The sequence below is a fragment of the Staurois parvus genome, unplaced genomic scaffold (assembly GCF_062004578.1).
Source record: "Staurois parvus isolate SC_StPar_1 unplaced genomic scaffold, SC_StPar_1.0 ptg000438l, whole genome shotgun sequence".
Taxonomy (NCBI): Eukaryota; Metazoa; Chordata; class Amphibia; order Anura; family Ranidae; genus Staurois; species Staurois parvus.
The window spans coordinates 2,688,005-2,810,000 of NW_028318234.1; the positions used below are offsets into that span (position 1 = coordinate 2,688,005).

The following is a 121,996-nucleotide window of genomic DNA, read 5'->3' on the forward strand; positions in this document are numbered from 1 at the left end:
TCCTTGTTTTATCCTTCATTCTGGAGGGTCCTAGAGAAGGTCAGACTGCCTCGTCTTCCACTTTTTCAATGGATTCGTACAATCGTGATTCAGGCTTAAGCTCTTGTGAGCCGTGAAGTTCCGTTTCCGATTACACCACCTTCTACCAGGCACCACATTCTGGGCCTTCCATCTTTCTACTTCTGTTCAGGTTTGCAAGATGCCTACTTGGTCATCAGTACCCACCTTTATCATGTTTTCTGAGGCTGATGTAGCTGCCTTGGAAAGATTGCACATGGTAGTTTGGGTTCTGCCTGTGGTCGGTTCTCTGTTCTGTTATTGTGGTCATGGGCCCACCCCTTTCTTTGGCACTGCTTTGAGATGTCCCATCCATAAAGAAGTGAAGCTGTGTCCATCAATGAATGATAGAGAAAAATGGACATGCCGTAAAATCCTTTTCTCTGAATTTATTAAATGGCACAGCACCTGCACAATCTCTTGGCTCGGTGTTGTTGTCCTGGTACTACTGGCTACTACCTGAATCTGGTCTTACAAATGAGTGGTTTGGCCATCACCAGAGAGCTGCCCCATAGGCATGTTTTTTTAATTTTCATTGCACCTAGCCTCTTTCTCCTGAAGGTGGTGGTATCAAACCCATCCCTGAAGAAGTGAAGCTGTGTCCTTCAATATCAATGAAATGTATTTTGCAGTGAATCCAAAACTCCAATTATCTAAAACTCTGGAGTTGCTGGTCTTTCAACTGACACTTTTTGCCTGCAGTGGGGTAAAAGTTCATGTGCTATATTTTTGTCTGGCTTAAAGTATTTTTAAAAGATCAATATAGGATATTAGAAAAAATTATCCCTTTGCTTCTGTAGCAACCACATAGGCCAAACTTTATAGAAACTGTAAGTGGTTATAAACCCTTACTAATACCCAGTGAAGTGGCTGGCCTTAGCTGATACATAGAGATGAAACAAATGGTCATGTGCAAGTTTAGCTATAGCTCAGAATGGACACAGCTTGTCAGAAAGCAGGAGAGCTGATTGGAGGGAAAGGCCAGACCCCCCCCCCTTCACACAGCACAAGTGAACTGCTGTGGCTGTCATTTACAGGCTGTGTCCTGGAGCTCCCTGTCACCTTTTTTGCATTTGTATTCAGCCGCCTTTACTCTGATACCCCTAAATAAAATCTAGTAGAACCAATTGCCTTCAGAAGTCACCAAATAGTCTACTTGTGTGTAATTTAATCTCAGTATGAATACAGCTGTTATGTGAAGTCTTCAAAGGTTTGTTAGGGAGCTAAAGTGAACAAACAGCATTATGAAGGCCAAGGAACACACCAGACAGGTCAGGGATAAAGTGGAAAAGTTTAAAGCAGGGTTAGGTTAAAAAAAAAATATCCCAAGCTTTGAACATCTCAGGAGCGCTGTTCAATCTATCATCTGAAAATAGAAAGAGTTTGGCACAACTGCAAACCTACCAAGACATGGCCGTCCAACTAAACTGACAGGCCGGGCAAGGAGAGTATTAACCAGTGAAGCAGCCAGGAGGCCCATTGTAACTCTGGAGGAGCTGCAGAGATCCACAGCTCAGGTGGGAGAATCTGTCCACAGGACAACTATTAGTTGTGCACTCCCCTAATCTGGTCTTTATGGAAGAGTGGCAAGAAGAAAGCCATAAGAAGTCCCGTTTGCAGTTTGCGGGAAACGGCAACAATGGAAGAAGGTGTTCTGGTCAGATGAGACCAAAATGGAACTTTTTGGCCTAGAAGCAAAACGCTATGTGTGGTGGAAAACTAACACTGCACATCACCCTGAACACACTGTCCCCACCCTGAAACGTGGTGGAAGCATCATATTGTGGGAATGCTTTTCTTTAGCAGAGACAGGGAAGATGGATGGAGCAAAATACAGGCAATCTTAGATGAAAACCTGTTAGTCTGCAAAAGACTTGAGACTGGGGCGGAGGTTCACCTTCAGCAGGACAACGACCCGAAACATCCAGCCAGAGCTACAATGGAATGGTTTAGATCAAAGCATATTCATGTGTTAGAATGGCCCAGTCAAAGTTCAGACCTCAATCCAATTGAGAATTTGTGGCAAGACTTGAAGTTTGCTGTTCACAGACGCTCTCCATCCAATCTGACAGAGCTTGAGCTATTTTACAAAGAAGAATGGGCAGAAATGTCCCTCTAGATGTGCAAAGCTGGTAGAGACATCCCCAAAAAGACTTGCAGCTGTAATTGCAGAGAAAGGTGGTTCTACAAAGTATTGACTCTGCGGGGCTAAATACAAATGCACGCCACACTTTTCAGATATTTATTTGTAAAAAAGTTTGAAAACCATTTATCAATTTTCCTTACACTTCACCATTATGTGTCACTTTGTGTTGGTCTATCACATCAAATCCCAATAAAATACATTTACATTCTTGGTTTTAATGTGGAAAATTTCAAGGGATATGAATACTTTTTCAAGGCACTGTATGTATGTGATTTTCGCCCCAGCTGTGCTGTCAGCACAAGCCAATCAGTGGATACTGGCTAATGATTTATGGCTGGGACCTGCTAAGGGAATGACAGAAGAAAGCCCTGTGTTGGTAAACAACACAGGGCTCTCTAAAGACAGCAGCAATGTGTTGTTTCTCCCTGCAAAACAGAATAAAAACTGGCACGTTGCATAGTTAAAACAGCACCCAGTAAACATTGTTTGGCACACAGTTAACCCTTTGATTACCCCTAGATGTTAACCTTTTCCTAGCCAGTGCCATTAGCACAGTGAATAGTATCAGTACTGATCACTGTATTGGTGTCACTGGAATTATCAGTGTCATTTTTGTCAGTTCCCACCCAGCGTCAGATTGCCCCCCACACTATCACAGTCCCTGTTGCTGCCATTACTAGTATAAAAAAAAATTGTTTATATAATGAAAAGTAAAAAAAAAGTGGTGATTAAATACCACCAAAATTAAGCTCTATTTGTGTGAAAAAAATATATAAATTTTATGTAGGTACAGTTTTGCCTGACTGTGTGATTGCCAGTTAAAGTAGCAAAAAATGGCTTGGTCGTGAAGGAAGTACATTCTTCTGGAGCTGAAGTGAGCACCTGCTAGTCAAATCAGTATTTCAGATGAAAAAAAAGTTCAAAATTAATTTTAGTGGGAAGCACAATACATTTTCCAAAAATTCTCAGAATAAGAACTGTTGGGTAAATAAATATCAAATATATTAAGCCTCAAAGCTGTGTGTGCCTGTGAAACAGCCAATAAGTACGATACCCAACACTGTCCACGGGCAATGCCTACTGCAGTTTTTTTCTTAGGCCAATTCAGATGGGGTTGATCCGTCAGCGGATCTGCTTACTCTGTGGGAGGATCTCTGCAGTGATCACTGCTGAGAAAACAGATGAGAGGTCTGTGTCTTCTCCGCTGCTGCAGAGCGGGCACAGTCCCAGCCACAGCCTGCTGTTTTCTATGGGGCGGTCAGATGGAAATGGACTGCCTGTCTATTTCCACCCAACTGTCATCTGATCCACCGGACAGATAGGGAATGAATCCCCATCCACCCGTTTTTAGCGTACAGGATTGGATTGGATGCTGGCGGGTGTCAGCGGACTCATGTCCGCTGATGCCCATTGCCCCATAGATAGCTATGGATGGTCCAATGTGTGAAAAGGGCAGTCATTGGGAAAGGGACCTTATAGGAGTTCCAGGTCCGCCACAAGAGAGTCCAAACATCTGCTGTATAAGTGATTGGCTGATTTTACAGCCATCCAGCTCATTTCTAAAGAAAAGCAGGAAGCCTGTTATGGAAGTATAAAGATGTAGACCTGTACAATAGCAACTAGAGGGAGCTGTCGCTGTATAATTTCTCATCTCTCTACATCAGTGGTCACTAAATGGCGGACCGCGTTCCGGAACCGGACCGAGGACCAGTCCTGTCCAGACCACGACTGGGTATCCTCTTCTGGGCCTCTCAGCCTCCGATGTCATCCTCACAGTGGGCGGGGTGTGAGAGCTGCAGATCGGGAGTGAAGGGCGGGAGCTGGTGATTACCCAGCTTGTTAATATGTAAAGACTTTCACTCTCTGCAGCTCGAGACAGAAAGCGGGATACTTTTCATATTAGCAAGCCAGGCAATCGCCCACTTGTGGACATAATAACTTGGGCAGCTACCACCCATCAGTCCCGATCTGCAGCTTCTCCCACCCCCGCCCGCTATAAGGATGACATCGGTGGCGGGGCGGAGGCCAAGGAGAGGACACCCCTGAAGTATAAGTGCCTCTGCTCTGCCTAAGGTACCATAGGACTGTGCAGGGGAAGGATTGCATTAAAAGGGGCATTGTGTTGTGTTAGGGGCACTATGTTGCGTTACAGGGCACTATGTTGTGTTCAGGGGTGCTGTGTTGTGTTCAGGGGTGCTGCGTTGTGATGGGGACACTGTGTTGTGCTAAGGGCAGCTGTGTTGCGCTAGGGGCGTGCTATGTTGTGTTAAGGGGCACTGTGTTGTGTGAAGGGGCTCTATGTTATGTTAAGGAGCGCTTTATTGTGTTAAGGGGCACAGTGATGTTTAAAGGGGAACTGCTATATAAAGGGGGGCAGTCATGTGAAGGGGAATTGAGGACACTGTGGGACTTCTATAAAGAGGGGACTGTGATGTAGAGGGGACTACAGAGTGAAAGGTATGCTAAAGATCATAATGTACCCAGGGACTGTGATGTGTTATATCACTAACGAGATTTGGACCTCTGCTGGAAGGAAATTCTGCTGACCGGAAAGTTTAGTTCAAGACCCCTGCTCTACATCCTCAACTGTTAAGAGAAGACAGACAGATGGAGTCCTACAATGATCTGATTCAGCAGCATGTAATGAGATTATAGCTGTCCTCATAGAAAATTACAAATTATACATAAGAATAAGATTTGTACATTGACTCATATAAGATTGTTTACATCAAACTGATCTGTTACATGTTTCTAAAAAAAAAGTTAGGGCTATACTTACCATTTGAAGCTAAAGTATTTAGTTTTTATATGTGTTCTCTATTGAAGTCATAACTTAGAAGGAATATAACATATATATTTTATTAGCTAGGTAGATGTGATGTATTGTGCTGTGTTAGGGGGTGCTATGTTGTGTTAAGGGGCACTGTGTTGTGTTAAGGGGCGCTACGTTGTGTTATGGGCACTGTGTTGTGTTAGGGGGTTCTATGTTGTGTTAAGGGATGTTGTGTTAGGGGGCACTGCGATGTGAAGGGGAACTGAGAATGCTGTGGGACTTCTATAAAGAGGGGACTGTGATGTAGAGGGGACTACAGTGTGAAAAGTACCAGGGGACTGTGATGTGTTATATCGCTAACGAGATTTGGACCTCTGATGGAAGGAAATTTTGCTGACCGGACCTCTGTAAAGTTTAATTCAAGACCCCTGCTCTACATCCTCAACTGTAGAGAGAAGACAGACAGATGGAGTCCTACAATGATCTGATTCAGCAGCATGTAATGAGATTATAGCTGTTCTCATAGGAAATTACAAATTATACATAAGAATAAGATTTGTACATTGACTCATATAAGATTGTTTACATCAAACTGATCTGTTACATGTTTCTAAAAAATAAAAAAAATAAAAAACTAGGACTATACATTCCCTTTGAAGCTAAAGTATTTAGTTTTTATATATGTTCTCTATTCAAGTCAAGACTTCAAAAGATATATTTTATATTCCTTCTATTAGCTAGATAAATGTGACATATTGTGTAAAAATATGCAGTCTTCTATTCAGCCAGTGGGTGGAAGTTTAAGCCCATTTTGTAAGTTTTTCTATATATCCATACCACTTCCTGGAAAAAGCAGCTGCTTTTTACAGAAGTCCGGGGTATAAAAAAACAAACATATATTCACACTAGAGATGAGCGAATCGAACATGGCGAAGTGGAATTCGTTTCGAAGATTAGGAAAAATTCGATTCGCGCCGAATCCGAAAATTAGCAAACTTCGGATGCACGAATCGAATTTTCCCAAAAATGGTGGCGACATGTTTGCCGACGGAGCGGGGATCTCTGGGAAGGCGCGCAGACAAGGCGCGCTGACCCATAATGCATTCATTCATGACATGTGATCGCATTAGCCAATCAGCAGCCAGCCAGCACTGTGTAATGGTGGAGCTATAAATCACGACCATCTTAGAATTCTCCATTAGCCTCCGGTCATTCAAGAGAGACAGACCTGTCTGTATTAGGGACAGAGTTAGGGCCACAGAGACTTTAGGGCCACAGAATCGTTACTCAGGGACACAGAATTGTTACTCAGGGACACAGAATCGTTACTCAGGGACACAGAATCGTTACTCAGGGACAGACACAGAATCGTTACTCAGGGACAGACACAGAATCGTTACTCAGGGACACAGAATCGTTACTCGGGGACACAGAATCGTTACTCGGGGACACAGAATCGTTACTCGGGGACACAGAATTGTTACTCAGGGACACAGAATCGTTACTTTCTGCTTCACAACCACTATTGAATTAAAGAGTATGTCAGACAACACGCAGAGGAGTGGCAGAGGAGGCAATGTTTCAGGAGCGAGCAGACGTGGCAGCAGAGGAAGGGGTCGAGGCAGCACTAGTCGCAGCCAGAGGCCAGTGCTCCCGGTGTCATCCAGCGGTCGTGTCTCCACCGACAACCCTGCCGTCATCGATTGGTTGACTCGGTCGTCTTCCTCTTCCCAGGTCACCTCTGACACCTACAGCCAACGGTCGGTGGGTACGTCAGACACAACCGTTAGTTGGCATGGCCCGGGAGCAAGCCCACTGAAATCACGTGTCCTCTACCTGCCCCTGTCCTTTGGTGTTCCCTCACCAAGCGAAGTATCGCATGCTGTGGGCTCAGCCCCACTGTACAGTGAGGAAGAGCTAACAGAGTGCGGTCAGGAACGGGGGGAGACATCCGCCTCTTCAGCAGCCAGGCGAAGAAGTACTGGCGAGGAGAGTGGCTCGGTAGCCGGTCTAGAGACAGGTCTGTCTCCTGACCCACACACAGCCGAGGGGGCTAGTAGTGACGCGGAGACTCTAATTGATGATGATGAGGCTGATCGCACTTGGCAGCCTCGTCGTCATCAGGCTATTGCTTCCGCATCATCAGGAGAAGAGGGTGCCAGCTTGCCAGCGAGCAAAACAGTCGGTGGGTTGCCCAGGAGGCAGCAGGGTTGCAGCAGTGTCAGTGGAGGCAAACGGCCACGGAGTAGAGCACCAGCTCCACTGCAGCCTACCACCACGGCCAGTAGTGGTGCCGGTGTGCACGGAGGAAGTAGCAGTCAGCCAGTGAGGAGTAGCGGGGGCAAAGTTTCCTACTCGGCGGTGTGGCAATTTTTCGTCAAGCCGCCCGAGGAAGTAAACGTAGCAGTATGTCGACTATGTGGCCAGAAAGTCAAGCGTGGCCAGGGGGCCCATGTTGGGACTACAGCGTTGCGTCAGCATATGCAGCGTCGCCATTCGGTGGCCTGGGAAAACCGTGATAAAGATACGGCGGTTCTGCCTGCCCCAGCCCCCGCTCCATCACCCGCTCCGTTTCTTGCTCCGTCACCCGACGTCAATCGCCCTCTATCAGCCAGTCAAGGCTCCAACACCTCTGCTGAGGGGAGTTGTCGCTCGTTGGCATCTTCCGCTCGTTCAGATGCTCCTTCTCCTGCTACTCCTCTTCACGGATTCCGTCAGCAGTCTTTCTTGGAATCCGTTTCTAAGAGACAACAGTTTGCGAGCACGCACCCGACGGTGCAGAAGCTGAACGTCCTCCTGTCCAAGTTGCTGGTGCTGCAGTCCCTCCCTTTCCAAGTGGTGGACTCAGCACCTTTCCGAGAAATGATGGCTTGTGCCGAGCCGCGGTGGAGAGTGCCAAGCCGGCATTTCTTCGCCAAAAAGGCAGTGCCAGCCCTGCATTCACATGTAGAAGAGATGGTGGGCCAGTCTCTGAGCATGTCGGTCTCTGCCAAAGTGCACGGCAGCGCCGACGTGTGGAGCTGTAACTACGGTCAGGGACAGTACATGTCATTTACGGCCCACTGGGTGAACGTGGTGCCGGCACAGCCGCACCAGCAACTTGGACAGGTCACGCCGCTTTTGCCTCCACGTTTGCACGTCCTTGGTCCGGCAAAGATGTCCGCCTCTACCACCTCTTCTTCCGCCGTGTCCTCAGCCGCCACCCCCGTGCCAAGTCCCATTACCCGACCGGCATATCACATGTGCAGGGCGCAACGGTGTCACGCTGTGCTGCACCTGGTATGCCTTGGCGAACGTAGTCACACAGGGGAGGAACTTCTGAGTGTAATGAACAAAGAAATCGACAGATGGCTGTCTCCGCGCAAACTGAAAATCGGAACCATGTTGACCGACAACGGAAAGAACATGGTGTCTGCTCTGCGTCAAGGAAGGTTGTGCCATGCGCCATGCGCCATGCATGGCTCACGTGTTCAATCTGGTTGTCAAGCGGTAACTAAAATCCACCATCCCACTGCAAGACATCCTTAAAATGTCACGTAAACTTTGCATGCATTTCAGCCATTCCTACACCGCAAAGCACACCCTCCTTGAGCTGCAGCGGCAGAACGGAATTCCACAGCATCGCCTGATCTGCGACGTTGCAACAAGGTGGAATTCAACCCTACATATGTTAGACCGCCTTTACGAACAGCGAAAGGCCATCACCGATTTCCTGATGTTACAAGCGGATAAAGGTACTCCCCTGTGTAACTTAGATGTCAGCCCTTGGCAGCTCAAGCGTGACACCTGCCGCTTGCTCAGGCCCTTTGAGGAGGCCACGCTATTCGTGAGTCGGCAGGACTATGGGATGAACGACGTCATTCCTCTGTTGCACGTCCTGGAACAAATGCTGTTAACAATGGCTGGTCAGGGTGCGGTAGACGTGGCGCACAGATCTCAACGCCACATGACCCCTGTGGGGGCAGGACAGGAAGAAGAGGAGGAGGTAGAGGAGGACATTGGTGCTCAGGAATTATTGAGTGAAATGGGTGGTTTTTCCACTCAGCGGACAGGAGTGGAGGAGCAGGAGCATCTGGTAGAGGAGGAGGAGGAGGAGGAGGAGACAGAGGACCCAGACGCACCGTGGCAGTATGCTGTGGAGATGGAGGCAAGGAGTCCCTCGCATTCCTTGGCACAAATGGCCCATAGCATGCTCGGTTGCTTGCGTAGCGACAGCCGAATAATAACCATCAGACAGAGGGATGACTTTTGGCTGTCCACCTTGTTGGACCCTCGCTACCGTTCAAAAATGGTGGCCTTTTTCACACCTGCTGAGAGGGAGGCCAAAATAAAGTACTATAAAAACCACCTATGTAGTCAGTTGGTCTCTGCCTTTCTGCGCCAACGTCCATCCTCAGACACTGTGGGCCCTGTGCGCTCGCGTTCCGCTGCCATGGCAGCAGGGGAGGGGTGGGGTGGTAGGAGCAGTGGCAGCTCCACCAGCAGCGGCTGCCTCAGTCTGCAGTCGATGATGAGTAGCTTTCTTCACCAGCGCAGTGAGGAAACTACTAACCAGCCGCAGCAGCAGCAGCATCAGGTGGACCTGGAGCAGGACCTCAAACAACAGGCTCGGGCCTACTTGGACAGCACCCTGCCAACCGAGGTAGACAATCCCCTTGACTACTGGGCAACGAAACTTGACCTTTGGCCCCAACTAGCTGAATTTGCCCTTGAAAGGCTGTCATGCCCGGCCAGTAGCGTGGCATCGGAGCGCGTGTTTAGTGCGGCAGGAGGTATTGTAACTCCGCGGAGGACACGACTGTCCACCCAAAGTGTGGAGAGACTCACGTTTGTGAAAATGAATCAGGCGTGGATTAGTCTGGATTTCAAACCACCAGTTCCTGACACAACTGACTAAATCCGCCATGAATCATGCCCCAAACATGTTATTATTTTTAACATAGGCCTCTGTATGGCCTTCAATTTAAGCTGCTTACGCTTCGCCACTCTGCCATGGGCCCCTGTACCGCCTCCTCTTGCTGCTGCCAGGTCCAGAGTGTGTCATGGGTCCCTGTACGGCCTCCCATTGCTGCTGTCTCCATCGCCAGACTCTGCCATGTGCCACTTTCAGGTCTCCTTACACTGTTGGTGGGTTCCATTTTGTGATAGGGTGCTGTATGGCCTTCCATTGCTGCTGCCTCCACCGCCACCCTGCGCCATGTGCCTCTGTCGTCTGCTCACGCTGCTGACGGCTTCCGCTTTTTAACCGAGGCCTGTGTTTGGCTTCCGAATACTGCTACATCCACCGCCACTCTGCGCCATGTGTCTCTGTCGTCTGCTCACGCTGCTGACGGCTTCCGCTTTTTAACCTAGGCCTGTGTATGGCTTCAGAATAATGCTGCCTACACTGCCACCCTGCGCCATGTGCCTCTGTCGTCTGCTCACGCTGCTGCCAGGTCCATACTGATTCATGGCCCCCTGTACCGGCTCCTCATGAACGTGGTTCAGCGGGTTTGCATCACTTAACGGCAAATCGTTGACAAACGCTGGGACGTTCAGTGTTGTGCGCATTAAGCCAGACACCAAAGGGCAGCACAGACCTGTTATTACTCGCTCAAGCATGGCTGAACAAAACCAGTCTCTACCACAAATTGGACCCAGACCTGCCCAGGGTCTCGTAAGTAGATTGCACGGAGGAGTAGAGTTCGTTATTGGAATTAACTGTGAGGGACTTTTAAACCTAGGCCTGTGTATGGCCTTCAATTGAAGCTGCTTCTGCTCCGCCACTCTGCCATTGGACTCTTGATAGTTGTCTCCCCACGCTGCTGCTGGGGGGACTTTTTAACATAGGCCTCTGTATGGCCTTCAATTTTAGCTGCTTACGCTCCGCCACTCTGCGATGGGCCCCTGTACCGCCTCCTCATGCTGCTGCCAGGCCCGTAATCTGCCATGGGCCCCCGTACCAACTCCTCATGCTGCTGCCAGGCCCGTAATCTGTCATGGGCCCCTGTACCGCCTCCTCATGCTGCTGCCAGGTCCAGAGTGTGTCATGGGTCCCTGTACGGCCTCCCATTGCTGCTGTCTCCATCGCCACACTCTGCCATGTGCCACTTTCAGGTCTCCTCACACTGCTGGTGGGTTCCATTTTGTCATAGGGTGCTGTATGGCCTCCCATTGCTGCTGCCTCCACCGCCACCCTGCGCCATGTGCCTGTCGTCTGCTCACGCTGCTGACAGCTTCCGCTTTTTAACCGAGGCCTGTGTTTGGCTTCCGAATACTGCTGCATCCACCGCCACCCTGCGCCATGTGTCTCTGTCGTCTGCTCACGCTGCTGACGGCTTCCGCTTTTTAACCTAGGCCTGTGTATGGCTTCCGAATACTGCTGCCTCCACCGCCACCCTGCGCCATGTGTCTCTGTCGTCTGCTCACGCTGCTGACGGCTTCCGCTTTTTAACCTAGGCCTGTGTATGGCTTCCGAATACTGCTGCCTCCACCGCCACCCTGCGCCATGTGTCTCTGTCGTCTGCTCACGCTGCTGACGGCTTCCGCTTTTTAACCATAGGCCTGTGTATGGCTTCCGAATACTGCTGCCTCCACCGCCACCCTGCGCCATGTGCCTCTGTCGTCTGCTCACGCTGCTGACGGCTTCCGCTTTTTAACCGAGGCCTGTGTTTGGCTTCCGAATACTGCTGCATCCACCGCCACCCTGCGCCATGTGTCTCTGTCGTCTGCTCACGCTGCTGACGGCTTCCGCTTTTTAACCTAGGCCTGTGTATGGCTTCCGAATACTGCTGCCTCCACCGCCACCCTGCGCCATGTGTCTCTGTCGTCTGCTCACGCTGCTGACGGCTTCCGCTTTTTAACCTAGGCCTGTGTATGGCTTCCGAATACTGCTGCCTCCACCGCCACCCTGCGCCATGTGCCTCTGTCGTCTGCTCACGCTGCTGACGGCTTCCGCTTTTTAACCGAGGCCTGTGTTTTGCTTCCGAATACTGCTGCATCCACCGCCACCCTGCGGCATGTGTCTCTGTCGTCTGCTCACGCTGCTGACGGCTTCCGCTTTTTAACCTAGGCCTGTGTATGGCTTCCGAATACTGCTGCCTCCACCGCCACCCTGCGCCATGTGTCTCTGTCGTCTGCTCACGCTGCTGACGGCTTCCGCTTTTTAACCTAGGCCTGTGTATGGCTTCTGAATACTGCTGCCTCCACCGCCACCCTGCGCCATGTGTCTCTGTCGTCTGCTCACGCTGCTGACGGCTTCCGCTTTTTAACCTAGGCCTGTGTATGGCTTCCGAATACTGCTGCCTCCACCGCCACCCTGCGCCATGTGCCTCTGTCGTCTGCTCACGCTGCTGACGGCTTCCGCTTTTTAAACTAGTCCTGTGTATGTCTTCCAAATACTGCTGCCTCCACCGCCACCCTGCGCCGCCATGTGCCACTTTCAGGTCTCCTTACACTGTTGGTGGGTTCCATTTTGTGATAGGGTGCTGTATGGCCTTCCATTGCTGCTGCCTCCACCGCCACCCTGCGCCATGTGCCTCTGTCATCTGCTCACGCTGCTGACGGCTTCCGCTTTTTAACCGAGGCCTGTGTTTGGCTTCCGAATACTGCTGCATCCACCGCCCGCCCACTGCTGCTGCCAGGCCCGTAATCTGTCATGGGCCCCTGTACCGCCTCCTCATGCTGCTGCCAGGTCCAGAGTGTGTCATGGGTCCCTGTACGGCCTCCCATTGCTGCTGTCTCCATCGCCACACTCTGCCATGTGCCACTTTCAGGTCTCCTCACACTGCTGGTGGGTTCCATTTTGTCATAGGGTGCTGTATGGCCTCCCATTGCTGCTGCCTCCACCGCCACACTGTGGCTCCACACTCTGGTTTTGGCCCCGTGACTGCCCAAATGAGTGAAGTGTGCGGTGATTCTAAGATCGACGGCACTCATCTGCATGTCATACTGACTGACAGTATTAGTTCTCTTCCCCAGCAGACTCCAAGGGCATTTAAATTAAAGGTACAGTGTTCTGCACTAATATAAAGGCTCTCTGAAGCCTAGAAACACCCTTTTTATAAGTTAAATTCGCAGCGAATATATTCGCCTCGAATCGAATTTATTCCGCGAATTCGGCGAATCAGCCGAATCGAATTTTTGAATAATTCGCTCATCTCTAATTCTCACCTCTATGCAGCAGCATTGATGTCTGCTGCAGCTGTCCCACGTTGGCTCTAAGCCTGAGAACTGATTGATCACATGACTGTTAGTCACCGCTCTCCTTCTCTGCTCCTTCAGCATTCAGTGGTGCACCAGGCTGTAGAGGAGTAGGGCACAGCTGGCTCCTGTTAGCCTCTTGCTGAGAGGCAGAGCCAGCTGTCATTCAGGCAGCTGGGTGGATCCTGACAATATTGTCGGGATCCTTCCAGAGCCTATAGTGGCTCTGCCATGCAAATTGATAGGCTATAGCCTAGGTCACAGGAGTGCAAAAGCAAGTGCTCTTCTGTGAACCACAAGAGGAGTATGGCCAAAAAAAGCTTTGGGCATACTTCTCTTTTAAAGAGATTCCATCACTCTATTTAGTCTCTTGCTAGTCCACCCACCCCCACGCTGGCCCACTTACCTATACTTATTTTCACTACTTTCCCCAATGCTCCATCAGGAGCTTCATTCAGGCTTAATGTTGTCACCACCCTCCCTCAGGTAACATTGCGTAGGTCAGGTGATATGCCCACTCAGACCAAGGACTGTATTCTGGGTGATGGTTGCATGCTCCCCTATACATGGAAGAACCATGTATTTCACAAGAACTCCAAAGCAATGGAGCAGCATAGGAGTACGGGAAAAGTGAGTGTGTTAGCAAAAGAATTTGTCGCTTTGCCCTGAATGGGCATCATTATCATTTTATTTTATTTTTTTTTAGAGCTAGTCAATTTGTGTTTTATCCAGAGAGAGCTGAGCGAGAGGTTCAATTTACTGTAGGGAGTAAAGCTTGAGTAGGAAGCCTTAAAAGGATTAAAGGCTAAGTCAACCTTCTGCAAAAAAAATAATAAATGTATGCATATTTTCATGAAAAAAATGTGCATTTATTTATTTTTTGCATAGGAGTCTGCATCAATGGATTGTGGAAGCAATGCAGAGGCTCCTGATAACTACAAGTCTAAGTCACTTTGCCATGAGTATATTCATTCACAGATCATGGCAAATGCAAAAAATAAGAGGGGCCACTAGGAAGAAGAACCCCATGATCCTGCCAGGTGGAGGTGAGGGGGGGACTTGGCACCATGTTACACACTAAATATGGGCTTAATATAGTAAGAAAGATGGGGTTAGTCTTTAACTTACCTGCCATACAAGTTCATTGATAGAGCTCCCTGAATTTTTGTGTAAGTTTTGACTTAGCTGGATCCTAGGCTTGGGCACAAAACTCACATTCCTGTGGTGTTGGCCCAATGTCACTTCCCTACCACCCTATAGCAGAACTACGGAAAATCACGTGTGTGTGAGATTTTGCATTTCTGGGTAGGGGGCATGCGTGCGCTGCCATTGGCGGCTACTGATGTTGATCACCGGGTCCCGGCCAGAGATTCCCTGCTGGCACCCGGCGATCGCCAAGTATCACTGACAGGAGAGACCTGTGTGTAAACAACACAGGTCTCTCGCCTGCCAGCAGTAACATGCTGCTGTGTGTTTCTCTGCACAGCAGAGAAATACACACCCGTATGTTTCCCTAGTAAAACACACACAGCACATAGTAAAACAGCACACAGTTAACCCTTTGATTGCCCCAGATGTTAACCCCCTTCCTGCCCAGTGTCCGTGATTTTTATTAGCACTGATCACTGTATTAGTGTAATTGAGATGTCAGCGGCAGTTAGTCAGTTCCCCCCCCCAGTGTTAGAATGCCTACCGCAGTCCCGCAATAAGTCGCTGATCGCTGCCATTACTAGTATATATAAAAAAAAAACTAAATTCCAGTATATTTACCACCATTTGTAGCCTCTATAACGTTCACGTAAACAAAATTAATTTATATGTAATGGGATTTTTCTTAGCAAAGACATGTAGCAGAATACTTTTTGGCCGAAATTTTACTTTTTAAATTTTTTTAATGGATATGTTTTATAGCAAAAAGTAAAAAAAATTGGGGTTTTTCGATCTTTTTTTTTTGTTTATAGCACAAAAATTAAAAAACAGAGGCGATCAAATACCACTGATAGAAAGCTCCATTTGTGGGGAAAAAAGAACATAAATTTAATTTGGGTGCAGCGTTGCACGACTGCGCAATTGTCAGTTAAATCAACACAGCGCTATATCACAAAAAATGGCCTGTCATGAAGGGGGATAAATCCAAGGAAGGGAAGTGGTTAATAAAGGGTAAGGTTTGTTTATGCTTATGTTAGGGTGCTATGGCAGCCAATTCAATTGGAATGGATTCCCTTACCACACATACCTAGTCTAAGTATGAACTTTCTCCCACCCCCCTCTAACCCATCCTGCATGTTTATTCCTACCTTTTGAAGCAAAGTGTCCTTGCCTAAGTCTGCTGTCCAGATCCTGCTTTCAGGTGCGTGGTCGTTAATCCAGTGCTTCAGATGGGCCTGCACCATCTAGTCTCTGGCAACCTCCTTGCTCTTGATGTCACTCCTGCTCTAGATCCTGGGAGAACCCCACCACTGGACAGCAAATATGAAATGTCCACGTCACTGATGCGCTAATGATGTGGAAACTTGAAGAAGGATCCCGTCTGGTTCAAACAGAAGAGGAGAGAAAACGTTTGGAGTATCATGTGACCATAGCTGTACATAAGTAATGTTGGCATTGTTTTGCCCAGAGTTGGACTTAAATGCATTGCTGGGAAGGCGCATTGAGTTAAATTAAAGCAACGTACATTAATGTGAGAGCAAGTGTAAATCCAGCCTATATGTTCTGGGTCAGACCCTAAAGTATCACCAGTCTGATGGATAGCAATGTTTTAAACCCATGGAGCCCTTAGCTTCTAAAACCCAGATATTAACCTCTTGCCACCCACGTAACGCATATACGTGGCGACTGGTTTTCACACCCACATGCCACACATATGTGTCCATGGGCAGCCAAGGATTCTGTGCTGAGGGCACAGTCACTGCACACTCCCAACTCAGTGAACCTATTGTCATAGAGAGCTCTCTGTCTCTAGTAATATTTGGGCGCCAGCTGGACCATCTGCCGATCATGTGACCACTGTGACACCCCAATCACAGTGATCGTATGATCGCACAGTCCTTCTCACCACGCCATCTGGGTGTGAAGATTCTGTTAAAGGAACATTGAGGCTAGAGAGGAATGGGTTAATAAATAGCCAAAAGCAATTGGTTTACTGTTAGTGATCAAATACCATATTGCATGCTTTATGGAAGTTCTAACATGGTTCTCCAAATTTTCAGTATTGGGGAGGGGGGGGGGGGTCACAATGTATATTCCACAAATATTCTTGGGCCAAAAAAAAAAAAAAAGTTTTAAAAGTGCATGAATCAAATGTAAATAAATGACTACGTATCGCTTAGAGTTATTTTGTAATCAGCATGATGTCATTTAGAACAACAGAAACAACCTACCCACCTTCATATGAGTCCCCGTCAGAGCTCAATTACCTCAGAGTCCACATCAGATTCACCTTTACATGAGAATTTCTCCTTTCATGAGAGTCCCCATTAGAGTCCCCCTTACATCAGGATCCCGTTTTACACAAGGGCCAGATGTGGCTCACGGGTCGTAGTTTGAGGTCCCCTGTTCTAACAAACAAAGTATTTTCTTAAAATTACTGGCAGTGTGTTTCAATATTTAGGACACAGTGACAAACACATCTGTGGCAGTTTTGGACAATTAAAATGTCCATAGATGGACCGAAATTCAGTCATTTCAGCGGGTACTGGACACATTTTGATCCATCTATGGCCATTCCCACTCCAATGTTGGAAAATTTAATTTGATCAGTGGCTGTCAGATAACAATAGTACAGCAGGAGAATTCCTCCATCCACCTCACTTGTGTGAATGGGGGAATCCTTTTTTTTTTTTTTTATCAGACCAGTGGCTGATCAAAAAAAAAATGACCCATCTATGTGCAGCCTTAGAAATTTGCTTTGACATTTGCAAGCAATAATGAAGATGTTGTGGACAGTAATAATAGTTGCACATCCACCAAGAAAGTGCTGAACTTCCTTACTTAATGACTTACTGCAAAGCACCTGAAGTCCAATTCATTTCTACCAAACAGCTGACATTGCCGAATGGATAACTCATTGATCCTGTTCACAGTTACAGCAGGATGATGATTTCAGCATTGACTTTGTGCCACTTAACACTCCTCCTTGCAAGCACAACTTTATTTACATCTCCATCAGTTCCTAAATGCATCTAACTGGCATTTGATGATGTTGGAACAACGTAGAGGAAGGAAGAACAGTTGTTAAAGGTATAAAAAGAGTTGAAGGAAAGCGTCATGTCACTCTCACCAGATGCTATGGTGCACTCACCCTTCCTATTCTTCAAGCTTTAGTCATCCATCCTGAAATTCCAAAACAGGAAACAAAAGTATACTTCCAGTTATTGCTTTGTCCACCACTAAGATATTAGTGGTACACTTATCTGACTAAGGCTCTTTTTGGAAAGTAATCAAGTGTGCTTATTCCCCCATTAAGAATCCCAATGTCCCACCCTTTTCCCAACAAAGTTATGCTTCATGAAATGTAAGCTAGGTGCACAACTCTATGTAGCTCACAGCACAACATATAGCTGTATGTCAAACATTCTCTATCATTTAGTGTCACTTTGGAGCAAGTTTTCTCAACCAGGGTTCCTCTAAAGGTTGTTGGGGGTTCCTTGAGCAAAGAAAAATGTTTGCCTCTAAGAAAAGTTTCCACTGACACCATTGATCTTTTTACAGTAGCTATCTGGAAGGGGGTAATTCTTCCCAATGACCACAAGTGTAAGGAACATTCTTGCCACTGGCCATCACACTAATGTATCATGAGTTGTAGATATAGTCATTTTAGTATGGGTTCCCTGAGACTGAATTGTTATTTCAATGGTTTTTCCATTAAAAAGTTTGAGAAAGGCTGCTTTAGAGTATAAAAAAAAAAAACTTCCTTTCATCAGCCTTCCATTGCCCATCCCCCACCAGTTCTCATTCCTTCTAATTGCCTGTCACGCTGGGACTATTGTTGATCCATCTGTGACATAAATATAAAGATTTGAGTAGCTGAGATGTGATCTGTAGAAAATATGACAATGTAGATTTAGCATTCCATGTTATAATAATATAAGATGTGTTCAGGATTCAGTCAGAGGCATATGATCACCAATTAGCATCTGAAAGAGACAGAGCTTCCTCTGGAAGGAGGTGACACCTAGATGCCAATAAGATTTGTCACCTTCTGGGAAATCTGGAAGGAAAGGGCTCTAGACGGGTTGGCTTCATGACACAGCGGGAGACCAGAGCTTTGAAGTATATCAGTAGATCAAAGGAATATGTTTCATCTCTCATAAAAGCTAAAATATTAGTTGCAGAGAGATGAAAATGCTTCCTTCGGATTGGACGCTCTGTAGGCTACATCTGCATGTAAAAACTGTGTTTGTGGCCTATGAGGGGTTCCAGAGAAATGCAGAAAATGGTTGTATTGTGCCCGATTGCGACAGCTGAACAGTGATTGGTACTATCGGGATCAGACTGATGCGCTGATGTTGGAAATTCAATCCCTGACTTGGTGATTCAAACCGTTCCTGGTCCAATCAACTTTGGGCATTTCAGTACGCAGAACGACCTGTGGGCTGGTACAGGAACACCCCCCAGAGTCGATTGGCCAAGGACTAATGTCCAGCCTACGTCCATATTCCCATAAATTTAGGACCCTTAGATATGGACGTTGTGATTTGTATGGAGCCAGTCCTTTTGACTGACGAATTGCGGACTTTCCCTGACTTGCTCCAGTCGCAGGATAACTCTTGGTAAAAAAGTTTTATTTCTGTTTTATTCCCTTTTATTTTATAGTCAATAGACAATTGTGTGTTTTCTCGTATTTCTTCTATTTTCTCTGTAACTTTTTACACTTTGTTTTTATGCACTGCCCACTTTCAGGATATTAAATCATAAAATGTGACTTCTGGGTACTTAACCTCCCTGGCGGTATGATTATTTCAGATTTTTGGTGCTGAAAGCGGTACCATTATTTTGCATGGAAATTTGGCGTTTTATATTATAGGCCTGTAATTTTTAGGAATAACTCACTGAAATCTGTCTGAACAAGAGTCTAGTAAACATCCTGGGTAGGATAAAACTTGAAACACAAAATCATAAATTATAATTTAATAAATAATCAAATAATATAATATTAAATTTAATGCAATAATATAATCAAACCAAAAACACTGAAATTTGAACTATAGCGCCAAGTTCGCACATCGCTGAGCAAAGTCGCAAAATCGGTTTCAGTGTCTGATGACGAATTTCCCCACGAATCATTATCACTCAATTCTGCAAGTAGTTCTGATTTCCTATCGCTGTTCTCTAGCTGATCTAAACCCGCTTTTGACCTAAAGGGACGCTTTTTGGACGCCATGGACGTTTCTCAGTTTACAGGCAGAAAGAACAGTAAAAATGCAGGCAGGGCACAGGACAAAGCATTAGGGACAAAATGTATGTGAAATGGTTTGATACAGTAATGTTATATTATGTGATTTTAGTGAATGTCATTTTTTGTCATTCAAATTTCCCGCCGTTCTATCCCCCGTATGTCCCGACGCTCGCAGGGGACGGAACCCAGATGACAGATGCCGGCATCCGGTGGATTACATTGCCGGGGACACTGCAGGAGGGACATCGCGGGAGCGCAGGACAAGGTAAGTGATCGAGGGATCCCGGAGCAGAGCCGCATGGTAAGCCCGAGTGTAGCTCGAGGTTACCGCTTGTGGTACTGAAACTTTACCCCGAGCTACACTTGAGAATATCGCCAGGGAGGCTACGTACGGGCTCATATCTCCGGAGAGATTGTATTGTATTTTAGTGTCTTTATATGCTCGGTCAAGTTCATTGCCAATCTGTATGCAATTGCACTGCGTGTTGGCAGATTGCGTGCAGATTGTAAGGGTGACATGTCTGCCAGATGGAGATCTGTGTGTGTGGTGGCCCAGCAGGCCAGTCAAAAACTGTTGGGTGGTGGCAAGCTACTGTTTGTGGTGTGTCTGGTGTGGGGGTGTGTGGACAGTGTAAGAGTGATTAACACCAGGGTTCTAGCTTGTAGGATAGCTGGAGGAATCCTAGAAGGGTGTGTTGATTGCTAGGCTGCTCCTCAACCCTTAGTGTGCACCAGATTGTATATAAGATTCGTGTCTGCCTGTGTGTGTGGTCAGCCAGCTGGATTTTAGTGGAGTCTCCCTCTAGTGGTGGCTAGAGGTAGTGAGTGCTGTGAAAGTATATCACGGCCGGTCTTATATACTTATATATATTCAGATTAAGTCCCCCTTATTCCCTCTTACCCCAAGTCACGGCTGCGCCTCGGTTAGCTAGTCGCTGTGGGTGTGTGTGGGTTGGATCTGTGACACCATCTTCTGTGCATTGATTGAACCTTGGAGCACTCACCCGCAGGCACGCTGTACCAGTGTGGGGCATGATACCAGGTGTAGATTCTCTTTTCCCTGGGGAGCATTGGCTGAACATTAATGTCTCCATAGCAGAGTTCTGTGGAATCCTAGGAACCTCCAGAGCTTGCTAGGGGTTCCTTGAGCTGTGCCTGATTGACCTCCCATGGTGTCTGTATAGTTTGGGAGCCAATGCCACTTTGCAAAGCCAATGGCGTTACACCAATGATCTTTCTGACTGTAAGGTGGGCATTCTGGCCACCGCTGTAGTAGGAGCAGTCTTCCCACTGACCACCAATGGATAGGACGTTTTTCCTGCTGACCTCTAATGTAAGGGGCATTCTTCCTACTGACCACCAATGTATGGGACATTTTTCCTGCTGACCTCTAATGTAAGGGGAATTCTTCCTACTGACCACCAATGTATGGGACATTTTTTCCTGCTGACCTCTAATGTAAGGGGCATTCTTCCTACTGACCACCAATGTATGGGACATTTTTCCTGCTGACCTCTAATGTAAGGGGCATTCTTCCTACTGACCACCACTTTAAAAAGGACCTTCTTTCCACTGAACACTAGACATGTGTGATCCATTTCGTTTTGATTTGTTATTCGGACGAAAATTTAATTGTCAGAGATTTGGATGTAAATGAATCTTCAAATGGACACGAATGATAACAAATCCAAAAAAAAAAAAAAAAATTTAATAACGAAATTAACAAATGCGTTTCTTTCATTTGGATGACATCACATGATACGATAGTAGTTCGGGCCCATGGGGAAATGAATTGATTTTCAGACTTGTTTGATAATTTGTATTCAGATAAGAAATGTATCCGAAATTTGTTCCATTTGGTAATTCGGATGCACATGACATCAGTCGATATTGCCCAATCAGCTCATGCCATTTCTCTTGGTGGATTGGACTAGAGTCTGAAAAGATCAAATCCGTCTGATTTGAATCTGTCTGATTCAATAATTTATTAAATATATAGCAATCTTCTGGAAAAACTGCTAAATCTTTTGAATCCACCTTGACCAACAAAATATACGAAACAAATGCCAAAGATACAAAACATATTCCAAAAACAAAATCGGGTCAACGTAACGAATGGGATGAAACAAAATTCTTCAGTGAACGAATGCATCTGAGATGTGCACATCTACTGACCACCAATGTAAGGGTGGTCCTTTCACTGATCTCCAATATAAGGGCATTTCCCCCCTGACTTTCTATGTAAGGAGCATTCTTCCAACTGACCACCAATGTAAGGAGCATTTTTCCTACTGACCACCAGTGTAGGGGCATTCTTACCACAGACCACCACTGACCTCCAATGTAAGGAGAATTCTTCCCACTGACCTCCAATGTAAGATGCCTTCCTCCCACTGACCTCCAATGTAAGGAGCATTCTTCTCACTGACCTCCAATGTAACAAGGCCTTCCTCCCACTGACCACCAATGTAAGGAGCATTCTTCCCATTGTCCTCCAATGTAAGGAGCATTCTTCCCACTGACCACCAATGTAAGGGACATGCTTACTATTGACCACCAATGTAAGGAACATTCTTCCCACAGACCACCAATGTAAGGAACATTCTTCCCACTGACCACCAATATAAGCAACATTCGTCCCATTGACCACCAATGTAAGGAACATTCTTCCCACTGACCACTAATGTAAGGAACATTCTTACTATTGACCAGCAATGTAAGGGACATTCTTCCCACTGACCACCAATGTAAGGGACATTCTTCCCACGGACCACCAATGTAAGGGACATTCTTCTCAGTGACCCCCAAGTTTCCAAATGGTCAGTCCACCCCTGCCCCCAATGTCAGGGACATTATTCCCACAGACCTCTAATGTAAAGAACATTCTTCCCACTGACCTGAAATGTAAGCAACATACAGTACTTCCCACTGACCTCTAATGTAAGGGGAATTCTTCCCATCGTTTGCATAAGTTAGTAGTGTAACAATAAAGTAGAACAGAAGAACAAAACTTTGTTTTATCATTTTAGGTAAAGTGGTGAGGAATTAAAACCCCTATTAGGTTTTTGTTGCTGTCCGTGCTCCTGTTAGGGAGAATCACTCTCTCTATTTGTCCTGTTTACTATTATCACCAACGCTGAAAGGAAAAAGAGAAAATCCCATATTTTGGTTGTCACCAGAACATTAATACAGGGAAATTCTTCCAATGCGGACATGAGCTTGCGTGACAAACAGGGATTCCCTCACTTTGGAGGTATTTCCTCTAACTTTCTGTCTTGGCTATGGAACGGGAAGGTAAGGGAAATCTTTCTAATGGGACACAAAAAAAACCCAAACAGAGGTTATAACCCTCCCTTACTGAAAAATAAAATGGTTTGCCTATAGTTCTATTTTGGGTTGGTGAGGGCAGTTAATATCCTGACAATGACTTATTCACAGATTAGCCATTTCTAAAACTCCAAATGACATTGAGTTCACTGATGTGAGCGAGTTCACTGATGTGAGCGAGTTCACCCCTGTGCAGAAAATGTAAATATCACCCTGATCAATTGACGTTAGTGTTGTGACCTGGGGATTCATTTTTCCAAGGGAATTGTTTGTTTTGGTTTTTATAAAAGCTAAATGTAATTGACGATGCTAAAAGGCCGAGCAGAGGGTACTCCACAGCTGGACAGCAGGGACATCCCTAAGGGACTAGGTCGATACTAAACTTGATCATGGCCAAAAGGCTGAGAAGGAATAATGCAGAAAAAGGAAAGAGGGCAGAATGGTAGATTGCAGTCTCGTCCCTTGTGGGGACTAAGCCTCGAACCCAATAGTAACAAGTAGGTGAAGTCAAAATTTAATTTACGATCCTACAAGGCCAGGCAGAAGGGTACCCCACAAAAGGCTTGGGTAGATCGAAATAGTTCTGAATGACACAGCTGGACATCAGGGTCATCCTTAAGGACTTAGGTCAATACTAACCTTGATCATGGCCAAAAGGCCGAGAAGCGAGAATGCAGAAAGTGAAAGAGGGCAGAAGGGTAGATCACAATCTTGTTCCTTGTGGGGACTAAGCCTTAAAATTAAATAGACGATCCTACAAGGCCGAGCAGAGGGAACCCCACAAGGACCAAAAGGCTTGGGTAGATCGAAGTAGTTTGACGACGCAGCTGGACTGCCGGGGCACCCATAAGGGCCTAGGTCGATACTACACTTGATCATGGCCAGAAGGCCGAGAAGTGGTAATGAAGAAAGAGAAAGACAGCAGAAGGGTAGATTGCAGTCTTGTCTCTTGTTGGGACTAAGCCTCTAACCCAATAGCAGCAAGTAGGTGAAACCAAAATTGAATTGACGATCCTACAAGGCCAAGCAGAGGGTACCCCACAAGTACCAAAAGGCTTGTGTAGATTGAAGTAGTTCTCAATGACGCAGCTGGACAGCAGGGACACCCCTAAGGGCCTACTGTACAAAAGTCTTAGGCAGTTGTGAAAAATGTTGTAAATCAAGAATGCTTTCAGAAATAGAATTGTTAATAAACTGCTAACAAATATTACACTTTTCAATGAGAGTATAACATCAAGTCAATGAAACTCCTGGGATATTATTCTGGTCAGTTAAGTAGCAGAGGGGTTGTTAATCAGTTTCAGCTGCTTTGGTGTTAATGAAATTAACAACAGATGCACTAGATGGGTAACAATGAGACGACCATCAAAACAAGAATGGTTTTACAGGTTTTACTTTTTTTTCCCCTACTCATCTTTTCTGACTGTTTTTCACTAGTTTTGCATTTGGCTAGGGTCAGTGTCACTACTGGTAGCATGAGGCCATACCTGGACCCTACAGAGGTTGCACAGGCAGTCCAACTCCAGGATGGCACATCAACAGGTGCCATTGCCAGAAGTTTTGCTGTGTCTCCGAGCACAGACTCAAGAGCATGGAGGAGATTCCAGGAGACAGGCAGTTACTCTCGGAGAGCTGGACAGGGCCCTAGAAGATCCTTAACCCATCAGCAGGACCGATATCTGCTCCTTTGTGCAAGGAGGAACAGGATGAGCACTGCCAGAGCCCTACAAAATGACCTCCAGCAGGTCACAGGTATGAATGTCTCTGACCAAACAATCAGAAACATACTTCATGAGAGTGGCCTGAGGGCCCAACACTCTCTAGTGGGCCCTGAGCTCACTGCCTGGCACCATAGAGCTTAATTGGAATTTGCCATTGAACACCAGAATTGGCAGGTCCACCGCTGGTGCCCTCTGCTTTTCACATATGAGAGCAGGTTCACCCTGAGCACATGTGACAGACGTGAAAGGGTCTGGAGAAGCCGTGAAGAACGTTATACTGCCTGTAACATTGTTCAGCATGACTGTTTTGGTGGTGGGGCAGTGATGAAATCCTTGGACCCATTGTCAGACTCTACCCTGGCACAGTGGGTCCTGGGTTCCTCCTGGTGCACGACAATGCCCGGCCTCATGTGGCGAGAGTATGCAGGCAGTTCCTGGAGGATGAAGGAATGGATACCATCGAATGGCCCCCACGCTCGCCTGACCTAAATCCAATAGAACACCTCGGGGGATATCATGATTCAGTCCATCCGCCACCACCATGTTGCACCTCAGACTGTCCAGGAGATCAGTGATGTCCGGGTCCAGATCTGGGAGGAAATACCCCAGGACACCATCCGTCGTCTCATTAGGAGCATGCCCCGATGTTGTCAGGCATGCATACAAGCACGTGGGGGCCATACAAACTACTGAGAACCATTTTGAGTTGTTGCAATGAAATTTCAGCAAAATGGACTAGCCTGCTGCATAATTTTTTCACTTTTATGTCTTTAAATAATTCAATCCTCTGTAGGTTGATGATTTTCATTTCCATGAAATGCTGGGGCATCCTTATGTTCCTAACACATATTAGTATAGATATCCAGCATGAGCCTTTTCCCCATTGAGATCTGATGTGTTTTCAAAGTGTTCCTTTCATTTATTTTAACAGTGTAGTTTATTTTTATCAATTAACCAATTGACTACTGGGCACTTTTACCCCCTTCGAGCCCAGGCCATTTTTCAGTTTGAATGACAACTGCGCGGTCATGCAACATTGTACCCATATGAAATTGTTATCATTTTTTTCACACAAATAGAGCTCTCTTTTGGTGGCATTTAATCGCCACCGGGTGTTTTATTTTTTGCACTATAAACAAAAAAATCTTAAAAAAAAAAAGTAAATCTTTGCTTCTATTATAAAATTTTGGAAACAGGTAATTTTTCTCTTTCACTTATGTGCGTTGATGAGGCTGCACTGACAGGCAGCACTGATGGACACTAATGAGGTCGCACGGATAGGCAGTACTGATGGGCACTGATATTCTGCACTGATGAGATGGCACTGATAAGGCAGCACTGGTGGGCATTGATGAGGAGGCACTGATGCTGCTACATTGATATGCAGCAATGATGGGCACTGATATGTGGCACTGATCGGCGATGCTGACTGGTGTCGCTGACTGGCAGCACTGCTGGGCACTGATGGGTGGCACTTCTGGGCACTGGTGGGTGCTACTGCTGAGTGGTACTGCTGGGCACTGATCATCAGTGCCCTGATGATCAGTGCAGATGTCCTCTGTGTCATTTGCTGTTTATCAGCAGTACTTTCCTCACTCTGTGACAGCGTGAAGAAAGTGCAGCCAATATCCGGCAACTGTGTTTACTCAATGTCATTGGACACAGCTGATCACATGAAAAAGGCCACTGTGATTGGCCTTTTACCTCATCATGTGATCAACTGTGTCCATAGGACACAGCTATCACAGAGGGCGAGCTGCGGGAGGACGTCATATGACACCCTCCCAGAACTGGACAACCACTCTGTAGCCGTCATGTGGCTATAGCGCGATTGGCAAGTGGTTAACAAAATGGAAAAAAAAATGAACAGAAGAGAAATCAAAATAAAATCAATATTTGGTGTGACCACCCTTTGCCTTCAAAACAACATCAATTCTAGGTACACTTGCACACAGTTTCTGAAAGAAGGTAGGTTGTTGCAAACATCTTGGAGACCTATCCACAGATCCTCTGTGGATGTAGGCTGCCTCAAATCCTTCTGTCTCTTCATGTAATCCCAGACAGACTCGATGGTGTTGAGATCAGGGCTCTGTGGGGGCAAAACCATCACTTCCAGGACTTCTTGTTCTTCTTTACACTGAAAATAGTTCTTAAATGACATTGACTGTATGGTTGGGGTTGTTGTCCTGCTGCAGAATACATTTGGGGCACATCACATGCCTCCCTGATGGTATGACATGATGGATAAGTATCTGCCTGTATTTCTCAGCATTGAGGACACCATTGATCCTGACCAAATCTCCAACTCCCTTTGCAGAAATGCAGACCATTGCAGTGTCTGCAGAAATGAATAAAATATAGATGCCGCGCTCTATCAAGACCTATTACCTGTATATAATATAAAAACTGTATTTGCATTAAATCTCTAATAGCTGCATGTGTAACCATACATGATTGTAATGCCAATCAATACCTAAACATGTGTTGATAATATTGAATAAATGAATTTGAAAAATATATAACAAAGTAGGTGATTTAAAAAAAATATATAAAATAAATTAATTAAAGTCTGTGCAAAATTATTCAAATTTGTGTCCTTCGATGATTAATAATCCAATTAATAAATAAATATCAAAAATAAAAATTGAGAAATGTGGAAAATAAATAAAAGGTAAAAATTCAATGAATTTTGTGCAAAAACACAAAACAAACTTGGTGCAGAGTTCAGCAGGGATGAAATATCTGTGTGCTCTCCTTCCAATCAGCCTGAGATGGTGCAGGCGAAGGCTGCAGATAGAGGGCTACTATGTAAGCCTGAATGGTCATATGGATCTCTCCCTCCTCAGATCTTTCCTTGATCCAGCCCTTTAAGCATTCCTCATACGGATCATGTACCGTATTTTTCGCTCCATAAGACGCACTTTTTTCCCCCCAAAAAAGGGGGGAAAATGTCAGTGCGTCTTGTGGAGCGAATATGGAGCGGCCGGTCCGGTATTTCCACTGCCGCCGTGTCAGAATACTGGGCCGGCCGCTCAGCTCTGCAGTGGGACCTTACCTGTTCCTCTATCCAGCGGCGCGCTGTCTTCCCGGCTTCTGTAGTGTGCGTGACAGCCGGGTGCCAAGTGCGCATGCGCAAGAAGCATGCTCTTTGTGAATTGTAAGGCGGTACCTGGAACACATGACAGATCCCAGAAGCCGCCGGACCAATCACAAAGCGCAGCGCTTCTCGCTCATGCGCACTGGGCACCCAGCTGAAAAACGGACGCCCACACTACAGAAGCCGGGAAGACAGCGCGCGGCTGGATGGAGGAACAGGTAAGGTCAAAGAACAACTCCGATGAAGTAAGAGCGGGTACCTGTCAAATTCAAATACCCGCTCCCCACCCCTCCCCAAAGGTCAGCAATCATCTCCTGTACTGTCCGCAGTCTCTGGTCATCTCCTGTACTGTCCGCAGTCTCTGGTCATCTCCTGTACTGTCCGCAGTCTCTGGTCATCTCCTGTACTGTCCGCAGTCTCTGGTCATCTCCTGTACTATGTCCGCAGTCTCTGGTCATCTCCTGTACTGTGTCCGCAGTCTCTGGTCATCTCCTGTACTGTGTCCGCAGTCTCTGGTCATCTCCTGTACTGTGTCCGCAGTCTCTGGTCATCTCCTGTACCGTGTCCGCAGTCTCTGGTCATCTCCTGTACCGTGTCCGCAGTCTCTGGTCATCTCCTGTACCGTGTCCGCAGTCTCTGGTCATCTCCTGTACCGTGTCCGCAGTCTCTGCTCATCTCCTGTACCGTGTCCGCAGTCTCTGGTCATCCCCTGTACCGTGTCCGCAGTCTCTGGTCATCGCCTGTACCGTGTCCGCAGTCCCTGGTCATCTCCTGTACCGTGTCCGCAGTCCCTGGTCATCTCCTGTACCGTGTCCGCAGTCCCTGATCATCTCCTGTACCGTGTCCGCAGTCTCTGGTCATCTGCTGTACTGTGTCCGCAGTCTCTGGTCATCTCCTGTACTATGTCCGCAGTCTCTGGTCATCTTCTGTACTGTGTCCGCAGTCTCTGGTCATCTCCTGTACTGTGTCCGCAGTCTCTGGTCATCTCCTGTACTGTGTCCGCAGTCTCTGGTCATCTCCTGTACTGTGTCCGCAGTCTCTGGTCATCTCCTGTACTGTGTCCGCAGTCTCTGGTCATCCCCTGTACTGTGTCCGCAGTCTCTGGTCATCTCCTGTACTGTGTCCGCAGTCTCTGGTCATCTCCTGTACTAAGCCTGCAGTCTCTGGTCATCCCCTGTACTGTGTCCGCAGTCTCTGGTCATCTCCTGTACTGTGTCCGCAGTCTCTGGTCATCTCCTGTACTGTGTCCGCAGTCTCTGGTCATCTCCTGTACTGTGTCCGCAGTCTCTGGTCATCCCCTGTACTATGTCCGCAGTCTCTGGTCATCTCCTGTACTATGTCTGCAGTGCATTAGTTCAGAATTTTTTCTTCCTGTTTTCTGCCTCTAAAACCTATGTGCGTCTTATGGAGCGAAAAATACGGTAAATAGAGAAAAGTGCTTAGTGCTTTATCGTTGATAAAAATAAACACTTTAATATGCGCTCAATATGCACTCACATTGATTGAACACAATCTGCACTTTGTATAATAGCCGCTTAAAGAGGTGAAGACCAAGCTCTCGGGTGTGATCGCATACACTACCAGTGCTCGCCGTGTAAGGATGCGTGGTGATGTCACTGCCCCTCCCCAACGCGTATCTCCACAGGGCTTCATGGGGATGTAGTATGACAATCACAATACCCAACTCCTTATATAGTGTTACGGCGCCATTTTCTTGTAGTTCTAACTGGTTCCTCCATCTTTTTGGGGTCATAACTGTGTTAATCTCTCCTGAGAGCTATTAATGACAATATAACTCTTTTGTAGCAAATGTGTGTAATTTATCAGAGTGTGTTATATATCAAATACAGTGTATGTCCCAGTATCCTACGGCTAGTCTACTAGTGCATGTAGCGTGCACTCTCGAGATCTAGGTCTATATTAACATTATAAAATACATATAAAAATGCAAATAAACAAATCCATTTCAAATAATCCATGAATGATGTTAGCATATACCAGGGGTCCTCAAACTACGGCCTGCCGAGCACATTCATCCGGCACGCCGAGCACATTCATCTGGCCCGCCGGCAGGGCACACTAAGTACAGGGGCGGGCAGGGGGCTGCTGTCTCTTACCTGACTCCGGTCCCAGTCCCGCAACGATCCAGTCCAGGATGCACAGCTCCTTCACTCCGGCCGCTGCCTCACTCGATGTCCGTGCTGCTGCTCGGCTCCGCCTCCTCATCGGTGATTGGGCGCCAGTACTGCAGCTCAGGAAAGGCACACAGGCGGCCAATCACCGGTGAGGAGGCGAAGCCGAGCGGCCCTGCGAAAATCAAGGGAGGGAGAGGCCGAAGTGGAGGAAGGAGGACAGCTGATCGCCCGGTAAGTGTGCCGTGCAAATGGTACTGCTGCAACCAGGTATGCTGGCTGCAGCAGCACCATGCTGGAACAGGGGTCGGCTAGTTAAGTGTCATTGCTGTCGGTGGGAGGAATAGTGCCCCATCATTGGTGTCACTGATAACAATGATAGGGCATTATTCCTCCCACTGACACCAATGATGGGGCACTATTCCTCCCCCCACTAACACCAACGATGGGGCACTATTCCTCCCCCCACTGACACCAACGATGGGGCACTATTCCACCCCCCCCCACTGGCACCAATGACGTACTATTCCTCCCACTGCCACCAATGATGGGACACTATTCCTCCCCCCACTAACACCAACGATGGGGCACTATTCCTCCCCCACTAACACCAACGATGGGGCACTATTCCACCCCCCCCCCACTGGCACCAATGACGTAATATTCCTCCCACTGACACCAATGATGGAGCACTATTCCTCACACTGACACCAATGATGGAGCACTATTCCTCCCACTGACACCAATGATGGAGCACTATTCCTCACACTGACACCAATGATGGGGCACTATTCCTCCCAATGACACCAATGATGGGGCACTATTCCTCCCACTGACACTAATGATGGGGCACTATTCCTCCCACTGATACCAATGATGGGACACTATTCCTCCCACTGATACCAATGATGGGGCATGATTCCTCCCACTGATACCAATGATGAGGCACTATTCCTCCCACTGACACCAATGATGGGGCATGATTCTTCCCACTGACACCAATGGTGGAGCACTATTCCTCCCACTGACACCAATGATGAGGCACTATTCCTCCCACTGACACCAATGATGGGGCACTATTTCTCCCACTGATACCAATGACGGGGCACTATTCCTCCCACTGACACCAATGATGGGGCACTATTCCTCCCACTGACACCAATGGTGGAGCACTATTTCTCCCACTGACACCAATGATGTGGAACTATTTCTCCCACTGACACCAATGGTGGGGCACTATTCCTCCCACTGACACCAATGATGGGGCACTATTCCTCCCACTGACACCAATGATGGGACACTATTCCTCCCACTTACACCAATGATGGGGCACTATTTCTCCCACTGATACCAATGACGGGGCACTATTCCTCCCACTGACACCAATGATGGGGCACTATTCCTCCCACTGATACCAATGGTGGGGCACTATTTCTCCCACTGACAACAATGATGTGGAACTATTTCTCCCACTGACACCAATGATGGGGCACTATTTCTCCCACTGACACCAATGATGGGACACTATTCCTCCCACTGACACCAATGATGGAGCACTATTCCTCCCACTGACGCCAATGATGGAGCACTATTCCTCCCACTGACACCAATGATGGGACACTATTCCTCCCACTGACACCAATGATGGGACACTATTTCTCTCCATAAGACACACTTGGGGGGAAATGTCTGTGCGTCTTATAGAGCGGCCGGTCCAGTATTCCCACTGCCGTTGAATGTCCGCAGTCTTTGAACAAATGCGGACACAGTACAGGAGATGACCATAGTTTTTTTTTTAAAACTATAGTCCGGCCCATCAACGATCTGAGGGACAGTGAACTGGCCCCCTGTTTAAAAAGTTTGAGGACCCCTGGCATATACCATTCATTGCTGTATAAAATTATACATATGCAGAAAATGTATTGTAACATAAAATGAGAATTAATGAAAATATATTATAAAAAAAATACCCAAAATAACTAAATATATTTACACAGCTATTGGTAATGAGAGTAACCCCATTAACCAATTGCAACCTTCATATAATAAACTACCCCTGTTACAAATCTATTATGTGTGTGTGTTAAATCTTAAATGCAATTTTAACTAACATGCGTCTAGCAACAACGTATGTCAGAAAAAATAGACACCTATTTCAAATATACACACTTGACTATTATCTTATGGATATTGTAGATGTATTAAACCTAACAAATCAACATAAAATAACATGTATCATAAAATATAAAATAAAAATAACATAAATAAACGGATTGTTCAAATACCCAAAAACGACTATATGTGTATGATGCTATTGATAATATGAATGAGAATGACCTCATGAGCTAATTGCTGCCTTCATATCATCATCTTCCTCTGTTTCATGTGTATGTGTTAAATCTAAAATGCAATTTTAACTAACGTGTCTATCAACAACGCATGTCAGAAAAAATAGATGGTTTTAATCCAAATTTACATATTGAGCTATTATTTTATGGATTATGTAGATGTATTGGACCTTACAAATCAAATATGATACATATTATTAGCCATACGTTATTATAAATGTCCCTAATAAAAGTGTGCATCATGTGTCCTAATCCTTATATTCAGACTATTTGTTTTAAATTAAATATAACTGCAATTAGCCAATCAATGTACACATAATATGGAATCATATATGCATGTGATAAATGCACAATCTTCTACATAAATGATCCCATATTATTATTATTATTATTATTATTATTATTATACAGTATTTATAAAGCGCCAATAGTTCACTCAGCGCTGTACATTACAAAGGGGGACAGAACATGTGACAGAACAATACCAATACAATGCAAAACATGAGGGGATTGAGGGCCCTGCTCTTTCAAGCTTACAATCTAGGAGGGAGGGGATGGTGGTACAGGAGGAGATAGCTGTGGGGGATGGAGTGGTAGGAAGAGTGGAGGAGGTCGGCAAGTTAGCAGGGGGGGGGTAGGCTTCCCTGAAGAGATGGGTTTTCAGGGTGCGCCTAAAGGAGAGAAGAGTAGGTAATAATCTGATGGGTTGGGGCAGGGAGTTCCAGAGGATGGGTGACACCCTGGAGAAGTCCTGGAGGCGGGCATGGGAGGAGGAGACCAGGGAACTAGAGAGAAGGAGGTCTTGTGAGGAGCGGAGTGTACGTGTTGGGTGGTACTTGGATATTAGGTCAGTGATGTAGTTCGGGGCAGTATGGTGGACAGCTTTGTACGTCAGTGTTAGGATTTTGAATTTGATCCGTTGCGCAATCGGAAGCCAGTGGAGGGATTGGAAGAGGGGGGTGGAGGAAACGGAGCCCAACCCCTCTCAGGAAACAAGAGAGATCGAATTCTTTGTTTAGGCCTCTAGGGTCCAAACAATTCATCGCATAGATCCAATGGGATTCTTTTTTACTTATTTCTCTAACTAAATTATCTCCTCTCCAATGTGTATCATGTTTTTCAATGCCCCAGAATTCCAGGCCTTCAACTTGTTGTCTGTGGTAATTCCGAAAATGTAATGGTACGTTATGATATTTATATCCTTTGGTAATATTATAAACGTGTTCTTTAATACGTTCTTTTAATGGCCTTTTAGTTCTCCCAATATAGATCTTATTACAAGGACATTTTCCCGAGTCATCTTCTAGGACAGCTCACTTGAGAGATAGGGCTCCTCCCAGGAAACACCCGCTCCACCTTTTTTTCCCTTTATAGGCGTCCTCTCTCCCATTGGCCCCCAGTTTTAGTGTTTCCTCCGGCCAGGAAGGAGCTACGCCCGTTTTTTATTTTTGTCTGTGCTCTCTGGCGGAGTACAGAGGGTCCCTGGCTGAGGCCCCCCCTTCCTCCGAGCGAGGCAGGGGCCTTGTGAGGGGGGGGACCTTTCAGCCAGTTTCACTCTGGAATGCCCGTTGTAGGGTGGGGGCGTCGGCCCCAGATGGTCCCAGCGGGGCTCTCCAGAGGGGTAGAGCCCGCTCCGCCGACCGAGGCATTGGTGCCTTTCCCTGCGGGGTTTCAGGTAAGTCTTACCTGCTCCTAGGATCCCGGCAGCATGGCCAGGAGGCTCGGCTGCGGAAGGTCTGGACGCTGCGATCGCGTCACTTCCGGGCGCCGGGTGTCGTCACTTCCGGCGCAGGAGCAGGGAACAGCCGCCGCCATCTTGGAAATGGGCGGCGGACCGTGGAAGGAACCCGTGCCACGGCCGCTTCTCCACCGGCGGCCGTGAGAGGGGGGTCGGCGAGGGGGGATCGCAGGGGGGGGGGGGCGGAGCCCACCAGCCCCTGAAAAACCGCCGCACCGAGGCAGAGTCTGCGGCAGCATGGAGGCAGATCTGTCAGGAGCGGGGGAGGCCTGCAGTAAGGTAAGGGCCTTTGTTTGGCAATTCTCTTTTGTTTTTACCCCCCTCCTCCCCCCCCCTCCCGGGATGATTGGGTACCCCCCACGCACACACAGCCCCCCTCTCCCCCCCCCAGGCCCACGGCTGGAGCTTTCACAGTGGCACAGGGGGGGAGGCGTTGCTGTTACAAACGCATGAACGCGTGTATCTCCTTGTCCCCAGATGGGCCCACAGGAGGAGGATAGAGGGGAGAAAGAAGCTCCTTGTGAGCAGAAAAAGAAGTGTGCCACTTGTAGGAAGAAACTGGCGAGCTCCTGGAGGAAGCAGCTCTGCCAGGGGTGCATAGACAAGCTCATCAAGAAGGAGTCTGGATCTCTTTTTAAAGACTTCCTACAGAATATGACACAAGAGATGTCCAAGACATTTCAAAGCTTCAGGGAACAGAAGCCGGGACCGGCCCAGGATGAGCCCCAACCGGGCACTTCTGGCACCCAAGGGGGGAAAAAGAGGAAGCTGGACAAGGTAGCGCCGGTAAGGGACTGGGAAGAGGCCGAACAGTCGGACACCTCAGACTCGGAGGAGGGTGAGATTGAGGCTCAGGGCCCAAAGGCAGACAGGTTCCTTTTTCAGGTGGAAGACACGGAGGACCTGTTAAAGGTGATCTATGAGACCCTGGATCTGGAGGAGGAACAGCAGGACCTCTCTCTCCACGACCAACTGTACGCAGGGCTACAGGCAAAAAGCGGCCGTACATTCCCAGTACACCCTGCCCTATGGTCCACGATCAGGAGAGAATAGGAAGAGCCAGAGAAGAAGGCTTTCCTTCCCAAGAACCTCAAGAGACGTTTCCCCTTTAAGGAGGAAGATGCCTCGGTTTGGGAGACTTGCCCAACGCCCCTCTCTCGAGGATCTCGAAGGACACGGACCTGTCCTTTGAAGACGGTGGGTCCCTAAAAGACCCGATGGATCGGAAAGCGGATGCCTTCCTGAAGAGGGCATGGGAAGCGTCCGCAGTGAATTTTAAACCTGCAGTGGCAACGACCTGTGTGTCCAGAACCCTGGATGTGTGGTTGGGGCAGCTCCGTTCGCATCTGGAACAAGGCACCCCGGGGGAGGAGATTCTGAAGTCCCTTCCGGTGCTGGAGAAAGCGGTAGCCTTCATCGCGGACGCATCAGCAGAGACCATCAGACTCTCTGCTAGATCTACAGTGCTCATAAACACGGCAAGGAGGGCTATCTGGCTGAAATCTTGGCAGGGGGATCTGGCCTCCAAGTCTAAACTCTGTGGCCTGCCGTTTGAAGGAAAACTCCTTTTCGGCCCGGAGCTGAATTCAGTCCTGGAAAGGTCGGCCGACAGGAAAAAGAGCTTCCCGGTCCCCAGCAGGCAGGTTGGACGGAAGGGGTTTCGCCCATCCAGGCGATACGCGTCGAGGGAAGCTAGGTTCCAAACCCAGCGCCCAGGCTGGGGCGCGAGAAGAGGCAGGAACGAGCCGAGAGGCAGGGGAGGTTTCCTTTTCAACCCCAGCCAGAATAGACCCAAAACCCAGCCGAAGTGACTGGAGAGGCCAGGTGGGAGCGAGGCTGGTGCGCTTCCACGCACAATGGCTAAGGATAACCCAGAACACCTACATTCTGGAGGCCATCCACAGGGGGTACAGAATAGAGTTCACAAGGGCCCCCCCTCAGAGATTCTTTGCAACACCCCTGCCAAAGGACAGGGCCATGGCGGATGCGCTGGTGGACCTCCTACAAGATATGCTCAGTCAGAACGTTATCTGCCAGTTGAGAGAAGAGGAAAGGGGAAGTGGATTCTTCTCCCATTTCTTTCTAGGGAAAAAACCGTCAGGTACTTACAGGATGATATTGAATCTGCGGAAGGTGAACGAGTTCGTGAGGCCCAGCAAATTCCGTATGGAATCCATATACACGGTGAAGGAACTCCTTTCACCTGGGGTGTTCATGGCCTCGATAGATCTGCAAGACGCATACCTGCATGTCCCGATAAGAGAAGATTCCAGGAGATTCCTGAGGTTTGCGCTGGAAGGAGAAAAGGGTCCGGTGCTATTTCAGTTCAACACACTCCCCTTCGGCCTGTCGTCGGCCCCGAGGATATTCACCAAGATTTTAGCGGAGCCTTTAAGAGTTTTGAGACTGGAAGGGATAAACATCATCCCCTATTTGGACGACCTGCTTTTATTTGCGGACACAGAAGGAGGCCTGAGATCGCACATCGAACGTACGATATCTTTTCTGGAAAGTTTGGGGTGGCTTATCAACAAGGAGAAGTCACAGCTAACCCCCTCCAAGAGGATTACGTACTTGGGGTACGTCCTGGACTCCGCACAGGCCCGATCGTACCTAACATCAGAAAAAGCCCTCAACCTGCGGCAGGACACAAGGGCCCTCCGGAGGATGTCGACCTGCACGGTCAGGACCGCGATGAGAATAATCGGGCGGATGACAGCGGCAATACCAGGGGTGCAATGGGCGCAACTTCACTCCAGGGCTCTGCAAAATCACACCCTTTCCCACTGGGACGGCAGCCGAGCAGGTCTGAGTTCCAGGATCCGCATCACGCACGAAGTAAAGGAATCGCTAAGGTGGTGGGGAAGCATCCTCACCTTGGAACGAGGAAGAAGTTGGAGGCTGGCCAGCCCAGTGCGGATCACCACGGATGCAAGCATGACTGGTTGGGGCGCCCATATGGAAGACGGCCTGGCCCAGGGCACGTGGGGTGCAGTAGACTCCAGCAGGTCGTCAAATTACAGGGAGCTGTTGGCAGTTTTCAAGGCACTTACGACCTTTCAGGAAAAGATAAGGGGGAGAGGTGTCCAGATTCTCTCCGACAATACCACTGCAGTGGCGTATTTGAACAGGCAGGGAGGCACAAGGTCCCCAAGGCTGATGGAGTTGGCCGGATCCCTCCTGAGCTGGGCGGAGGAAAACCTGGAGTTCATCACGGCAGTACATCTGAAAGGGGACCTGAACCAGTTGGCGGATCAGCTGAGCCGAAGAGAGGTCATCCAGACAGAATGGTGCCTCAGCCAGTCAGCGTTCGAGCAGATTTGCGCCAGGTGGGGCTCCCCCTCTATCGATCTATTTGCCAACGGCCAGAACACAAAGCGGGAAAGGTACTTCTGCCTGCAGAAGGACCCCAAAAGCGAGGGGATAGATGCGCTAGCCCAGCAGTGGGAAGGAGACCTCCTTTATTATTATTATTATTATTATTACTACGAGTTTATATAGCGCCAAAGGGTTTGCTCAGCGCTGTACAATAGGGGGGGACAATACATGGCACAGTACAACAAAGACAGACAGCGTACGAGGGGTAAGAGGGCCCTACTCTTACGAGCTTACAATCTAGGAGGGAGGGGGTAAAGGTACAGTAGGAAGTGGCTGGGGGGGATGAAGTGGTAGGAGGAATGAGGGAGGATGGCCGTTAGGTGAGGGTGGGGTAGGCTTCCCTGAAGAGATGGGTTTTGAGGGAGCGCCTGAATGTGAATAGAGAAGGCGACAGTCTGATGGATTGGGGCAGTGAGTTCCAGAGGATGGGGGAGGACCTGGAGAAGTCCTGCAGTCGTGCATGGGAGGAGGAGACCAGGGAGCAGGATAGAAGGAGGTCCTGTGAGGAGCGAAGGGTACGGGTAGGGTGGTACCTGGTGATCAGATTGGTGAGGTAGTCAGGGGCAGTGTTGTGAACGGCTTTGTAGGTCAGGGTAAGGAGTTTAAATTTGATGCGTTGGGCAATCGGGAGCCAGTGGAGGGAGAGGCAGAGGGGGGTGGCAGAGGTGGAGCGGGTGGTAAGGTGGATGAGTCTGGCAGCTGAGTTCAGGATGGTCTGGAGCGGGGAGAGCCTGCACTTGGGTAGGCCAGTGAGGAGGGAGTTGCAGTAGTCAAGGCGTGAGATGATGAGGGAGTGTACTAGAAGTTTGGTGGTGTCTGGGGTGAGGAAGGAGCGGATCTTGGCAATGTTGCGAAGATGGAGCCTGCATGTGTTTGTGAGTGATTTGATATGCGGTTGGAGGGAGAGGTTCGCGTCAAGAATGACGCCAAGGACTTTGGCTTGCGGGGCGGAAGTGATAGTGGAGTTGTTGGTGATGATGGATAGGATGGGGGGGGGGGTGTGGGCAGGGGGAAAGACGAGAAGCTCGGTTTTGGAGAGGTTAATCTTGAGGAAATGTAGCGACATCCAGTCTGAGATGTCATTTAGGAGGTGAGTGATGCGGGCGGAGATAGTGGGGGTGAGGTGAGGGGTGGAGAGGTAGATTTGGGTGTCGTCAGCATAGAGGTGATAGTTGAAGCCGTGAGATTGTATGAGTTTGCCCAGGGAGGAGGTGTAGATGGAGAAGAGAAGGGGTCCAAGGACAGAGCCTTGGGGGACCCCAACAGAGAGGGGGAGGGAGGGGGAGGTGGCACCATTGTAGGTGACACTGAAGGAGCGTCGGGATAGGTAGGATGAGAACCAAGAGAGAGCAGCATCTCCGATGCCAAGGGAGAGTATGCCTTCCCTCCATTCAGACTACTGCCGAAGGTGATACAGAAGATCCGGTTGTCTCAAGCCAAAGTTATTCTGATCGCGCCATTCTGGCCCAAGAGATCTTGGTTCTCCCGGTTGAAGGAGCTCAGTTTAGCAGACCCTTGGATGATGCCACCCACACGCGATTTACTCACCCAGGGGAGGGTGATGCATCCTCATCCAGAAAGGCTGTCCTTAGCGGCGTGGCTTCTGAGCGGGACAGGCTAGCAGAAAAGGGGCTCTCGGCAAGAGTGGTCGCCACCCTCTTGGATGGCCGGAAGAGGTCGACGAACGCCTTGTACGACAAGGTCTGGAAGAAGTTTTCCGCCTGGAAGGTCAGAAACGAAGCACCGGGCACGCCCATTTTGCATACAGTTCTTGAATTCCTTCAAGCCGGGGCGGATAAGAATCTGGCCGCCAATACCCTCAAAGTACAGGTAGCGGCTCTGTCGAACTTTCTCGAGCTGAGGTTGGCGGCAGACCCACTAGTAATCAGATTCCTGAAGGCTATCTCCAGGCGCCGTGCCCCGTCCTTGCCAAAACTTCCAACATGGGACCTGGGCACAGTCCTGAAGAGCTTTCAGCGGGGGCCTTTCGAACCGCTGGATGAGTGTTCGCTCAGATCTTTGACTCTTAAAACCATCCTCCTCACGGCACTAGTTTCTGCCCGCAGGGTCAGCGAGTTGCATGCCCTTTCAGTGATCGAGCCGTACTGCACCATCTTATTGGATAGAATCATCCTCCGCACGGACGCGGCCTTCCTACCTAAGGTCGCGTCACACTTCCATAGATCTCAGGAAATAGTAATACCTTCCCTGGAGGCCGATCCGGGCAGCGCGGAGGACTATAGCAGGTTAGACGTTAGACGGTGTTTGATCACGTACATCGAACGCACAAAGACATGGAGACACTCGTCCCGGCTTTTCGTCCTATTCCAGGGGCCAAGGAAGGGGGACGGTGCCTCCAAGGGCACCATCGCCAGATGGATCAGGGAGGCAGTTTCGGAAGGTTACAAGTCGGCAGGCCTGTCACCACCGCCCGGCCTAAAAGCCCACTCCACGAGGGCCACTGCGGCCTCCTGGGCAGAAAAAGGGGGGGCCTCCCCCGGACAGATCTGCAGAGCCGCAACGTGGTCCAGTTTCGCCACCTTCACTAAGCATTACAGGCTGGATCTGATCGGCAGCAAGGACCAGGCATTTGGCAGGAAGGTCCTACAAGCAGGGTGCCCGCCCTAATGTACGTATTTCTATTCTACTCCTCTCAAGTGAGCTGTCCTAGAAGATGACTCGGGAAAACGCAGTTATTTACCTGTTAACTGTATTTCCAGGAATCTTCTAGGACAGCGTAACTCCCCCCCGATTACTGTTTGATCACACAATTATGTGCAGGTATGTTGCGAACCTATGGGGGATGTCTTTATTACCGGTTTTCTTCTTTGTTTTCTCCTAGGCCTTCGGTCATATTCTTATACTGGGGGCCAATGGGAGAGAGGACGCCTATAAAGGGAAAAAAAGGTGGAGCGGGTGTTTCCTGGGAGGAGCCCTATCTCTCAAGTGAGCTGTCCTAGAAGATTCCTGGAAATACAGTTAACAGGTAAATAACTGCGTTTTAAAGCATACACCACTCCCCTTGTGTCACATGATATGAAGTGTTTGATTGTATACTTCTTACCGTTAATGGGATTAACAAGTTAGCAAGATAGCCTGCGATCTTATTGATAGAAGCCGTTTACTATACACTTTATTGGCTCACAAGTATAAAAAATTTTATATTCAGTGTCTGCAGAAGTGCAAGGAACCTCCACTATGTTTCACTGTTGCCTGCAGACACTCATTATTGTTCCGCTCTCCAGACCATCATGAACAAATTGCCTCCTGCTACAGCCAAATAGTTCAAATTTTGATTCCCGAGTCCACAGCACGTGCTGTCATTTTACTGTGCCCCAGTTCCTATGTTTTCATTCATAGTTGAGTTGCTTAGCCTCATTTCCACATTGGAGGCAATTCTTCCATGAAGACCACTTCCGGACAGACTTCACCGGACAATAGATGGGTGTACCTCGGTCTCACTGGTTTCCACCAGTTCTGTGCTGATGGAACTGCTGGACATCTTTCGAGGTCAAAGAGAAGTAAGCATGATGTGTCTTTCATCTGCTGCATTATGTTTCCTCGGCCAACCACTGCGTAGAGGGTCCTCAATGTTGCCCTTTTCTTTGTGCTTTTTCAAAAAAACTTTAAGAATTGAATTGATGATGGTTTGAAACCAAAGGGCAGTTACAACAAATATTGATTTGATTTAGATTTTTCTTCTGTTTATTCACTTTGCATGTTGTAAATGGATAAAAATAAACAATTAATGTATATATATTTTAAAGCTTTCTTAATTTAAAGTATTTCATCACACCTGCCTAAATCTTTTGCACAGCACCAGGGGTGGACTGACCATTTGGAAACTCGGGCACTGCCCAAGGGCCCGGGGTCAGTATGGGGCCCCATGAGATGCCCCTGGTACCTTTTTCATAGGCTTTATTGAGTTTGGGCAAGGACACAGGGGCCCCATGATCCCCTGTTGCCCGGGGGCCCCATGAGTTGTCAGTCCGCGCCTGCACAGCACTATATATATATACAGTTAGGTTCATATATATTTGGACACAGGCACGATTTTAGTTTTTTTCAGGTATTTACCAAAACATATTCAAGCTATAGTTATATAATGGATATGGGCTGCAAGGGTACGTACATCCAAATTGGAGGAAAGGTTTAGGAATTACAGCTCTTAAGAGTAGCCAAGTAGCCACCCCCCCCCCTTTTTCAGGGGACAAAAAGTTATTTCTTTCTGTGGTATTTTATCGCTTGTGAGTTTTTATTTTTTTGCGCTATTAAAAAAAAAAGACTGACAATTTTGAGAAAACAATATTTTTGACATTGCTATTAAATATGTCCAGTAAAAAAAAAAATCAAATTTCGTCATAAATGTAGACCAAAATGTATTCTGGTCATGCCTTTGCAGAAGCAGTATAGCGTTTACAAATGACGGTATAGATACTGAAATTTTATTTTTACTAATAATGGCAATCAGCGACTTATAGTGGGACTGCGGCAGGCATTCAGACACTGGGGGGAACTGACTTGGTGTCACTGACATCCCCAGTGACACCAATACAGTGATCAGTGCTAAAAAAAAGCACTGACACTGTACTAATGGCACTGGGCAGGAAGGGGTTAACATGAGGGGCTATCAAAGGGTTAACTGTGTGCAGGGAGTGTTTTAGTAGCGGGCGGGGTGTGTGGGCTTTACTGTAATCAAACTGCTCTTGATGGCTGTGTTGTACACAGCCATCCAGAGCAGTGTGCCTGAGCCAAAAGGGAGAAGGACTGTTAATAAACAATGCAGCCCTCCTCTCCGTCGGAGCTCCTCGGTAATCACTGGGCGCTGGCGGGTAATCATCGGGCAGGACCCAATGATTGACAGCTGTGGCTGAGAATGGCGGCACGGGTAGGACGCATGCACGGATCATGTGCACCACCTACCCGGAAATGCAAAATCGTGTGCAGGGGCGAACTGACAACTCATGGGGCCACTGGGCAATAGGGGATCATGGGGCCCCTGTGTCCTTGCCCAAACTCAAAAAAGCGTATGAAAAAAGTACCAGGGGCATCTCATGGAGCCCCCTACTGACCCTGGGGCCTCAGGCAGTGCCCGAGTTTCCAAATGGTCACTCCGCCCCGATCATGTGTATATACATGTATGTGATTTTGCGCACCCCTGCAACCCTGTAGCAGTATGTCTGCTATAGGGCGGCGAGGATGTGGTCAAAGTGGAGATCCCCCTAAAAGGGGAAGTTCCACTTTAAGCGTGGGAGGGGGTACCCGAATTTGACAGGTACTCGCTCCCACTTCCGCTGCGATCGTCTAGGCAATCGGAAGCGGAAGTTGTCCTCACCTCCTCCCTTCCTGTAGTCTTCTGGGACACGTGACAGGTCCCAGAAGACTGTGGAGCCATTCACAAAGCGCAGCGCTTCTCATGCATGCGCAGTGGGCACCCGGCTGTGAAGCCGCAAGATGTCACAGCTGGATGCCCACAATGAAGATGCAGGCACCAGGGAGAGAAGAAGACCAGTGAAACCAGAGGTGGTGAGGACACCGCAGGAGGTGGCTGTATTGTAAGAGTCAGCAGCTACAGTTTTTGTAGCTGCCGACTTTTTTTTTTTTTTTTTTTTTTTAGGTGGAACTCCGCTTTAAGAGCATATTACAGTAAACAAGTGAGCAGCACGCTGGCAGGTGGAGGATCACAAGTGGTGTTTATCTTTAAGCTGAAGGTTTCGGGTGGATTGATCTAGGATTGAAGAGTTTTTTCACAATAGGCTATTTTGAACAATATATATATTTTGTTCACTTTTTTTTGTACCTACGCTGTTTGATAGTTTTTGGGTTATTGGTGAGGTGCTCAGCTGGGTGTTTACCTTTTTTATGTTTGCGATTTGTTTATGCAATATATTTATTTAACCATAGAACGTGTATGATCATATAGTTGTTTATTAGCTTTTGTATACACTATTTTATCATCAAGGAGAGGGGCTCAGCCAGGGGTTTACTTTTTATTTTTCATCTATTGAATTATTCACTGCTTGTTGGATATGTTTTCACATATTTATCATTGCAATTAGATCATTATTATCTTTTAAAGGAGTAGCACAGCATCAATTTAAGTTTATATTACATCTTGATTGATGGAGGCTTCACCTCCATGTTATTCTAAGACACAGGCTGAAGGCCCGTGGTACAACCTGTGACTGGCAGAAATCTGCCCACACCATGTTATTGTCAAAAAAATAATAAAGATTTGATTTCAAGTATATATTTGTATGGTAAGTTTATTGATATTATTTATTTCTACTCTGTATTCCAAAGGCTTTTTTTTTTAATTTTGGAACATGTGACCAGTAGCAGAGGACTAGAAGCTCCTCCTGCCTATGTTTTCCTGCAGACAGTCTGGGAAAGAGCTAGGTCACGTGACAGCTGTATATCGATTAGGATAAAGGAAGTAAATTTTTTTTTCTATTAAAATAATTACAGAGTCATCATCCATATACAGAAATAGAGTTTCTTTTTATTTTGGAAAAAAAATATATTTTTTTTAAATTAAAGTAATTACAGAGCCATCATCCATATACAGAAATAGAGTTTCTATTCGATTTGGAAAAAATTACTTTTTTTTTTTAATTAAAATAATTACAGAGCCATCATCCATATACAGAAATAGAGTTTCTTTTTGATTTGGAAAAAATAACTTTTTTAAATTAAAATAATGACAGAGCCATCATCTATTAACAGAAATAGTTTCTATTCGATTTTGGAAAACAAATATTTTTTTTTTTTTAATTAAAATAAATACAGAGCCATCATCCATATACAGAAATAGTTTCTATTCGATTTAGAAAAAATTACTTTAGTTTAATTAAAATAATTACAGAGCCATCATCCATATACAGAAATAGAGTTTCAATTCGATTTGGAAAAAATTACTTTTTTTTTTTATTAAAATAATTACAGAGCCATCATCCATATACAGAAATAGTTTCTTTTTGATTTGGAAAAAATAACTTTTTTAAATTAAAATAATGACAGAGCCATCATCTATTAACAGAAAAAGTTTCTATTCGATTTTGGAAAACAAATAATTTTTTTTTTTTATTTAAAATAAATACAGAGCCATCATCCATATACAGAAATAGTTTCTATTCGATTTGGAAAAAATTACTTTTTGTTTAATTAAAATAATTACAGAGCCATCATCCATATGCAGAAATAGAGTTTCTATTTGCTAAATATTTCAAGAAAAGATAAATATGATTGATATCTATCGCACATCATAATGCTTTATTTTCCATATATATACGACTAAAGGCTCAAATTTCACTTTGAGTTTAATAAATACTGATTCACTCAATTTATTGCATCACTCTCTTGTTATACAGAATTTTCTTGCTAAAGCCCTATCGGGTCCTCCCTGAGTTTTGTATTCCTTGATATAACACTACTGTAAATAAAAATAATTAAAAATGAAATAATAATTTAAAAAATTCAATAAAAATGTTCTTGTTGAAAGAAAAAGAAAACAAGATATAGAAGAGATAATGTGTGTTCAGGATCACTTTATTTATGCCATTAAATGTGTTCTGTTAAACTAGATAAAACAAAAATACCCTTTTGATCCTGCTAGACATCTTTGAGCGATATGTGAGGGTTACAGAACCCTGCCCCCTCCCCGTGTTATGGAGAAGAGGAGGAGTCCTGTAGTCCTGTTAGTTCTGTTGTCCTGATACAGAAAGATAAGTGAGTGTTGTCACCGAAACACAGGAAGTGTATTACTGGCAGGATCTCTGGGAGAAAATAAAGCTTGGAATAAGTAAAACGAATGCAGACACCACATCTAAGGCCTGACCAGCAGCAACCTATCACATTACTGGAGGTATGAGCTATGAGGGTGTATTCTCAGGACACTGGATGTACAGCTGCTGTAATTTAGCCTTTACAGTTACCTCCCCCTAGGAGGGGCATGGGGAGATGGGCGGGGCATAAAGTCACATGTCTTGTAATCTATGTGTATCTTGAGATATAGATATAGATAATTAGGAGGCACGTGACTTTATGCCCCGCCCATCTCCCCAGCCACCTCCTCACACCCGCCACATGTAGGCTGTGTTTACTAAAGTGAGGGGGGAAGTGTAACCCCGCCCCTTGCCTTTCCATAGCCAACCAGCTGCTTGTCGTAGGCTGATAAATACCCTGCGCACGCCCGGCCCCGCCCTCTTCGCCTTATCGGTGAATACGGCATTCCGCTGCGTGTTCCTGGCTCTGACAGGACGTGCGCGCCGCCGCCACCTCCCTCCTCGCCTTCCCTCACCGCCTGTGCCCGGATCGCGCAATGCGCAGGCTCAGTTCCCGGATGAAGATGGCGGCCGATAAACAGAAGCATCATGACGGGAGGGTGAAGATCGGGCACTACATCCTGGGGGATACGCTCGGGGTGGGCACATTCGGCAAGGTGAAGGGTGAGTAGAAGCTGAGGGCGGCCCGGGGAGGGAGGAGGGGACTCCGGGGTTGTCGTACGGAGGAGGGAGCGCTGTCCGGGGATGACAGACTCCGCTATAGGGAGGGATGGAGGCTCACCGGGGGGGAAAGTGGGAAGGTGTCATGGGTGAATGTACAGGGTGTGACTGGGGGGGCAGGGGGGTTGTCACAGGTGAATGTTTGCCAAGTGTGAATGTTGCCGTGAGTTTCATGATGTGTTGCTGTGGGTGAATGTGATGTTTGCTGCCACGGGTGAATGCTGATATGGGAGTGTGTTGTCATGGGTGATGGTGTGTTGCTTTGAGTGAATGTTGTAACAGATGAGTGTCATCAGTGAATGTGACTGTGCCATGGGTGAGTGCCACGGTGTGTTGATAACATTTCTACAGGTGAGTGTTATGGTATGTCCCCATGGGTGAATGTTGCCATAAGTCAGCTTTGTGATGTGTTGCCATGGGTGAATGTTGGAAAAGACAGGTGTCATGGGCGAATGTTGGAAAAGACAGGTGTCATGGGTGAATGTGATTGTTGCCATGGGCGAATGTGATGTGGTGGTGCCATGGGCGAATGTTGGAGAAGATAGGTGTCATGGGTGAATGTGATTGTTGCCATGGGCGAATGTTGGAGAAGATAAGTGTCATGGGTGAATGTGATTGTTGCCATGGGCAAATGTTGGAGAAGATAGGTGTCATGGGTGAATGTGATTGTTGCCATGGGCGAATGTTGGAGAAGATAGGTGTCATGGGTGAGTGCCACGGTGTGTTGATATTGGTTATAATTTCTATGGGGGTGTGTTGCCATGGGGTGTGTTGCGCAGCAGATGAGTGTCATGGGTGAATGTGTCTGTTGCCATGGGTGAGTGCCACGGTGTTGATGCTGGGTAACATTTCTACAGGTGAGTGTTAGTGTGTTCCCACAGGTGAATGTTGTCATGGGTGAATGCGATGTGTTGCCACGGGTAAATTTTGCGATGGGTGAGTTTCATGTTGTATTGCCACGGGTGAATGTTGCCATAGGTGAGCGTCTTGATGCCATGCATTAATGTTGCAGCAGAGGAGTGTCAGCCCTGGTTCATACCGCCACCCTTCATGTGATTTGACTGTTCAAGTCGCACGCAATCGGCAGCAGGACCGTTCTAATCAGTGCAACGCCGACTGTCAGAGTTTCACTGATTGGAAAAGTGGTTCCTGCACTACTTTTGCTGCTTTGCGGTGTGACGTGCATAGACATCTGTTCATGAAGTCACACACGTCTATGAAGTTGGACCCCAAGTCACACTCATCCAACTTTGAAATCGTGCAACTTCAAGTGAAGTCACACAATTTCAAAGTCTGTCCGGGGTGAACCAGCGCTCACGGGTGAATGTGATTGTGTTGCCTTGCGTGAGTGCCACAGTGTTGCCATTGGTGAATGTAAGGCAGGCCATAGACAGGCCGGTTTTCGGACGATAAACTAAAAATCGGTCGGCCCCGTTGCTGATGCTGCCACCAATGTCCACGAAAAACGGCCATTTTTTGCGGGTTTTCCAGCATGACCAATAAAAATGAGGAGATCCACGAAAAACGGCCGATGGGCTGGCCCCACTAACAGCATGAATATCGGCTGATTTTTCATGCTGATAAACGACCCGTCTATGGCCTGCATAACTGTATGTTGCCATGGCTGACTGTTCCCATGGGTGTGTCAGTGTGTTGCTATAGGTGAATGTGACAGTATGTTGCAGTGGGTGAATGTTCCCATGTGTGTGTCAGTGTGTTGCTATAGGTGAATGTGACAGTATGTTGCAGTGGGTGAATGTTCCCATGGGCGTGTCAGTGTGTTGCTATAGGTGAATGTGACAGTATGTTGCTATAGGTGAATGTTCCCATGGGTGTGTCAGTGTGTTGCTATAGGTGAATGTGACAGTATGTTGCAGTGGGTGAATGTTCCCATGGGTGTGTCAGTGTGTGGCTATAGGTGAATGTGACAGTATGTTGCAGTGGGTGAATGTTCCCATGGGCGTGTCAGTGTGTTGCTATAGGTGAATGTGACAGTATGTTGCTATAGGTGAATGTTCCCATGGGTGTGTCAGTGTGTTGCTATAGGTGAATGTGACAGTATGTTGCAGTGGGTGAATGTTCCCATGGGTGTGTCAGTGTGTGGCTATAGGTGAATGTGACAGTATGTTGCAGTGGGTGAATGTTCCCATGGGTGTGTCAGTGTGTGGCTATAGGTGAATGTGACAGTATGTTGCAGTGGGTGAATGTTCCCATGGGCGTGTCAGTGTGTTGCTATAGGTGAATGTGACAGTATGTTGCTATAGGTGAATGTTCCCATGGGTGTGTCAGTGTGTTGCTATAGGTGAATGTGACAGTATGTTGCAGTGGGTGACTGTTCCCATGGGTGTGTCAGTGTGTTGCTATAGGTGAATGTTCCCATGGGTGTGTCAGTGTGTTGCTATAGGTGAATGTGACAGTATGTTGCAGTGGGTGAATGTTCCCATGGGTGTGTCAGTGTGTGGCTATAGGTGAATGTGACAGTATGTTGCAGTGGGTGAATGTTCCCATGGGTGTGTCAGTATGTTGCTGTAGGTGAATGTGACCGTATGTTGCAGTGGTGAATGTTCCCCTGGGTGTGTCAGTGTATTGCTGTAGGTGAATGACAGTATGTTGCTATAGGTGAATGTTCCCATGGGTGTGTCAGTGTGTGGCTATAGGTGAATGTGACAGTATGTTGCAGTGGGTGAATGGCTCAATGAACGCAGAGCTCCAGGTCACACTACCACCACCATTTGCTCTAATTGGGATGTGGAAGGAATGTTCCTGCAGAAAAGGGAAATGATTGGAAGTTGTTGCCGGACGTTCACGGTGGCACTGCAAATATCCTGACACTGATCCCCAGGCAGACCACCACATACATCATACTTACAGAGCGGGTTTACCTGTCAGAGGATTGGACTTGTCCATCCAGTCTGGCACACAGCACAGCCCCGTCTGTCAGGGTTGGAAATCTGACCTGGCAGTCGGGACTGTCTTGTTATGAATTGTAGATGTACTGTCCACCTTCATACTGTAAAGTGACATCCAGACTGTTGCTTCTATATACATCCTGTATATTTTTCTATTGCTGTTCAGTGACACCACATAATGATTGTTAATCACTGACTAAAATATGGAAGAATGTAATACATATTAAACTAGACAATAAAAGGAGAAGCCGGCTGATGAATCCGTCTTCCTGTTACTCTATCGCCTCCTATCAGCATGCTTCTTGCACTGCTGCTCACCTGATTGGTAATGCTTTTCCCTCTTCCAGTCTGAGCTCTGCTGTATAGCTGATTACAAGAAGCAGACACTTGGTGACATTCACACTGCTTGGATTTAAAGAAGTCTCCTAAGCATTAGACCGGTCTGTACATTCATGTGTGTATCCGCTTCTCCAATGGTATTGAAATGTGAAGCCTGTGTGCTCCTCCCTGATAAAAGCCCGATTTGTGGATGTTACATTGAGCTTGAGCAGAGTTCCATTGCCACCATCCCGGGGGGTGGGAGGAGGGGGGGTTGCTGGCTAGAGGGCTCCCATTCGGTTCGCTGGTTGCACCGCCTCTGTATTTGTATTGGCTGTCAGATCGCAATCAGCTGGGCTGTCATTGGTTGCTATGGGGGATAGCAGCCCACTACAGGGGAGGACTTTGCCCAATTCCTGGAGTTCAGATTCAAAATAAAATAAATCTTTGACTAGAGCTGCATTTCATTTGTGTATTCAATATCTACAGAGTGCAGCTTTAAAATCTCTTCCAGCTCTTGATTGTACTGTCACATGTGGTTTACTGGTGGCCATTAACTGGATTGATTCTGGCTACAAGCCCGTGTATGGATGGGAGGAATGCGCTCCTAGACATCAGATGTCTGCTTCCAGCGACAGTTGTCACATCTGACACTCCCAGCTCTCTGGGCAGTTCAGGGATTTTTTCCTTTTTATGTTGGCTGATCTCTATCCAACTCCTAAGATAAGGCCGACGCCAGGCTCTTCTGGCTGCTGCCACTCCTTCCTGTGGCATGAATGTGCACGCCTCAATCTAAATATGAAGGTTACAATTGTTTTAAAATGGAACTCTGGACTGATATAAAAAAATATATTAAAGATCTATGGTCACAGCATACAAGTTCATTTTTTTTTTTAACCTCCAGGATTGTAGGAACAATAGTTATATTTGACAATCCAATGAAACTTAATCTCCTTTCACGCCTGTCTGCTGGCTGACTTTCCACAACTTCCTGGATTCCCTCCAGCTTCTCCCCTGTTCACATTCAATTTCTAAGGACTACATATCCCATGGTACCTTGCTGCCTGCAAGCAGTGATTCCTGTAATGACTCCGCCTCCTGAAACTCCTCCTCTCGGCACCTCTGTAGTTCAGAAGTCAGGCTCTGTGAAATGTGTGACACAGCAGTGCTTACTACTGGACATAAAAGTGTCACAGAATTCGAGGATGTAAAGTCAGTTTATAAATTTCAAGATCATTCAGATTAATAGGTGTAGGCTAGAAGTAATTGAAAATCAACGTGGAAATGAATATATGAAACCAATTCTGACCATGGATTCGGTTTAATGCAGCTCTGTAGTACATCATTAAATGTAGTTGTTAAATACAAGCAGGATAAGTACCTGAATATAAAGAGTTGGAATTGAAGGGCCACACCACTGCTAAGTGGTCCAGGTGCAACTTTATTCCATTAAAGGCGGGGGGTACAGATCAAAAAGTTCCAACGCGGTTCAGGGGTCTAAATGTCCCTGATATGCATTGGCTACTTTTTGACTTGCATCTTCCATTAAAGACCAGTATTCCTGTCCTTTAACCTCCCTGGAGGTATTCCCGAGTGTAGCTCGGGGTAAAGTTTCAGTACCACAGGCGGTAACCCCGAGCTACACTCGGGAATACCCTGCAGTGTTGCTCCGGGATCTGTTCTTCTTACCTTGTCCTGCGCTCCCGCGATGTCCCTCCTGCAGTGTCTCCTGTAATGTCCTCCGGTCTATGCCGGCATCTGTCTTCTGGGTTCTGTCCCCTGCGAGCGTTGGGGCGTACGGGGGGCCGGAACGGTGGGAAATTTGAAAATGACAAAAAGTGACAGTCACTAAAATCACATAGTATAACATTACTGTATGAAACCATTTCACATACATTTTGTCCCGAGTGCTTTGTCCTGTGCCCTGCCTGCATTTTTACAGTTTTCTGCCTGGAAACTGAGAAACGTCCATGATGTCCAAAAAGCGTCCCTTTAGGTCAAAGCAGTTTTAGACCAGCTAGAGAACAGCGATAGTAAATCAGAACCACTTGCAGAATTGAGTGATAATGATTCGTGGGGAAATTTGTCGGACACCGAAAAACGATTTTGCGACTTTGCTCAGTGATGTGCGAACTTGGTGCTATATTTCAAATTTCAGTGTTTTTGGTTTGATTATATTATTGAATTAAATTTATTATTTTTTTTATGATTTATTAAATTATAATTTATGATTTCGTGTTTCAGATTTTATCATACCCGGGATGTTTACTAGATTCTTGTTCAGACAGATTTTAGTGAGTTATTCCTAAAAATTACAGGCCTACAATAAAAAAATACATATTTCCATGCAAAAAAGTACCGCTTTGAGCACAGAAATATGGACATAATCAGACCGCTAGGGAGGTTAATGGAATAGTTGCATCTGAACCTCTTAGCAGTGGTGTGGTGCTTCAGTTTCAAATTTATTTATTTTTCACATCACACTACAAGCGAAGGAGACTGGAGATCCTCCGGGGTGTGGAAGCCGCCTGCCCAGGAACCAGATCATTTACACCAACATCATTGTCTTAATACCATATTACCAGTAAAACAAACCTACGGGTCGAATGCTATCTTTCCACTTTCCTCAGGTACCTGAATGACTTGTTGCCCACCTCTTGAAGTCCCTGTACAGCAGGGTTGGGATGTGAGGAAGAAGCAGCACAAGGAACCAATGAGTTCATGTACTGACAAGAAGCATGCTGATAGGAGGAGAAAGCAGAATTAGAGGTGTGAGCATAATTGGCCCTCTGCTTTTCATTGTCCAGTCACGTGGTGGGTCCAGGGTGACCTGGGCTCAGAGGAAGTGGGTTTAGATGATGCTGGCCATCAGTGGGCATCCAGTGGCATAAAAAAGGCAAACTTGTAGGATGCTCAAACCTTTCGTTACACAAGAGATAATCCGAGACTATGCTAATGTTCTCCCAGACCCTATTCACACCTTCCATATTGTGAAGTGCCTTTCCTAACCTAATTTATAGTTCAACATCATGATTTTACTCAGCGATGTCTCTTCACAACTGAGCATCGGGACACTTGAAGCTGATCTCTCGAAGCTCAGAATAGTCCATGAGCGGCTTGTGGTTTTGACCCTATTGAATTCACAGGGAGTACCCAAAAATCTGCAGGTTTTTTCTTGCTCTTCCACCTTGTAACCAGTTTTTAATTTGCTAGAACAAACGCACCAAACCTGAAAATGCCCAAAAAACATAAATTTGCAGAGTCCCAAAAATGCCCATGCTGAAGTGTGGGTGCTGAGATGTGGTGGCCATAATGAATCCTTCTTTAGATTGTTGCAAATTGAGCAGTTCATTTAGACTCCTTCTAAACCCTACCTTGTGCTGTTTCTGGGAAGAAGCTGGGGGTGAACCAGGGGAGCAGAAAGTGCAGGGTCTGGAGGAGTGCAGGGTCTGGAGGAGGCCTGGAGTCAACTGCCAGAATCTGCTGAATGCCGAGACCCAGGAGGTGCTGCAGCTGCACAGAGAAACTCGAGATCTGTAGTTCTGTCCTCTGCTGCAAACTGTTGAGACAAGGTGGGGGTGGAGTCGATGGGGGGGCTTCTGCAGCTACAGATGAGGTGTGAGGGCCACTGGTGGGCCCTTCGGTTTGCAGGCCTTGTTTGACACCTGTGCCCTAGAGTAGGGATGTACCTAAATTTTGGTTGGCCAAAACTTTTCATCTGAAAACACCCCTTTCTGCCGAAATAAAAAAAAAGCACCAATACAGGTACTGAAAAAACCTCGCCGTTGCCGCTCGGTAGTTCTCAGCCTTACCTGAGAAACCATCAAACGATCCTGGCGCTGGGCATAGAGATGAGTGAAGGAAAGATGGCCTCCACTCATCTCTATGCCCTTGGAGGATCGAAGTGATGTCACTTCTGGTTCCAGCCATTTTTTTTTAAAGTACTAGATCAATGCTTTTTTTGATCTAAAGCTTTATATTGTAGAGGAGAGATGTGGGGTCTTATTGACCCCATATCTCTCCATAAAGAGGACCTGTCACTAATTTCTATCACAAGGGATGCATGCATTTCTTGTGATAAGAATAAGTGATTAAATGTTTTAAAGGGACAGTGCAAAAAAAAAGTTTAAAGTGCCCCCGTGCTCGCACGTAGTGGTGAACGCGTACGTAGGCCATGCCCACAAATGTAAATTGTGTTCAAACCACACACGTGAGGTATCACCACGAACGTCCGAGCAAGAGCAATAATTCTTGCAGTAGACCTCTAACTTTACACTGCTAACCTGTAGAGATTTTTAAAGCATCACCCGTGGAGATTTTTTTTTTCTAAGTACTGCAGTTTCACGCCATTCCACGAGCGTGCGCAATTTTAAAGCGTGACATGTTTGGTATCTATTTACTCGCCGTAACATCCTCTTTACAATTACAATTTTTTTTTTAATCGAAGTGTATTTTTTTCCAAAAAATATATATTTTTAAAAACGGCGAGTTTTGAATTTTAATTTCGGTGCAACACTACCCTAGAGAATATCTATTTTAAATCTGGACTCCAGGATACACAAATATTGTCTAAATACAAGACTGTGTATTCCAGATCTGTGCAGTAATTCAGTGTGTAGTTTTTCCTCTGTGGAAGAGATTCCTGTAATAAAGACCAGTTACTGCTGCTCTTTGTGCAGGGTCCCCTCCTCTAGTTACAGTAATAGGTGGGGCCTGTTTGGTCCCTCCCACAGCTCTACTCTCTGCACAGGCTCTGTACAATTACTTTTTCAAGGTAATATCTGGGTTTGCAAAATCATATGGTGCACATTATTTATATATACATATATTTGTGGCTATAGGGGAATATATTAAGTTTGAGTTAAACTTTAACGCATCCACATATAAGCCAACAGTGGGCTTTGTTAGTACACAGACCGGCATCTCAAGACCTCAGAAATGGTATTGGTGCGCGGATAGCTTGTCTGTCTTGGGTCTCTCCTATACTAAATAACAAAGGGTTTTATTTTCCCTCCCATCTGTCCCATATAGCATCAGTCACCAAAACAGGAGAAATGAGGGGAAATCTCCCCAGGGTGCTCAGACAACAGTAAAAAGCTGGCAGCAGCTCTAACACTGTGCAATCTAAAACTAAAAAATGTTGAGTGAAGGTATACAATAACCTTCCTTGTAACGAGCATGGTTGTTTTATATACAACAATGTAAGTAGAGCTTTTTTTTTTTTTTCTCCCAAGGCAAGAAATTGGTATTTGTGTACTGAAAACCAATGTGCTAGAAGACTGATCTGACAAGGGAGCGAAGAGCAGTAATAGACATGGGGGATGTTTTGATGTAGATTATTTGGGGTGGAAGAACTTGTCTCCCGGGATATCATGTTCAGGTTTATCAGCTCAAAACCCAACCAGACCTGACCTTTCCAGCTAACTGCAGGAGGAAGGGTTACCTTTTCAGAAGGTGGTGAATTTGGGTGAAAGGTTTTTCTAGTGAATGAATGGAAGTGCAAGTAGGACCATCCCGTCATGGTGTTCTGAGAATGGAGTGCCTTTGGCTGAATGGAAACCCTTTTAATTGCAGTTTTTAGGAAACTACATGTTTGGTTGAAGAACCTTCTGGCGTGGTCTGGTGTTTGCCGCGTGGTCTGGTGTTTGCCGCGTGGTCTGGTGTTTGCCGCGTGGTCTGGTGTTTGCCGCGTGGTCTGGTGTTTGCCGCGTGGTCTGGTGTTTGCCGCGTGGTCTGGTGTTTGCCGCGTGGTCTGGTGTTTGCCGCGTGGTCTGGTGTTTGCCGCCTGGCCTGGTCACTGTCAGGCACTAGGATTTGGCACTTGCAGCTCGCCCGTAAGTATTTTGCTTATGGAGTTCCCTCCACTCAGTTTGTTGTGGACATGGGCTTTAGAAGACTCCGATTGAGCTCTGCAGTCACTTTTGCAGCAGTTTTCTTCATCCATGTCACAAACTTGAATCCCCTCCACCAGATCATCCCCCGCAGCTATCACCTTTAGTATCACCTCCCCCTTCCTTTGGATTGTAAGCTCCACGAGCAGGGCCCTCACATTCCTTCTGTACTGAAATGTGTTGTAATTGTACTGTGTCCCTTTATTTCAGGTACTTATATAGCGCCATCAATTTACGCAGCACTTTACATATATATTATACATTAACATCAGTCCCTAACCCTCAAGGGGTGTACAATCTAAGGTCCCTAACTCATATTCATACATACACATACTAGGGACAATTTAGACAGGATCCAATTAACCTACCTGCATGTCTTTGGCGTGTGGGAGGAAACTGGAGTACCCGGAGGAAACCCACGCAGGCACAGGGAAAACATGCAAACTCCAGGCAGGTGGTGCCGTGGCTGGGATTCGAACCGAGGGCCTAGTACTGCCAGGCGAAAGTGCTAACCACTAAGCCACTGTCTCCCTTATGATGTATAGCGCTGCGCAAACTGTTGGCGCTATATAAATCCTGTATAATATAATCCTGTGCATTGTCCTTTTCTTTCGGTCAGTTGACCATGTCAACCTCACTTATGTATATGCCTTCATAACCTTTGATACTGTACCTCGTGACGCTGCAAAAAAAGTAAGTCCAGTCAGTGGCACAACTAAGCGGGTACCAAAAATGTGTCCACTTTGAAGCTTGGTGAGCTCTGACATGTCTCCGCATGATGGCGCATGGAGTGAATGACGGAAGTGAGGCTTCCCACCTGTTAGCTAGGTGTCTCATCACACAGTAAAAGCAAATGATTACAACACTTCTGCTTTCCACAGAAAGCATGTCACATTGACGCCTGCGAATCTTGTAGTGTTTCCATATTTTTGTCCAACCCCTGTATATTTAAGAGCCCATTCACACTTGTGCAACTTGTAATGAGACTTTGGGGTCCAAGTCGCAGTCCATGTTTCCCAATGAGTACCATTCATATCTGTGCGACTTCAAGTTGTTCCTGTACTACTTTGGCCTGCCTTTCATGCGTCTTGAGCCATAGACTTCCGTGTAAATCCTCCAAAGTCGCACTTGAATGATATACATGCAACTTTGTAAAGCACAATCATCCTTGGTCAAAGTCGCATCAAGTCACAATGAAAATAGCACAATTTTGAAGTCGCACAAGTGTGAAGGGAGCCTAAACACAAAACAAAAATGTCATATTGCAGGTTACCAACCCTAAGGCCCCTTTCATACAGGCGATCTGATCAGATCTGCGTTTCAGGTTTTTCAGGAGGACCTGATCATATGGTCTATGTATCCTTATGGACAGGTGAGTGTAAATGGACTTATCTGTTCTACCTCTGGGTGGTCTCCACTAAAAAAAAGGGAGATCCATCCTCTTTTGTTTAGGCAGATCGAAGGGTGTAAACACAGTGGAGTCTTCCAGGCCACTCAGAGCAGAGTACGGTATATCTGTGTCCACTCTGCAGAAATTGAGCGGACATGTCATCTGCCCATTCTGCTCTCAGCAGGGGATATGTGACCTGATCAATATGGGATCTGCCCGTATGAAAGCGCCATTAGGTGGGGTATTTGCATTAGTATTTTTTGTAAAGAAGCTTTTTTTTTTTTTACCTGGTATTCATGTGAATAGGGTGACAACACTCGCTGTACTGTATCTGTGGAGGAGCAGTGGCGTTGCCCCCAGGCTGCTGCCTTGATTTGGACTACAGATGCCACGTCTTGCCTTCTGTTTTCCATTTTATAGAGTGGAGTTTGCAGTTCACAGAAGATGGGCAATAAAGCTGAAAACATTGTTTGGAATTTCAGTTTGATCCACAGGAAATGAAAAACACTGGATTTTTAGCAGGATCAACAGGTTCCAAAGCATGGAGTAGGCCTATGCAGACTGTCTGTATCAAACTGACTTGTCTCATCCGGAATTAAAGGATAAGACTCCCCAAGTCCTGGTCATCTTTACAGTACAGTACTTACGTTTTGGATAGTTGAGGGATTAGAACCCCTGCCTGGTTTTTATTGCTATCTGTGCCACAGTTGGGGTAATTCACTTTTTTTTTTTTTTTTTTGTCCTGTTAACTTTATCATTTGAAAGTAAAAGAAAAATCCCAAATTTTGGGTTGTCCCCATAAAAGTAAGATGGGAAACCTTCCAATAAGGAAACTAATGCTGATGGCCTGGGGGCCCCCAAGAAATTCCTTTGCATGGATTTCCCCTCACTTCCTGTTTGGTTTTGTGACAGGAAGTAAAAGGAAATCTCCCCAATGGGACACAGATGTGAGAAGAATTCTGATGGGTTGTAAGCCTTTCTTGCTCTATCCAAAATGAAGAAATAAATGTGCCTGTAGTCCTACTTTAATCTCTGCTGCTATGGCATACTGGGGTTTTTCTCCAAAGGGGATTGCATTGCTATCTAGCCAAGTGTGGGAGTAGACAGGCAGATTATGGTCAATTTGCAGCATGGCATGGTAGGAATTTTGGAGAAGGTGTGTACATTTTTTTTATATATAATCATAGGTGCTAATTCTAATTGGGCCTGCATCAGTGACCTGGTCATCGAAATGAGTCACACGGCCTGAAAGTTGTTTTTATGGTACCAGTGAATAAATGTCCTCTGGCTGACAACGTAAAGGAGACTTCACATCAGTCTGAGGGGACTTCATCAGGTCGCCTTTTCTTGCTTCTTTCTCAGTAGATATTTAAAGTGATTCTAAAGGGTTTTTTTTTTAAAGAAAATATAACAAACATGTATATACTTACCTGCTGTGTGTAGTGGTTTTGCACAGAGCAACCCGGATCCTCCTCAGGTCCCCCGCAGGCTCTCCTGGCCCCTCCCTCCTGTTGGGTGCCCCCACTGCAAGCAGCTTGGTATGAGGGCACCCGCTGCTGTGTCCATTCTCTCGCCCTGCTCCCTGTTCTCATTGGCTGTGATTGACAGCAGTGGGAGCCATTGGCTTCTGCTTCTCTCTCAGCAGTGAGTAGATGGAGTCTTGGGATAGCCAAGACTCCAGTGCACATCGCTGGGTCGAGAGGGGGCTTAGGTGAGTATTAGGGAGCTGGGAGGGGATGCTGCACAGAGGTTTTTTACCTTCATGCATAGAATGCATGAAGGTAAAAAAACCTTGAGCCTTTAGAACCGCTTTAAATCCATTCATACATACACAAGGTTGTAAACTGTAGTCAGGGGAGATCTGTCTATGTACTTGGCAAGCTCTGACACTGAATTTTAGACATATTTAAAGTGTTACTAAAGGCTACATTTTTTTTTTTTTTTTGTTTTGTTTTAAATAAAATAATGCATTCTGCCAGGGGTGTCAAACTGGCAGCCCTCCAGTTGTTGCAAAACTACAAGTCCAATGATGCCTCTGCAAGACTGACAATTACAAGCATGACTCCGAATGGCAATGTCTCATGGGACTTGTAGTTTTGCAACAGCTGGAGGGCCGCCACTTTGACACCTGTGTGTTATACTTACCTGCTCTGTGCAGTGGTATTGCAGACTGGCCCTGATCCTCCTCTTCTTGGGTCCCCCATCAGAGTTCTTGGCTGCTCCTCTTAGTGTGTCCCCATAGCAAGCCATTTGCTGTGGGGGCACATGGTATCTGCTCGCTCCTGAGCGGTCTATAGAGCCACACTCCATAGACTCGCATAGCGGGACTTGGCCCCTCCCCCCACTTCCTCTTGACAGCAGCAAGTGCCAGTGGCTCCAGCTGTGTGAAGAGGTAGAGTAGAAGAGCTGCAGATGTACACAGCGCTGGATCTGTTCTCCTCTCTTCCCTTTCACACAGGTTAGGGTAAGCACAGACAAGTGGAAAACATTTTTTTACTGTGATGCAAGCAACGCATTAAGGTAAAGTTTTGTTTTATCACTTTACCCCTATCGCCACCCGGTCCGCATGTCATACTGACCTGACGGAGTTTTATACACAATCCGGTTACTGCAGACACTGTATAGGCGTTGCCTATACAAAATATGGAGTTCTGAAGTTTACCATTTCATTGGTGCACACAAATTTAAAGTTTGGCAGGTTGGGTATCTTTTATAAAGACGAGGTTGCGACAAGTAAATATTTCATAAAAAATTTGGGTAATTAAATTTGTTTAACCTAAAATTCACTTTTTTGGTGAATTTTTTGCTGTAATATGACATAAAAAATGGAACTACCACTAGTTTATTCTCTAGGGTGCCTGCGTTCCGAAAATATATAATGTTTGGGGGTTTTGTGTAATCTTCAGGCCTAAAATGATTTTTTTTTTAAACTTGTGCCAAAAATGAAAAAAAACAAACTGCTCTGGCAGTGAAAGGGTTAAAGGCCTGTGTTGACAAGCTTTTGTTTCAATTCGCTTCTCTTCCTATATGGTAATGGGAAGGCCAAAGCAGCTCAAAGCAGGTTGCTGCAGCTTACAACCTGAAATACAGGTCAGAAGGTCAACTGCAAAGCATTGAACTTTACATTGAACTGTAAATGATCTGTGATGCAAGCAGGCAGCATTCCCCCAGTGACACAAGCCCTTAAAGTGGAACGGAAAGGAAAAAGTGACAGTTGGCTATGTCATGGGGAAAATTGAGAAATGTAAAATGTTTCCTTAGCACGATAATTCACTGTCTGGAATTCCTTCTGAAAGTGTTCTTCTAGTGTGTGTGCCTAGGCCAGGGGTGGGCAAACTTTTTGACTTGAGGGCCGCAATGGGTTCATATATTGGACCTGGGGGCCGGACCAAGAGTAGATGAATGATGTGTATCCATAGTAAGTATAGTAATATTCCCCCATAGTAATTCATCCCCCCTATAGTAATTCATCCCCCCTATAGTAATTCATTCCCCATATTGTGTCAGTTCACTTACCTTTGCTCCGCGCGTTCCTCTCGCCGTGTTCCCTCGCCGTTCCGGTGTAGCATGAAAATCTGTCTCCTATGAGGATCTGTCCCCCTCGACGTATCTGCGCATGTGCCAGTTTCAGGCATTAGCAGCCGATCGGCGATCTCTGGCACATGCGCAGATACGTCGAGGGGGACAGATCCTCATAGGAGACAGATTTTCATGCTACACCGGTCTTCAGGGCGGACTGTGAGAGGAGCCTAGCGGGAGCCTAGCTCCGCGGGCCGGATTAAAAGGTCCGCCGGGCCGTATACGGCCCGCGGGCCGTAGTTTGCCCATTGCTGGCCTAGGCTGTCCTGTGCCTGCAGACTCATAGATGTTGCAGTGCCTTAGATCTCACACTGCAGATATACAGCTGACTAACTGGATGACCTTTTTTGTTTACTTTAAAGCATCTTGTATTCTAAACATTTACCATGACTTTTTCATAACATTTGATCTTTACTTTTTAAAGAATATGTAAATCTAACATTTCATATGCCTGATATGTGTCTGCTGTACTATGTACTTCTATGGAAAAATGTATTGCTTGCTTTGTGTGAAATCTGTGGTGTACCTGCCAGTTCTGCTGCTTTCCTAATAAACTGACCACACTAGGCACAGTTCTCTAGCTGTGCTGGGAGCTCGACTTGCTCTCCTTGCATGTTTAGAATTGTCCTGACAGCCTCCCCTTTGTTTATCACTGGGAAGATCAGTGTTCTGCGGTTTCTTCTCCCCCAGCTTTTATGCAGCAAAGAATAGAGGGAATGTGATTATTTAAAAATGGGGAAAAGGTATTTGTTATATCTACACACAAATGTTTTGACTTTCCTTTCCATTTTAAAAAAATATATATATATTTGAGGGTTTACATTCACTTTTTAGTAATGTTTTTCATCTCATTGCTGCTTAGAGCCTTCTCCCTTGTTAATCTACTTCCTGTCTACATTCCATACACGTGCTTCATTATCTACACAGCATTGTTCATGGCTGGCTTCTTGAAAACAATGCTAGTCCTTTCCTGCGCTGTACAGACAAGGCCACTTGTGGTCTCCTAGGGCACATATAAAAGGGTGGTGATGCAGGAGCACAATTGGGAGACACTGGAAGTGTCTACACTTATGGCGCTATTGAAAGCTGTAATTTTAAGATTGAAAACTTCTTCCTATGCAAGATGGCAGTAAAATCCCAACAGAGGTTATAACTGTTTTCCATTTTATGCTAAGCTGTAAAAGAAATAAAAAAAAAAATTGATCTGGCGTTTACCTAGTAATGGTGGAACAGTGGTGGGCACAAGGGATTCTGGGTCCCAATATATGGTGGTACACAGTGATACTGGTGGCTTGTCTGACAGATCTGATTTTGGAGTTGCTTTAGTGCCCAGTCATACCAGTGTGAATTGAAGTGGCACCTGAAATCTCATCTAATGAATGTTGGTGTCTTAACATGTGCGTTTGCTGCAGCGTGATATCTAAAGTTCTTGCATTGCATGTCACTCCACTTCCTCAAATTAAACCTTGCCAAAACCGAGCTCCTAGTTTTCCCCCCAGCCTGCGCCCCTCCCAGCCTCTCCATCACAACCAACAAAGCCACCATCAGCCCCACCCCGCAAGCCAGAGTACTAGGTGTCATTCTAGACTCCAATCTGTCTTTCCAGCCCCAGATCCAATTGCTGACAAATTCATGCGGACTCCACATCTGCAACAGCTCCAAAATGCGCACGTTCCTAACGCCAGAAACTACAAAGCAACTCATTCACTCCCTTATCTCCCGACTTGACTACTGTAACTCCCTCCTCGCCGGCCTACCCCAACACAGGCTATCCCTGCTTCAGTCTATCCTGAATTCTGCGGCCCGACTCATCCACCTTACCAACCGCTCCGTATCCGCCACCCCTCTCTGCCAATCCCTCCACTGGCTTCCGATTGCCCAACGCATAAAATTCAGAATATTAACATTGACATACAAAGCTGTTCATAACACTGCCCCAAACTACATAATCGACCTGATATCCATCTACCACCCAAAACGCGCACTCCGCTCCTCACAAGACGACCTACTCTCCAGTTCCCTGGTCTCCTCCTCCCATGTGCATCTCCAGGACTTCTCCAGGGCTTCCCTCATCCTCTGGAACTCACTACCCCAATCCATCAGACTGTCCCCTTCCCTCACCTTTAGGCACACCCTGAAAACCCATCTCTTCAGAGAAGCCTATCCCGTCCTCACCTAATTGCTGATCTCCTCCGCTCTTCCCACCACTCCATCCCCCACAGCTATTTCCTCCTGTACCACTCTCCCCTCCATCCTAGATTGTAAGCTCCAAGGAGCAGGGCCCTCAAACCCCTCGTGTATTGTTACTGTGCTGTCTCATGTACTGTCTCCCATTATAATGTATAGCGCTGAGCAAACCGTTGGCGCTATATAAATACTGTATAATAATTACTTTTCCTGCAGTTTTGTTGCAATTTCACTTACATAGAATATAAGACCCCAGGCGCATTGGGTACGAATTGGCATGCAGTTTCCATGCCATGTGACTTGCAAATTGCATGCCAAGTCTTACCCTATTGTCTGCAATTCCAGTGGTCATATCGGTGCAGTTCCTGAATTGGAGTCAGTGGGAGGGATAGTAGGAATAGTGCCCCATAGTTTGTGTTAGTATGGGAGGAATAGTGCCCCACCGTTAGGGTCAGTGGGGGGGGACGGCGCCCCTTCGTTGGGGTCAGTGGGGGGAGGAATGGTGCCCCACTATTGTCATTTGGTGGAGCTGCAATAGGAAGAGGTGGAACCTAGAGGAACGGGTGGATCTTAAACAGGAAGGGGTGGTACAAATTTTAGGTGCCCAGTCTTGCCTAGGGCAGCACAAAACCAAGATACACCACTGTTCACACCTAAATGATCTTTTCAGGCATCATATTCCAAAGACCATGGGTATTAGCAGCTTTAATGGCCTCCACTGCTTTGGGAAGGTTTTTCACAAGCTTTGGAGTCTGTGGGAATGGCACTGATCTTGGGAGCATTCACACGGGCAATTAGCACACACTGCAAAATCCAGTGTAAAGGATCCAGACTCTTGTGGCTGGAGTGACAGATATGTGCAAACGTCACAATAGCTGCCATTGCATTGTATGCGCTGAGCCACTGCAGTTCCCTCACCAGTTGTCCCAGGTGCAGGAATCAAGATGCTTGCTTTTGGCATTCGTAGTGTGTGCTAATCGCATGTGTGAATGCACCCAAACTGTTTTCATTAGGGATGAGGTCAGGACTCTGGGAAGGCCGCTTGCTTTCCTCCAGACCAGGCTCCTCAAAGTTTTTATGGTGCTGGAACAGACGAGGGCCTTCCTCCGACAATTGCGCGCTTCTAACCTTGTGCTAATATTGAAAGATCTACAAACATTTAGCCACATAAAAATGTGATGGCATCCACAAACCTTTGGCCATTTAGTATATATGGCTGATGGAGGGAGGGGGGAAGAGAATTGTTTTCGTAGCTGTTGTGTCTGAAGAAACAGTTGGGTCTCTATGGGCAGTGAGAATTGCACACGCCTGATCAATGGTGCATTGTTTTACCCAGTCCTGGTTTGTTTAGTAATATTCCATTTAGCCCCACAGCATTACAGTAACCAATAGACTAGTACTGGAAACGACTTAAGGTAGTTTGTTTATTATACAGTTTTGCTAAATATTAACTCTTGTGCTTCGAAAGCCTGAAGGTATCCTAGAAATTGAAGGTGAAGTTCAAAGTTATTCATGTGAAAAAAGGGGAAATGGCAATGCAGGGAATATTCAGTTAGTGGTTTGGGAGAAAGATGAATGTTTAAAAAAAAAAAAAAAAAAAAAAAAAAAATTGCTGATTGTGGAATACAAAGCAGAAGCTAGACATTGTTCCTTACCACTCAGTGTAATAAAGTTTTATGGAACCATGTATTCCTTGTAGACAGATTCTCACACTACAGTGATTAAGCGTGACATATCTTTCACCTTGAGCCACCTCTTCTTGAAGGAGAATTGTATTTGATAAAGTGGCCCAAGAAGTGGGTTTTCCTAAATTTTGTTTTGACTATAAAAATAAAGCCCATATATTGTGAACGCATCAGCTTGTGTATGTCACTTGTGTCAGATAGCACCAAGCTACGATTCATCCTTTGAGATGGGGGATTTCCAATCTACCATTATCACTGTGCTTTGTTTCTGGTTAATTCAATACTTAAAGGAAAACTCTACCAAAATTTGTAAACCTTTAACTTCCCAAGGGATCGAGTGCTCTTGGTCCTGTTCTGACTGGCCTTGTTACAGAATAAAACCACCCCATTATTTCTGTCATTACTGGCTTCAGCTCAAGCCAAGTCTGAAGCCCACTTTATGGGTGTTCCTTCGGGGAGGCACAGCAAGCACTGCTCCTACCCCCTATCTAAGCTGACTTTTACTATTATGTACTGGACATGCAGTCAGTGTTGCAGGGCTGTGTGATGGAGCTGCTGGTTGTATATAAACCTACACTGCAGACACCTGGCACATAGCGTTGAATGATCTGTTATGAATGGCAGTGTTGGTCTGCAGAGCGCCCTACTGCCAGAGACCAGCACGGTCACTAACCATTTATTTTCCCTGCTAGTAGCATGCTCCAAAAGAAGTAGGTAAACTGGGGGTCGGCAACCCATCGATTGCGAGCTACTCTTTGACAGCAGGGAGGTGAAGGGTAGATTGGGAACATGTACTCATGTTGCTGACCCAGTGTTTCCCCACAGCTGCAGAGTGATGCAGGCGCACACTCAGCCAATCCTAGCCTGCAGAGATTCATATATGCAGCTGCGGGGCGGGGAAAGCCTCTGAAATGGCTTGGGTGGGTTCAGGCTCTTTGCCAAGCATCATAAGCTCTTCCAGCGGGCCGGAAGGGTTCACCTGTCAGAATATGCATCTCATGGGCCAGAAATCCGAACCGATAGCCAGGCCTGAAACTAGTGGGAAAAAAAAATCAGCCTGCAGTACCAGATGTTCTACTTTCATGGTGAACCCTGGCATCAGCCTTGTGGGATTAACAAATGACTCCCCAGACTTGAAAAAACAATTGTGAATGGAAGAGAATATAGTTTGAAAGAAACATAGCCAACCTTAAAATTTAGCCTCAGTAACAGTGAGATGCTTGTTTTCATCACACCTTTTTTTTTTTTTTTTTTTTAAACTAGCAAGCCCCCAATTTAAAAAAAAAAATGGTATTGCACCCTGGTGATCTTTGATCTTTAATGTTCAGGTAGATCACCACTACTCAAAAGCTGCCTACCCATAGGGTACACTAACAAAGCAGGCTTCTTGCCAAAGGCAGGACAAATCTAAATAGGAGCAAGTGCTGGTCCTTGGGGGGATGAAATGTTTATAAAATTTTGGAGACTTCTTGAAGGTCCAGGCACCTTGGGGTATCTACAAGAATGGTTGTTTTCATGCTCTGGATTCCAGTTTTTGTAGGTGTTGAGATTTGTTCATATCAGCTCTAAGCCCTGTCCTTATCAGCACTATACTCTGCCTACGCCATTACACAGTTCAGTGCCAAATTCTTGGTGGCCATTGGCAGCGTTGGACTGCTGAGTTAGAATGGGGTTAGCCTGGTCAGCTTTGCTTCAACTCCACCTAAAAGCACCACCAAAGAAAGTCTGACTATTTTAATGTTCATGTAAATGGGTTTATAGTAGGGCCTTCTACAGGAGGTGATTACACAGTTGTAGGTCTCTGTCCTAGATTTGTGGTTATCAGGACGTAGTGAGAAAGTTACTCCAGAGTCCTCATTACTGCTCCCCATAGGCGTCTCTACAGAACAGTGCGTTCTTACATTCTGAAATGTTATCGCTTCAGAGCTTATATACATAATAAATGTTAATGGATACTGTGGCCTTTATGTTCAAGGTTTTATTGATCAGCCAAGCCTTTATCAGCAGTTTTTAAGCCATAGGTGAGTTGATATTTGTGGCTGCCATCTGAGTAATGTGCATTGATCTGCTTTGTGTTGTGCGTGTTCTGTATGTTATGACACACGTTCTCACCATCTTATCTGTTTATGTACATACACTCACAATTCTAGCAATTTGCTCAGTATAGAGGCAGCTGGGCATTTGAAACTGTACACTATTTTTTTTTTCTTTTTAATTCATGTGTGTTCACACCACAGTGGAATGCTTGAGAAAACCGCCTAAATTGTGTGATCTTTCCAATGGCTGTCTGTAGCTGATTTGTGTGCCAGAACTTTCTTCTTCCAAGTATGGATTTGACTGAAGATTTAAAAAGGAAGTTCTTTTGTGTCTCGGCTTTTTTTTTTTTCCCATGGAAGACACAAGTGTGTGTCTATATTTACAGTGCTCATTATAAATAGTACACCCCTTCTTGAAAAGTAAGATTTTAATCTATCTCCATGAACACATGAACAATTTGCAAAATTTTGATAACTGAGTTTTATAGAACCATTTGTTGAGCTCATTACATGAAAGTAGGTTTAATATAACTTGGATGAGAAAATCTTCATGTTTACATCAACTAATTTGCGTAAAACTGAATACACCTCACAATAAAATCTACATCTAGTATTTTGTATGACCTCCATGATTTGTAAGGACAGCACCAAGTTAGACCTCTATCTTTTTCAATTCCTCAAGAACCACCTCTTTTAGAGCCTGGCTGCTGGGAGGAGAGTAATGCTCAACTTCTCTTCAGAATTCCCCATAGGTCAATTGGGTTCAGATCAGGAGACTTGGCCACGGAATCACTTTCACTCTGTTCATCAGAAATGCAACAGTCCACTTAGATGTGTGTTTTTGGATAATTTTATTTTACAATGGATTTTAGTATAGACAACACAACAAAAAACAATCAAAAGCAAGATTACTGACACAATGTATACAGTTTTTCTGATGGACATAACAAATGCACTGAAGTATTGGCAAGGAGAGAACTGGAGTACATAAACACAATACATAAAAGGGTGGAATGAAACCTAAATTGTTAGCAAACAAGTAATGACCAGTGGGCTAGTAGACGAGGGTCAAAGATAATCACAAATTGCATACAGAGGTTAGGAAGCCTCACTGGACGCACATCCGTACTCTACACCAAGGACTCTCGAAAGTCAGGTATATAAAACATTGCAGGTACGATTCTCTAGGAGTATTCTAATCGGTGCAAATGGCATGAAGACTAACAAAAACAGAGGGGAAAAAAAAGCAAAGAAGGGAAAATCGAGGATAGTAAAGACAAAGAAAGGGCTTCAGGGGATCGTGCCAGGAGAGTCTTGTATCGACAGAAGGGTTTGGTCAAATCTAAATGGTTGGGCCACATCAATCCAGGGGCGCCAGATCTGCAAAAACTTTGGGTGGGTGTCTAACAGCATGGCCGTTGGCTTCTCATTGACCATTATAAAATTCATCCGGTTCTTAATGGCCTCGAAGCGAAGAGGGGTTTTCCAAGCTCTCGCGATCGTTAATTTGGTAGTCATAAATAGATGTGATGCCAGCTGCCACTCAGGACAAAGTAGGCCTACTAATGGTTTAAAAAAAAATAGTGCCTTGTATGGGTTGCACTTAATATCTGTATGTAACATAGTGTGGAGAATTGCATAGACCCTAATCCATAGTCTGCACATCTTGGGGCAAGGTGTTTTGGATGATTTTCATGTTGGAAAAGTGCACGTTGACCAAGGTTATGCAGTGTGATGGCAGCATCTTCACTTTCAATATAGAGCAGAACATCTGTGAATTGATACCGTCAATGAAATGCGGCTCCTTGACACCAGCAGCACTCATGCAGCCCCATAGAAGGACACTGCCACCACCATGCTTCACTGTAGGCACCATGCATTTTTCTTTGTACAGTACTCCTCACCTTTGCGACTCTTTAGTTTTGAAGCCATAAGTTCCAAAAACCTTTATCTTGTTATCACTCCAGAGTACAGAGTCCCAGTAGTTGTGTTCTTTCAGCATGGGCTCTGGCAAATGCTAGGCGGGATTTTGTGCATGGTCTTTAGGAGAGGCTTCCTTTGTGGATGACACCCATGCATACCATTCCTCTGCAGTGTATGCCGTATTGTGTACAGAAACAATCACTCCAATTTGGATTTCTACAGCTTTAGCTTACTGCAGTGAACTTCCATTGTGATTTTTCTTCAACCTTTCTCATCAGAAGACGCTCCTTTCAATGTGTTCACTTCCATGGACATCTGTGAGATGGTTGCAGTTCCATCTTTGTTATAATTTTGTATAACTTTTGCTGCAATATTCTTACTGATAAGTAAAGCTTTGCTGGTCTTATTGTACTCTTCACCTTTCTTGTGTTAAGTTCTTTCTCGGGCCTTGTGACATCTCTTCCATGTGGTGCCGTTGCTGCAGCATGAAATGGAAGGGGTTTTCTTTAAGGAACGCCCTTTTATAATAAACTGTCTGCTGGACTCCTGTTTAGTGAACAATTAGACTCGCTTTTAGTTGAATTCTTGTAAATTAGGATTTTGATATATAAAATTCAGCTTTGCTCCTAAGACTTTTATTGGGGTGTATTTATTTTTGCAACCTTGTCTCAAAATTTGTTATAAAAAATACTTTGTGTGCAAATTAACATCTTGTTTGCAATCAATGGTCTGCATTTGTGGGAGTGTTTTGTAGTATAGTGTCCCATAGAACATGTTGATTCTGAAAGGAAAGTAGAGGTTTTCTGACATATTTTTAGGGTGTACTCATTTTATGCTGAGCACTGTATGTATTCTATCTCGGTCCAATGGCATCTGAAAGCCAATCGATGGGATAGGTTACGCAGCTGGTAAACATGTCCCTAAAGTTGCCTTGAAAGCAGAAAAAATGGGCATCGCAGTTTGCGTATGGGGCTGTGTAGCCTCATACCAGTCGAGGTGCCCATGCTGACCAGTGTCCACAGCCAAGAGCACTAACAATGTGCGCATGAGCCCCAAATTTGGACCACAGAGCAATGGAAGAAGGTGTGGTCTGATGAATCATGTTTTTTTCATTTACATCATATTGATGCATGTGTTTAGTTTACCTGGAGGAGAGATGGTACCAGGATGTGGTGTGGGGGAGAAAAAGGCAAGCCAGCAGAAGCAGCATGTTTTGAGCAATGTTCTGCTGGGATACCTTGGGTGCTGTCATTCATGTGAATGTTGTTATTCTTATACAGGATTTATATAGCGCCAACAGTTTGCTCAGCGCTTTACAATAGAAGTACTTTGGCATGTACCTTCTACCATTCATGCGGCCAAAGATTTGGATTGCGGAAGGAAGACCTGGTTAAGATGGAAGCACTGGGGAGCTGGGGGAACCAAGACAGCCTAGTGCTGGAGGGCTCTGTAGGTTGGGATCCACCCAGGAATGTGGACTGGCACCTGGCTCAGCCTCTCAGGTCTGCTGGGATCCTGAGCCGGAACTCCCTCCCCCTCCACAGCCTGGCACTCTAGTGGGCACACTGGAAGAGCAGAGCGCTGGAGACTGACAGTCATGACTTTCTGCTTACAGCCGAGGGGAGAACTGAGTGACAGGTGCCAAAAATACCCCTGTCCCTTGCCGCCTGGTGGTTCTCCAGCCTTATCTGAGATCTTGTCAAACTATCCTGGCACTGGGCATAGAGATCAGTGAAGGAAAGATGGCTTCCACTCACCTCTATGCCCTTGGAGGACCAGGGCAACGTCATTACGTCACTTCTAGTTCCGGCGCATTGTAAATGAGGCTTTTTTTTTTTCTTTCTTTTTAATGCACTAAATCAATGCTTTTTTTTGATCAAATGCTTTACATTGTAGAGGAGCGATGTGGGGTCTGTCTGGTTTTTGTTTTGGGCCAAGTGCATATTAAATGTTTTCATTTTGGTGCACCACTAGTGTGTGTGTGTGTGTGTGTGTATGTTCCTCCCCATCTTTTTAATGTGCTACCTGTACACAGCCACAAGCCTCAAGCCACAGATTCTCAGTATACAGGCCTCAGCGCCCGTTTGAAAGAATCCTAAATGTGATTCTGTTTTGACCTGCTAGAGGAGATGCATTGATGTTTAAAATAACTGAGAAGTTTAACTGCTAACTGTTGCGCTTTGTGCTGTTTTGCTAATCATCGTTTTTTTCTTTTACAATAGTTGGTAAACATGAATTAACAGGCCATAAAGTGGCTGTGAAGATCCTGAACAGACAGAAGATCCGAAGCCTTGATGTAGTGGGAAAGATTCGCAGGGAGATTCAGAATCTCAAACTTTTTAGACATCCTCATATTATTAAGCTGTAAGTATTTTGGTTTCATACACCGTATCTGATCAACGTTCAGCTTTTAACTTCTGACATTCTCCCCCCCCCCCCCCCCCCCCCCGATCAATTCTGCATCCTATGACAAAATGTAATTTATTGAAAATGGAGGTTGTGCAATATGACAACTCCCATGTCTATGTGCTGCTGCATTGTGTTGCAACCTATTTGCATTAGATGTATTTTGCAACATTTGAGGACATGGAGTAATTTGTTTTGCATCTGTTAGAGGTTATTGTGCATGATAAATGAAACATAGGAACTGTGCATAACTTTTCTCCAAGACTTTTTAAACTTGTTTAATATTCACACCTCCACGCTGCAGATGTGATGCTACGGCTGTGCCCTGCCTGCACTGAGCGATCACAACTGATCGCTTAGTTCGCAGTTAGCTCTGAGCAGAGTGCAGTGATTGTCACCGCTCTGCTCCTCCAACTCTCACTGGAGGGGGTGGCAGTGGCTGGCTCAATTTATCAGCTGCACGATGAGTGAGCCAGCTGCTAATCGGGCATCTGGATGAATCCCAACAATATAGTGAGGTTCCTTCCAGTTCTGTAATTTAAGCGGACAGTGGGCTTTAGCCTACTGTTGGCTGATTATGGGTCACTGGAGAGCATAGCTGTATGCCTGTGGCCCAGAAGCACAGTATGGCCAAAAAGTTGTCACCATACTTGCCTTTAAGTAGGCACACCTCTTCTGTAGACAGTGCAAGCACTGCATAGAATAACAGGCATCACCAGAGTTTTGGCTCAAATCAGGGCATCAGTAGGCTACCACAACAAGCCACAAACTTGCCTCCACTGCTACACCCAAATAGGCATTTCTACAGGCCAGGCAGTGACCATTATCACTTAACCTTGGGAATGACTTCTGCTGTGATCAGCACAAGGCCCAATAGGAAGCTAATGACACTAAACTGGGAAAGGACATTTCCCATGCAAACAGATTTTGGGTCATGTACATTTTGCCATCAGATTACTCTAAGATAGTGGTTCTGTGTTAGAATTAAGAATGTGGAAAGTTGTGCACTCCTAGTTCTAAGAATACGTGGTTACTAAAGGCCACTCATCTACACATATGATAAAGGTTCCTGTCAGCATGGTTCTCAATCATTTCATTATCTCATCAATTTATGGTGATCTCATGGGTTTGTTTACAAACAAACCCGCCAGCTTCAGTGGTTGCTTTGCTTCTTTCTTGGGCACAGTGAGAGCTGAAGCCAGGAGATTGAACTTTGTTTTATCATTACAATGTGCGAAGTTTAAACCTGCACCGCATAAAAGCCTAAAAAAAAATTTACATTTTATGCCCCTTGCATTCTGGGCTGTTAGCTGCAGTGTCTTCCCCACTGCTTTAGTGTGACTGGGAGAGGGACAGATACAGAATCAATCCCTACTGCGGGCAGCTTTGTCTGTGTGTGGCATGCTGTGGTTTGATTGTGCTGAACACTGTAACAAATGGTTCTTATGTGTTGAGGCTCTATACCTTCACAGACAAATGCCCAGCCTTTCTGTGTTTACGGTGTACATAGCCTAGGATCAATTGGGATGTAAAGTGAACCTTTCATGACTGCAGAAAAGTTACTTCCAACCATTTACTGTAAGCCCATATTTTCTATAGTACTTCTAAAAAAGGATCCATATACATACAGGTAGAACACCTTTGAGTGTCTGGCTTTAAATTTTGTGCACGCTAACCTGTGTTTTTTTTTTTATTTATTTATTTTTGTTCCTCAGGTATCAGGTAATAAGTACACCAACCGATATATTTATGGTGATGGAATATGTTTCAGGCGGGGAACTCTTTGACTATATATGTAAGAATGGGAAGGTAAGACTGGATTGTCCTTTTTTTGTTTTCTTTCTAAATGACAACCTAAAATGTATTGGTTTTGCTTAAAGGAGCTTTGTGTTTTAATCGCTTTCAGATATAAGATCAGATGCAAATGTTATCTTGTGTGTGCTCTGTTTCCAAACGTATTGGAACACCCCTCCAAATTATTGGATTCAGGTGTTCCAATCACCTCTATGGCCACAGGTGTATATAATCAAGCACCTAGGCATGCAGACTGCTTCTACAAACATTTGTGAAAGAATGGGTCGCTCTCAAGAGTTCAGTGAATTCAAGCGTGGTCCCATGATAGGTTGCCACCTGTGCAATAAGTCCATCCGTGACATTTCCTTGCTACTTAATATTCCACGGTCAACTGTTAGTGGTAATACACTGCTCAAAAAATTAAAGGAACACTTTTTAATCAAGAGTATAGCATCAAGTCAAACTCCTGGGATATTGATCTAGTCAGTTAAGTAGCAGAGGGGCCCTGTGCTCACTGCCCCACACCATAGAGCTCGATTGGCATTTGCTATTGAACACCAGAATTGTCAGGTCCGCCACTGGCGCCCTGTGCTTTTCACAGATTGTGACAGGTTCACCCTGAGCACATGTGACAGGTTCACCCTGAGCACATGTGACAGGTTCACCCTGAGCACATGTGACAGGTTCACCCTGAGCACATGTGACAGGCTCACCCTGAGCACATGTGACAGGCTCACCCTGAGCACATGTGACAGGCTCACCCTGAGCACATGTGACAGGCTCACCCTGAGCACATGTGACAGGCTCACCCTGAGCACATGTGACAGGCTCACCCTGAGCACATGTGACAGGCTCACCCTGAGCACATGTGACAGGCTCACCCTGAGCACATGTGACAGGCTCACCCTGAGCACATGTGACAGGCTCACCCTGAGCACATGTGACAGGCTCACCCTGAGCACATGTGACAGGCTCACCCTGAGCACATGTGACAGGCTCACCCTGAGCACATGTGACAGGCTCACCCTGAGCACATGTGACAGGCTCACCCTGAGCACATGTGACAGGCTCACCCTGAGCACATGTGACAGGCTCACCCTGAGCACATGTGACAGGCTCACCCTGAGCACATGTGACAGGCTCACCCTGAGCACATGTGACAGGCTCACCCTGAGCACATGTGACAGGCTCACCCTGAGCACATGTGACAGGCTCACCCTGAGCACATGTGACAGGCTCACCCTGAGCACATGTGACAGGCTCACCCTGAGCACATGTGACAGGCTCACCCTGAGCACATGTGACAGGCTCACCCTGAGCACATGTGACAGGCTCACCCTGAGCACATGTGACAGGCTCACCCTGAGCACATGTGACAGGCTCACCCTGAGCACATGTGACAGGCTCACCCTGAGCACATGTGACAGGCTCACCCTGAGCACATGTGACAGGCGGGAAAGGGTCTGGAGAAGCCGTGGAGAACGTTATGCTGCCTGTAACATCGTTCAGCATGACTGTTTTGGTGGTGGGCCAGTGATGGTCTGGGGAGGCATATCCATGGAGGGATGCACAGACCTCTACAGGCTAGCCCAGTGGTGGGCAACCTTTTTTTTTCAACTGAGCCAAATCTCGCCAAAACCACGATTGAAATTTATTTTGAGAGCCACATTTTTAAAACTGAAAATACATCCCCCATATAGTAATTCATCCCCCATATAGCAATTCATCCCCCATATAGCAATTCATCCCCCATATAGCAATTCATCCCCCATATAGTAATTCACTTACCTTTGCTCTGCGCGTTCTTCTCGCCGTGTTCCCGCGCCGTTCTGGTCTTCAGGGCGGACTGTGAGAGGAGAGGAGTTCGTCACGCTGCCCCGCCTACATCCTGGCTGCCCCGCCTACATCCTGACAGCTGCAGAGTCCTGACTTTTGGGGCGGCCGCCCGAGAGGAGGGAGGGGGGCGGCCGCCCGGCACACAGAAGAGCCGCATTTAAGTTTGTAAAGAGCCGCATGTGGCTCGCGAGCCGCGGCTTGCCGACCACTGGGCTAGCCAATGGTACCCTGACTGCCATTAGATATCGGGATGAAATCCTTGGACCCATTATCGGACCCTGCGCTAGTGCAGTGGGTCCTGAGTTCCTCCTGGTGCACGACAATACCTGGCCTCATGTGGAGAGTATGCAGGTAGTTCCTGAAGGATGAAGGAATTTATGCCATTGAATGACCCCCACGCTTGCCTGACCTAAATCCAATAGAACACCCCTGGGGTATCCTCTTTCAGTCCATCCTACGCCGCCAGGTTGCACCTCTGTCCAGGAGCTCAGTGATTCCCTGGTGTAGATCTGGGTGGAAATACCCCAGGACTCCATCCGTCTCATTAGGAGCATGCCCTGACATTGTCAAACATTCATGCAAACACATGGGGGCCATAGAAACTACTGAGTACCATTTTGAGTTGCTGCAATGAAATTTCAGAAAAATGGACTAGCCTGCCGCATCATTTTTTCAGTTTGATGTGTCTGAATTCAATCCTCTGTAGTTTGATCATTTTAAACGATGGGGAATCCTTACGTTCCTAACACATTACCCAGTCCTCATCAGTATAGATATCCAGCATGATATTTTTCCCCATTGAGAGCTGTGATTTTCAAAGTGTTTACATTTTTTTTGAGCGATGTATAACAAAGTGGAAAGCAACTGGGAACAGCAACTTGGCCACGAAGTGACAGAGCGGGATCAGCATATGCTGAAGCGCACAATGTGTAGAAGTTGCCAACTGTCTGAAGATCACACGAAGTTTGGAGGTCTTTACTCAACCGCGTATAGAGCTTCATGGAATGGGTTTCCATGGCTGAGCAGCTGCATCCAAGCCTTACATCACCAAGTGCAATGCAAAGTGTTGGATGCAGTGGTCTGCCACTGGACTCTAGAGCAGTGGAGATGTGTTTTCTGGAGTGACGAATCACACTTCTTTGGCAATCCGATGGACGTGTCTGGGTTTTGCAGTTGCCAGGAGAACTGTACTTGCCTGACTGCATTATGCCAAGTGTACAGTTTAATGGAGGAGGATTATGGTGTGTGGTTTTTCAGGTGGTGGGCTTGGCCTCTTGGTTTCCAGTGAAGGGAATTCTTAAAGATATGGCTTGTTAAGACATTTTGGACAATGTCATGCTCCCAGCTCTGGAAACCGTTTGGGGATGGCCCCTTCCTGTTCCAACATGACTGCGCACCAGTGCACAAAGCAAGGTCCATAAAGACATGGATGAGTGAGTTTGGGGTGGAGGAACTTGACTGGCCTGCACAAAGTCCAGAACTCAACTCGATAGAACACCTTTGGGATGAATTAGAGCGGAGACTGGGAGCCAGGCCTTCTCCTCCAACATCCGTGCCTGACCTCACAAATGTGCTTCTGAAAGAATGGTCAAACATTCCTATAGACACACTCCTAAACCTTGTAGACAGCCTTCCCAGAAGAGTTGAAGCTGTTATAGCTGCAAAGGGTGGACCAACTCAATATTGAACCCTACTGACCAAGATTGGATTGCCATTAAAGTTTGTGTGTAAAGGCAGGCGTCCCAATTCTTTTGGCAATATAGTGTGTATATATGTTTGGTCACAGCCACCTTTTTGCTTTTTATATACACATGGCTCTGATTCCAGCTTTGCAGCTCCGATTGCTGTTCAGTATCAGACGTCATCATGCCCACTGCTACTGAAATACCTGTTTCACAGGCCTTTGAGTTTTTATCTCTCTGCCTGAAAAGCCCCTCTTTTGGCCCATGTACAGTGCCTTGAAAATATTCATAGTCCTTTAAAATTTTCCACCTTTTTTGTCATGTTGCAACCAAAAACCTAAATGTATTTTATTGGGATTTCATGTGATGGACCAACACAAAGTGGCAGAGAATTGTGAAGTGGAAGGAAAATAATTGGTTAAACTTTTTTTTTTTTTTTTTTTCTTACAAATGTCTAAAGTGTGGTGTGCATTTGTGTTCAGTCCCCCCGGAGTCAAAACTTTGCAGAACCAACTTTTTGCTGCCATTACAGCTGCAAGTCTTTTTGGGGATGTCTCTACCAGCTTTGCACATCTGGAGACATTTTTGCCCATTCATCTTTGCAAATTAGCTCAAGCTCTCAGATTGGATGGAGAGCGTCTGAACAGCAATTTTAAAATCTTGCCACAGATTCTCCGTTGGATTTAAGTCTGGACTTGACTGGGCCATTCTACCGCATGAATATGCTTTGATCTAAAACCTTCCATTGCAGCTCTGGCTGTATGTTTAGGGTCGTTGTCCTGCTGGAAGGTGAACCTCCATCCCAGTCTTTTTGCAGACTCTTAACAGGTTTTCTTCTAAGACTGCCCTGTATTTGGCTCCGTCCATCTTCCCATCAATTCTGACCAGCTTCCCTGTCCCTGCTGAAGAAAAGCATTCCCACCACCATGTTTCACGGTGGGGATGGTATGTTCAGGGTGATATGCAGTGTTTTCCGCCATGCATATTGTTTTGCTTTTCAGCCAAAAAGTTCACTTTTGGTCTCATCTGACCAGAGCACCTTCTTGCAAACTGCAAACGGGACTTCTGGCTTTCTTTCACCAATGGCTTTCTTCTTGCCACTCTTTCATAAAGGCCAGATTTGTGCACAACTAATAGTTGTCCTGTGGACAGATTCTCCCACCTCAGCTGTGGATCTCAGCAGCTCCTCCAGAGTTACCATGGGCCTTTTGGCTGCTTCTGATTGACCACTTGCCCTCCAGAGGATTCCCCCCCTCCCCTCTTCCTGACTAGGCCTTTTGTTTTTTTGCGGTACGGCGTTATTTTGACTGACAATTGCATGGTCATGCAACGCTGTACATAAATGAAATTTTTGTAAAAAAAAAAATGGAGCTTTCTTTTGGTGGTATTTGATCAGGGAGGGAGCACCACTGCACTGTGGATCTAGTATCTATCAACATCCCAGCCTCTTTGCACTTCTGTATGTGGTGCTTGCCCCAAATTCAGGTGCCTATTTCCAACAGGTACATCAATCTGTCAGCTGTTTTTTTTTTTTTTTTTTTTTTAAGTGCTGCTGATCTCCTGCATCCTCTTTGCAACAATGTCCCATCTACAGTAATACACCCTAGCAATGGCTGCACAGCCGCTTGTAGTCTCCACTGAAAGCTCATATCTTCACTATTTGGTCCTGGTCCTTTGGCACATGCACACAACGATCTGTTTACTCCAATGGAAAATCCACACTTCACTTGGAAATTGGTTTGAACTCTAAAGTCAGTCATGTGACTGGTTATCCTCCAGTCAGGGTCTTCGCTGCTGCTTTAAGCAGTGAGAACTGCATAGGATACCGCAGGCTTAGTACAGTGACTTACATTTAGTAACTTTGTCTGCACATGGAGTATAAGCACTTGTGGTGTTATAACAGAATATGGAGAGGCAAGCCTATAGGAATGGCGTATGGTTACAGTGACTGCTCACGGAGTACATTTACTTTCTCTTTAACAAACTTAAAAAAAAATTCCAGTTTTCTTGTGCAGCCATAAGCTTAGAATAGTTGTGGTTTTAGGGAAGTTCCTGTAGGCCCTTGTGTGTGAAATGATACATTCAGGCGATGTTCACTACATAAGCCAGGTCTTGTGCTGTGTGGTCGCCTTATTTTGAGATGCTGCAAGGTAGAAGTCAGTGGACTGTTTTATTAAACTGGTAGAATCGTCTGCAAAATAGATTTTGCTGGATTATTGCTTTCTGTGTTGAGGGCAAAAAATAACTTTAAAATTGAGGTTTCTTATAACTTTATCAAATGTCCATTTGGACAATGTATAAACCACCTTGGCAACAGAGCTCGCTATCTTGGCTCCTACAGAGGATAATATAAACTTTGGTAGCAGAAGAAACTGCAGAGTTTGTCCTTTCAGCCAGCATTGAGCAGCATTTGTAGCAGTGACCCTAAACTTGTCATAATGGGACAAAATAAAGTATCTTAAATGCTTATAGTATTTTCTTTTTCAAAAATGTTTATACACTTTCAATGTGCCTCTGATCTTGATAAAAAGTTGAATCCTTCAGGATAGTCTGTCGTAGCACAGCCTCCTCCATCCTAGCCCTCTCTATTTCTGGGAGTGTCTTAATTACTTTCTGCTGGCCCAGCTCCACCTCCCATTAATCACCTTCCTGCATAACCTTTTATGCAGCTGCCAGGAGAGGGGTGAGGGTGTGAACATCCCTTGAGTGACACCTGAAGCTGGCCAAAGAGCGTTTTTTTTTCTTTCAACCACAGTTAACGCAGGCCATAGATGGAGAGAAAACCGGCCGATTTTTTTTCTTTAAAAAAACAAAAAAGCGGTCGTTCAATCGGCCGACGTTACCAGGAACGGTAAAAATCGGCCGATTTTCATCCAGTCTACAGCCGGCAAAAAGTGTCCCTGCAGAGAGCTCCGCTATTTCTTTGACAGTTCTTTGACATTTATAGCGGCTGCAACATTGTATCTATTTGTATCCATTTCGGATACAGATGGTTTTATTCAGAAACAGATACATTGTTGCAGCCACTATAAATGTCAAGGAACTGTCAAAGAAATAGCGGAGCTCTCTGCAGGGACACTTTTTGCCGGGATGGAACTCTTTTTCTCCTTCTCCTCCTCCTCCCCACGCAGCTTTTTTTTTTATCGGTAAAAAGATCGGCCGATTTGCCCATAATTGCCGCTAAAATCGGCTGATCTTTTTCCAACTTTACCGATAATCTGCCAAAATACAGAAAAACGGCCGACCTATTAACCCACTAACGGTCCGAAAATCGGCCGATTTTCGACCCATCTATGGCCTGCATAAGTGTTGATGGGGGAATCCCTCCCATGGAGCTATTGTGCTCTATGGATAAGGGGGGGGGCTGTCATCCCAGCCAGGAGAACAGTGATTGCAATAATCACATGACAGACCCAACAGGCTGGTTGTACTTAAGTTGACCGATCAACTCTGGTACAATCGGCTTGCCCATACGTGGTTAGAATCTTCACCAGTCCCTGCTGAACCGGCTAAGATTTGAACAGTCTATGGCTGTCTTGAGTCTGCTGACATCACATCCAAGATGGTGGTGCCCAGCAGTAGCCTTGGGTCTGAATGTTTACACAGTGGGGGCTTTTACAGGCAAAAAAACATGCATTAAATATGTTTAATATGCTTATAAATTTATGAGAAGATTGTGAAATGATCTGGTGACAGGGTCTCTTAAAGGTGGACACCAAACTGCCAAATACTTAGCTAAAATACATGTCACTTGTAGTGTCTGCAAAAGGGTTTGTAATTCTTGAGTTTTGCACTTGAGACCCTTGCCAGAGAATTACATGAGGCTGATGTCAAGACAGATTTGTATATGCCATTTCTTTTTTTTCCTTGTATCCTATATTTAAGGCCCATTCACACCAGTTTGCATGCATTATGACCTGTATTGTGTGCTGTTTGGTGTGTGCTTTTGTAGAGGTGGTTGAGTACTTCTACCCAAATATGGTGTTAATGGACCCCAGTTTCCTGTGTGTTTAATGCATACAGCATAGTCCAGATCCAAGTGATCAGTCCTGTTTTAGTCCCGGTTCACACTAGTGCGATTTCTGACTTGAGTCCCACAGAATCGCATGACAAGTGAAATCTCATTATTTTCAATAGTGCCTGTCCTAATTAACACGTATTGGCACAGTGCAGCCTTTGGTAAAGGTTCCTGCACTACTTTGGTAGGATTTACAGTTTAACTTGGCACCATAGAATCAAATGTACACTGTAAATTGCATAAGTCGCATCAGTGTGAACCGAGCTGCTCACCACATGACTCAACCTCTGTCCAACTGCTCACATGAAACATGCATCTTGATCAGTGGTCTCCAAACTGCGGCCTGGGGGCTGGATGTGGCCCTTTGCTTGCCTTTATTTTTCCCATGGGGCACGATTTCATCCACCAACAATGGGGCACAGTTCCTCCCAATGATACGAACAATGGGGTCCAATGACACTAATGGAGCACAATTCCTACCAATGATGGGGCACAGTTCCTCCCCATGATACCAACAATGGGGCTCAATGCCTCTTATCATGGGGCACAATTCCTCCCATTGACATAAACGATGCCAACCGTGGGGCCCAGTGACACAAAGCTGGGACATTTTCTACTGGTGGCCACATTGCGGCCCCTCTAACGTCTGAAGGTCCGTAAACTGGCCCTTTGTTTTAAAAGTTTTGACCCCTGGTCTTAATCATCCTCAGCTGTGTTCTTTTAAGCAGCAACTTTACACTTTCACTGCTGGATGATTTGCCACCATTTGTGAATGTAGCAGAAGAGCAATTGAACCTTCACTCTGAACTCCTTCCAGAGTGTTGTACGGCAGTGCAGATAAGTTCCCAGTACATATTTGGTAGTGCCCCAGTAGACATTCTCTGAACATTCTTGACCACGTACCCACCACATTTCATAAGCCGTGACCACCACACTAAATGCTCTACTTCAGCGTTGCAGCTCTTTCCCCAGTGTCTGCCTTGGCCTCTGTCACCGTTCTACCCACACTGTGGAACACAACCAGCTGCCACTCCATTCTCCCCTCCAACTTTTTTTCTCTCCAATATTGCTGCTCTGCCTATTCTCTTCCTGAGCATTATCCTCTCCTGCTTTACCTTTCTCCCCCTGAGCTAGTTATGTCCTCTGCACTGCAGCCTTCTCAGACCCACTAGAAGTTCTTATAATTCATGATCAGAATTCAGCCAGCTCAGCAGGGATCTGCCACATTTTGATCAATCTTTGCTTCCTTTTGACATCTCATGAATAGACATGTTGGAAACTTTGTACAATCAGTACTGCAGGCAATAGGCTTCAGCGCTAATCGGTGTATTCTGATGGAGTCCCTGCTGTCAGAGTAAGGCCTCATGTACACGGGACACTTCTGAATGATGGAAACTGCTGGAAAACGTAGGTTAAAGTCTGTTTAATCGCATTTGCATACCGAGTTTGTGTTTTAGAAGCGTTTTTTTAAGATAACCTCAGGAGACCCTCCAAAATGCCTAGAATGCACTGTAAGACAGTAAAAAAATTAACACTTTCAGACATTTTAAGAGAAATAGAGCAGAAGCAGAGAAGTATTTGTTGAGATTACTTTTTTTTTTTTTTTTTTTTTTTTTTTTTGTTTGGATGTGTTCTAGCTCATTTTTGTGCAGAAATTATTGCAGCAGTGTCTAACACTTTGTTTTGCATGGGAAAAAAAAAGGGTGGTGTGCTAGGTCCATTTGAGTACCGGGAAAACTATTTGCATGAATTTTTCATGATGAGAAAAGGCTCTGGACAGCATCTGGAAATGGAAGAGTTTAAAAAAAATATATAAAAATTTGCAAACTCCTATAAATGCCATTTGGCTGCATTTTACACGCATTTACAAGCATTTTGCGTTTGAAACGCTGATAAAATCTACTGCTGAACGCAAGTTTTCTGCGTTAAAAAAAGACTAAACTCAACTGCCTGTAAACGATGTGTACGTGGAGAGGGAGAGCTCAGGGGCTGCTGAAAAAAGCGCTGAACAGCTCCTGAACGTCCGTTTATGAGCTGCAGTGTACATGAGGCCTAAGTGCAGCAGGGAGGATTCATCCATATACCTTGAATGTGCGGATTGAGGAATCTGTTCATTTTTCTTGATCAGACAGTTTTTTGTACTTTTTTTCTTTTGGTCTGTTTAATTATCATTTAATGTTATCTGGTCAAGAGTAGTTTGTTGGGGCATACACTTTAAAAGTGGAGATATAGATTTTTTTGAAATGCCCATTCCTGATAGGGTCTCTTTGAACAGTTTCTGCTTGTGGTTGACTTCCCATTCTCACTTTTTTTTTTTTTTTTTTGTTTCCCCCCCAGTTGGATGAGAAGGAATCCCGGCGGTTGTTCCAGCAAATTCTGTCAGGGGTTGATTACTGTCACAGGCACATGGTGGTGCACAGAGACCTGAAGCCGGAGAATGTTCTTCTAGATGCTCATATGAATGCTAAGATTGCTGATTTTGGTAAGTGACAAGTGAAATTTGCCTGGGTTAGACAGTTGTTTGGGTCAGTTATCTGCAGCTCACATTCAGCTTTCACTGAGCATAGTAGATAAAACACTTTTTTTTTTGTTTAGGTTGGAATAATAAAAAAAAGCTTTAAGGGGAAAAAAATCCATATATGCAACAAATTAGGAACTGATTGCAGGTCTAGTAATCTGCCGTGGCTACAAAAACAGACTCAAGGACAGTGTTTTACACAAATATTTGGCTTTTCACCTCATCACCACTTTCATACTTTTAGCACAGGTCAGTAGGAAAAGGGTAATTAGAACACAGTAGTTTGAAATTAAGTAATAGGTGGTTTCATCCAAAAAAGTTAGTGGGAGTAAACGCCTTTTTTATGCCTTGTACATACAGGTAAGTCTAGAACAAGGCTTTACCTGTAGGTACTGTGTATATGTGTATGTGTATGTGTGTGTGTATATATATATATATATATATATATATATATATATATATATATATATATATATATATATCCTATATGTGCCCTGTTTAGGAGATATTTAGCTGTGGAGTCGGTGATGTCACTAGTGCATGCGTTCTGTTCGAGGCCACAATGACGTCACTCCCGTGCATGCATGTCCTTTCAATCAAGTGGCTGCAGCCAGTGAATCCAGAAAACTGGGTGAAGATGGATTCCCTGGTGCCTACTAGTAACATGACTTCCCCTTGGGAAGGGGGGGGTGTGCAGTTTTTAAAAAAAATTTTTTATTTTTTTTTGTTAAACTTGACTAAGCAGAAATGAATAAACTTGCAGAAAATGTGTATAGCTGACAGATTTAGTTCCTACAGTCAAGATTTTCAGGTGAATATATGGTTGTATCTGTTTTGTGTTTCTCACTCATAACGTTACTAGTATAGTGCTTTGTGTAGCCTTTAAAGGATAAGTTCATCTTTGGAACATGAGACATGTTGCACCCGTATTTAGGATGGGACATATAACCGGTTACATTCCTGCCTCCTCCCACACAATCACATACTTCATTCACAGATTCCTGTGAATGTATAAACCAGGGGCGGACTGACAACTCATGGGGCTCCGGGGCAATAGGGGATCATGGGGCCCCTGTGTCCTTGCCCAAACTCAAAAAAGCCTATGAAAAAGGTACCAGGGGCATGTCATGGGGCCCCCTACTGACCCCGGGTTCTTGGGCAGTGCCCGAGTTTCCGAATGGTCAGTCCGCCCCTAATATAAACTATCTGCCACCATGGCGGATGGACTTGTAGTTTCAATGGACTGGACTGGTGCGGATGAGCATTTTCAAAGCCTGACAGAGGTACAGTCTGAAAGCAAGAGCACACGTCTGCAGGAGCCCATATTGGCACCCGTGATCTACGGATTTCAGGTGCAGTGCTTTGCAGTCTCCTGCAAAAATAAATGCATTTATTTTTTTTCTTTCTATAAAGGTCAACTTATGATTTTAGTACACCTTTGTGACCATGTATCATAAACCCATATTTAGGACCTTGGGACTTGTATGGTCCTGAGGGGGATGGCGAACAGCCTGAATTTTTTTTTTTTTTTCCCCCCCCAGTGTGGGTGTATTTATTTCTATCAAAATTATTAATTACAAAATGTATTTTATTGGGATTTTGTGATAGACCAACACAAAGTGGCACATAATTGTGAAGTGGAACAAAAATGATAAATGGTTTTCAAAATTTTTTAAAAATATCTAAAGTGTGGCGTGCATTTGTTTTCAGCCTCTTTGAATCAATACTTTGTAGCACCACCTTTTTCTGCAATTACAGTTGCAAGTCTTTTTGGGGATGTCTGTACCAGCTTTGCACATTTCGAGTGACATTTTTGCCCATTCTTCTTTGCAAAATAGCTCAAGCTGTCAGATTGTATGGAGAGCGTCTGTGAATAGCAATTTTCAAGTCTTGCCACAGATTCTCAATTGGATTTAGGGCTGGACTTTGGGCCATTCTAACACATGAATATGCTTTGATCTAAACCATTCCATTGTAGCTCTGGCTGGATGATTCGGGTCGTTGTTCTGCTGGAAGGTGAACCTCCGCCCCAGTCTCAAGTCTTTTGCAGACTCTACCAGGTTTTGTTCTAAGATTGCCCTGTATTTGGCTCTGTCTTCCCATTAAAACAATATGTTCCCAAAGGTGAAGAAAAGGAGAGACTAGCACCAAAATAAGTGCACTATTAAAAGGGTTTTTTAATTAAGGTAACTGAGGTAACTCACTAGATGGCAATAGAGAAAAGGCATGTATAGATGTCTTCCTTCAAAGGTCCCGGAGACTGGTGGAGAGGGCAGAATACCATCTACTAGCCAAAGCTGTTGTGGGGACCGGTTCTCCCGGTTCCACGCTGGTAGCGTTCAGCAGCTGTGATGGAAACAAGGCTGGAGCGAAAATGGCCGCCGGGCGGATGTGAAGTCACCACGTAAGCGCAATGCCGCAAGAGGGGAGGTAATGCGTTTCGAAGCGTCAGCTTTTTCATCAGACCTCTGGTTTCCATCACAGCTGCTGGACACTACCAGCGTGGAACCGGGAGACCAGGTCCCCACATATGTTTGCCTGTACATCCCATATGGGCAAACAGATATACTGACAAGTCTGCAGGAGACCTGCATGGCACCAGTGATCTGCTGATCGCTGGTGCAATGCTTTACAGGCTCCTGTAACCAAAAATAATGCATATTTTTTTTACGTGCAAAAATGGCATTTTATTTTTTTTGGTCGAAAGGTGAGTATCCTTTTTTAAATGTTGGTTTAGTCAAGGTGACAGTAAAAGGACTTGTCTTATCTTCCGCTCCCCGGCAAACGGCACTCCCCTGTGCTCCAGGATTGAGTTGCCTGTCAGCGACGTGAATGTCCATTGCAGGGGTATGATCCTTGTATTCGCCTTGATATCATGCTAGAGTGCAGGGAGAAAATACCGCAGGGACTGGTCCAGCAGTGCAAAGGAGGCTGTAGGAGCCAGAGGATCTGGTAAGTAAAATTGCTTTACCTGGTCCCCCAGACATAAGTTAACCCTTGCAGTATGAGCACAGCCTGTGTAGTGGTCTGTTAGAGATCAGTCATTTTTAAAGCGTGCTGTAGCTGAAGATGATAGGACTTTACCACCGTTTTTGATATAGAGAATCTGCTGGGAAGTCTTTTTTAAATGGGAGGGTGCCAAAGCTTATCCAATCCCAGAAACAAATTTCATATATTGCAGTTTACTAGTCCTTAGATATGATGGTTGCGTTGTGTGTGTTTTTAGGTGGCTACGCTTACTCACTCCACTGTATCTATGGAGGAGCACTATTGTCACCTTGGACTGCTCACTTAATTTGAACTGCAAACTTGTCCTCTCCATCACATGGAGGGTAGGGCAATTAGTTTAGACCATAGCTGTGAATGGAGATATTTTGTGCGTTTGGTTCAGCTCACTTTGACACATCAGATTGACATTGTGTTTCTGGCAAGATCTTTTCTGTAAATACAGAAAATGCTCTTAGCCTGAATAAAAAAATCTAATGCAGCCACTTTTAAGGACTGCTAAGTTGCACTATATAAAATTTTTATTCTTTGGATTTAGAATGCAACAGATATAGGAACACCCAAATTAAATTTACTAATATGGTTTTCACTTTCAGTAGGTTATTACTGGAGGAATTTGTTTGGCCCTCTAAACCAGAGTGTTTTTCCCCACATTTTAATTTTTTATAGGCCTTTCCAACATGATGGCTGATGGAGAATTTTTAAGGACGAGCTGTGGGTCTCCCAATTACGCTGCGCCAGAAGTAATTTCAGGAAGGTATGTGTGTTGTATTCACTAAAATGGTGGGCTAATGGAAGCATGCAACACCTGTTTGTATGGAGTACACGAAGTGGGCAATGTTACCTATTCATGGCAACGGGCTGATGGAGTCAGGCCAGGCACTATGGAACTGGATACCTGACAATTGGCAAGTACTCATCTTTGGGTGATTCAGCAGGATGTAGTGATTTTGTGACCCACATAGTTGTATTCTAGAAATTCCAACAATTTGGAAAGGCTGAGGCTTGACATACTCCCACTGGGAAAATGCAATGGAAAACTTGGCTCTGCAGCTGATCTTTTAACGGTCATTTTTTTCTGTATTTAATGTGTTCTAAGATAACAATTGTGTATTTTTTAGTGAACCCAGATCTAGTGGTGGTGTAATCTTCAGGAAGCATGTATTGGCGTGTTCTGTAGGTTTACATTGTGGATGTATACTGTCCTTCTCTGTGGTAACTGTTTCTCTCTAACAGAGGCCGGGTTAGACATAGTATGTCTCTTATTAGGAATGAAAACCCGCCTATTCACAAATGTTTATTTTTTTCGTTAACGTTACTCTTTCAGTGTAGAGATTTGTAGACTAGTTTCTAAAGACCGGGTAGATTTATCTTCTGCAATAATGCTGCCTAACATCTGCGATAAGACATTAACCGCCAGTGTGTGCCGAACCACTGCCCATCCCTCCTGAGCACAATGGTCATATACCCCTGTCAGCTGAAGCCTGACCTGAGCACCACCGTTTGTATACAGCCTTTCTTACTCCACTGACCATGGCCAAAAAATTGGTTATTTCAAGTGTTCTGTAAAGCAAGCTTTAAAAACAAAAAAAAAGTAAATGCTCTTTATGAATCTCCCCCCTTTCTACAACATTGCTGTAAGCCTACTGTTTTTCCTATCCAGGCTCTATGCTGGCCCAGAAGTAGACATATGGAGTAGTGGTGTCATTCTTTATGCCTTGCTATGTGGGACTCTTCCATTTGATGATGACCATGTGCCAACCCTGTTCAAGAAGATCTGTGATGGCATTTTCTACACTCCTCAGTATCTGAACCCCTCTGTGATCAGCCTTCTCAAGCACATGCTTCAAGTGGATCCCATGAAAAGGGCTACCATAAAGGACATCAGGTGAGCTTGCCAGTAAAGTAAATTAATGCGGCTTGATCAATATTTTTTTTTTTTTTTTTACATTACTACTTTATTGCAACCCTGTCGCAGGTGGGTACAAATGGCAAACAAAATTTTCCCATAAAGTGAGATATTTTATACTTTGTGGGCGCTGCAGAGTCTCCCTGCAAAATCTTGCATCCTACATATATTCTCAGGTATATTGGATTTCTGGATCTCCTGCCATGCATCATGGTTATATTTGCTGGCTCCCATTTCACTATCCAACAGAGGGGGTGCTGTGGGAGAAGCCATTGTGTTGCCAACGTGTGTGGGCAATCACATACCTAGCAGTGTGATGGCAGAAGATTCTTCAGGGTTGTGTAGCTCTGCAGCAGACAGTGTTGCTTTAAAGGATAGTTCACCTTTTGGGGTAGATTTACTAAATCTAAAGCACTGAGAATCTGGTGCAGCTGTGCATGGTAGCCAATCAGCTTTTAACTTCAGAAACCTTCAAAACAACCTGCTTTGTAAAAGTTTATAACATCATGTACCCATATTTAGAGTCTTAACATGTTTGGAGGATCCCACCTCCAGTGTACATGAGACCTTGGGGGCATTCACACCATGCCTCCACATGAATCGCATTGGATTGCACTGAGCTTTTGTGCGATTTTCATGAGGTTCTGTGCAGTGTAATTTCAGCCCATTCATTTTGGATGAAAATCGCACTGCACCAGAAGTAGTGCATACATACTTTTAAAATGCACTGCAACCGGATCGCTGGCAAATGCAATGTTTACGACCTGCATTTGGGGTGGTGTTAACTTTCTGTTGACACCTGTTGCAGATTGCAAATGGAGTGTTTTTCATTTGGTGTGAATTGCACACAAACGCACAGCTCGTTCCTGTCTGCTTCATGTGCAGGGGTGGTGTGAACCGACCCTTAAAATCTTTGCTTTAAAAATAGCTGCTGAATACAGGGTGCGTCCATGTTATGTTTGCAGACCTTTTGCAACACCTGGTCATCTTTTGATTATCTCCCTTTGATTATCCAGACAGCTCTAGCAGAAGGAGGGAGTCTGTCAGTCCTCTAGCTTAGTTGTGCAGGTGTTGAGTAGACCAGAATTGCAGGAGATTTTACATTGGGCTATTTACCATTTAGCAACGTCCCTTTATTTGTATTGCAAACTAAATCACGTTCACCTCCAGCTGGCTGCATGGGTCAGATAAAAATTCCTTTTCACACAAGCTAATTCTTAAATATTCTCTTAACCCTTCACAGAAAAAAGCAATATAAGCGCCATTTTTGAAAAGTAAGATTTTAATCTACCTCTCTATGAACACAAGAACAATGTCCAAAATTTTTACAAAACTGAGTTTTATAGAACATTTGTTCAGCTCATTACATGAAAGGGTAAAATAACTTGCATTACAAAATCTTTAGTTTTTTGCTCAAATTAGTTGATGCAAAAATGAATACACCCCACAGAAAAAAAACTACATCTAGTATGTTGTATGACCTCCATTATTTGGAAGGACAACAGTCTTCTAAGCATGGAATGAACAAGTTGTCGACTTATTACAATATCAGTATTTCTTCCATTCTTCAAGAATGACCGCTTTTAGAGCCTGGATGGAGAGTGATGCTCAACTTGTCTCTTTAGAATTCCCCATAGGTGTTCCATAGGGTTCAGATCAGGAGACCTACTTGGCCACTGAATCACTTTCACAATGTTTTGTTCACAAAAACAGTTGCCTTTTTAGATGTGTTTTGGATCATAGTATCTTTCAATATAGAGCAGTACATCTGTGAATTCATGATCCCATCAATGAAATGCAGCTCCCCAACACCAGCAGCACTCATGCGGCCCCACAGAAGGACACCACCACCACCATGTATCACTGTAGGCACCATGCATTTTTCTTTGTACTCACCTTTGCAACACCATACAGTTTTAAAGCTATCAGTTCCAAAAACATTTATCTTTGTCTCCTCACCCTAGAGTACAGGGCCCCATTAGTTTTTTTTTTTTTTTTCCCCAGCGTGGACCCTGGCAAATTTTAGGCTGGCTTTTTTGTGCATGGGCTTTAGAGACTTCCTTTGTGGACAACACCCATGCATGCCATTCCTCTGCCGTAAATGCTGTATTGTCAAAGGAAACAATCACCCCAGTTTGGCTTTCTGCTTTAGCTATTTGTAGTGAACTTGCATGGCTTTTTTCTTCAACCCTTCACATCAGAAGATGCTCCTGTCAAGGTGTTAACTTCCATGGTCTTCCTGGACATCTGAGATGGTTGCAGTTTCATCTTAAATATTTGCTCTTTTGCTACAGTGTTCTGACTGATAAGTAAAGCTTTGCTGATCTTGTAGCCTTCACGTTTCTTGTGTAAAGAAATCTTCTTTCTCAGGCCTTGTGATATTTCTCTTCCATTTGGTGCCATTGCTGACAGCATGAGATGGGAAGGCTTTCCTTAAGTAACTTTTTATAATCAGTTGTCTTCTGGACACCTGTTTAATGAATAATTACTCACCTGAATTGAATTTGTTAGGATTTTGTCTAAAATTTAGCTTTGCTTTCATGGCTTGCAAATTAATAAATCCTGTTTGCAAGCAATGGGAGTTTTTTGTAGTATAGTGTCCCATAGAAAATGTTGATTCTGAAAGGAAAGTCAAGGTTTTCTGACAATTATGTTGGGTGTACTCATTTATGATGAGCACTGTATAGAGCCCAGGCCATTTAGTTTATGTAGTAGTAAATTATTTCCAAAGCAGGACACTCAATTGGTACTGCTGTCATCTAGACTCCACTTCTACTATTACCACATTCTGACCATAATATGTACTTGCTTTTCCAACCATACCGAGGCTTCAGACCTGTAATCCAGTGAAGAGGCCATGATTTATGGACTGTTTGGTTTTGATTGGACTAAATTTTGGAAAACTAGCTTGTCCTACCAAAAAATGCCTACATATACTGTATTTGTCTGCAGATCTTCTCAACCTTTTCAGTGTATGCAGATTTGATATGTCCCTAAATTCTTCCCATGAATTTGACCTATTACAGAAGATGCACATGTCACCACCGATTCATGGGTCCAAAACAATAGTTTTGTGCTGATGACTGATGCACACAAGTAAAAGCTGATTAATCATCAAATGGCGTGCTAGTGACAAATATATACTGACGGTGCCATCTGTTCAGTTGTTGGAGCACCCGATCACCTAAGGTCATATGCAGTACAAGGCACATATAATTCCTGATCTGACAGGTTGTCTCTGTCATTGATAAGTAAACAGAGAGCAGAGTCCAGACAGAGCATGTGAGCATTGCAGAATCACTCTGATGGCAAATCTGATATGCTTTTGGTACTCTGGAAGGGCAGGATTGCAATAATGTAAGCAGGAATGTGAGACCTCTGTCCAGCTCATGGGGTACCTGAAGTTATACAATGTAGTTTTTAAAGTGTGCTATAAAGATGCAAGATGACACCACTTTACGTGCTGGTGTCAGAGCTTTATGAAATATGGCTGCATAATTAAAAATGATTGCTTTTGGTGTGAAAACTATCCTATACTTGGATACATGTGGTGGGACATTGGTGACAATGAATAAGATAATGGGACTCTGAGGGTACAAATAGTACGAATGTAGGTTACATTGAGTTTGATGTGTTTATAACAAATATAAACATTCTTTGTGTGAATGAATCATTTTATGTATACACAAATCTCTCCACAAGCACGATGTTTGTACAGTATATGGATTCCATCAGTGTGTATTTCCTCAAATATATTTCTGCAATATTGTATTCATGTGCAATATAAAATATTTAATATAATGTAATATAATATTATATAATGTAATATATTATATAATATATATTTTCAATCCTTCTGGGCCATTTCACCCTCCTTTCACCTGGTGATCCGACCAGTAACACACCTCCTGTATTACAATGCGTGCCTACACTCTGCATGAAGGCACAAAAGGGGGCACCTTTGGACAGCAGCATTGTTAAACTTGCTGTGTATCAAACACTCCCCCAGATTTAGATACACTAAAGTTCCCTTTCACACAAAGGATCTGATCAGTTTTCAGGCAGACCTGATTGAACCCTCTATTCACCCCTGTGGACCAACAGGTGTAAACGGACTTGTGTCCATTTTATACCTGCTTTCTTCCGATCTGGTCTGAAAACAAAACTGTTGGGGGATGCGTCCCCCTCAATCTGATCAGATTAGAGGTCCGTAGGGTGTAAACGGTGGATTCTGTTTATACCTGGCCTCTTAGAGCAGAACAGGCTCTATACTTGATCACACTGCAAAACCTGAGCAACAGACCAGTCATGAGCCCAATCTGCCCATATCAGCAGGAGATCAGCGGACAAATCCCAAGCTGATCTGAGTCTGCCCCATGTGAAAGTGGTATGACAAATGAAAACCAACTCCAGCGAACGCTTTATAATCAGTTACAGCAAATAGTTTTCCTTTTGGGATAAAAGTTTACATGAATTAAACTCTGGTCATTGTAAGCACCCCTGTCAATGGTTTGTGTCAAGCCCCTAACTTCTACATCTAAAGGACAGCTTTGTTCTGTTGAAAAATACTGGCTTGATCACCAGGTGAAAATAGGAAGGCCTAAAGAAACCTAATGCAAACACCACATTGGAATTGAAAAGTTACAATAGGTTTGCTTTGGGTTTAATACTGCTTTAAAATGGTGGTAAAAACTCGGCTCAGCTACATGTCATCCCTCCCACAGACCTAGTGGTGTTATACTGTTCCCTTAGTTCTAGGTACCGGTGTCCCCATATGACGGCTGTCTGATTTGATTTCCCATCACTTGTTAGTGGTGACGATGGTCATCAGGGCAAATGGGGTGAATCTCAGTGGAGACACTGCCAGAAGTAAACCTGATGCTTCCCTGTTTTATTCAGGAAAAAAGTTTCACTTGCTATTTGTCTGGTAAACCGTTGTCACTGGAGCTGAAATTGAGGGAAAAATCAAACATTGAATTGGTGTCAGAACAGGAATCGAGACAAAAATCTTCAAATGGGGACAATATTGTCTGAGAATGTGTATATGGGGAGTTTCCTTCAGATTCCAGTTGTCTACAGAACAGGAAGTCAATCAAAATCTCCCCAAGTAGACACAGATGGCAAAGGTTTTTTTTTTTTTTAATCATTTACATGTTCTATCCAAAGCGGGGAAACATTTAATTCCTTGTGTATGATTTATCTTCTATTTCTGAACTTTAATAAGTTCCCAAGTTTTGTGACATTTATGAAGACCTTGTCATAAGCTGGAACCTGGTGTTACTAAACACACGACGGTACAATCAGTCTGTATGTGCAGTAAAGCATGCTTGTTATACTCACTGTGGAACCTAAAGGGTTAATCCTCCGCAGTGTGTAAAAAGGCTGCTTGAGCCTGCCTTCTCTGCCCCTCTTGTTATGTCCACCTGATACAGACTGAACCCGTGGTCACATGCTCAGTTTATGTATTGCTAGAGGTTATTTCCTTGCGAGGGTGCATGTGATCAGCACAGGGCCAATCAGCACTGTCCACAGGGTCAGAGGTTTCACATCCTCCTAGAGCAGAATTTTCTTTCTCCTCCTACAAGCTTTAACCAGTGCTCTGCTGAAGTCACAAGACTGCTCTAACTGCTGCTGAGAAAAGGTATTTAGCAGTTTATATTTACTAAAATAATTGCATTTCCATCTTGTGTACTGTGGGAGACCAGGTGGAGTGAATTCAGGGGCCTGGGTTTAGTATTTACTTTAAGTAGCTATTTGTCAAAATTTCATTTTTTTTCTTTTAATCCAGAGAGCATGAATGGTTTAAACTGGACCTCCCAAAGTATCTGTTTCCAGAGGACCAAACCTACAGTTCTAACATGATTGATGATGAAGCCTTAAAGGAAGTGTGTGATAAGTGTGAGTGTACGGAGGAGGAGGTGCTCAGCTGCTTGTACAGCCGCAATCACCAGGACCCATTGGCTGTAGCTTATCACCTGATCATAGACAACCGACGAATTATGAATGAGGCCAAAGATTTCTATTTGGCAACAAGCCCACCAGATTCATATGTAGAGGAGCCTCATGTACCCCGGCCCCATCCAGAGAGAGTGCCCTTCTTGGTTGCAGAGTCCCCCCGTCAGAGACACACACTTGATGAGCTGAACCCACAAAAATCAAAACACCAAGTCGGGGTGAGAAGAGCAAAATGGCACCTAGGGATTAGAAGTCAAAGCCGACCAAATGACATCATGGCGGAAGTATGCCGAGCAATGAAGCAGCTGGACTATGAGTGGAAGGTAAGGGTTGCCATTTTATTCCCATAAGATGCCATTCTGCTAAATGGTTATTGAAATACTAATCTTCGGAACATTTGTATTCCTTCAGACAAATGGAGATTTTATAGCCAGGCAGAGCTCCAGGCTGATCTAAAATATGCAAGTTAATGCAGCTTTGTGTTTTTGTTTTGTGTTTTTTTTTTTTGCCATGCCAGCAGTGTGTCTGAATTTGACCTAAATTAGGACCTAGCTGGCAACAGATTTGTGACATGCACATGTGCTGGTAAGAGGGACCACTTTAGTCTGGCTGCAGAATTGGTGGGAGGCTGAGGTTGTCGAATGTAGAAGGCTCCACACTATTTAAAAGTTTTATTCTTTTTTCGGTCTGAGGGATTGTCCACACTAATAAAAATCCCAAATATTAGTTGCAGGAAGATAAAAGTAATTTCTTTTTAATATGCATTTGAGCTACGCATGCATGTTAAATTGTATGGGGCAGCACAATGGCTAAATGGTCGGCACTTACACCTAGCAGCACTATTCACTGGTGGTAATCCAAGACTTGAACTACCTGGAGTTTGCATGTTCTCTGTGCCTGCAAGGGTTTTCCACCAAGTACTCTGGTTTTCTCCACACTCCAAAAACATGCTGGTAGGTTAACTGGATCATGTCTAAATTGGCCCCAGTATGTGTATGTATGAATGTGAGTTTGGGACCTTATAATGTGAGAGCAGGGACTGTGTGTGTGTGTGAGAATTGGCAGCCCTATAGAAGTACCTGTAATATCTTGGTGGTTCAGAAACTCCTAGGGACCAACCAAATAATGAAATGGGTCTGCTTACAGCAGCCATGCAGTGAGTGAATGTGTTGCAATTGGGCTGATATATGGATGGTGAAAATTCTGTCCCTGGCTGAGCCATCAGAACCGGCTGGTTCATATAACCTGTGGCCACTTCAGAAGGCCAGACCCTCTCCTCCCAGAAGGTGAGGTGACACCTCCAGATTGAGCAGCATGAGAAATGTATGGGGTAATTCATCTAGCCATGTGTTGGGAACAGAGCAGCCTCCTTTTTTTTTTTTTTTTTCCCTGTGCTTCCCACCAACAGGTTAACAATATTGCCCTAAATGGTGGTTTTTCTGTATTTCTCCCTTTTTTATATTTCATAGCATAGGGCTAAATGTTTTCTTGTATCTTGTCATTTTTCTTATCTTTTTGTACATATTTCTATGCACTGCCCACCAAGGGATATTATACAATTGTTTCTGGTACTAAGCTGAGAGTTTTCTAAGGCCCCTTTCACATAGGGTGGACTCCACCAAGTGTCCGCTAGTTCAGCAGGGAATCTGTTTGCAGATGGTTGGTCAGTGTCCCCTCCATCTATGCAAAGCGGACCCATGCAGCCCGCAGTCCTTTGTGGCTGGTGGGATGTAAACAGATCGCCTGTCCATTTACACCCGACTGCCATCCAATCCACTGGTTGGGGAACAGCATTCCATGTTTTTTTTTTAAGCAGATAGGATCAGATGTAAACTAACAAGTTATTTACATCAGCAACGCTATAGCGGGCAATGGAGGATACAATCTGGTCTGCTGAAGGAAAAAAAAACAAAAAAAAACTGACTGGTGGGCTCAATCAGTCTACCCATGTGAATGAGGCCATAGAGAAAGATTGTTGCATTGTCATCGGTCTGTTCTTGGTTGTAAATTGTGTTAGTTGCCTGACAGAACGAGACCGCCAATCTGATTGCATGCAGATTAGTGATATATCTGGCAGAGGGGATTCGGTGTGTGTGGTTTCCTAGCAGACCAGTCAGCTGACAAGCTGCAGGTGGTGGCAAGCAACCCTGTGTGTGGGCAGTGGGAAATGTGATCATGCTGAGATTCTAGCTTGCAGTATAGCCTTGGAAATCTTGGACATGTGTTGGGTTTGCTATGTTGCTCCACAACCTTTAGCCTGGGATCACACTGGTGCAGAATTCAGTGGTTTCTGTGAGAATTCCGCACCCAGTTCATGCGAACCGCTTCAGTGGTGTAACACCCCGAAATCTGTCTGCAAAACTGTGGATGTGTAGAATCGGATTGCATGGTTGTAAACACCCATGCAATCCAATTCTAGTGCGGATCAAAAAAAGGGTCCTGCACCTTTTTGGTGCGGATGTGGTGCGATTTTGTCCAGCAGAAGCGTATCTGCTGTCCCTATTCCACACTCCAACACCCTTAGCTCTGCCCTCATGCTGTTGTGCACAGCATACTCCGGCACTAGCAGCGCTTCTCGGTCTCCCTGTCTGCACTTTATCTCTTGTGACCCCAGAGTTCCCCACCTTGCTGCATGTGACCTGCAGCTGATAAATGTCCTTGGTGCCAGAGCTTGTCCATCACACTGCAACAGAATCTCTGCAATGACACCACCATCTTGAGATGCTCACTTCTTTGCTAGGAATTTTACCCCTGCACTGAGCCATTGTGCATGCTGTGGGGCCTAGGCTCCACCAGATCCCTTTGCCTCACATACATCCCTGAACAATAAGCACTGGACTCCTAACAGTTCTTCCTGGGAAACAAGTACATCATGTAATAACTGTACGGGGGAGATATGGTGACCCTGGCAGAAAAACTGAACCCAGCTATCCGAGGGGACCTATGGGGACCAACAATCTGTGCTTAGAGAAAACAGATGGCTGTAGGAGGCATCACCTAAAGACAACTGCCCTTGGCCAACAGATGCTGGATTCTGCCTAACCAAGAGAAATGCAGGGCTGGTCAGGGTATATATCTCCCCATCGGCCCATTGATTTCTGTACCCTTTCCTTTAGGCTGTTTTTTTTTTTTTGTTTTTTTACAAAGTTCCAAAATACAGCAAGTAGAAACAGGAGAGAGAAAAACAAAGGTAATAAAAAGGTAATTTTACAAATGCCAAGAGGAATAGTAAAACTTTTTGGCTCCTTTTTTACATGGGTGTTCTGATCAGGTCACCTGTCCATTTTTCAGGAGGACCTGATTGGTCTCTCCATTCTCCTCTATGAAGCAGTGGGTGTAAACGTGCGTGTCCGGTTTCACACCTGCCTACATCCAATCTGAACCGCTAAAAACAGGTGGAGATTTGTTCTCCATCTGGGTGGATCGGATGGCAGTCGTGTGTAAAGGGACAGGTGGTCCGTTTACATCAGATTGCCCATAGAGAACGGGCTGTGTCCACTTATGCAGGACCTGTCATAAAACTGCTCAGCAGGGATCCGTGGACATATCCCCTGCTAAGCAAGCTGATTGCAGGTGGAGTCCACAGCTTGTGTCAGGGGCCTTAAACAAAAGAACCATAAAGGTCTGGTGTAGAGGGAGTGCTAGAGGTGGTGACATTGGGTTGTGCAGTGTTTGCACTGTGTGCTATTGACCAATTCAATACCGGGCAATTTTACACCTTCCTGCCCAGGCCATTTTTCACGTTTCAGCACTCACACTTTGAATGACAATTGCGCGGTCATACAACATTGTACCCAAACTAACCTTTTCTCATTTTCTTCACACAACTAGAGCTTTCTTTTGGTGGCATTTAATCACCGCTGGGGTTTTTATTTTTTGCTAAATTAACAAAAAAAGACCAAAAATGTTGAAAAAAAACGCGTTTTTCTTTCTGTTATAAAAGTTTGCAAATAAATAATTCTTTATAAATTTAGGACAAAATGTATTCTACTACATGTCTTTGGTGAAAGTAACCCAAATTGGGATGTATTTTTTAGTTTGTAGGAAAGTTATAGAGTTCACAAACTATGGGATATATCTGAATATTGATCAATCCTGAAGTACTGACAGCCAATCTAATTTCTTGAGGTCCAAGAATGTCAGAACAGTACAGATATCCCCCAAATGACCCCTTTTTGCAAAGTAGACAGTCCAACGTACTTCATTAGAGGCATGGCAAGTTTTTTGAAGTTTTATTTTTTTTTTTGTCGTTATTCGGAAAATGAACAAATTAAAGAAATTAGTTTCACTTTTTTTTTTTTTTTACATACTGTCACCAGTGCAGTACAGCATCATCATATAACTGGCATGGCGGTGATCAGGGACACTGACCGGTGACAGTATGAAAAAAAATATATATATTTTTTTTTATTAAATTTTTTTTCTTAAGATTTTTTTTTTCATATTTCACTATCACCAAAGTAGTACAATGTTACCATAGTAACATTGTACTACTTTGAGGAAGTGATCAGTGTTTTGTTTTTTTTTTTTTTTCTTTAACACAATTTGCTTATAGCAAAGAATTACTTTGCTATAAGCAAGCATTTACCTGAATGACATCGATTCATTCAGGGTTTTCTTTTTTTTTTTTTTGTGCTTAGCTGTGATTTGGCCACAGTTAATCACATGACGTGCATGTGATCACTGTGACCATTCACAGCTAGACACTAGTATACAATGGATGACATGAATGAAGCCATCCATTGTATACAACTGTCATGTGACCTGCTGTGATTGGTCACAGCAGGTCACATGGTACCGGCAACAGGGGCCGATACTCGGATCTGTCATCGGCCGTGTCCGAGGTACACGACCGGTGACAGATCGCGGCTCTGCAGGAGCGCAATCTGCGCATGTGCGGGAGGACGCCATATGGCGTCCACCCGGAACGCTGATGACATTTGCCGGCCGCCATTCGGCCATAGGGTGGGCGGCAAATGGTTAAGCATACCTGGGAGTCTTGCTCTGCAGCTGAGGTAGCAGGGCCATGGTCTCTCCTCCATACCAATTAGATACATGGGATGCAGTGGCAGTAGCCATCTTGGCTGCAGAGTGAGTTGCCTTTTGGGTGGCAAGGAAAAGCGGGTTCCCACTCTTGTGCCTGCTCCAGCAGTCGGGACTGCTACCACACACTAGCGGCTGCTGCTGTGCTGGTGTCCGAGTCCTTTCCTCCTGAGCATATCTGAGCTTTTGGGCCTCGGAAGTGACAGGTGAACCAGGGTTCAGCAGTATCCTCAACACTGTGGGAAGCCTTGGGAGTGACGCTAATGCCTGTCACAGAATTTACAGGGGATGGTGGAGACCGCTTGGCTCAGGTCACCTGCGTTCTACTCCTGGCCACATCCAGACCATTCTAGGCTTATATTAAGGTAGGGGCCCCTACAATCATTTTCTGGATGGGCTGATTTCATCCCCTCCACCCCATTTTTCCCTGGCTCTCAGCAGATGGCACATGCTGCTCTCATCAGATGATCCTCCTGGAGCTCTGGCTGGCTCCAGGCTGTGGATGATCATATAAGGAGGGTGAGTCCCAGTGTCCTTAATGTTCTCTGCCCTCCATCCTCCAGAGCTCAGGGTTAGTGTGTGCACCTCTGCCCTCCCTGCTCCGATCACTGGGGAGGAAATCCGGGGGTATCCGCTTTGTTTTAAGGGAGTAAAAAAAAGGAAATCGGGTCTAGAGCATATTCATTACAAAAACAAAAGAAAATGCCCAATTTGCACAGTGAAGGGAAGTAGGGATGGAGAGGAGGAAATATCCTGTTGAGTGGAGATCCGCTTTAAAGTGCTCTTATACCTTTAACAGTAATCTGTAACAAATCAAAACTGCTATGCAAGAATGCTTCAGTGAGAAAAAAAGTAGCCATTCTCCACTGTTGTACTCGTTAATGAGAAGTCGGGCTTCACCTAAGAAGTCATTGCCCTGGAAGCATGTGGCTCATGACTTTTGGAATGGTTATATTTAGCCACACCTAATGCAAGAGCCCTCTATGTATCACTTGACCATAGTTTTACTTTAAACTGTTCACATCAAGACTGGGCTCGGTTGTATGAAGTATGCCCTGAAAATATGGTAAATACATATTGATCCTGCCAGTACAACCATTGAATAGTCTCTTCCTTTTATAAGGTGACAATGCTTTTTCTTCAGGGAGATCACTGTGACCTTGACTTGCTGCTGTAGCTGCTTAGATGTTGGCATGGTTAGTCCAATCCCTGAGGAGCCAGACCTAGCTCTGCCCAGTCCTTTCATTGCATCACATTGCTTTTATCAGCACTAGCTCACAGAAAAGATGTTCCTGCTTGCGGTTGAGCAGAAGAAATCCAACTTAAAATCTGCATTTACCATCAAGAGGTTGAAAAATGTATCATGCTAGCTTGCACTTAAAGTGGAGTTCCATCCAAAAGGGGAAGTTCTGCTTTAAAGATTGGTCCCCCGAATTTGACAGGTACCCACTCCCACGTCTGCTACGATCGCCTAGTCGATCGGAAACAGAAGTTGTACTACCCTCCCTCCCCAAAGTCTTGTGGGACACGTGACAGGTCCCAGAAGACGGGGCCATTCAGGAAGCACAGCGCTACTTACTCATGCATGCGCAGTGGGCACCCGACTGTGAAGCCGCAAGCTGTCACAGTTGGGTGCCCACACTGAAGATGCCGGCACCTGGAATATAGGACAGCCAGTGAAACGGACTGCAGCAGGGGCAATGCGGGATCGTGGGACAGGTGAGTGGCTGTGAGTGAGTGGAACTCCGCTTTATCATCTGTTACTGAGGATAAAATAGATTTTAGATGGACTTTTTAAACTGTTTAACTGGAGTTGCCCTTAAACATATCCTCCTTTTACAAAACTGTATGCTATCCTAGTCTGATAACACACGTACCCCATGCTGCATTCATCAAGCTTTCTTCCTAAAATCTGCAGGTTGTGAATCCATACTACCTCCGTGTTAGGAGAAAAAATCCAGTAACCAGTATGTACACAAAAATGAGCCTGCAGCTATACCAAGTGGACAGCCGGACATACCTACTGGATTTCCGCAGCATAGATGGTATGTAATACTACTGTACCAGGCAGAGATTATGGTTTACCTGATAGTTCTTGTAACATTGACTCAAGTGTGTATTCAACTAAAAGCAATATACTGACCAAATGTAGTCTTGTGTGCTGGATTCTGACACCTTCAGTGAGTCTCCTTGACATTGTTTTGGTTGTTTCCACCCACTTTGGAGTCTGTTCCCACTCCCTCTGTTAGTCTGCTCCTGTATGCCAATACTCCCCATTTTGCACAGTGCATTCCTGAATCCCTTTCTGAAAGTCTGTATAGAGATAGTACAGATTGGCTTACAAATACTTTCCCTTCCACACCAAGTAAGAGGTCAGATTTGGTGGCAAGTTACTTGAGCAGCCAATTCTGAATTTTGGTTTTTGGAGGGGCATGTGCAGATAGGCTCCATATACTAAAGTCCAGGCCTTTAAACGCTGTGCAGTGGACATCAGGAATGCAGACCGTACTGTGCAGGTATGACGTGGATACTTGAAGGGCCTACTGAAAAGCTTCAGTGTTACTGGAATAGTGGAAGATGCTAAATCTATTGTGGAAGTAGTGCAGTTCACTCAAAACCTATAGCCAACTTTTGCCACTTTTGGAAAATTCCTCAGACATTTATTAAAAAAAGCCTTTTCTCTCCTGCAAGACAATGCTATTATGCGCTAGTATGTATCGCATGCTAGCACATTATGAAGTACTTGCCTCAAAACCAAGCCCTTCAGTGGCGCGCTGTCACGGCTGACAGGGCTTCCATCTTCCTCCTGGGTTCGCAGACTCTGGCCTGCTTTACTGTCTGAGCCATGATGACATCACAGCGGGAATCCCGTCTGCGGCACGGAGCTCTGAAGGTATGTTATGGGTCTGATATTCCCTCGGGGTGCATACGCCGGTGAAATCACCGGTGCAAGTAAAGGATATTTACAGTACTTACAGGTAAGCCTAAAAGGCTTACCTGTATGTAAAAGATAAATAGAATGACTTTACGACCACTTTTAAGCAGTACTATACTTGCTACTTCTCCAGCGCTGCAATGCTTGTTAAGCCCAGCGGCTTCCAGATATTGATCCCCTGCTGTTTCCATTGGCCAGGCAGAGATGGTCGCTCCCCCACTTGTATGGGAGTTTAGTTACAAGGATGTGCATTTCATATCGCCTGATGCCCGGGCCATGCACTTTTGGGCGCCAGGTAGGTAGTTTTTTTGTTTTGTTTTTTCTGCCTTTCAGCCCTGCTGTGGGCAAGGGCTGCGGTGGAAGCATTTGGGTGGCAGTGCTGCTGCCCAATTGCTTCCACACAGCAAACAGTGCCAGCCTCTCCCCCCTGCCCGCTATGTCCCAGACTCCGCTTGCCCATCTTTGGCCCGGGACTGGTTCTGTGGGTGCCGACAGGATGTGGTATAGGGGAGGGAGGAGAGCGGACACATCCGCTCCCTTCCCCTTGTCCTGACGTGGAAGTGATGTGACGTCACTTCCGGGTCCCTGTTTGATAGATTCCCGGTCATTGAGGCCGGGAGAATGTAATGCGGTGCGAAGTGCACTGCATTACATTCACATTCAGGGAAGCACAGGGGAAGATATGTAGGGTCTTTTAGACCCTGGATGTCTCAAATAACAGAACCTGTCACCAAAAAATCATCACAGGGGACTTTGTAATTAAGTAATTTTTTTTATTTTTTTTTTGTGTTACACCCAAGCATATAACCCCCAAATTTTTCAAGGCCCCCACATATGCATGCACAAACTTAAAAGCACTTGCTGGGGCGCCTCGACATGAAAAGTCGATTGCAATACACGTTACATATCGCCACGCACGCCAGGATGAGAACAGTAATTTTTGCACCAGAACTCCTTCGTAATGCTAAACTGATTACCTATAAGGGGCTTTAAAAGCGCCACCTATAGAAAATAGAGGGTACTAAAGTTTGTTGCCGTTTCACGAGAGCACGCAAATGTAAGGTTTGACATGTTGCAACCTCCGTATTTTTATAATTTACAAAAAAAATGAATAGCTTTTTGTGCCCTAAAATAAACTTGAATGTGTATATAGTACTGAAATTTTGCGTTTCCTAGACATTTTTGATAATATCGTGTGGCATAAAAAATTTAAACTACCACTATTTAGGATCTCTGATTTCAGAAAATGTGTTAAGGGTTTTGTGCCATAGTCAGGCCAAAAAACGCAAAAACCGCTCTGGCAGCAAAATGGATAAAGGATAAGCCCGGCATTCCCCTTTCCTGACGAGCAGCCAATCTGTGCTCATTACACTGCACGGTCTTTCTTCCCTGCTTGTCCCTGGGTGCTCTGCTGGAGAGAGGCACGGAGGACGAGATAAATGGCGCAATGTAAAAATCAACTTTTTTTTTTTTTAAGGATTCAGACATTACATAAAGCAGATTTAAATACGGTTTTGGTTAAAAATTTTTGTGTTTTATCTGGACAAGTAGATTGTCATAAGGGACAAGTAGATTGAAAAAAACTACTTGTCCGGGGACTAAATTGGTGTCCCAGACATTTCAACACGCCTGAGTTATCCTGGCAATGCTGAAGTTCTTACACTGCAAAGCTTAGTGTACAGTACGAACAGGTAGATAAGGAACTTTAATGCAGAAGGGCATAGCCTGTATCTTCTGCAATAAAAATCCTGCCTGTTCAGAAATTTTTTTTTTTTGTAAAGTTCCACATTAAATATTTGCATTGCATTCCAGGTGCAAAGTACAGGCTCCTGCACAGGAAATGAACAGTGGGCTACAACAGTGATTGCGTTTTCACACCAACACTTGTGTTCCACTGATATCCAAGTGCCCCTCTGCTGTGGTGTCAGATGGGACTTCTATTCACAGATCCTGGGAACAGTTCTATGAATGGATGATGCAGCTGTGCAGGGGGAGTTATGCAGAGCTGCACTGACTGTAAGGGGAAAAAATGTGCAAAAAAACCTCAGAGTAGAACCCTGCAATGTGGGTGGTGGGGTTGGGCAATGTGACCATATTTAATGTTAAACCTTAGTGGTATTAAGACCAAACATGTAATATATTGCATCTTGGCTATTATTGGATGTGGTGGCTGCATTCGTTTTTATTTAGGCTTTCTGTTTTCACCTGGATCTGTCCAGTAACACACCTCCTGTATTAGTGCCTACAATCTGGATGAAAGAGCATAGGGGCATATTTGGACAGCAGCATTCATTCTGGGGGAAGGGGAGTGTTAGATGTACTAGCAGATTTAAATACACCAACACATTTGAAGCCAAACACCAGCTAACTCTTTACAAGCAGTTACAACAAACTTGTATGTATGTGGGATGGTGGGGGGGGGATAAACCTTAAACATTTACATGATGATTGTAAGCACCGCTGTCAGTGTTAATTGTTTTTCAAAAATACAAGCTCTTGTGCCAATATCCGTTACAGGGATGAGACAAACCTGCTTACTGGCTGGATCCCCAGATGAAAATAAAAGATGTGGTGGCTGCATTAGTTTTTAGAGTTCTAAGAATTGTAAGCTGCAATGTTTGCCTTTTGGATTTAATACTGCTTTAAATATGGCATGGTCACCAAGGGAGCTAAGCCTTTGACTTTAGGGCAGGCAGCACATTGGAAGGAAAGGCACTTAATATGAAGGATTTTTTATGTAGGAAACTCTTGGACATGAGAAAATGTGCTTTGTTTACCAAGGCACACTAAGGTTTGCCTGGAGTTCAAATTGAGTTTGAATCATAGCTGTTTTATCAGGATATAATCTTTGCCTTGTTACCAGCACAACAAATTTGTGATTTTAGACGAAATGGCGTAACGTCGACGTCCAGATGCAGAGAATGACATGCTACCAAACCTACAGCCTGTCACTGAAGTCATAGCAGCATGTACACATGCATGGCCACAGACTGCAGTTCCTAGTGTGCTTTCAGGGCAGTAATTGTTGAATAGTATTGGCCAGAGTACTGCACCTCCAGGCTGTCAGGACTTGAGCAATATTTAGGGGGGAACATTGACACATTAGGAGTAACGTCTGGACACTACTCTGTATGTTTGTGTGGGGGTGGGGAGAGTACAGGATCTCTGGATGGGAGGGGGCTCTACACTGAAATTTTGTGATGCGGTTAAAGCATGACCAGTTTACTGAAATAGAATGTGTTGGGATACAAAGAGATGATATATAGAATTGGCCACAAAATGCAAATTAAGAACCCAGGCTGCATTTTCTAGAAAGCCTTTTCATGTAGAAATATGAACCATTGCGGTTGATTGGCATGACCATTCCCCACTGGACTTTCCCTTTTTGCTAGAGGACTTTTATACCAATGGGGACCATTTAGACGAGAGAAGCCAAAGGAACTAGTTACGGCTTTCAGGTTCTGGGAGATATTCAGGTTTGGGAGAATCTGTCCCTTTGCCCACTCGGTACAAAGTGTCAGATCATAGAAGGGGAAAAGAGTGGTCTTTCAAGAGAACCGGTTCTTTTTTTTTTTTTTTTTTTTTTGTTTTCCCCTATTACTCCATTCATCTTTGAGCCCTAAAAGTGTCTGTAAACCCTTTGCTACACCCAGTGAAGTGAGTGGCCTTAGGTGATACCCATGGATAAACCAATCCTCCTACATAAGTTGTACCTGTTTATTTGTAGGATTCTCTTCTCTACATTTGTTCAAAGTGCTGGATTTTTAAAGCTTGTCTGAGCTTTCAGAAAACAGGGTGGAGAGCTGAAATTACGCACTGCAGAGCTTGGCAAAGGGGAACTCTGAGCTGATTAGAAGGGGCACACACTCCCTTCACACAGCCTCAGTGCTGTTCATGTCCTGTCAGTGTGCTGAAGGTCCTTCCCTTGTCACCTTTTCTCTTGGTGTCATTAAAACTTGTCAGAAGCGACTTGTACAGATAGCAGAGATATGAGGAAGCAGACAGAAATAACACTTGGTGGCCTGGACTGAGACAGGTATTCACTATATAGGGATAAGCTTCATGGTTTAATATCAACCCCCCCACCCAAAATCCACTTCCTCCCAGAATGCAATGATTGGGCCTAAACAGCCAGTGGCCAGGCCCAAATACTATCACCTGATACCAATGACCCATGGCTTCAGGAAACCAGAGAGGTTAACAAGGGAAATGGGGTGAAATTTCAAGAGGACTTGTCACTCAATAGACAAGGTGACAGATCTAATTTGAATTGGATGCCTGCCCCACAGGTAAGTTGATCTTTTCCTTTGTATGAGTACTGCCGATAACGTGTTGTATCTTTTGACAGATGAAGTTAGCGATGCCAAATCTGAAAATACCACACCAAGACGGTCGGGGTCTGTTGGCAATTACCGCCCACCTCAGAAAAGTGACTCTGATGCCGAAGCCCCAGCAAAATCATCCAATGGTTCTGTCCCTTCTTCACTGACCTCATCTGCAGACTCCTCCAACACTGACCTGGTCCCTCGACCAGGAAGCCATACTATAGAGTTCTTTGAAATGTGTGCAAATTTAATCAAAATTCTAGCGCGATAGGCTGAGGCCTTTTACCAGATCTCATTTCGAGCAATAAGCATGCAGTAACCTGTAGCCAAAATGCTTCCAGTCTTAATCCAGTCCTAGTACACAAAGAGCTGAAAGCAACATCACAAATGCAATTTGCACATAGATCCGACACCGTCGCTCGGTCTAAAACAGTAAAGCTTAATGTGTGATAGTTATTTTTAACAGATATAGAAATGTCAACAAAGCTATAAGATCTCGTGTGTGTATATTTTTTTTTTTTTTTTTTCTCAAGATTGACTTTTTAATTGCACATTTTATTGAACACTGGGCTGTGTCGCTTATTCCTGAGACACCACATGCGCTTGTTTTTATTAGTCTTTTTTTTTTTCTCCACTTTTAAAGGGGATTTTCAGGATTTATTTTAATGACCAGTCTGTGCTCTTGATAGGGATTTATACTTGTGTATATTGCAAGCAAACAAGAGATTTCTCAGCACACTATGTATGTAAACCATAAATTTATTTTACAGAGAAATTTCACCGTAGAATTACTCTACGGACATGTAAATGGCCATACAAACACCTTGACAGATGCACAGCAGCATGTGTAATTTGTTTGCTCTTTTGGTTGTCCAGCAATTGGCTTTGGAAACGGCTAGCTAGTTATCAGTTACACCATGCAGTTCATGGTGTCACTTGGCCCCCACCATGCTATCTGCCTCTTTGACCATTTCCCAGTCCGGCTTTCAGTCACAAGATGTAGGTAGCATGAGGGGGCTGAACACAACAAGTTGTATTGTCATTGTTAAATGGCCGGCTGTTTCCAGTGCCGATTGCTGGACAACCAAACCGTGGGCAAAAATCAAACGTGCTATGGCATTTCTCAAGCTACATGTTATATGGCTGTTTAACCCCTTTACGCCGTGCGGCCTCCCGGTGTCTGGGCCTAGACGCGGAGCGGACGCACGTTTGTGTTCAGGTAAGAAAAAAACATATGTGCTGAGAGCTCAGAACGTTTCTAGTGTGTAGACTTTTAAGTATGTTTAGTTTCATGCCTAACTGTATAAAATGTTAGGCAAGCAATAATTTGTGAATTTGATACATTGTTTCTTACCTTGCGGTCCTGCCAGTAATGGGACTTCTGCTAGACTGATGGTGCTAAGCCACTGCCTCTCAATTAGCAGCATTGTCAGCCTGCTGTGTGTGTACAGACCTAATGGCCAACTGAAGGAGCATACATGTTGAGCAGACACCGCTGCTAATTAAGAGGCAGTGGCTTAGTGTTCAGCCTGCAAAAGGAAATGCTTTTCCTGGCAGGATCGTTAGGTAAGAAACTTTGCAACAGATTCAAAGATATTTGCTTAAGAAAGCTGTATACAGTGTGCTGTGATATCAAGCATACTGAAAAGCATTTGTGGTTTACATATACTTCAAAGTAAACCTGTCTTGATACAAACACTGATTGCTGTGGCTAAACTGCATCTGGAAATACTAGTTTCCTGGCTGTTATACTGACAACCTGGCTTCAAGATGAGTCACTGACCAGGAACCAGTGCAAAGATGAGTAGAATGCCTTATCTACATACATGTGCCAGGTATTATGGTAAAGGGTATTGAAGTAGAAGGGTTGGCATGATAGCCAGGCAGTTGAGAATTTTCAGAAGCAGAAGTTGTCAATGACAGCCTCCATGGTTTCCTATTGCAGAAGAACTGGCAGACCAGGCCTTCTCTCAGAGCCAAGCCAATAGTAAAGTGATGTCCTGTATGTTGACAATACAGGGCGGGGATGATTGCAGCGCAGATCTCTCCGAAGTCTCACAGTGGGGGCACCGGAAAGTAAATTCTCACCAATCTTTGCATATTCAAACATGGAAGCTACCTATAGGAGGGCTTCTTGATCACAAGTGCTCTAAATCTGACAAGATGATGGGTCAGCTACCTATAGGAGGGCTTCTTGAACACAAGTGCTCTAAATCTGACAAGATGACGGGTCAGCTACCTATAGGAGGGCTTCTTGATCACAAGTGCTCTAAATCTGACAAGATGACGGGTCAGCTACCTATAGGAGGGCTTCTTGATCACAAGTGCTCTAAATCTGACAAGATGACGGGTCAGCTACCTATAGGAGGGCTTCTTGATCACAAGTGCTCTAAATCTGACAAGATGACGGGGCAAATTCTCATTAAAGTAAGCAGAACTTTTCATTTTGGATAAACTAAGGATTTTAGAACCACTGCCAGTTTTTTTGCCATCTGTGTCCCATTGGGGAGATTTACATTCACTTCCTCTCCCATATCCAAAACAAGAAATGAGGACCGCTGCAAATTAAGGGAATCTCTTGGGGGCCCCCCAGGTTACCAGAACTAGTGTCCCTATTTGGAAGATTTCCCCTCTTACTTTTCTGGGAACAACCCAAAATTTGGAATTTTTTGTTTACATTTACTTTTAATAACGGTAAACGGGACAAATAGAGGGTGAAACTCCTGTAATGGGGGCACAGATGTCAATAAATCTTAATAGGGGTTCTAATCCATCTCTACTCTATCCAAAGCTAAAAAAAAGTTGCCTTTAGATATACTGTAAGATCTATAAAGACTCACTGATTTTGGGTGGTAGAGCAGGCGAGTGAAGCGCGTCATTAATTCAGCTCACACAAAGCCAGATGTTGTGAGCCTGGATTGGTTCTTTAACAGTTTACACAGAGAAAAGAGAATGCAGATAGACAGAAGCAATGGCATGAACAACCAAAATGCCATTGAGAGCTACAATGGAAGATGGTCAGCAAGTTTTCCAATTTGTGCTCCAGAGCCACCTACTGGTGAAATCTGGTGTGACTGCTTTTGCAGTGAAGCTATAGGAAGACTCAATCTGTTTAATTGCTGTCAGTGCTCATCTGACCTTGCTGTGTGGGGTTTTTTTTTTAATCCTTCTGTGCTCTCACTTGGGGCAGACCAAACCAACATAAGTATGTTTTCCATGAAATTGGTTACTTTCCTTCAGTGCTTGCACAGTTAACTGGTCCCCTCCCTTTGCTACACAAGACCCCCTTATATCAAAAGCAATGAGACTGCCAACTGTTTAGAAATAACCCTGAAAATTCCCTTTTAATTCTAGTTAAGTTGGTTTATATAATGCTGGAGATCTAATTGGAGTTTAATGAGGGACGGTAATTTGTACAAATGTAATAAAAGTGTTGTTTTTCTTTTTATATATAACAGTTGAACATTTTTGTTAAATGGATTTTAAACATTGGATACATGTAGAATGTTACCTGGCTGGATAAATAAACACTGATTTTTATTCTTGGTAATAGCAACAAATTCAGGCTTTTTTTCTTCACAAGTGCTCAACTGGCATTCACTTGCTATTTTTTTTATATTAAATTTTTTAAGTTAATTTTAAAACATATCAATGAATGCCTGTATTACCTTTAAACGTTAGATTGTATGTGCAAGGAATAACTGCATTAAAGATTTTTTTTTTTTTTTTTTTATGCTTCGGCTACATGTTGAAGAAATTCATTTATTGAATAGAATATGGAAGAGCACAGGCTTGAGCAGGGGGCTTGTATCCCCATGCAACTGTTGGGTTTTTAAGCAGTATAACAATGAATGTGGGAAACGGGAAGATGTGTTTTTAGTACATGTTCTACTATTACTAGAGAATAGAAAAATGAGACAAACTTAGAGCATACTCTGGGGGAGATTTACTAAAACTGATGCACTCAGAATCTGGTGCAGCTGTGCATGGTAGCCAATCCGCTTCTAACGTCAGCTTGTTCAATGAACCACTTCAGCTGCCGATGATTTTACCCTCTTCATGAACAAGGTATTTTTTGCTATTCAGTATTGTGCGGTTTTAACTGACAACTGTGCAATCATGCATCACTGTACCCGCATCAAATTTCTATCCTATTTTTTTCTCACAAATAGGTTTATTTTGGTAGGTATTTGACCACCACTGGGTTTAAAAACTTTTTTATATATAAATGAAAAAGATGAAACCTTTTGAAAAATGATCTGTTATGGAACATATCCGATTAAAAAAAAAAAAAAAAAAAAAAAAAAAAAAAATCCAATTTCTTCATTAATTTAGGCCAAAATGTATTTTGATAGATTTCTTTTGCACAAATATACACTTATTGGGATTTTATTTTGCCAAAGTCATACACACCAAACCAAACTAGTCATACACACCATAGTTTGCGTCTACAAACTATGGCGTGTATATATACTGGAATTTTTATTTATGTTTTTTTTTTTTTTAAAGCTAGTAATGGAGATCTTTAGCGACTTGTATAGGCTACTATATACTGTCACTGTATCAATGACACTGGCTGAGAAAGGGTTACTATCTAGGGGCAATCAAATGGTTAACCGTGTGCCTAACAATGTAATGTGTGCTGCTTTTGATAATAGATGTGACTGTTTTGTCTCCCTGCAAGCAGGGAGAAAAAAAACAGCCGCATTGCTGCTCAGTTCAGAGTTCTCTGTTGATAAATACAGGGCTTTGAACTGTCCTTCACTAGGCCGATCAGCAGGTCCCGGCCATAAATCATTGGCTAAGACCTGCTGATCGGCTTGTGCTGTAGAGAATGACAGCGCAGAAGGGGCACAATGCATGTGCATGCCCCCTTCCCAGAAATCACAAACCTGTAAAACTCCGCTAGGCGGTCTGCAAGTAGTTAAGCTTTGGCAGAAAAACCTGGAAGCTGATTGGTTTCTAAGTAGAGCTGCAGCAGATTTTACTCTAAAGTTTTAGTATACCTCCCCATTTGTCTGATGCATTTATTATGCAGGTTTGTCTCGCTGGGAACAGTAGAGATGTTTGGCACAGAGTTCTATATTGTGCGAGTTTAAATTTTTTGTTACTTAAACAGGACAGGATTGAAAGGTCTGCACAATGGATAAGCATTTGCAATGACTTAGAGTTCAGTTGGTGCATATATTGATGTCCTTTTATGCAAAGAGCCATTTATTGATAATGACAGTAATGCATTGGTGACCGTAGCTAGTATCATGAGTTATAGCTACCTTTTTTCATCTTTACTGAGCTGGCTTCATTTAAGTGCCATCTGATTATTGGTTCTAACCATCATTAATGTACTTTGTACACCAGAGCTAACCTACCAGGAGATTTTGATCAATTTTTGTTTGAAATTCATCTTGTTTACAGTAGCCATACATGGCCTGATTTTGCTGGCCAAATGGGAAAAAATATCCATCCATGATGGAGTCCCCACTGTTGGCTTTTGTATTCTGCCAGCTGCAGCTGTCTGAATACCTGAACAATGGCTGCATCGGATAGGAAGCAGTCACTGATTTTCAACCTGGCTTTTTTTTTTTTTTTTAATATAAATAAGTCTGTCAAGCCGGGTGATGTTTGTAGGGAAACCTGCAGTTTGAGTTTCACCAAGTCACCTGTAATCAGCCATCCATAATTGTGGCCAGCTTTGCAGTCACTTTATTAGAACACATTGCAAGGGGTTAGTGTCAAATTACTGTGGCAATGAAAAATCTCCTGGGTGATTAGCACTGTGCGAAGAACACAAACTAGAACCATTCAGATTTCAGTTAGATGAAGTCTGATCAAAGAAGGTGAATTCCGATTAATTTCGATGACAAATGGCACGCGGAATACTTTTTTTTTTTTTTTGCCATATTTAATGAGCCTGTGCTGGTTATATGACCAAAGCTAAAAACAAGCTTTCAGTCATTGTAACAGGTGTCCAGATTGCTATTCGGCATTTCTTTTCTGAAAATTTCCAGTGTCTGAGGAGTCTTAGTTTTTCTACAAAAAAGAAAAAAAAGTTGTTGGTCGCTACTTTATATGCTATGGTCGAGGTATACAGCTAGTGAATCTATGCCCTGCTTTGTGTGCTGAGCACTCAGTTTTGCTCACTTTATGTAGTGCCCCTTTCACCCTAGCCCACGGATGCTGACCTATTCCTTGGGGTTTGCTGCCTGGACTTCACTGCATGGCAATGTTGCCTATCGCCAAGATGAGCCAATAATGTGGCAGGCTCCAGTCAGTGACCAGAGCAGTTGGTCTGCAGTTGCATATTTAAAGGAAGTAAGGCCAAAGCTCTTTTGGCTATTTATCGCCCCTGGATCACAGGCGTGTACTTACTTCTGCTTAGTAAGCACTAGAGGAGCAGAGCTAGTGAATGACAGTCTCTGGCTGTTTGCTCACTGAGGACAGAGAACTGAGCGATCGGCGGTCTTTGATAACTCAGTTCTTGGCCTTAGAAGCAATTGGACAGATGCAGCATCAGATCAATGCTGCATCCACCTAAATGAGTTTTTTTTTTTTTTTTTTTTTTTATCACAAACTTTTTTTTTTTTTAGTTGGGCTGGGTAGTACATTTAGTAGTTACTAGTACTGCCTTCAGTGAATCTGTTTTAGTAGAGCTACACTAGCCACTGGAATTCCCAGTATGGAACACTTCTGGGTGTGTTTTGGATCTGCACTGTGGTTCCACCTGCCTGCAGTTACATCACTAGGGTGTCGCTGAAGCTTGTTAGTAACCGTGGTCGGCAGAGAGATTAGAGGTTTGCAGTGGGGAGACATAGGCATCTGATACATCCAGAAGTGTTCCATGCATAGCTCTGCAACATCGAAGATCAGATTTACTTTTGTCATTACTGGTAAGTATCAATGTACTTTTTACAGGCTGTGTTTGGTGTTCTATACTGAGCAATATGCCCAATGTCTTTGTGGTAATGCTGTTTTTATGAACTTATTCCGACTGAACTCAAGCAATGTCATGAATTTGTGTGCACACAGGCCTTTTGAGCAAGTCAAAGTTCAGTAGTCTGGAGAAAACCATTAGAAGTAATCTTCCTCTTTACAGAGCTGAGGACTTCAATATTTTTGAACTGCCTTGAACAATCTAACCACTTTATTGGATTGCATTTTGCCAAGAAAATCCTATGGTAGATCTTATGACAACTAACTTCTAACATCATCCCAGGACTTTTTTGTTTGGTGGGAAGTCTGTATATACTCCCATTGTACCGTGATGGTTGCCCCATATTTAGACATTCCAGTTGGTGTGCTGGTCATATGTTCATTGTGAGATTTGTCCAATGGTCTCATGGTTAGTTGATGAAATTGTGATTGGAATGCATGCTAGCACTGTTACAGTATTCATCTTTCTGGTCTGATTTTTATCAACTGTTATTCATTCATGAGGCCTAGATGTTTTATGGTAGGTCCCAAGTTGCTGCTATTGTGAGATGGTTGCATGTGATCATAAAAATATCCTTGAGTTGGTGCAAAAGGGACAGATATTACCCTGGCCCTTGCGGTTTTTTTTTTTTTTTTGTGGCATTTTGATTGAGATGTGTTAAAGGTTTGCTATAAACACCACATGCTTGTGTACAAGGCCTTACAGAAAATGTTCACCTGTTGAGCTTTGTTTGAACCATTTAGATTCATGGTTGACTTTTTATAGATGGAGATGAAAGAAATATAGAATGTAAGACGGTGTGTGGTTTCCTCTTGTCAATAAAATGTTGCAAGAGGAAACGTGTCACCCCCCCCCCCCCCTTTCAAACTGAAAAGCATAGTCTGTCTTTTTCAGAAATGTAATAAATGTGTCCAAATTAATAAAATGCATTTGTTTGAAGCCTGCAGAGCATTGCAACTGTGATCTGGGTATGCATAGGCTCCAGCATACTCTTCCCCAAGCCTTCTGGTATAGAGCTTGAAGGATAGAATGCCAGACATGTCGGTAGGTTAATTGGATCCTTTCTAAATTGGCCCTAGTATGTGTATGTAATGTAGGGATTAGGGACCTTAAATTGTACACCCCTTGAGGGTTAGGGACTGATGTGAATGTAGAGAGATTTGGGTGGGGAAGGGGGGGGGGGGTGTGGAATAGCACCACTTTTAATGTTACACCCAAATTATGGGTGTAATTTGAAACGTTGCCAGAAAGGTGGACGAGTTTGAAACCTCACCATCAAAATTAGATGTACTGTAAATTGTTCTATTCTCACTGCTGCAGCCTTCCCAGGGTCGGTGTACACTACATTTTGGTGATCTGATAATGTGTTGGAGTGATCATAGAGGAGCACGATATGTACAGTGAGTATAGAAAATAATCACAACAGTTTTAAAATTTTGTTGCTTTGGGGCCTGAAATGAAGACTTTTTTTTTTCCAGCTGTATTTACATGGTGTTCTTGCATTTACTTGGATGTTAAAAGCTGCACTAACAAGTCAGAAAAAAAAAATCCACAACAGAGTTGGAAAAATGATCACCCCCTTGTGTCAGTTTTTTATTGAACCACCTTTTGCTTTATTTCCAGCCTTTAGTCTGTTGGGATATGTCTCTACTAACTTTGCACATAAACTTTGAAATATTTGTCCATTCTTTGCAGAACTGCTCACTTAAATTTGATAGTGACCGTTTGTGCAGTCTTCAAGTTATTCCAGTTTTTTAATGGAGTTTAAAGGATAAGTTCACCTATTTACTAGAAAAATAAATAAATGACCTTTTTTGCAGGTAAAAAAAAGTGCATTTATTTCTGGTTGCAGGAGCTTGTAAAGCATTGCATCAACAATCAGCAGATCGCTGGTGCCATGCAGGTCTTCTGTACATCTCAGTTTATCTGCTTGCCCATACATCCCAGATGAGCAAGCAGATATACAGACAGGAAGAATCGAACTACCACGGCATTTCACAGCACCATGGTAGTTCAATGAGAACAGACCGTCGCTAAGGCTTTCAGGACTTGTAGCTCATTCATTCACAAAACTCCTATTTTATTTCTGTGAAGTCTGGTTATAATTTTGTTTTGGCCACCATTAAATTCCTCTTACGCAGTTTGTCTTGAGCTAACTTTTTATTGGAAAGTAAACCAGGCCAAAAATATGTTCCCAAAGGTAAACTTATTTAAGTCTGGGCTCTGACTAGGCCATGCAAGGACATTCACCTTTCTCCAACCACTGTGGTCATTTTTTGCTGTGTGCTTTGGATCATTGTCATGTTTGAAGGTAAAGCTTCTTCCCATTGATCTTTCTGGCAGAGGGCAGCAAATTTCCATCCTGACAAGTGCTCCAGTCCCTGCTGCAGAGAAACACCCCCATAACAGGATATTGCCACCTCCATGCTTTACTGTAGGAATGGTGGTAATTGGATGGTGAGCTGTTGGATTTCCACCAGAAATACCATTTTTAATGTTGAGGCCAAATAATTCAATTTTAGTCTCATCTGAGCATAACTCTTTTCCATGTGGCCTCAGAATGTTCAAGGTGCATTTTGGCCACTATGCATTTTGGCCAGCTCAGTTGTGACTGCATAGGGCCTTTCCTAAGGAGTGGCTTTTTTTTTCTTGCAAGCCTTCCCTACAAGTCATATTTGTTGAGACTGTGATATTGTCACATGCACACAATGACCGCTGTTCGTCATAAACTCCTGCAACTGCTTCAGAGTTGCTGTTGGCCTATCTGCTCAGATTCCACCTGGCTTTCATTCAGTTTGGAGCGACGTCGTAATCCAGGGAGGGTCTCTGTTGTTCCAAATACCTTCCACGTCTTAATAGACTTCATTTTGCTTCTAGGCATTGATAAAGCCTGTAGAATTTTTTTTTTTAAATCCATCTCTTGACTTGTACCTGCCCACAACTTTATCCGGGAGATCTTTTGACAATGCCTGTTGATTGTTTGCTTAGCTTGTGCTGCCAGGGACTGAAATGCTCCAGGAAAGCTGTTTTTCATCCCGAGCTAATCAAAATGACCACAGCTGATCAGTGAAAAGACATATGGCTGTGTGCCATTGAGAAGGTGATTAGCTATACCGGATGAAGTTTACAAGTCCTTTTTAGGAGGGGGGAGGGGGGGTGTGATCTTTTTTTCAACTCCATGATTGTTTTTTAATTTGTTTGTTTTCTGACATGTTGGTGTTTTTTCTTTTACTTGGATGTTATAAGTTGCACTGAGTAAATGCAGCTGGATAAAACACTGTCTTCATTTTGGGCTGCAAAGCAACAAAATGTGTTTTGTTTTTTTTTTTTTTTTTTTTTTTAGGGATGATACTTTTCTGTACCTGCTGTACAATAGCATGTAAAATATGGCCAGTTTCCTTTCTTTACTATTGCTTGTCGGCCAATATGACAGATGTAGTTAAATTCACATGGCTTCTGTAAATGAGCTTCTAGGTTTTAGTAATTGGATATATGGGTGAAGACCAGTTGAGACCCTGGGCAAATGCCATATTTGGCCTTCCCTGGCTGTATTTTTATTGCTTGTCCATGCAAGAACAATTAAGAGGCATCCATGTACTCTTAGGAGCTTGAAGCAATGCAAACGCAGTAATCTGTCAACCATGCGTCTATGGACTCCTACACTTTACAGATTGGACACTGAGGACATGCAATCTGCCAGCAGATTTCAGTGTAATTGAGGTTGTCCATAGAAGACCTACAATATTGGTTGGCCCTGAGGAAATTCACCATTGCTAGTATGTGGTATTTACCACAGATGGCAAAAACTCCTGGTAAATACTGCATAAAAAGCTGTTTATTTCCTTCTGTGAATTCAATTTTATCACAGGCAAGCAGAAATTAAGTAGTTTTCGTGGCTTGCGGCATGTACTGGTTAAGGAGTGGCGGTGGGAGCGGAGCTTTTTTTTTTTTTTTTTTTTTTTTTGTGGCAGCAGGCATCATGATTGATGGACTTACAATGGGGATGTCTTTATTTAAATAAAGGACTTGTCAAAAACTGCCTCCTGCATTTTTTACACTACACTGTTTGAAGGAGTAGGGGTACCGTGTATCCTGTACTCATTCACAGGAGGGTGGGGATTCTGATACCCTCCCCCCATTTTCTGACCTGCCGGGCTGCATGCTTGGATAAAGGTCTGGTATAGATTGGGGGAGGTAAGCAGGAGGGACCCCAGGAACCCACTGACAGCTGAAGGTGTGCATGTTTTCACTACTAAAATTGCAGTATTTTAGTGTGGTGTTTTTTTTTTTTTTTTTTTTTTTTTTTTTTTTGTGTGAATGGCAGCAATTTTTATGAAACAATGTGTGGTACCTTATGGCTTTGCCATTTCATTATGGTGACGCATAGAGCCTACTGTTATCAGACATATGAGGGACAATTCAGAGTAATCATTTTGTGACTCTTCAAAACAAAAGCGCTTGTACATTCCCTGTTAGCATTACTGTGAAACATGAACACTCTACATGTACCTATGTTCTTATGGGTGTAAAATCATCTTCATATACAGTGTGATTAAGCATTGCAGTAACATTGGAAATGGTTCTGACCTTACAAAATATGTTGATTATTCCTTGTCAGTATGCTGCTACCAGTCAGCCTTATTTGCAGACATTCCAACCAAGGTTAAGGGACATTTAGAAGACCATTTTAATTAAAGTGAGCCTGTGACCCATATACTTTTTATATACTTTGAGTTTGAGGGATGAACTTATAACAGAGGTCTGTATTTTGAGGATCTGCTGTAAATCACTGAGCAGGTTCTGAGTAAATGGTAGTTTCATCTATTTTTAAGCCTATAAAGTAGCTGCTTACATAAAAGGACAGGTGCACTTTAATTTTTTTACAATTTTTCACTTGATATATCAATGGTATTCTTTTAACAGACAAATACTGAAACCGCAAAGCCATTCCTTAGACGAATATTGCTGTATTTTTAAGGTATGTCCACCCAAAACAGATTCCTACTTGTTACATTGAATCATTTGTTGGCCTAAAGGACAGGTTCATTTTTAAATGGGAAAAAAAACTTCCAAGTCCCTCTCTCCCAATCCATTCTAAAATAACCCAACTGTCACATCCTAAGGTGCCAACTTACCTCTTTCCAAGAGAAGCAGCTTCATGCAGTTTTTACAGCCTCCGTGCAGAAATCTTGTCTAGCCTTGCCTGCTCAATAACTTCCCATAGTTTATTTTAGCCCTGGTTCACACTGACGCAGTGCGGAATTCGCAGTGTTTTCAGTGCAAATTCCGCACCACATCAGAATCTCACCCCGTTCATGCGAACCGCTGCAGGTGTGTTTTAACAGCCTGAAAGCAGTCCGCAAAACAGTGTGATATGAAGAATCAGATCGCATAGCTGTGAATACCTATGCAAACCGATTCTAGTGTGGACCCAAAAAAGGGTCCTGCACGTTTCGGGTGTGGTGTGATTAGATCCATACATAATGTATGGCTTCAATCGCTTTGCACAGGAGTGCGAATCACATGCGATATACCGCACAAGTGTGAACCTGGCCCTCAATGCATCTGTGTGTGTATATAGAAGTAAGTTTGCCTTTTGGAAAGTGGGCTCATAATGGTTGTGGGAGGAGCTGGGAACTCGGGTGATGAAAGTTTGCTGTTGGTATCTGAAGCAAGAATGTGGAGAGTGATGAACATCCATCCACTTGAAATATCATGTTTGGGTATACTTAACTTTAAGAATGCAAATCACTTTTTGGGGATAGGGCTTTTTTTTTTTACTTTGTTTTTATCCTGCAGGTATCCTCTTTATTTGAAAGTCACTTCAAAAAGTGGCTGTTGGTGTAGAAAATGTTGCTGCAGGTATCTGTTCAGTGTTTTGTAATCACAGTTCCAAGGACCAGTATTTTCTAACAAGTCAAGTGCAGCTAGCTTTCCTAGATAAGATGTCTGTCATCAACTGGACAACATTGTGTCTATGTGCTTGTGTGCACTGGGATGTAGATATGCAACGTATGGGATATTTGGTGCAATACAGCAGAGTCGATTTGTTGTAAACTATGACAAATATCACATGTGTATTACAGTATGAACATTGAATAAAAGATTTACTTATCTCAAATGTGTCTGCCTTTTCTTATGACTGGTATGTTTCCCCATTCCTCAATGGACCACTATGTAAATTTGGTGCCATATGGATATGATCCTAGAGGTTCAAGGCCACAATCGTCAGAGTGGTGGGTTGCATGGCTCACTTTAGTGTACTAGAGCCATTTTCAACCAATCTTTCCACTGACCTCCAATGATTTGGTTTTAGCAGGGGTTCCCTGAGACTGGAATTTCAAGGGTTCATCTGGGGTAAAAAGGTTGAGAAATGCTGGTATGTGTATGGATGTAGTAAGTAAATATTGCAAGTTGCTCTGGAAAAAGGTAGGTTTTTATGTCTTTTGTACACATTTGCAAATACTTTAAACCAGCCATTCTCAACTAGGGTTCCTCAAGCTATGACTAACCTCCCACCTGATGCTTTCATATTTCCATGTACAATTACAGTGGTGGTCACAATGTCATTTTCACTGGCAGCTGTGCATTCTTCCCACAGACTCCCCTCTTACCAATGCTAGGGGCATTTTCCCACTAACCCTTGAAGGACTGGGGTAAAATGGTTGAGAGGATAAGCTAAACCAGGGTTTCTAAAACTTTTGCCTTTTTTTTTTTTTTTTTTTTTGAAGAACCCTTGCAAGATGTTTGAGATCTTGGGGAACCCTTGAAATGTTCACATCTATAGCTCATGGAGGATTGGTGAGCTGCTGTTATTCACTTGAGTGCAGTTCACATTACTTGACACTATTGTTATAAGTATTAGATGGAAAAAGCGGCAAATGTCAGTGCCTTGAAAGTATTCATACCCCTTGAAATTTTCTAAATTTTACCATGTTACAGCCAAAAATGTAAATGTATTTTATTGGGATTTTATGTGATAGACTAAGATAAAGTGGCACATAACTGTGAATGGACAGAAAATGAAATGGGTTTTCAAACTTTTTTTTTTACACAAATATCAAATTTGTATTCAGCCCCCTTTACTCTGATACCCCTAGCTAAAACCTAGTGGACCCAATTGCCTTCAGAAGTCACCTGATTAGTAAATAGTCTACCTGTGTGTAATTTCATCTCAGTATAAATACAGCTGTTCTGTGAAACACTCAGAGGTTTGTTAAAGATCATTAGTGAACAAACAGAATCCTGAAGGCAAGGAACACACCAGACAGGTCAGGGATAAAGTTGTGGAGACATTTAAAGCAGGGTTAGGTTATAAAAAGAAAAAAAAAACCCAAGCTTTTAACCTCTTGCTTAGCACTGGTCCATCCGCTATCTGAAAATGGAAAGAGTATGGCACAACTGCGAACCTAACAAGACATGGCCTTTCACCTAAATTGACAGGCTGGGAAAGGAGAGCATTAATCAGAGAAGCAGCCAAGAAGCCCATGGTAACTCTGGAGTAGTTGCAGAGATCCACAGCTGAAGTGGGAGAATCTGTCCACAGGGCAACTATAAAGTCGTGCACCCCATGATTCTGGCCTTTATGGAAGAGTGGCAAGAAGAGAGCCATAAAGTCCTGTTTAGTTTGCAAGAAGCCATGTGGGTGGCACAGCAAACGTGGAAGAAGGTGCTCTGGTCAGATGAGACCAAAATTTTAACTTTTTGGCCTAAAAGCAAAACTGTGGTAGAAAACTAACACTGCACATCACCCTGAACACACCATCCCCACTGTGAAATGGGGCGGCAGCATCATGTTGTGGGGATGCTTTTCTTCAGCAGGTACAGGGAAAATGGTCAGAGTTAATGGGAAGATGGATGGAGCCAAATACAGGGCAATCTTAGAAAACCTGTTCAGAGCCTGCAAAAGATGAGACTGGGGCAGAGGTTCGCCTTCCAGCAGGACAAAGACCCTAAACATCCAGCCAGAGCTACAATGGAATGGTTTAGATCAAAGCATATTCATGTGTTAGAATGGTCCATACCTCAATTCAATTGGGAATCTGTTGCAAGACTTGAAAATTGCAGTTCAGACGCTCTCCATCCAACCTGAAAACCATTTCTCATTTTCCTTCCACTTCACAATTAGATGCCACTTTGTGTTGGTCTATCACATAAACTCCCAATAATATAAATTTACATTTTTGGTTGTAACATGACAATGTGAAAAATTTCATGGGGTATGAATACTTTTTTAAGGCACTGTACTATGATGTATTACCATAGTCACAAGCATTGCAGAAAAAAAGCGCTAATTCCAATACATAAATTATATTTTTGCCACATTATAAAATTTTTAACACAATCCCCCCGTTCTATAGTAGATATACTGCGGCAGGAGTGCACAAAATCGCATGTGTGATTTTGCATTTCTGGGTAGGGGGTGCACACCCTACCTGCACCACCATTTACGGCCGGTGATTGCGGAGCATCTCCGATGAAGGGGGGGGTGGGACGACTGTTTGTAAACAAAACTTCTCCTCCCTGTTAGCTCATGCACACTACTTTGCATGGCTGTACACAGCACAGCCATGCAAAGCGGTGTGCTTACAGTGAAGTACAGTCACAGCACACAGTAAAATAGCACACGTTTAACCCTTTGATCTCCCCACGTTATCCCCTTCCTGCCCAGTGTCATTAGTACAGTCAGTGCTTTTTATTATCAAGTCATTTCTCCCCAGTGTCAGAATGCCCGGCGCAGTCTCGCTAGGTCTCTGATCGCCGCCATTACTAGTAAAAAGAAAAAAAAAATTCCAGTGTATGTACACCGCCCTTTTTGTAAACACTATAACTTTCACGTAAACTAAGTTGCACATATTGGGATTTTTTTCTATATCTTTTTTTTTTTTTTTTTCCTGAACATGTTTAACCGCTTCCATACAGGGCACTTTTACCCCCTTCCCTTTTTCAGCGCTCACACTTTGAATGACAATTGTGCGGTCATACAACACTGTACCCAAACTAAAATTTTATTTTCTTCACACAACTAGAGCTTTATTATTTAATCAACACTATTTTTTATTTTTTACTAAATTAACAAAAGAGACCAAAAATTTTGAAAAAAATTTTTCTTTGTTATAAAAGTTTGCAAATAAATAATTGTTCTTCATAAATTTAGGCCAAGATGTATTCTACATTTCTTTGGTGAAAATTACCCAAATTAGGATGTATTATTTAGTTTGTAGGAAAGTTATAGAGTTCACAAACTATGGTATAGATCTGAAAATCGATCAATCCTGAAGTACTGACAGCCAATCTAATTTCTTGAGGTCCACTAATGTCAGAACAGTACAGATTAACCCTATAAAACTATATATTCATATAATGTGGAAAAACACAAGTCCAAATATGAAAATGTAAACATAAATGTCCAAAAGAAAGGTGAAGAGATTTTACCACATCCACCAACGTTAGAGACTAGAAATGAAGGTATACTGGAGATAGCGGGAAGAGTCTCCACCAGGTAACACCATACAGGCTTACTAAATAGCTGTGACCTAACTAAAGAGAGGTCAAAATGCAAATCGGCACAATAATGCCATGGGAGTCTATTCTTGTATGATCCTCAATAGGTTAGATATATTCTGATCACCAACAATCTGTCACAGGAATCTCCTTAATTACCCACCCATCCACATAACCCATACAAGGGATAAAAGCAGAAAGCCACAAATGGTGTAAACCAGTTTTTAAAAGCATGGTTTACTTACACACCGTATAGCACTCACATTTAAAATGTTGCAATTGTAAATACACGCTGGCTGGTACAAGGGGAAAAAAAAAAAAAAAAAGCCTTTTAAGGAGGTTCCTGTGACTGGTGGTGGTGATTGGAGTATATTTAAATTATTGAGGACTGTACAAGCGGAGGCACCCATGGCATTA

The 121,996-nt window shown here is 44.5% G+C and overlaps 1 protein-coding gene across 1 annotated transcript; it reads left to right on the plus strand.

The window, feature by feature from the left end:
* The first annotated feature begins 45,579 nt into the window (after positions 1–45,579).
* Positions 45,580–108,694, plus strand: PRKAA1 (protein kinase AMP-activated catalytic subunit alpha 1). Its single transcript, XM_089687817.1, has 9 exons — positions 45,580–45,742; positions 69,940–70,081; positions 71,839–71,932; positions 81,791–81,935; positions 85,647–85,734; positions 86,641–86,865; positions 92,675–93,164; positions 99,803–99,929; positions 105,168–108,694. Exons 1-9 carry the CDS (start codon positions 45,616–45,618, stop codon positions 105,413–105,415), a joined length of 1,686 nt encoding a protein of 561 aa, XP_089543943.1. The 5' UTR covers positions 45,580–45,615; the 3' UTR covers positions 105,416–108,694.
* The last annotated feature ends 13,302 nt before the right edge of the window (positions 108,695–121,996 follow it).

Excerpts from the sequence above, each read along its gene's own strand:
- PRKAA1 (XM_089687817.1), top strand. The coding sequence starts at position 45,616 with ATGCGCAGGCTCAGTTCCCGGATGAAGATGGCGGCCGATAAACAGAAG. Across the intron at positions 45,743-69,939 it reads CACATTCGGCAAGGTGAAGG|TTGGTAAACATGAATTAACA; the intron begins GTGAGTAGAAGC and ends CTTTTACAATAG. Across the intron at positions 86,866-92,674 it reads GCTACCATAAAGGACATCAG|AGAGCATGAATGGTTTAAAC; the intron begins GTGAGCTTGCCA and ends CTTTTAATCCAG.